Source organism: Notechis scutatus, chromosome Z (genome assembly GCF_049901735.1).
Source record: "Notechis scutatus isolate UNSWTSFEM ecotype Mainland chromosome Z, rNotScu1.2, whole genome shotgun sequence".
Classification (NCBI taxonomy): Eukaryota; Metazoa; Chordata; class Lepidosauria; order Squamata; family Elapidae; genus Notechis; species Notechis scutatus.
This window is the reverse complement of record NC_142025.1, coordinates 103,689,006-103,798,735: the sequence shown is the minus strand read 5'-3', so window position 1 is coordinate 103,798,735 and position 109,730 is coordinate 103,689,006. Positions and strand designations below refer to the sequence as shown.

The following is a 109,730-nucleotide window of genomic DNA, read 5'->3' as shown; positions in this document are numbered from 1 at the left end:
TGATGGACTAGGCCTTTTATTAGCTGTGTCATTATTAGAGGGAAGAGAAGCTGAAGAAAATAAAAGAGATAATTTCAAAGTACATCTTTATGAAACAGAGAGCCAAGTTATGCTGTTTATCTCACTGAAGTAGAGAATGGTGTTTTTACAAAGATCCTTTTTTCCAAAGTAGATCTTACCCTTCTATTTGAATCAAGACATTGTATTGCCCATTTAGTTTCTTATCCCCCCAACATCAGAAACATCACTTCATTCTTTGGATATTCATCATGCTGTCCTATTTTTTTACTTGAATTTTTAAACACCATTTCACTGAGACCAACGTTTATTCCGGGCCTTCCAAAAGATTTCTTCTCAGCATTTCTGCAAATGAATATTGACAATTAACAACATGTAAATTTTTGTATGAATTGTTTGAACAGCCATCCTCTTTTCCAATCTATACTCACTGCACAAAAGGATCTGTGGCATCAGCAGTCTTTATCTAATATATTCCTCCTGTTCTGTCCCTACCAGAGTTGTTCTATGCAGCCATGTGGATTTACCTCTCCATTTTCATCTAGCACAAAAATTGGCCTTTACACCCAGAAAAGTGCAAGCTTGAACTTCTTTTTAGTTAGGTTATTTATGCTAAGATGTGTCAACTGGTTAATTCTCTAATTGCAGCTGTTTTAAGTGACCATCTGTGGATTCAATTTATCTTCTAATCCCACTTGGCCTCAGATCCAGTATGTCAGCCTTGGCAGTTGAAGAGATTTGGCAAGTTATGACCAACCATAGGCAGGAAAATCTGTAAATTCTGGAAGATTTTAAATGTGGTTATATAGATTACGCATGAATTCAGATGATTACTCAGAAAACCACATTTACAGATAAATAATCTGTTTATCTGGTCTGTTGCAGTGATACTCAAATGTGTTATCTCTCCTAGGACTTGTGCTCAGGATACCACACCCAGCAGGAAAATAATTGAGTAAATGTATCAGATACTCTGAATTATTCTACTACTATTTTGCAGCTTAATAGGCAGATACTGGTTTGCTTCAACAAACCATGACATTTCTCTGTGAAATACCTCATCGCTCAGCTAGACGTTTGGATTTTGTTTAGCAGAAATTACGGTCTTCTAAGTATCATCAGTCATGAATGTTGGAATTAAAGCACCAGAATAGGAAGGCTCAGTGTGACATCCTTCCTTTGGAAAAGGGAAAAAAAGAAATTTAGTTTCTTAAACTGGAAGATGCAGTGAAAAGTTTGGAAATATATCAGGAACACTGGCCAAAATCTCAGGCTGAGCAGTTTCAGTGCCTTGCATAGCATTTTGGATTCCCCACCCACTCCTTTCTCTTCGCCTATTTTCTCACTTTCCCAAGCAACAGGATAGGGCCTTATTTTATTTCAGTTATGCAACTAGGGAACCTTTGACATGGGAGTCCTTCTTACTGAAGATCAGCAAGCAGTGCACAGGTTGTTAATTATGTAAACTGTGTTTGACAACATACAAGGCTTATAATTGACAGCCATGCAAATATACCCTTAAATTCTATCATTTAAATCTCACATAAAATCCTCCGATGATTTACTGGGACGTCCCAGGCCACAATTCTAAATCCATGCAGTAGCAATCTTCTCCTGGTCCCAATTGTGTTCTACTTTCATTTCCCCAAATTACCAAGCATATTTGAAGCTAGCATCACAACTAGCCTGATCTTCCTCCAGAAGCCAAAGAGCTAGCCTTACAACTCTGTGCCACGCATTCTAGAATTAACCTCCTCTATGTTCTGCTCCTTTGTGGTTTCTGTGGATACAACTATACGTAGCTACACCATACCAAGATGGGTCATAAGTAGGAAGTGTTTTATTCGTGTTCTGTGAATACTGATCAGGACTACCATTGTTGGAGATTCATAGAGTCACCTTCTTGGTTGCATCAGGTAAGTAAAGCCTGCCTACCTAAAGGTAATCTTAAGTGCAAAAAACTGATGAGAACCAGGAACTGCATGATGCTTTTAGTATTCAAAGACCTGCTCCCCACAGCAGCCCTTTAACAAAATGTGGAAATAATTTGCCCCACTATCTCAATATGCCCTTCTCTTGTTAGTATATGGGTGGCCAAGTTTTCTTCTACTGAAGCTAACTGCAGGAAGTCCCTGTCCACTCACAAATGGTTGTGGTTATCTTGGCTGCCATAGCCACTACTTAAAAAGCTTTTTCATGGATGCTTGTTACTCCTAAAAGGAACCAGAGCATCTTTGTTATTATCACCCATTCTTCTACAGATTTAACAAGGCCTGAGAAGGGGAGAGGGAAACCAGAGCTCCTGACAAGGCAATCAACTACTGTGCCTGATCAAACATATTTCTCAATTATACTATCCCACCGAGCTCTGCCTTAAACTGAATGTTTATTGGGCTTTTGTGAAGTTGTTTTGTAGCTGGGGGACAAGCAGGTAGGTGTCTGCATAGCTAGACTGTGGGTGTGCATGGAATCAAATTTCATATCTGCTCTGACATCCAGAGGAGGGAATGTCTTGTAGAGATCAGAAGAGTTAGTCACAAGAGGCAAGGATTCCTGCAGGTCATCAGTATAATTTCTGGTTGACGTCACAGCGAGAATGGCTGGAAAATAGCGGAACTCCGCCGTACTCCGGAAATGCAGCCGGCAACTGCTTGCTGGGAGACCCTACGGGGTTAAGCTGCCCTTGAAGGGTGGTGAAGAAAGGAGAGGAGCTTCATTGATCAGAAGAAAACTGTAATTTCCTTGTTGATCCAAAAAAAGCTCTCCCGAATGGCATAGGGACAACAGCCATTTTGGTCAGTCACAAGATGAGACAACCAGGACACTAAGATCTTGTGCTGGAGCGGTGCATGGACAGAGCAGTGAAACTGTGTGAGATAACTTCCAACTGTTACCTTAGAGATTTAACCCAAGTAAAAAGTTCCAAAAAATGATCTCCTGACGTAAAGAAAGCGGCGATTGGATTTATGGAGAAAGATTAAAGACTAAAAACTAAAGAGGAAGATTAAAGACCTAGAAGTAAAAGAAATACCTCAAGGATGATTTAAAACATAGAAAGCCTGGAAAATCCGAATAACATTGGGAAAAGTGATTATTGGGAGAAATTGCTTTTCTAAACTTTATTTTTAACCCCCGATTGGATGACAATAAGCTGTTTTTGACTTTTACACTGTTAAACGCTAGAATTGGGAAGAGAGCCAGCTACTGGAGGAGGAAGATCACTGCAACGTGTAAAACTTAAAGAAAAGTAAGGAAAGTAAATAACACCTAGAAGGCTACTTGACCTTGACTTTATCTTAGTAGGTGATTTGGATGCTGGGAAATATTCACTGAGCTTTTTGAAGATCTATAAGACAAATTAAACTAAACACTAATAACTTTATTGGAACTGTGCATTGAAAAGTAGATTTGAAAGTTTTGAAGAAACCTGGTGGGCAAAGCTGGATTTGGATTGTTAACATCATGTGACAGGTCATCCTACAAAGCAAAAGAAGAAATATGACAGAAGTGGGGGAGAGAAAAGATAAATAAGACTTTAAAATCTGGACAATTGGGAAGGTGTAAACTAGAAATTATAAAGACTGAAAACACACAAATCTATAGAAATTTAGGAGACTTGGAGGAATAATTTTGAGGTTGACCAAATTTTATTAACAATGTTTTTTCTGGAATTTTTAGATGTTGGGAAGATAAAAATAAGTTACAAGCAAATAAAAACACTGAAAAGACAGTAACAATAATTATTAAAAAGCAAATAGATAATCCCTTAAGAGCTTACAACAGAATAGAGGAAAACAAAGGAAGATTTTCCAAAAATAATGAAAGGGTTATAGATGGATATACATAAGATGCAGCAGAAGAAAATAAAGAGTAGGGCAGAGGGATCAATTAGTCTGTGCAAAAATGCTAGAAAGATATATAGGATTCCAAGAGAAATATAAAAGAATCACCAAAAAATTAATAAATGAAATTCTAATAAGGCTGAGATGATGGATAGAGACCCAACACCTTGCAATATAGTAATTATATTAAAATCCAATAGAAATAAGGGTAGTTTAAACTGGGAAAATAGTAGCACATATAGATATATAATAGAATTTATTATAACCATAGATATATTAAGATTAGGAGGTGGAAGAGTAGGATTAGATATATCTAAATGTATTATGATTAACAGAGTGCAAAAATATACTGAAATATGTAGTTTTCAAGGACTATAAATACAGGGTACTTAGAGATATAATCTGGGGACTGATTAAATCTTATTAAGAATTGGTTTTATTGGTGTTTATAGGAAATTAAGATACTGAAAATGTGATGGAACAGAGAGATATTTATATTATTGATGTTTACATATATTTTTGGAGAAAGTAATAAAAAAATCATAAAGAGAGAATAGTATTGTTTAAAGATAATGAGGTGAATATAGAAGAACCCCAACAAACGGGAAAAAGAAAGAAATAAGTACAAATGGGGAAACAGTATAATACATACTGATACATAAAAGATTATAATTATAATGAGCATATCAAGGTTAGAAATTGGAAGATAAAAATTCTGTATCTGTAATTGTATTATTACTGTCAGCATTCTATATGAAAAATATATTAACCCAGTCATTGCATTGTCCACAAAAAATGTTGGTTGTTAAAGGAAAACTACAAATAAAACATATACAAGAATAATAATCTTCAACAGCCACTAGTCAAAAACAGGCTGACTGGAACAGATAGGACAGTGCAAATTCTATGATCAAAATGAGACAGTCAAAACCTAGCCAGGTGGATAGCGAGCTAAGTCCTCAAAGATTGTAAAATGGGTGCACTCTATTTTGGGCTTATCACATTAGGTTTTGAGTGAGCCGGTTCCAAAGAGATTCATAATCCAAAATGCACTTATATAGGACACAGTATTAGGGATATATGTGTAAGGCTTAAGACAGCTATTTTGTTCAGAATTCTCTCAAACCTACCCCGCCTCAACCCTCTGGGCCTCACCTAGTCAGGGGATTGCAAGTCGGGCACACATAACCCATAGGCTGCATTTTTCACCGTTGTTTTCTGTACACTGAAAACCAGGAAGTCAGCAATGGCTGTTCTCCCTCGATTACCAGCCATCTAATCAATGCCTACCTCTAACCAACCAATCGGACATATAATACAAGATGGGTGGGAAAAAAAGTCAAGAATCATCATTTCCTTAGCTATAAGGAATGTTTACATTTGTCATTATATCAAGTTCCACAGAAAGTAAAAGTTAGATGTTATCTTCTTACAACATACTCTACATAAATGACCTCTGCGATCATATTAAGAGCAATTGCGTTCTTTTCGCTGATGATGTAAAGCTGTTCAATACCACAGACAATACTGCTACCCTTCAAAAAGATCTCGACTATGTATCTGAATGGTCAAACAAATGGCAACTTCAAATCTCAACAAATAAATGCTCTGTCTTACATATTGGCAAAAAAATCAGAAAATAAAATACAAGCTGAATAGTCAAGAACTTGTTGATGACCCAAGCTCTGTAAAGGACCTTGGAATACTCATCTCTAATGATCTAAGTGCTAGAGCCCACTGCAACTACATAGCCAAAAAGGCATTAAGAGTTGTTAACCTAATCCTACGTAGCTTTTTCTCTGGTAATATCACACTACTAACCAGAGCATACAAAACATTTGCTAGACCAATACTCGAATACAGTTCATCAGTCTGGAACCCTCATTACGTATCTGATATTAGCACAATTGAGAAAGTCCAGAAATATTTCACAAGGAGAGTTCTCCACTCTTCTACTCATTGTAGAATACCTTATGCCACCAGACTTGAAATTCTAGAACTAGAAAACCTTGAATTACGCCGTCTTCGGTCTGACTTAAGCATGGTATATAAAATCATACATTGCAATGTCCTACCTGTCAATGAATACTTCAGCTTCAACCATAACAACACAAGAGCACACAATAGATACAAACTCAAAGTAAACCGCACCAAACTTGATTGCAGGAAATACGACTTCAAGCAATAGAGTGGTCAATGTCTAGAATACTCTACCCGACTCTGTAGTCTCTTCCCCAAACCCCAAAAACTTTAACCTTAGACTGTCTACTATTGACCTCACCCCCTTCCTAAGAGGTCTGTAGGGGGCGTGCATAAGCGCACCAACGTGCCTACCGTCCCTGTCCTATTGTTTCTCTTATTCTTTTATTTTTCTTATATGTACCCATTTCATGTATTCACAACTATGTATACGCTTATACTTATTATCTTGTAAACAATTGGCAAATCAAATAAATAAATAAAAAAATAAAAAATAAATAAAAAACAATGTGCAAATGGGATTCTGTTGCCTGAAGAGGGGGGAAAGGGTTCCAGCATATGCTGTCATTAACTTCTGTGGCAGAGCAATAGCATTAGTAAGAAAAAGAATGCCTCCTGAACTGTTCGGAAGCTGCTCTTGTCTTTGTCTGCAGTGTTCATGCGGGCTAGGTAGCTTAATTGATTCTCTCAGTGTAATGCATCGATCCTTACTCGTTTCTCCAAGCCACATCATTTGCCTCATCTGTTTCTTAGCTTATAAAACCACAGTGCTTTCAACCTCTTCCGAGTCAGAAACAGTTAAAGAATATTTAAAGAAGAAAATTCTTAGTCTTCGTGTTTGGAGAAGACGGCTTTAAATGGTTAGGAGTGTTTTTACAGAGGACTTGATTATGCAGTCAGTTATAATATCCAATCCTGAAAGCAGAACTTGAAACTACCTTATGGTGGGAAATGTACCCTTTGGAATCCATAGAGATATTTACAACTTACTATAATCATCTAAGGAAGGAAATCACCCTGGATTTAAAATGAGATTAATGCATTCCCTCCCATCTGTCACACAAACTTAAAGAATATTAGCAGCTCTTTCATTCTATAACCCCGAAGTAGCCTTGCCCCCACAAATCAAAGAGAGCCGCGTTATTTTCTTTCAATAATCTTTATTTACCTCCATCCTTTATCGCCCTCCTCCCCCAGCGCTGCCTCCATTGCCCCCTCCTTGCCCCCCTGCGTCAGGAGCTCCAGACATCATAAGAAAAAGCACGATAGGAATAATGTACATCCACTGTAGGAGAAAAATAAATATATATTATATTAGAAACATATGGCTTCGTTATGTGTAATAATCCATCTCACTCTTTTCCATCTTGGAAGTGGACCATGGTGATCATCACGAAGCCCAATCTTCCCCCTTACCTGTACTTTGCAGGTTCTACTGTCGCTCTCATCCCCTCTCCCTGCATCCTGTTGCTGCCCCTCCCTCAAATCCCAAACACAAGAAACCCTCCACCAGGTTTACAGCTGAGTTTATCGGTGTGCAACCAATGAGGAAGAAGTGTCTGTGTCTAGTATGGAGGAGAAAGGACCTGCCACCAAAAAGGGGGTGTATTGTATCAGGAAATAAAAGATCCAGAGAGTAGCAAACTGAAAATTAAGAAGCAGGCCCCTGAAAGGCACCCTGCTTACTTTGAATGTTCTCACCAATTAGCAGCAGAGGTCGAGTCCAAGCTATCACAGAGCAAAGAAACACTAAAGTAACTTCAAGAAAGCCAGCTACTGAGCAACGTAATTTGTGGGGTTATTCTAATAATTCATTGATCAAAGGAGTAAAAAAAAAAAAAAAAGATAAATGCTACCCTCTGGACCAGTGAACACTAAGGTAACACCTGGGTGAGGCTGCAGCCACCTTACATATACACACTTCCCCTCCCCAGTATCAAGACTGGCTCCAAAAGAAGCGTAGCCTTTTTATTCTCCGAGGTGACACAGGGCAGTAATGAAAGAGTTCAAGCTAAATGGAGCCAAGCAAAGAAAATAGAAGTGAGTTGAGCCAGTTGCGGGATTACTTTTGCTCATGGCCGTCGTCTCAACTTCTTAGGAAATGTTGCAAAGATGGTCACTGGGAGAAGCAATACTCCACCCAGAACTGAATGCCACTGCAGGGATTGCGGATAAGAAATATCAGAGCGGAAAGCAGTCATTTCTCAGCAACAGTTGCCTGGCTAGATCCAGAAATGAGACAGCAGGCAGGCTGAGGAACTGAGAACATTGCGCTACAAGAGTGCAAAAAAGAACGGAGCCTCCTCTTTCTACCATCCCTTCCCCCACCCACCCCCCACCCCCAAATATAACACTTACATATTTCGCAAAGAAGGACTTCTGCTCCTGTGGATTTTTGGCTTTCTGAGCCTGCTCTTGTTCCAAGCGTTCAATAAATGCTGCTGTTTCAGGGCTGGCAGCAGAAAGAGAAAAAAAACAACAACTATTAGTAACAAAACTAGAAAGCATCCCTCAGTACTCACAGGGGGCTGCAGAACCCCAGACAGGCGTTAAAAAGGTAAATGGAATGTTTGGGCCCCAATGTATTTCAACAGTGTTTCCTGTGTAAAAAAGCATTAACACACCACAATCCACAAGTGTTCTGCTGTTTCTTTCACTAGAATAGTCAATGAAATAATGCTTTGCTTCCAAGGAAAGATATGTTGAAATTCACTGGATCCATCTTATAAAATTCCCCATTTTCCCCCATTCCCCATAAAATTCCCCACTGGAAACATGATTCTGTCCTTTCTTCTTCCTGCTCTCAGAATTTCCACCCACTCTTCAAAAAAGGCAGCCCGATGAGTATCTCTGATGTTCAGTGCAAACCTAAACCTGTATAGAAATAAACAAACTTAACAGACTTCAACAAAACCTGTCTTTCCAATTTGCATGTTTAAAATCAGAGACAAGTCTCTAGATTCACTCTTCTCTGCAAATAAATCACCTAGAAATCTTTCTGCCAATCTGTCCAGATGAGATCCTTGCCTTTTAGCCAAGCTTCTTCATCCCATTTTGGTGAAGAAGACTGGTCACTTTCCTTATATTCCATTGAGGAATCCTGCTCTTAATTCAATCTCTGCTTCCAAAAAATCTTTTATAATCTAACTTTAGATTCCTTCTACTAGGTATCCAGGTTATCTGACCTTCTAGTTAGAAACCATTTGCTCCATCTTTCAAATTCTTAAAATAATCAAACCAAGTCAAACTTTCTATATTCCCAGGGAGCAACCACGTCCTAAATAAAAGCTATTTAGTAGCATATCTCCCTTCCAAAATCCCTAGTGGTTCCATTCATGATTAAAAGCCACACTTATGTTTTATACATTTGCCCAATCTCATTTTAAACTAGCTGCTGTTAATACATCTTGCAGCTGCTAGTTCCACAGATCAGCAGAAGCCCTGCATTCTCACCTGATTAGTCAAAAAAAAAAAATACTCACACAGCTGCTGGTATGGGCTGCTGGAGGAGAATGGTAGTATTGAAGAGTTCCAGATCCACATCTTCCACTTCAGCTCCATGGCAAGAGCTAGGAACAGCAACAGCAGAGAGGCCAATTATGTTGCCAGCTATGTCTGTGTGTACTATCAGCCTATCTGACAGGTGAGACTCGACCAATGAGCACTGCAAGGAAAGGAAGACACATCGATATTGTCTCTCTGCCTGTTTTAGCATTTCCAACTCAGTGCACATAAGCTGCTGCGCATGCTACTGCAAAAGCTCAGTCCTGTGAAGTTAACAAGGAAGTTACTGGGATAATGAATGAATGGGGCCACGCAAGCACTTCAGGGGTGACTTTTTCTTGAATTTGGCCTTCCTATCTTTCACATCAGCCTGTGTTTCAATAACAGCACATATGACATCTCCAGCAAAAAAATATCCCAGGCCACAACTTCTCAGGCAAAGAGTTTAATCTCAGAACCCTGAGATTCTGCAGTGCTGCTTTCCCTCTCAGGAGGCACCAGTGTTGGACCAGATAGAAAGATATTTCAAATGAAGAATACAATGCTTCTTATATTTATATCTTGATATTCCTTTAAGTAAAACTAGTAATTTATTAAGCCTTATTTCTGCAAACCTGCACTGCCAAAATGTTTTTTTTTTCATATTTGTGAAAAAAGGGCTTTCTAAAACACAAAAAAACCCCACAATTCTCACACTAAAAAGGTCAAACATTTAACTTTGGCCATTCTTGTAATATCACTGAATTACTATTTATCTCTCCTTTGGCCTCAAAGCTGGCTTTTCTTTCTGAAAAGTGCACTCTCAGACTGCAAAAAAAAAAAAAAAACCTTGACTGTGATCCAAGTACACAAGATATGAGGAAGACACAGTGACTGGCTCAGAACCTGAATCTCCCCAGTCACAATCCACCATCATACTGTCTTCCTATCAATCAGCATATAGTTGATCTTAGCTGGCAAAAAATAAGGTCTAGTTTCTATTACTTAGAAATCTCTAGGGACAGGGAAGAAAATAAAATCTCAGAAGGCAGTGGAATACTATTTCTGCATTGCTGCCAAATAAAGATGCATGATTTTACCAACGTATCCCCAGAAATTAAGCTAAAATCAATTGGAAGGGGGTTATTCTATTATCTCTTCCCTCAATAATCTCAGAACAGCCTCATCAGGATTAGGAAGATGATTTCCTGATTAATACAGGATGTGACACAGGAGACTACTTAAGGGGGGGAAATCAACTCCCAAGACCATGCTTTTTCACTTATCCCTCTCAACCAACCAAGAAAAAAAAAAAGCAGTTTCCTCTTCCTACCTTTGGAGATATTGCATCTGGCTATTTTACTAGAATCAAGCTCAACTCACAAGAGTGTGCAGGAATCGATTTTTTTTAGCTGCTTTCAGTCTAGTAATGTGCAAGTGTCTCACTAAGATACCGTTTGAACATGTTGCAAAGGTACTTTCTTGGTATTCTGGGTCCAAAATAGTTAGAACAGCATATTTGGGGCTTGGCACATTCTATGATGGAGCATTTTTCCATGCCTCTGTTCAGGCAAGTGTCCTGTATGGTACAAGAATTCCACAGCAGTGAAGACACTTACCGCTCTAACAAAAGTGGTGACATACTCAACAGCTTTCTCTTCAATGCTCCCCAGAGGCTGTCGCGGGATTCTTAAACGGTACAGTCCACCCCCAGTAGCTACCTCCTGAGTTTGTCAAAAAAAAAAAAGAGGACACAGTCGTTGAAAGCAGAAACTCACTACCTCATCCTATTTGAAGGAGATAGAAATTACACTCTGGTGATCTCAAAATAGTATTAGTCTTCCATACAGGAAAGCAATCAAATACAAGACCCTTATGTGCTGCTCCAAGTATATCAAATAAATTTGTTTCATCCTTTCAGAAAGAAGCTATTTCTCTTCCAAAGTGCCCCCATTCTAATATGTTTTTCCTTTAAAAAAGTAAAATAAAGCTTCTCTCCCTTGGCTTCCCCGCTCACCCTAAGTTTGTTGCGCTCATCTTCAGTTAACTGCTTCTGAGTCAGGGAGAGACTAGGTTCAGGACCCACATTCCACAGGAGTGTACCCCGTTTTTTGAAATGAATGCTATCATCTTCAGGAAAAAGAAACACAAGTTAGTCTTAAAGAGTCCTAATCTTGTTACTCTTAGATAAATGACCTTTAGCCACTTATAGGAGTTGGTGTCTCTCCAAAGTCCTCCCCTATTTTTTAGATTGCCAAGAATTGCCAATGCAATTCTTTTCCTCTTTAGCATATACAGAATGTGTTAATACAATAAGAACAGAAGTGAGCATCCCATGGGCCCCAACCTGCTCAAAGGTGGGTGTGGGGTTTGTTTGTTTTTGTTTGTTTGCTGCCTATCAATTAACACACAAGGTTAAATTTCCACAAGAATTTCCACATGAATGTATAGATTTTTAAGATATTTAAAGCATCTATTTAGCTCTTTAAAGATATTCTAAGAAGGAAAACCCAGGATCTATTTTCTAAGTTTCACAGGATTTTAGCATGTGTCTTAATCCTTCCCAATGTAAATTAACAATGACAACCCTCAGTTCAGGAATAATTTGAAGGTAGTAAACCAGGCCTAGGAGAGATGCTTACTACTCAAAGACTGCCTACCTCTGCATATTTGAAATGGAGAAGTCTATCAGGAAATGGAGAAGTCTATGCAGGTTCCAAGGTTCCCACAGTGTCTTAATATATATATATTTGTATGCATAAATGCCCTATGAAAAGTGGAAACTAATGTGACTATGAAATGGGTCTAATTACTGCTACCGTGTTTCTCATATAATAAGGCCGGGACTTTTTTTTTTTTTGAGCCCCGAAAAAATGGCTAGGTCGTCTTTTCAGGGGTGACTTAATTCCCTCCCCCCTTGCATCTTCGGGCAGGCGGCGACGGTTTGGATGTTGACCTCGGTGTTGGTGGGGCACTTCGTATCGGGGTCAATGCAGGCAGCACCATATCCGGGTGTGCAACAAAAGTACTTCCTAACGGCAAGCTCCCCCACCATTCCCCCCATTTCGCATGTTTTAATATAGGCCTTAATTTGGGGGGAGGGGCTTAATTTCATTTCATGCCTATAAAACATGCTGGGACTTCCTATTGGGGGAGGCCGTATTGTTGGAGAAACAGGGTACTTACCAATAATGTGGGCAAATTGTCCAGTTCAATCTTGATCATGCTCACAAAATACTCACCCAACTCAAATGAATGCTCCAGCTGCAGATTCAACCCACAAGTTTCAGAATCTCGGGTTTCACCAGACTGAAAGCAACAGAACTAGATCATGAATGTTACAAAGCTCCTATAAATTGTTCCAAGCTTCAGTGACCCAAATTCTGCCCTATCTGTGCTAATGTTACATCCCACATAATAGTAAAACTTTTCTGCCCATAATTTAAAATAGTATTTTAAGTTTTGGTAATTGTACTGCCACCACCTGTTAAAAAGAGACCACAGATTTATAGCATTAAATATGACCAACAAAACTACGATGCATTCCAGTCTATGATATTTATTATGGAACAAGTTTTTATAACTAGAACCTATATAATCAAATAAGTTAGACTAGGCACAGGCAAAATTAGAAATGACTCAAATTCACATAATCTTTTGACTGAATTGTTGCATAAAATATCTCTCAATATTTTGAGAAGCTCCTTTTTGTTATCCAAACCTGTGAGATTGTTACAAGAATACAAAGAGATAATGCCTTCGTAGGAGGACATAGTTTACAAGCAGATAAGGAAGTTTCCAGTTCAACTAGTGAATTAGCTGACAAATTCTCCAGATGGAAATCCTGGAGAATTGTCTCAGGTTATTGGCTATAACTCTGAGCTAGATATTATGTGCCATCAAGATTGGTTATCCATAGATATCCTCAATCCTTAGCGTGGTCTTTCAGATCTCCCAATGCTAAGCTGGATATATCAACAATGATTTAGAATAAGGCAGCTATCCATCAACTTCTAAATCCCAGGAAACCTTAATTAAAATGTTTTAAGATCGTAGAGGCTCAGGATTCAGTCCATCCATAGTTATGAAAATTCGATGATAATTTTGGGCTTGTCATTCTCTCAGTTCAACCTGGCCTCACAGTGTGGTGGTTGTTGGGGTAAAATGAAGAAGATCCCCCTCTTGAGCTCTCAAAGAAAGCCATTGTACATACAATAAGCGTGTCCATTATTTGATGCCCAGATGGCATTTAAGTCCCAGCCTCTTTAGTTATCTCTTACACAATTGCTAAGCTACTTCCTTCCCCAAATCAGAATACATTGATGCATCCTGATTTAGTCCTAAAGTTATTACTCAGTTTATGAATGCTAATGGCAGAGCTCATGAAGCTGCATCTATTAAATAAAAACACAGCCACGAAGAACGTTTTGTGAAGATCATATATGCATATCTCAACTCTCATAACTCCAGATCCCAATCCATTTAATGAAACTGCATGTTAGGAGATTCAAGACAGGCATCACTAAGTTTAACTATAGGACTCACTGCCACAAGATGCAAATCGAGCCACAAGCTGAAATAGTACTGGTGGAGGGGGAGGGGAACTATTTGCAACCATTAATTATGGTTAAATGAAGCATCCAGACTCAGAAGCAGCATTCCTGTGAACATTTTTTTACAATTCCTTAAGCATTTATGAAAACACCAGTTTGACGTTTGGTCCGGTCTAGCAAGGCTTATATCCTGGATATAAAAGAGCTTGTCAGCTCTGCACTCAACCATGTTATCGTGGGACTTACCTTGACAACTGCCTCTCCCCGGCAGGAGGCAGAGGCCCGGACAAGAACCTGCGGCGAGGAGGAAAGAAGGAGGGCGAGGACAAGGAACAGGCAGACGCACGTCGGTCGTTCAGCGGCCGCCATAGCTCCCTCCACGGATCACGTGACTTGAGAGAGAGGGGGCAGAGCAACCGCAAAGCATTATGGGGCCGAAGTGCCGCGTTCAAGAGCCCAGCGAAAACCAATCACCGGCGTCTTGCGGTGTATTCGCTCTCCGCTCGCGCCGCACGTGGCTTGTCTCGCAGCTGCAAGCGCGGAGAAGAAATGATGACGTAGGGGGCCGAACTCGAGTGATGGGGAAGAAATTGCACAAGAAAACATGGTGCGGAATGAATTTGCTTGCGCCTCATTCTTTAGTCTCTTACAGAACGGTCGACCATTGTCTCCTCTATTTTTGAAGGCGATGAAAGGATGAAATAACAATCTGCAGTTTTTCTAGATCCAAGTCAGAAAAAGAGAAGATTATCTTGGATGACCTGTCATCCTTAGCATAATGGATGCTACAACTATTGCAAAAGGAAGTAAAATTTAATGGATGCCCCCAAGTAGAGCATCGTTTGTATCAAGAGATGGGGACCGAACGAATTACTGTATCTCCGCTTTTTTTTATCCTCACTTTTCTTTAGCTGTGCTAGAGTCTCCTGCTGTGTTCCCTTAGTTAGTAAATAGAATAACCATCAAAATAAATTTTGTACTGTTTGCAATCCTGTGTGCGTGCAAGAAAAAAACAAGTTATCTATCCCACTTCCTAAGCAATGGTGGCAGCTGCTCTTCGTTTTAACACTGTTCAACTATTTACAAAGTGTACACTACTATTACTGTTAATCTCACCACTCTTTATCACCCATCCCCTCCCACTTGACTGTTTCCTAGTATGATTTGATTGATGATTGTACCCTATGACTATCATTGTGTTGTACGTCATGATTCTTAACGAATGTACCTTTTCTTTATGTATACTGAGAGTATTTACACCAAGACAAATTCCTTGTGTGTCCAATCACACTTGGCCAATAAAGTATTCTATATAGTCACAAAACAGTCTGGTTATGCTGAGATATTGGAGATTGGTTGAAAGTCTCCAGTTTAGCAAGAATCCAATCCACTTGATATAATAAATATTCTGGTTGTGATGACTTATGATTCTACTTTTCCCAAATTTGTAATTCATACAAAGATGCCTTCCCCCACCGCTCCCTTTTTTCAAGAGGAGAATTCAACACAAAACCCCAATGTTTTTAGGGAATTGCATCATTAATTTTTTTTTTGCTTTGTTTTACTGTCACTGCTGCTCAAATATGACTGGAAAAGAGTCAAATTCAATTTTTCTTCCCTTAGAATATGGAATTAATTATTTAATTGAGAGGTTGCCAAGTATTCAATCTTTTCCCCTAGGCTCTGCAATCTGTTTGCTGTATCTTGTATTGACAAAACTGCACTGTAACATGAACAAAGGTTGAGGTGAATTTAAGAAACAAGTCAAAGTTGTCCTGTTGTGACCTAGATCAAATCAAGCTATGGCTGAATTCAGACAACATCCTAAGGTAAAACTAAGGGTCCTTCGTGCTTTCTGAGCTGGATTGGTTTTTTTCCCCCCTCTTTATTAAGAGCAGGGGTGTCAAACTCAATTTCATTAAGGGTCGCATCAGGGTTGTGTTTCACCTTGGGAGTCAGGTGGGCGTGGTCAGGGTGGCCATGGCCAGCTTGCCATCACTTGTGTCGGGGGCGCCTATGGTGGCCTGAGGGCTCTGCCAGCAAAAATGGGCTCTCGATCTCTGTTTTCGGCTGCAACGGCCTGCAGCCCTCTGCCAGCGAAAATGGAGCTTGTGTGGGCCACACATGCCCCCTGGGCCCCATTTTCAGCCATGATGGCCTCTTGCAGTCCTCTGCCAATGAAAACGGAGCTCAGTTTTTGCTGGCAGAGGCCTGCAGGAAGCTGTTGCAGCAGAAAACAGGCCCTGGGAGAGCCGCGTGCAACCCTCCTTAGCTCCCATTTTTGCTGGTAGAGGCACCGTGGGCTGGTTCTCCGCTGTTTCTGGGGCAGCCCCGTAGGCCAGATCTAAGCACTCTGTGGACTGAATCCGGACCCAGGCATTGTGTTTGATAGCCCTGACCCAGAGCCATAGTGGTGCAGTGGTTAGAATGCAGCATTGCAGGCTAATTCTACTGATCGTTGACTGCCAGCATTTTGGCAGTTCGAGTCTCATTGGCTCAAGATTGACTCAGCCTTCCATCCTTCCAAAGTTGTTAAAATGAGGACCCAGATTGTTTGGGGCAGTATGCTGATTCTGTAACCATTTAGAGAGGGCTGTAAAGCACTGTGAAGCAGTATATAAATGCTATTGCTAATCCTGCAGAATAAGTGAAAGGTGGGGTTTGCACTCAATTAGTATTCCAGTGGCTTGCCATGTCAGTGTTAGCGGGAGTGATCTTGGAGGTTCTTTGGTTGGGCGATTTACTGTTGGCTTGTTTGGCAATTCCTTGATTGGCGTGTTTACTTCTTGATTGTTAGTCTGATGTTAATGTTAATCTATGCTCATCAGGTTGTTGATTGCTGGTGGGGAGATTTTTTGATCTTTTTGTTCCCTTTTTGGCTTGTTGAGTGTCTTTTGCACAATATGTAGATGTTGTTTAATGTGTATGTGTCTAATGGTGGCCAAATTGTTAGAATTAGTCTAGCGTTTTGGACTTGGCTTGGTTGAAGATGATCAGTTTCCCAGTTGAAATCATGATTAAATCTGTCTAAAAAATGCTGAAATTAGAATTTTCATCATGCCTCCTGACTGCTAGTTGGTATTCCTGGATGTGTTCTGCAGTGATGGGATTCAAAAAGTTTTACTACCAGTTTTGTGGGCGTGGCATAGCTTGGTGGGTGTGGCTTGGTAGGCGTGGCAGAGGAAGGATACTGCAAAATCTTTATTCCCACCCACTCCAGGGGAAGGATAGAGCAAAATCTCCATTCCCTCTCCACTCCTGGGGAAAGGTTACCACCGGTTCTCTGAACTACTCAAAATTTCCGCTACCGGTTCTCCAGAACTGGTCAGAATCTGCTGAATACCACCTCTGGTGTTCTGCTAATCTTCCATCTGTTGGTCCTATGTAGTGGCTGTTGCAGTCTTCATACAATATGCTATAGATCAGTGGTTCTTAACCTTTTTGAAAGAATTGCCCCCTTGAGCCATTCATCATCATCGCCCCCCTCTCCCCCAACATAACCTCTCAATCACAACACAGGGAAATAATTCTTCAATTTATGCAAACATGTTTTTGGTTTTCTTTAAAATTGTCATCAGGACATATCAATGCAAATAATTTATTTCCAGTCTTTTCCCCATATCTCAACTGTGTGAAAAATTCTGATGCCACCCATCACTTTACTCCCAAACTTCGTGATACAAGTATTTCATTATTATCTTATTTATTCAAGACACTTAAATGCAATGACCACTGAAAACAAAATTCAATTGCAAAAAAATGAAATGCCCCCCCAAAACAGTAACATTTAATGATTTAATTACAAGGGAATTTTAAGATGCAAAAAGACATATGAAAAGGGCATAAGAACAAATGACAATGTAGGAACTAAGAATTTCAAGACGAAAACTCTGAAACTAAATTAAGATTCGAGGAAAATATATATTCATGCACACTGTAAAAAGGGTTAAAAGGACATAAAGAAAAATTTTACAGAATATTTTAAAACACAGTTCAATCCACTAATAGTGAGTGATCTGATGTTTTTGTACGACAGGTATACAGCTGTTCACTGTACCAAAAAAGTCTCAAAAGTGTCCCCAAAACTTCTCGCTCCATCGCCCCCATATCACCACCCTTCGGTTCCTTCGCCTCCGCGTCGCCCCTTTTCGTTCCATCGCCCCCTGAAAAATGAAATCGCCCCCTGGGGGGCAATATCGCCCAGGTTAAGAACCACTGCTATAGATCAATGGTGGAATTCAAATTTTTTTACTACCGGTTCTGTGGGTGTGGCTTTGTGGGCATATCAGGGGAAGGACACGGTAAAATCTCCAGTCAGAGGTGGTATTTGCCGGTTCTCTGAACTGCTCAAAATTTCTGCTACCAGTTCTCCAGAACTGGTCAGAACCTGCTGAATACTACTTCTGCTATAGATGGTTCCTGTTTTTATTTCTGGGGGTTGCTAGGCCTTTTAGTTTACTTAGGATATTTTGGGGCACTTTAGTTGATTTGTGCGCTACGCTGATTCCATGTGTTTGTAATAATAGACTGTTGGTGGTTTCTGAGATGTTTTTGATGCATGGCAATGTTATTCTTTTTATGGCTTATGTTATTTGTGCTATATTGAGTTGAATGGTCAGGCACTTTCTAATAAAGCTGAATAACAAGTAAACAGTAAACAGTCCAACCATAGAATCTCCAAGACCATTCCCACCAAGCCACTGGAGCAAATTCCAATTCTTATTAACACTGATGAAGCTACCTAGTTTGGGTAATGAAATGTCTGCAAGAGAACAACCAATCTCAGAGAGCACCAAGAATTCCTTTGAGCTACAAATACTCTCTTTTTTGGTAAAATATAAACAAATAAAATGCCATTTAAATTACCACAGTGTATGAATTTAGTCTTTTTGTCTCTAGGCTTTAGATGAGCAACTTGTTGCCCTCAGCCTAATTTAAAAATTGTTATGTAAGAAATGACTTCAGGTCTCTTGTAAGTTCTATCTCTAAGCTATTACTTAAAGAAGAAAAACAATGAGAATGAAGAAATGGGAAATGTCTGGAAGGTAACTTCTGGGCGCACTTCATTGCTTGCTTTACCCCCCTTACCATCAGCCCTCTAATAGATGATCACAAGAGAATGTGGCATTCATGCAAAATAGTTGCCAGTTGCAATTGGGTCCAATCTTTTCAAGACTGACTGACAATTGTTCTCTCCAGCAATTGGAAAGAACCCAAAAATTACTTCTTGTCAAATCTAATTGTTAAACAGAAGATGGTGGGGATTGCACTGAGGAATATGTAAATGCAAACATGCTTTTTTCAGGACCAGACCTTTTTTTTTTTAAGGGAGATGAGATAGCTATTTTAGGTGGTGAATGTTGGGAGAAGCAGGGACCAGATATGAGGGGCTGTGCTATTGTCCCTGGGTGGAATGAAACATACAATACTGAAGTACAAGAGCCCTCAGCTTTTGGCTGTTACCACAGACCTACCCGTCAGGTACTTATGACCCAGATTCAAAATTCTGGTGATTCCCTCACCACCACAGTCCTCACTTTGGGCACTTAGCAGCTGGGCCACATTTATGGTATTTACTTCCAGATTTCAGCAAAACCAGCCCATAACGAATTGTAGGTTTGCTTAATGATCATTGCAAAAAAAAAAAAAAGTTAAAATTGGGCAGGAATTACAACTGTCATGGGCAGGCTCTGTGACAGTCATAACTTCAGGATTTCCTGTAAATTTCATTTACTAACCCAAACTGTTACTATGCATGAAAAAGGATAATCATCTTGTTTTTCACTTCAAGGGGCAAAATATCTTACAGCACTTTTCTAGCTGCTCTCCTTTCATGTATTTAAAATAGAAATTTGAAGTCCTTTCAGATCTTTCCCTTAAATTTCCTCTTCATGTTCTCCCCACAGAGTGTCTACCACTATAGCCTGGATTCTTCTGTGTCCTCTGGATATCTAGGTTTTGAAATGGGAGATCTGCGGAGGTGCCTGGACAGTGGGGAGTATGGAGCGCTGAAAGATTGTCATCTGTATGAAAGCAATTTTTTGCAGGTGAAGCAGAGTGGGAAGGAAATTAGGAAAATATCCCCCGGTATTTTCAGATTCTGAACATTTGAACCCTGAGGCCTCCTCCGATGTTCTTGTGAAAGGAATAAGGGCAAGTGCAGTCTTTTCTGTGGATATGGCATCCTTGAGATTGTATACTTTGTGCCCTCTACATACTTTTTTCAGCACCCTGTACAGACTACCTTCATTCAACCCTTCAAGTTATGTACAGTACTGAAAAAAAGTGACTTACAAACAGTCCTCACACTTAACAACCATGGCAGCATTCCCAGGGATGATCAAAATTCTGGCGCCTGGTAACCAGCATGTAATTACAACTGTTGCAGCACCCTGGGATCATGTGATTGTCATTTGCGACCTTCCCAGCAAGCAAAACCAATAGGAGAAGCTATATTTGCTTAATAAGGTTGCTTGTTTAACAACTGTGGCAAAAATCATAACATCAGCCATGATTTAACAACCATCTTGCTTAGCAATGGAAATTATGATCGTAAGACGATCTATGACTTTTCTTCTTCATAGGCATGTTAGACATGTGCGTCTCTGCAATGTTATTTTATTGTTATAACTATTTTATTTTACTTCCTATACTGGCTATACCATTCTTTGAGAAACTTAAGAATGGAATAAATAAATTATTTCCACCCAGTCAACCTAGCCCCCTCCAACAGGTTTGCATTAGCTGAGGCTGAAGATTTTAAAACTCCACCGAAAAGGAGCAAGTTTTAACTTTTCTTGAGTCAGATAAGGCTCCACAAAAAAAAAAAAAAAAAACATTTTTTACGCTTATATTGCTATATATAAAGCTAAAATGGTGTTTTTGAGTGGTAAGATATGTTTAATTTGCTTGGGGAGAAGTGTTACTGCATTTGCTGAACATAATTAGTAGCCTGTACTATTTTTGAAAAGGCACTCCAACTGTAAAAAAATCAATGGAAAGGTGCTTTTTTCTAGGATGTATCTATTTTTCTTTTTTCACTTTTTTAAAAAAAACAAGGGCACCTCAGTTGTTCTGCGTCATGTGTGTAGATGCCTTCACCATTCCACTATTGGTTTGTTTGTTTGTTTATTTATGTCCTGCTTTTATTGTTTTTACAAATAACATTAGGCAGCAAACATATGTGCTCCTTCTTCCTCCTATTTTCCCCACAACAACCCTGTGAGATGGGTTGAGCTGAGAAGGTGATTTGCTGAAGTCACCTAGCCAGCTTTCTTGCCTAAGGTGAGACTAGAACTCACAGATACTGGTTCCTAGGCCAGCACATTTACATTATACTGCCAGTTGTCCATTCTGTCTAGTTACATTTGGAAGTTAGAAGTCTTGACAGAGATTCCTAATCTAATTTTTCTCGGAGTTATCTAAACTCGATGTTAACACATCTGTGGGGAAACATGTTAGAGAAGGCTGTCTTTTTCTTATTCACCTAGAAAACAGACAAGAATCCTTACAACCACTTTCTACTGACCAATCTTTTTTCAAACTAAAGAAACAAATCAAATGTCCTAAGTCAAACTGAAATCTGATAATATAGAATTATAAGCAAAGCCGTATTTTGTATGCCATTAATATGCTTCCAGGAATCAAAAATACTTGAGATACCTAATTAAGGTATCTCAAGTATAAATATAAAACATAAAAAAAGTCATTTTAACATGTTATACTTTACTTATTTCCCAAGCTTTATTTATAAATTTGATTTTACTGATATATATATATATGTGTGTGAACAGCTCAATAGCATCTTAAGTCAGTGACTATGTTACTCAGGAATAATGGATGTTGCAATACAAGAGATCTTCAGGACACCAGGTTGCAGGAGGTTTCACCATAGGAAGTTCAGCATTAGTGTTTCCCGCTGTCTCTAAAATGTCTCTCCTCTGTGCAGTGAGAATTGTGATTTTTCTCCTAAGTCAGCCTTATATAACCTGATCTACTACAGGCAGTCTTTGAACTTTCATCAACATAAGACAGTTAGGAAGGGAGTTGTAGCATATATCTGTCTTCTCTTCATCCTTCTATTTCTTTGAATATTTGGAATGGATTTTCCCCCTGACATTATTTATATCAGGAATCTCAAATCCGAATCATTTCAAGGGACTGTTCCTTAGCCCAAGGCTCATAGCACTGAAGCCCTATTGTATTTTGAAATAAAAGTATATAGTAAGATTGAAAAAAAAATCACATTGTCATTAAATATAAATTTATTAAATTAAAAAAACTGTTGTAAGGCAGAGATACTTTTACCTCTTTTCCCTTCTATCACTTATTTGGCAGCCTTTTTCATTAACTAGCATACCAGTGTTTGTTTTGGTGATGGTTGTTCAATAATAGCTTAAAACCTTTATGTTAATTACTATAACTTAGTAGAATTTATCTCCTCAGAAAAGACAAGTATTCCTGAACATTATTTCTATTCTGCAAATAATATTATTTAGGTGTATTGCTTTAAGTTTCACCTATACTGTGAGACTATCATCCCAAATGGGATGAAAGGTCTAATTTAGGTACCAGAAAGGGAAAAGACTGAGACGCCTCCATCTGAGGATAACTCCTGGGTGACCAGCAAGGAGAGCTTTGAGGTGAATGAAGCTCTTTTCATTTTTGTTTTGCCTCAGTCCCTCATGGCAGAGTGCCTGGCAAAGGCCTCGCCAAGAGTGCAACCTTATTCTGTCGCATAAATACCTACCCTTCCCAACTAGGTTTCCAAGGTTTGTACTGAGGCATGCCCACCACTATGTTTCCTTTCTCTGTTTTCCTTTCCTGAAATGCCCCAACTGATGACTGCTAATGATCCAAACAGGTCCTCAGAGAAACACTGGTCTTTCCTTAACTTTATTTGCAGGGTTGGGCACAGGCTACTAGCAGGGAGTTCAGAGACAGTGGACAGTAAGCAAGTAGAGATCCCTGCAACTATCCTACCATTTTTGACACCAATGACAAGCTGGCAGGACTTGGCCTGAGCTATAACAGGACTAGGAATGCTGCTATCAGCTGGTTGCAAAGCCAAGTCATGTTTTCTTTTTAAGCAGGAAGAATCTATAATACCTGGCAAAGAGCATCTGCTGCCTTAATATTCTCTCCCGTTGATGAAGAACTGCATGTGGACTATAAGCGATAAGTTTGAGATACCTAGCCTACTGTCATGGTCCAAGCACACAGAAACTGAGAAGAAGCCCATTTGTTCTATTGGTTAAATATAGGATCAGGATGTCCAGGGAGTTCATTGAAAGACTTGAAGCCAGGTTTTTCTGTATAGATATAGTCCTTTCTACACCATCTAGGTCTCCTTGCAAAAAGGTGGGATATTTAATGTAATTGATTGATGTACTTAGCCTAATCAGAATAAATGCTAAATCAAAGCTAAATCTGACAAAATTTATACCAGTTTCAGTAAACATTGCTGACTAAATAAGCATATCCTTTGCACTGGATAGGCAAGGCTGCCACTGATTTTCAGAACCAAAATTATCTTTCTGCACCTATCACCAATTTGCAAGTGGTCTGTGAAGAAAAATGTTTGAGAATTTCTATTCAGTAAAGCTTGGCTTGTCCTGAATTCACTGACAAGGTTTGACAAAAATACAAAAAACAATGGTTGCCATTGCCTTGAGAGACCTTGTCATAAATCCTCAGTAGATGAATTGAGTTCATTCCTAAAATTACCATTGCTTGATTTCATTGCTTGAAAACCTTCAGCTGTCCAGATACTGCTCATCTATAACTTGAAACATCTGTACTAAGCGTAGCCAATGAAAAGGAACATTGGGAATTATAGTTCTATAATATCTGGAAGAGCACAATATCTCTATCCCTGACAATCTTTATTTAACAGTCTTTTAAAACTTGGCAAATTTCCAGTGACTTGGATTAAGAGATGCCCTTTTTCTAACTCTGTCTTGTTTTATGCAGATTTCTGGCCTGTAGTTAATTGAACGTATTGTTTATTAATGTATCCCAATTGGATTTGTTCAGAATAATCGACTACTGGATTTGTACAGAATAATGGATTATCAATATTTTGATTTTAGCTTAATAGTTGTTATGTGAGGACCATTTCAAAACTTTCTCTTGTTATAGTGTAAAAGTACAAAGAAACCTCAAAATGAATGTTTCCCTTCCAGGTTACCAAGGCAGGAGATATTGCCACCAGAGTCACCATGGGCATCGCTGCCAGCAGCACATATCTAGAGATGCCTGATCTTATGCTGCTGGCACGACCAGTTCCCTGCCTAACAGAACGGTGTGAATGTCAGTGTCCTGAGGCACTGCCTTTCCCCGATGAGGAGCTGCAGCTGTTTGCGTGAGTGCCTTTCACTGCATCACCATCCTTCAGGGATATATCCCCAAGGCCTTGTCTGTGGTTCACCTTGTAAAATGCATCCAGATGCTAAATTTTAATGTGATAGGTGGGAAATAGTGACATGTATGAGGAGCCCTTATATTGCCTCACTTTAGTTTTTAAACAATAGTTGACATTAAAATTACATTTTGCCCTAATCATGCTCCACTTCCTTTATCTCTACACACTATTTCGGAGATCAGCCCTGAGCACATCACTTAGAGGCTGAATAGAAACTTCGATCCAGAAAAATGTGTGTGCATCTGGTTTTAAACAGGAGTGTTGAGGAGAGGGATGATTCAAAAAATCCAAGATGGCAGCTTTGATTGTGCTGATGCAGTCAGCATTTTGATTTTTTAAATCCTCCCGTGGACAGATCTGGCTTTCTCTCCAGTTTCTTCCCATCCACGTACATCTTCCATCTCCTCCTTCCCCAGGCTTCTGCCCTTGAAGTTCGTCCGTCTCTATATCCATGATGAGGCGCGGTTCCAGCTCAAAGTCCGCCTGGCTAATGGCCGCACTTTTTATCTGCAACTTCTAACACACCCTCTCAGGCAGAACGAGGTCTTTGGGCACTGGGTACGGCTGCTATACCGCTTGCGCTTTTACCGCAGTAATGCCCCCCTTACTTATGAAAAGGAGACTGCACTGCATCACCGTAGACATACCTTTATTTAGGTGAGCCTCAGCCCCTTTCTCCAGCCCCTGTCCCACCATAGGATACCCTGTTCATTCCTCCAGTGGCCCAGATCTCCATGAAGGGGACTGATTCTTGAGATTCGGTAGGGATTCAGACCCTGATATTCAGAACTGGAGAAACAGAGAAAGCCTTACTGGGGAAACAATGAGAGCCCAAGGCCTGCTGGTGAAGCAGGTTCTGAAAGTAGTAGGTAATTGAGTTACGCTAGAAAGATTCTAAGAACATTTGGGGTCATTTTGACATTGCGGATGACTGTTTTGGGGGGGTCAGCTTCCTCTGTGCCTTTGCCTGTCTGTCCCTATCTGTCTCTCTTTTTGCAGCAGGAGGAAAAGGAGTAATTTTTCCTGGTAAAGAAGATGACGACACTCAGGGGAACCAAGGATTTCTTTACCCCCAGACTCACACACACTAATACAAAGAAATGCTTCTCCTCCTGGCACAGGCTCACCGGTGTTGGATACTGTCCTCCCCATGTGAAGTTACTGCAAATTCCCACCCACTTACCCCATCAATAAATGAATGAACAAAACTGCTTTGTACATAGCTGATAATTGTAAGACATCTGCTCAGACCTGCCATCTTCTGAACTAGAACATCTCTTCCTCCATTGTCTTCCACCCCACATTAGATGTTGCTGACCTTTCCATCAGGGAGAAGGACCCGGATTAATCAATCAATTCACTTTATTGACACAGGAACTGACTGAACAAACAGATTAGGAGAAGATTAGCTGGATTGTTGTAGTTCTGCTCCAAATATGATATGTGTGGCTTCTGTAATAGGGTTGGTGGTAAAAGAAGAGAGACTGGTCTTGATGCACTTCTGCCCAGCCTCTGTACAAGGCAGGAAAGGACACTGGAGCAAAAATGAGGTGACAACATGCTGAGGAAAAAGCAGAGCAAGAATCACTGTTTGTGGAAATCGGGAGTAAGTAGATCATTTGACTTCCCCCTCAAGGCCCCGTTCCATGCTCCCCATTCAGTCTTTCCAATATTTCAGGGCTCCCAGATACTTCAGTTATGGCAGAGTTCTTCTGCAGGAGTCCAAAGTGAGATCTACAGAATCATCCGGAGCCATCAAACTTTGTGCTACAATAACAATAATGGATTCAGGCTTCATTTAACCTCAGAAATGGTTGGATGATACAGAAGATACTATAAACTTGAGGGCGGGGAATGGACTGCTGTTAGAGACTCATCCAGATTCTTTGGCTCATCAGATCCTTAAACCATTTTTTTAGGATTTACATAGCACACTTGAGTATGACAGGCTGAATTTGCCTAAGTTCGTGGTGTAAAACTTGTTTAAGCACCACCCTTTTTTAAAAAACGTAATCCTAATCAGGTTATTTTCTAGCACACCCAAGTCACTGTTCTTTCTAGAGTAATACACAAATTGTTGTCCTCTAAATCCCAAGCATTGTCTTTTTCCCACTTTAGATATATTGGAAAATGTATATGTTACTCACCATTTGCCTGAATTGACAATTGCGTCAGCAAGGTTACTGGGGTGCTGTTGGGGAGAGAAGAAGGGAATAAAAAAGAAAAAAATGAATGAGCTTGGGGGCTTTGAGTTAGTTTCAGGAAAAGGTGAGCAAAGCTTTTGTCCCCTTTTCACAAATTTGAACAACAAATTCCACACCTTGAGTTGGGACTTGAGGGCTTTCCCTGCCTCTGCTATTGGTTGTGTACCATCTTCCATTGATTGCATGATGTTAACTACACATCAATGCTGATAAGTTGCAAGTGCCTAGAATCTCAAGTTCCTCCTTACTGTTCAAAAGTAAAGTCTGTCTGAAATTTAACTAGGCTCATGAGTGACAGAAGAACATGTCCATAGAATCACACAGAGTTAGAAAAACACCAATTAGATGATCAAATTCAGCCTTTCAGAAATGTAAATTAAAGCATCTCAGACTAATAGCTATTTATCTTCCGTTTGAACTCAGCTAGTCAAAGGGGGTCCAGTTCTGTGAGTGACCAACTGTACCCCTCTTGGAAAGCTTTTTCTAACATTCAATCAGTATTTAGCTTGTTTTAATTTAAATCTGTGTAGTTTTCTTGTGAGTAATATAGAAATAGTTTGCTAGTTACAACCACTGGATTATCTTTCAACTTTCTAAGAGTCTATTGCTCTGAAAGGTCTCCCTTTAAAAGTATTATGGAGGCTTAACCCTGCCCAGTTTCTGAACACAGCCAGAATAAGTCATCTGCTGCCATCTGCTGTTTTTCTTCTTCCCTTTCTCATTTCAGCAGCAGATGCAACTTGTGCTCTAGCACAGGGGTCTCCAACCTTGGCAACTTTAAGCCTGGTGGACTTCAACTCCCAGAATTCTCCAGCCAGCTTTGCCAGCTTCTGGGAGTTGAAGTCCACCAGGCTTAAAGTTGCCAAGGTTGGAGAGGCCTGCTCTAGCAAACTCCTCTTGTGTTTGGAGGCATTTATTTCCATTTATTTCTGATTCTTTTTTTTTATTATTAAATTGCCAAGATAGTATGAATGCCACACCTTTCAGAGATGCTCATGTCAGCTCACTTGGTTCATTACTACATAACACTTAGGCACTGTTGGGGTTAAAAACAAACACTTTATCTGGCACAAGGGAAACAAAAGGCTTTTTGGGCTTCTCAGTGCATTTGCTAATACTGTAATTTCAAAAATCAATCCTTTTTGTAGCCACCCATTAGTAGCCTTTTAGAAGGAATGTAAACTGCCAGACAAATGAACACAAATACATGGGAACAAATGCACAAACAAGTGAGGACATCAGGCCAATAATCTAGCCGCTTCTGTTTCTTATCAAAGAATCAAAAACAATTGGCAAATCAAATAAATAAATAAATAAATAAATAAATAAATAAATAAATAAAGGAGAGAAGAGGATTTGTTTGACTCATAAACATTGAAAGCAGAATGAGAAAACTACATGTAGTCCTCAACTTACAACAGTTCATTTAGTGACTGTTCAAAGTTACTACGGCACTTTGTGACATGACCTTTGAAACATCCCCATTATCGCATGATCAAAATTCAGATGCTTGGCAACTGGTTCATACCTATGACCATTGCTGTGTCCCAAGGTCATGGGATTTTCCTTTTGTAACCTGACGAAGTCAGTGGGAAAGCAAGACTCACTTAACTAAGTTACTAATTATCAACTGCAGTGATTCACTTAACAACTATGGCAAGGAAGGTTGTAAAATGGGGCAAAAATCACTTAACAAATATCTCACTTCACAGCAGAAATTTTGAGCTAAATTATAGGTTGAGGGGTACCTGTATATTCAGTGACTGACCATTTTGAAACTGACTTTTCTGTACCTTAGCTATTAATTAAGTTTTGGTGGAGTGATGATTGGTTGAATAAATTGTCTTTACATTTTAGGTTTGTAAGTGTGCAAATAACATCGCGGTTAATGTGCTTTCGGTCTATGGGAGAAAGCACAAAAGTTTTAAAAAGCATTGGCATAGCTGGCAATGGAGAAAATTAGTAGAGTGGTAAACAGCTTAAATATGAATGCTCTTAGTTTCTGCAGCCTCAATCCTATACTGAGCTGAAGAAGGCATCATATTTGTGACTGTAGCTTAAAATTCTGTGGTTTAGTTTTAAAACGATAGGATGTGGATTTACAAGGACACAACGTGTGATGTCAATGATGGATGTTTTTCTTCAGAAATCCAATTTGCCCAATTCCTTTTACAACAGATCTTTCTGCCTTTGCCATTTTTGCCAGCCAAATGGCTTCAGTGTTTGATTTTTTAGGATGCAAACATACCTGCTGCTTATGCAGCATAAGCAGAATCTCAAGAATTTTAATCAGCATTGGGAACAAGGGAAGCATTGTGAGATTGCCTAGATTCAATCTGAAGATATTCCCATTGTGAAATTGCCTAAAGAAGGAACCAAAAGGGAGGTAGAGATATCTCTGATTTCTGCTTCCCTCAGTAGATTGGTAAACCAAAAAGGATTTATCTCTCTTTTTTGTCTAAGTGCATCAAATGTGCAGAAGCAAAAAAAGCAAAAAAAAAGAACAAACTATCAATTCTTTACATGTTTACAAGTTGAAAACAGGACTAAAACTAAGAGCTTGTCAGCAAATTGAATCTATAATTGGTGTACTACTGATTGCTAAAAATATCTCTTTGTTCTCCCACAGTTATGCGGTATCCCCAATAACCAGGTGGCCAAACCAGGAAGTATTGCATTATTCTGTTAGTCACTTATCTACTTGGGCAAAACATGCCTTTAGAAGCGATGCAGCCATCATGCCTCACAAAAGCAAGGGGTTTTGATGTAGATCCTGCCCAAGTTGTTGACTCCTTGTCCCTATCTGTGGTGCATTGGGTTGCCAGAGGATCCTTTTAAACTACATAAAAAACTACACAAGGGAGAATAAGAGGGAAAAGATTCTTCGTTATCTAAAGATTCAAGTCTGAACTGGGGTAATTCTTCTCTCCATGAGCATGTCTGAAGTTTCAGTAATAAATTATTAATCAGCTTCTGTACTGCGCTTAGCAGGAAGAGCTGGCTATAATGTATTTCCTTGCATTATTTATTTCCTTTCCTTTTTGGTTAAAGAGTTACTTTGCTATAAAAGAAAGGAGAAGAGAAAGTAAACCTGTAATTAACAGACACACATACAAGCAAAGAAATTGATTCAAAATCTATCCATGACTAATGCCCATAAGCCTTGAATGGGAAGCCAAAGTCACAAAAGCAACAGTCAAGAAGGTCTTAATTAGCGGTCCAATCATCTGTAAAAGATGTAATAATGCTCTGCTTGTTCATGCTAAACAAAGCTGGGGTTGGTGCAGCAAAAGCTTTTACTTATTTTAAAAAAACATTTTAAAAAGGTACAAAGAAACACCAGGCAACCATTTCTCCAAATCCAGAAATGTGACAAGAGTGACATGCTCAATAAAAGTGAGTTAGCAAAGGATGGCAATTCTAGAGAATGGTTAATGTGTGAGCCAAAATTGGGAGAAGTTAGAGGCTTAGCTGCAGCCGCTGCTTTGCGTCTTTGATAAGTGTCATTGATGCATTTTCAGGCCGTGTCATTTTCACTCCAAATCACCTTTGACTTCCAGCCGGCATTCTACTACAGCCTCGCCCAGTTCATTGATGGCCTTGCAGGAGTAGGTGGCGCTGTCAAAAGGACTTGGTTTACGGATATTGAGAGTCAACACTCCTTGATTGTTTTTCTGCAGAAATTTGGGATCCCCGCTGAGATCCACTTTGTTCTTCATCCAGATTATTTTGGGCTGGGAATGCACACAAGTGGAATAAAATAGAAAACAATAGAAATCAAATATCTTCACTGTCGCACCCTATTTTAACCCAGGGCCATACATTGTTGTATCATAATTTTATGATTCCAAAACAAAACTATTTTGATTTGAAGTCTGTATAAAAAAATCAAAAGTTTTGATATGTTGTTTGTGGATTTCAGCAAAGTTCTTAAAGCTGCATTTTGGCTGTCCTTCCAGTTCTCCAAATCCGGAACCACTCATATTACAATTTAACTAAGAGACATTATAACCCATTGAAAGAAGAGCCAGGGCAGAAGAAAGAATGTATATTAAATTTTAAAAAATCTATTGCCAGAATTACGTGGTGCTGCTCACTGACGTAGATGACTTTAAAATTAGATTGGACAAATTCACAAAGAATAAGTCTACAGATACCCATTAATACATGACCATTGTGTTCAGAGAAAGTATATTACATTTACAAAAGATAACAGATAGTAGTATTTCCTGATGGCATTTTGAAGTGGCCTTCCTGGAAACATTTGGCTAGTCAGTTTGAGAAGAATACTTAGATTATAAGCCTTTGATATAATGCAGCTGGGCTCCCATTGCTAACTTTTCACAAAAATTCTTTCTTTTTCTAGCTGTTCCCCTCTACCTATTCCTTATCCTTCTTCCTACCCTTTTCCTTATTAATTCTGAATGCAAGCATACATTCATGGCAAGCAGGCTGGAGAGAAAGACATTATGGGTCCTTTCACAAAATGGCCTGAAATTCTTTTCCTCAGCCTGGTTCATTTAGTTGGGAGTCTAGCTGAGAAAAAAAAAATTGATTGCAAGTACAAAAGGAAGAACTTTGCTGGGGATAAATAGTAAGCAAAGGAAGGGCTCAATAATCCCCATCCACCAATTCTCCCTAGATGTGCTTCTCATTTTCTTTCCCATATTGATGAACCTTCTAAAATGGCCAGACATATCAACTGTGCAGGGGTCAAGCAATGGATTTTGAAATGTTCACAGCTTTTTCTCACAATCCCAAAAGGCTGGGCTGAGCCATTATATGAGTGCACACATCCCTAAGGCTGTTGTACATTATGTACTCAATCAGACTTGATAGCCATAAATAGCATTAAAATCTACTATGGTCATAGAATGGTGATTGAAAGCTGATATCTTGGTAGATTGGTCATAGAAACTTATTTCTCTTATAAATCTTTTGACTTTTAATTACTTGCCAAATGTAACAGCTATATCAGATAAGTTGAAAGCTATTTAACGATTATTTGCAAAACAAGAAAACAAATAGCAATGAATATATATGGGTTATTTTGATTAATTAAACATACCTTGCATTAAAAAAGATATTCTAATATCTTGCCTAATATTGGTTTCAATGTCCACTGTTTATTAAAACCAGCTCTTGCTTTCAATACTGATGATAAATTCTTGAATCAGATGTAATATTTTCTCATTATTTATAATTTAATTTTATCTTTAAAATTGTCTAACAAAGTAGAAACTATTATCTTTCCACACATTTGCTCTTTCCTATTCTCTTGCATCATTCAGTTGACTCAGAGTTCCTTCCAACAACTGGATGTCTCCTGTTTATCTGGTACATACTTTTGGATGTCCCCTCACTGCGCAGTTCAGGGCAGTGGTATAGCCAGCCACTACTGTTCGGTCTACCAATGGAGTCAGGAATATGGGGGCCATGCTGAAGTCATGTTCCTTATAGCTGTACTTTTTACTGATCAAGCCTAGAAGAATAAAAAGCTAAGATGATCATCAGTGGATTCAAGCTCCAATCTTACACTCAAATTTCCTTGGTATCTCGTTGAATGGGATTGGACTTGATCAGATGCATATAAGGACCATTCCTGGATCACCTTTGCTGATTTTGTTCTTTCACACAAATCTGATGCAGACTATTTTAGCAGTGACATATGGTTTTTAGAAAAATGCACACAAATATTCCTGTACCTGGGATCTTAAAGTACATATTAGTATTTCATCCTCAGGATGAATTTCTTTGCTAAGTATGATTTCATTTTTTCAAATATATTTTTCCTGACCCAGGAATATTAACATAGTCTGCAAACATGCAGGTTGGTAGAAAGAAAATTAATTTATTATATCTTCCATAGGTCAAGTTCTCAAGCAACCTCAAAAGGTTCTAGAGAACCCAGGATTTGTAAACAATCTCTTCTTCGAGTTACTATTTAGCGTCTTCCACTCTTACACAAGCTTTCCCTTTATTTAATGTTGGTATTCTACCCACACACACCCATACTCATGCTCTTACCATCCTTTGACAGCTGAACCCATTAATAACTTATTCAAACATGTAGGAAGATTTTCTTGAAGACAGTTTTCTACCAGTAAGTGATGGAGATTGTAGGCAGATGGTACCCCATTGACAGAAACTTTCAGCTTGTCCTGCTCCTTGGCTTTCTCCCATCCCCTTGAGGGTTAGGGTTGTGACTGCCACTCCTTTTCAAGAAGCTACTTATGCTAAGTGAAGGGCAACTTTGCAGCTTTCCTTTCACAGTACTGATTCATGATCTCTTTTTAAATCACCACAAATCAAGCACAGGATGAGTAAAAGTGGCAGGTGGACTGCTGGCTCTATGCCATTTTTCCATGCCCTGTTTTTCAGCTGGAAGAACACCTGGTCAGCATATCCAGAGACTGTACTGTGTTGTGATGGACATAATGGATTAATAAAAATTGGATTTTAGGGTATCGGGGGTGCAAAAATAATGGCTGTGTAATGTTAAGAATTTAATGTTTGAAAGTGTATTTACTCTTCCTGAGTATGGGATAAACATCAGTCCCCTCTGCTAAATTTCTTTGGCCCTACTATTTTTTCAAGCTATCTAGCTACACATGAGCTTACCAGTTTTCTGGATGTTTGCAGTGTTTTTGGAGACCCCAGGTTGCTCACTGAGTCCACAGATATTCTCGCTGTAGACTCGGAAGTAGTATTCATTGCCCATGATGAGATCAGACACCGTGCAACGGGTTGGGCGGCTGTGTTCATATACAGTGAACCATTCCTGAGGTTAAGATCAGGAACAGACAGAAAAAGGATGACAGGGAGGTAAGGAATAAGATAAGTTTGGAGCTAAACTTAGAAATGTCTTATTGATCACTACATTTAGAGACATTAATGTATTACCATATGAAGTAGTGAAGATTTTACACAGATTTCATATATTTGCTAGTGATGACTTAATCCCAACTGGCTGGTTTTCATATGATGCTATACAACAGTGCTGTCCAGAGAGGAGGAAAGGGAGGATACCCAGATCTTCCACAGCAGAAATTACAGGATAGCTCTCAAATCCAGCAGGATTGATGTATCGTATTTTGAATGAGACGTTAAATACTCATCCATTTAAATGGAGGGCATCATTGCTGTCCAGATATTCAATTATGCACCAGACTACAAACTGACAGAGCATGCTGACCTACACCATCCAAAGCCGTCCTACACAACAATGTACACATAAGGATAATGGACAGTGAGAGAGGTAGTTCTCAAAAGGCTTGTAATCCAGAGGACCCAAAGCTTCTTTTCACCTGCTCCACAGACCTCATTTTTGTCCTCAAACAAAATTGATAGAATGGCAAGAGTATCTGATGTTTCCTTATTCAAAAAAGGAAAGTTCCATAAGTGAATCTCTTTTTCTGTCCATAGATTATCCCAGCAGACAAATTTATTGCATCATATTCCCTTACTCAGAACCTTCCCTAGGATCCATAACACAGTGCCTAAAATAAATCAATGGCATGAGTTGACATACCATGTCTGAAAAGGACACTCTCTCTTAAGATATCATTCTGGGTAGAAAGCAGCAATTACTCTAAATTGCCAAAGCAGGTATTTTAGATCTTTTGATGCTGCTCTCACAGCGGTCTTCGAATTACTGCTGATCGTCTAGCTGTAACTGAATTGGATTTTGACAGTGAATTATTCTGGCAAGTGGAACTCCTGCAGTGGTAGTGGGTACGTAGTTTCTCTGATAATCTCAGCAGTAAACCTGCTGCAGTCCAGGTATGCTTAAATGAATGTTAACTGAGGATGTGCTAAGAATCTATCTATCTATAGATGCCTCTCTTTTATAATGTGTTCAGGTGACATGTCATCATCATTTGGGTGTGTGTTTGTGTGTGTGTGAGAGAGAGAAAGAGGGAGTGGGGAGGGAGAGATGGTCAACATTGCTGGATTGATCTTGTCTTCTATTCTATTCATTCACCTCATTTTTGATAGTAAAGAGTTAAAGGAAAATCTCCACTGAAGCTCTTAATTTATGAGTAGAAACATATGAACCCTGTTTTTAAGTCACAAAAGTCTTTAAAAATCAAAAGTTGCACTTTGATTTGGATCTGGAAAGCGACCAGTAGTCAGTGGCCCTGACTAAGCAAACACAGGCAATGTGATTGTTAACACCCAAATCCATTATAATTACTTCTTGCAAGAAATTGTTTGCTTGATTATGTGCCATCATGTCGATCACATAGTTAACACTTTCTCAGTAAGGGCCAGAAAAAAAAATCCAACATGTTCATAGGTTAGCCATGGGTGCTATAAACAAAATCGACTTTACCATGGTCTTCTTGTCAGCTTTTTGGATGGAGTAGCCAGTGATCTCTGAGTTCCCATCATCCTTGGGAGGCTCCCATTCTACTAAGGCATTGAAGCCCCATACTTCCTTCACCAGAACATTGTGTGCTGGGCCTGGCTTCTCTGCAGAGGAAGTGGTGGGCAAAGAGACACATCATTATAGAAACAGCAGAGTCCAGACGTAAGGTTGCTTGGTACACTCAAAATCACTAGGAATGAAAGAATTGAGTGGGTGGGGACAGTAAAGGGAATCTATTTATTTTTCAAAAACATGTTTAAAATATATATACCGGTAATATAGATACTTTTTTAAAGTCTTGCAGTAGTTTACATTTCCAATTATGCATTAGAGTGTATTAGTCATATGAATACCTTGAAATTTATTTGCTATCCATTGCTTATGCAAGGGAATCTCTGTATATCTGTTGTAAATGAAGCCACCACCATCCCTGTCTGTTTTCCTTCTTTTTCAGCCTTCTCCCTCGCCCCCCATCCCATCCCCTTTCTCACCCAACAGGCTCCTAGAAAGATCTGAAGGGATTATTTGCAGAGCTCCCTTAACATTAGGTTGTGGGAGGCCATCTGTGCTCTGTGATGCTTGCACTGCCTGCTAGGCTGTGCCAGTCAATAGTTAAAAAGTCAAAGTAATATTCAAACTAGATGCAGGAAAAGCTGTATCTTCACACTGTACAAATGCATGCAAAAGTGGCAGAATCTGTTCCAGCTGGCAGGGATGGAGAGCCAGCGTAAGGACCGTACCATTTCACATCTATTCCTTGTCCAAAGAACACTCCAGAAAAATCCATTGTAAGACACTAAATTTCACTTCAAATCTTCCATGAGGCAAAAAGAGAGGGGGAGTTAGATTGGGAGAGAGGGGTTTTTTTGGACTGTACTGGGAGGAGTGACATTTGGCTTAACCCATGAAGAATGCTTAAATATAGAGCTATGGAATATGATATCACCCTCTTGCAAGGGGGCAGGAAAAGAGTGCGTAAGGGAAGATGACAGACGGGGGGAAGCATCCAGCAAAGGAGAAAACATCCAGAGGATAGTAAGTAGGTACACTGAAGAGATGTGATATGCCTCCAAATGAGATGAAGGAAGCCCAGAAGGTCAGAGAGATCTGGACCACTCTGCACCTCTTATGTGTTCCCACATGCTTACTGAACCAAGTCGTGTAAGGCTTTCTGTCTCTTGCAGGCCTCAGAGTGCCAAGCATCTGGATTTCCGACAGATACAAGGAAACTAATGGAGTGGGCATGGATTAAGTCTTATTAACAGTTTAGCAGCTGCAGCAAAAAGAAAGGAGGGTAAGGGGAAAAGAGTTTTCTCTCTTGATGGCCAAACCCTTTCTGGCTCTCCAATTCTTTGGAAGGTAGAAGCCTGCAATAATTCTAAATGAACCTTCCCAACAGCAGTTTTCGTTGTACTGTAGCTATTCTCTATGAACTGTGTGCTCAAGAGCAACCACAATAATAGGAAGGGCCAAATAATCTATGGCAGAGACCCTGCTTTGCGCATAGGTGGTCTCAGTTTCTACCTACTGGCATTTCCTATTAAAAAATTAAGTAGCAGGTAATGGGAAAGACATTTTTCTGCCTGAGGTCTTGGAGAATTTCTATTGGTCTGAGTGGACAACCCTCAGCCAAAATAGAAGGTAGGTTCATATATCCCGTGTCTGCACAAACTCTCCTCATGCTTCAGAGAGTAAGATACATGTTAGAAAGTAGAGATAATTTTACCTGCAAGGGGACAGGTGGTTTCTGTAAGACTGGTTCAAGGCTCAAATTACAAGATAGTAAGAAGAAGTTGGAACTCTAAGTTTAGCTTTCTTTAGTGACTGTCTTTAAATAGCTATTAAGGGAGCTTGCACCGCTTGTGGATTTTAATAAGGCAGTCTACTTATCATCTTCCCCATAATTCATGCAGCTCACCAAAGGAGACCTACTTTACTCCTTGAATTTCCTGGCACCCTCCCCAAAGTTATCCTGGCCAACTCACTTTCAGAAAACTGTTTACTGAAGTCCTCAAGCCCTCAAGTCAATGGAAGTTGCCTATACCTGTTGTTCTCATAGCACTCAACGAAAGACAATGAAGGGGAGACATGATAGCAGTCTTCCAATATTTGAGGGGCTGCCACAGGAAGGAAGGGGTCAAGTTATTTTCTAAAGCTCCTGTAGGCCAGACAAGGAATAATGGATGGAAACTGAACAAGGAGAGATTTAACCTGGAAATAAGGAGAAACTTTCTGACAGTGAGAACAATCGACCAATGGAACTGCTTGCCCTCAGAAGTTGTTGGAGCGCCATCACTTGAGACTTTCAAGAAGAGATTGGACTGCCATTTGTCAAAAATGGTGTAGGGTCTCCTGTTTGAGCAGGGGGTTGGACTAGATGTCCTACAAGGTCCTTTCCAACTCTGATTATCTGTTATCTGTTATTAATCATATGGGTAGAGAACAGACGGGAGTGGCTTACATAAGGAAAGGAAGGCTACAATAGATAGGCATTAAGTACATGAGGATATAATATTAGATGATCAAGTGGACTGGATGTGAGAAAAAATTTGCATTAAAGAAATTAAAGACAAATGTTTGCATAAAATTGTTTAGGGAAACAGCGGCTTGTTATACTTCAGCATCTACTGAAACTATGAGTGATATTAACCTTTACATGTAAATATCTCAGTAATGAAAATTTGTGACTGTCCATTTTAGTACACTCTTTCTCTTCTGACCCAAACAGCAACTTACTTCCTCCCTCCCTCCTTTCTTTTCTTTCTTTCTTTCTTTCTTTCTTTCTTTCTTTCTTTCTTTCTTTCTTTCTTTCTTTCTTTCTTTCTTCCTTCCTTCCTTCCTTCCTTCCTTCCTTCCTTCCTTCCTTCCTTCCTTCTTTCCTTTCTTCTGTTAATTTGCAGTATGAAAAGCAAAGTGGCCCTTACCTACAACACGGATCTTGATATCAGCTTTGTCTTCCATGCTCTCAATCTGCACTGAGAGAGTATAGATGCCTGAATGATGTCGCTCAGCCTTGCGGATGAAGAGGATGGTATCAAAATCAGAGTCACGGATGTGGATCTCCTTGGGATCAAGAGGATGCCCATCTTTTGACCAGGTGACCTTAGGACGAGGTTTACCCTGGAGTAGATAAAATGTTTAGCATTAGCACTGAGGCATTCCACTTAGCAATATTCCTTTCACTTTCCAAGGAAATGTCACTGACCCACGGAAAAAGTAAGTTAGAGTTTGTACAACACTGAAAGTGATTTGCTCACTCAGAATCAATAATAAGTTGGAATTAGTGCTCAAAGTGGATGAGATTTGCATTGCAACTTGGCATAGTTCTTTCTGCTTTACTACATTATTCACAGGTGTACTGTGCTTTGCTTTTTTTTTTTTACAAATATACTCCAAAATTCCAAAGAAGCAACCTGAAGAGTTAAAGCATGGTTACAGCCATGTTAATTAGAATGAAGATAATATACTTATTTCATTAACCGAACAATACACAGTTATAATCGGGATTGTATATTAGTGAATCAAAGAGGCTGCCTGATATTTTCTAAGGGAAGCTAATGGCTGAGAACCCTTAAAGATTTTTCAGTTGTTAACAAACAGTTCTAAATATTATTAAAGGGAGGGGCTTATGAAAACTCTACATCTTTTTGAAGGAGGGAAAGAGAGGTGAGAAGAGAACTAACAATTTGAAAATACTTCTGAAAGTGTTATCCAGCTTTTTGATTTTTTGCTATTATTCAGCCTTTCACATCTATGTTCCTCCAAGAATGTCATGGCTAGAGAAGGCCTTCCTGCAAATCTCTGAGAGTCACAGGCTTTCAAAGACTTGGTTTTGGTTTGTTGATAAATAGAAAGTGAAAATAGGAGGTAGCTTAGGAATATTTCTCAGTGGAGGCAGTGCTGAGTTGACAGAGGTGGACTCTAAAAACAGAAACTCTGGAAAGGAGAATATTGATGGAAGAAAGAGTAGGGCCAACAACTGAAAATGGAGTTAAATAATGTTGGCTATTGAACCTTGCTAGTTTTTAGAAAAGAACAATGTTAGTGGGTTATTCCAAGATGGGTTTAAAAACTGTGATGTATTCAGGCTTGCTGGATCAAGAAACCTTGAACAGTGTCATCTGCAAGAATGGTCAAAGTCTGCAGAATTCCCATATAGTATCAGATCCTTTTTAGTACAATATCAGCATACATATGAAAGAAGTAGGGACTGACTAAGATGTCATGCTCATCAGATTTTTCCACACACATACACACACACGCACACACTGGACACTGCTGAACCTGAAGTACGCTGAAGAAAGATTGAGAAGCAGGGAGGAAGACAATGTTCTACCAGCCAATACTGCATATGCAGTAGCCAACCCAAGAAACAAAGAACTCTAGCCAAGACATGTAGCCCTTTTTAAACTAAATAAACATAGTAAGAACCTTTAGATATAAAGCAATATATGTGAATAATACCACCAACATTATGGACTGCACAACATGCCATTTGACATTGAATTAATAAAGCTGCAGTTGAGAGAAAAAAAACTCTCTTTAACAGTGCATTTGAAATCCCATCATGACTCCATTCCTTCCCCACTAACTATCAGCGGGAGAAAGCAAGAGAGGCCAGGTTTGGCTTCTAGACATAATGATTAACCTTGATAACACTTGCTAAGGAATGTTACTGAATCACAAGTAGATATTATTTGACTTAAGAGGAGGAGTGGGAAACATTCTAAAGAACGCTTTAATCCATGTTTCACATCAAATCCAGAGACCTAAGAAAAAAATCTATGATACTGTGAATTTGAGTGCTGTAAGTTTATCTCCTTTCTTAACCAGTTGCCTACCTGGAATGGGATTACCAGGTTGATTTGTTCCCCAACTTTCTTGATGTATGTCTGTCGGAGATGGCGAGGGAGACGGATCTTGGGTTGTTCTATATGAAGGCAAAAGAGAGTACATGGGGGAAAGAACTCAAAAAACATGCTGGAAGACACTGAATGGAAAGATGCGGGGAAATGGTACCTTGGGGAATGTGTGGTTTCATACCCACACTTTAGGAATTACTAATATACATCAGAAGTATAAGTGGAATTCTGGCAACTCAGAATCATCTAGATAAGGAACTAACAATGTCCAAAATCATCATGTCCAAGTTTCTTCCCAACGTGGCTGTGCTAGTTAAAAGGAGATGCTAGATGCATCTATCTAGAGTACCAGACAGAAATATTCTGCTAGGCAATGGCTTGATACCAAGCTTATGAAGGTTGGGCTAAAAAGGAGCTATAGAATGACTTGGAGTGCTTTTTTTTTTTTTTTTTTTTGCTATGTTTGGAAGAAAATTTGTGCCCCAATTATCCATTCCAAAATGGGAACAACTAAGATGACTTATGCAATTCCAAAACTATTAATTTTTTTAAAAAAAAAAACCCACTCAGGGGCTAAACTAGTTGAAAATACCTGGATGAAGCCTTTAAAAGAAATAGGAAGATTGGATTTTAATTAAGATAGGAATGTACCTTTTACTTGTAGATTTTAGGAGGAAATCATGTGCAACACTCCCAAACAGATTTAGGACCACAGTGGGGCAATCATTTTGAGGAACTTGATGTGTATTGGGTCACCCCATTGACCTACCCAGGGCTTGAAATCTCTTCTTATAAGACAATTTAAGGAGACAGAACAAGCTACCCTGAGTTCATAGTTAACATCTCCAAATGCTCAAAGTGACTCACCAACAATCTCACGAATGGTGACAGGCTGTGATAAAGTGGCTGGCAAACTCTTGCCTGCAATATTTACTGCAATGACCCGAAAGAAAAGCTTCTCGCCTGTTGGAAGTCCTTTGGCAGTAAAGCCACAGCGTTCTACAAGCTCTGTATTAGCAGGGATCCATTCATCGGCTGGGAAAGAGGGTGGAGTACAAGATTAGGAGATAAAAAATAAGTGGGAGATCAGAAGCCATTTTTTCCCCTGAAATAACTGAATGTTTGGCCAAAGGTATGTTTGCGAGGGGTATTCCCCAAGGAATTTCCAAGCATCATGTCATAGATATTCAGGGGACAGCAAACAGAAGAGAAATACGGTATATTCTGCTCAAATTTGACTAGTTCTTTATTTGTGAATGCTGCTACAGGGCTGGTGAAGGTTTAGCTGGTCAGACTATATCAGCCTTGTGAGGTAGACCAAATAGGAAGCACAGCCAGACGAGCTAACTCCATTTTATTGTAAAGTTGCATTAAGTGAACCTTGCAAATAATTTCTCCCCCTGCCCCCCTTTATAGCCAAAGAAACTAGGAGGGAACCCTTGTGAGATGTTTGCCATATCCACATTCTCCTTGGGGCTAAGCTGTCTTTTATCTGAACGTTCCCTTGGCTGTATCTCTTCTCCCTATCTTCCAAGGTCATTCCCATTCCCATTACAGGCTATCTTGCCAGAGATGAAAAGGGAAAAAAAAAACACCAAAGTAAGCAAAGTTAATCTGGCCTCCATCACTCTGGAGAACTCCTTCAATTAATTGCTTAAACCAGAAAGCTGTAAAAGGGGCCATGCACAGCATACAAATTCAGGTCTTCTTTTACTGGTACAAAAACTCACTCCCTTCCTTGCAGTACTCAATGAGGTAGCCATCAATGCCCCCTGCACCGATTCGGTCTGGAGCACGCCATTTCAGGGTGGCTGTCGTGTCTGTTACGTCCTCCAAAGTGAGATGAAGGGGCTCACTGGTGGGAGCTAAAGCAGAATTGAATGGGGAGTGAGATTAGTAAAATAATGTAAAAATATAACTATACACACAGAGACACACACATCATTTCTTAGTGTATAATAGACAATAAGGAAACAACAACCTGCCCATGCTTTCACCAGTTTTGCGCTTTTTTTCTAGGGTCATCCTTTTCTTAGTGCATTAGACTGCAAAATGTTTTTAAAAGCAAAAAAAAAATTTTTTGAATGTTTATGCACATCTCTTAATCTACTCATTTTAACACAATTGTCCCTAATGACTGCATGTTTTGCAGGAGATTCTGTAATGCAAGCAATTCATTATTCGTTTATTTCTCTATTAAATTTATATACCGCCCATTTCACTGATAAGGTGACTCTGGGCATGTTTTGTAATCATAACATTTATACCGCTGTATTCAGAGAAATAATAAGTATAACAACTTTGCAATTTGGGTATATGTTCTCAGGAAATGGTTGCGGTTATGGTAATGGTTAATTCAGAATGCATTTTCATGGAAACTTATATTGTTACTATGAAAATGCAATTTGAATTTATCTCTCCCATATCCAGAATCAAAAGCTCCAACAGAAATCTTGTGCTGTTGACCTGGAATTCTCAACTCTTCTTCGTGATCCAACAGCAGCTCTTTGGCTTCTTTGGTTGCTAAGTCTAGCTCAATAGTGGGTATGTGAGAGAAAGGGCAAGTCCACCTTTTCTACCTGTTCCAGTGTCTCATCCTTCCCTTGCCAGTATTTCATCCCAAGCTAGCCCTTGTGCTCACCGATAGGCATGAAAGGTTTGGTATTCTGGCTGGGTTGAGAGATTCCAATGGCATTGACTGCAAAGACCCGCATCTCATAGAGACACCCTTCAATCATCTTGGTGGACTCATAAGTCAGCTCGGTGAATACTTCAAAATTCAGTTTCATCCAGCGCATGCTACCCTTCTTCTTGCGCTCCATCAGGTAACCTGGAGTGCAAAGGAGGAAAAAAATGATGTGGGGTGGAAGATATTTCTATAATCAGCATTATTCAATCAATAGTTATCAGATAGGTAGGTAGGTAGATAGATAGGTAGATAGATAGATAGATAGATAGATAGATAGATAGATAGATAGATAGATAGATAGATAGATAGATAGATAGATAGATAATATGTATACAGATAATACATATATGGATGAAATTTATTATAGCCTAAAATTTTAATCGTTGATTCGCACTGTGTTGACCACATAGTCATTTTCTATATTAATTCTTAACTTAGAGTTTAGAGTGATTTTTGGAATGTTAAAAGGATACACAATACATTCAGATACAGATAGCCTTTGACTTATGGCCAGTAACTTAAGAACCATTCAAAGCTACGATGGAATTAAAAAACAACAACCCTTACTTATGACCCATTCTTGAAGTTATGACTGCCACACCACCCCTACGATCATATGATTGAATTTCAGGTTCACATTTATGACTGATTGCAGTGTCTTACAGTCACATGGATCTTACAGTCTTACACTCACATTTTATGACCTTTTTTGCCACAGTTGTTAAGAGAATCAATGCAGTTGTTAAGTTAGTAACGGAGTTATTAAATGAATCTGGCTTCCCCATTGAGTTTGCTTTTCAGAAGGTCACAAAAACTACTCATATTATTCTGGGACACTGCAACCGTCATAAATATGAGTCAAGTGTTTGAATTTTGATCGCGGGACCATGGGAGTGCTGCAATGGTTTTAAGTTTAAAAAAATGGTCATAAGTCTCTTTTTTCAGTGCCATTGCAACTTTGAACAGTCACTAATTGAACTGTTGTAAATTGAGGACTACTTGTGGTATCCACAAAGAAAAGGGTTCTTGGTTTTCTCCCACATCCCAATGTTGGATTGTCTCCCACAGGGAGACCAAGACATGAAGCAATGTTAAATTGACTAGGATTACAGTAGGTGGCATTGCTATTTTAGTTTTAGTTTCAAGGAAGCTAAATAATCAAAATATTATTGAATGTGCTAAAATGGCAAAGGCCGGGCAAAGCCTTTAAAAGAAAAATAGCTTTCAGAGAAGAGCAAAGATGTTCTTGCAGTTGTGATGCTTTTTAATTGTGAAGATAAATTTGCATGGATTTGTCCATGTTATATTTGCCTTTCGCATTCGGGGTCATTAGGCCAGAAGACCTTGAACAGTGAGTTGAGACTCCCTGGGGATGGGAAATGATTCTTTTCCTAAACCTATTCAAACTTGTGCAAAAAAAAAAAAAAAAGAAATCAGGTGCTCTGCTAAGCTTCATTCTAGGCTTTGCTCTTTGCTTAGCTTGAATGAGCCCACAGCATGTATCGTCTCAAAATTTGAGAAGCATGTATTAACACTAAATATAAACAGTTGCAAATTTAAATTTATTTAAATTATATATGTATGTTTACTAAACTACTAGATGAATATATATCAAAACCGAGTGGAAAATTTAATTCTTGCCCAACATTGGAATAATTACCTTTATTTGGGAAAGGCATCTCATCAATACATTTATCTTTTTAGGGTAATCCCCTAAACTATTACAGAATCTTTGTATTAGGCAATGCTGTAGCCCCCCTTAAAGACTGAGAGAGAGTCAAGCAATAGGATGAGATTATATTTGTTCCATGGCCTAGGACAGTGGTCACCAACTGGTGGGCCACGGACCACTGGTGGTCTGCGAGAAAATTTTGGTCGTCTGCAGAGAAATATCACCCCCAAAGCACCCCGCAAAGCGATTAATCCAGGCTGCGTGGAAACACAAGGCTGTGCCACCCACATGGCCCATGGGAACACAAGGCTTGCGTCGCTTGCATTGCGAACAACACGAGGTAGTGAGGGGAGGGGGAAAGGGGCAGAGGGGGGGAACTTGCCCCTCTTGCACCACACTCCTCGCCTGGCCACCAGGCTGCTTCTTTCAGCTTCTTTCTTCTTCTGCTTTTGGCTGCACACAAGGAAAGCAGCAAAAGTCTTTCTTTCTCTCCCCCAAACTCCACCAGGGACCTTGCAAGGCATCCTGGTCCAAGAGGCTGCACCGGCAAAGACTCATTTCTGGCAGAGTTTAGGGGAGAGAAAGAAAGACTTCTGCTGCTTCTGCTGCTTTCCTTGCATGAAGCCAAAAGTCTCTCTCTCTCCCCCCCTGAGAACAGAGCCCAAATAAAGAACAATCGATTGGTAGGAAAACTGGGTGGGGAATTTTCCTGCAGACTTTTTGGGGGATTTTCTCAGGGTCTCTGCAGATAGGAAAATGCAGAAAAGTCTGCAGGAAAATCCCCCACCCTGTTTTCCTACTGATCGATCATTCTTTATTTGGGATAGCAGGATACCCCCCCCCTCTCTCCTTCCCCCACTGTTAGCAAGCCACTGTCAGTCAAAATTCATATTGGTGGTTCACGGGATTTAAAATTATGAGTTTGGTGGTCCTTGAGGTCCAAAAGGTTGGTGACCCCTGGCCTAGGAAGTCTACCATTCCCTAACTTTGGGTCCCATGTGTCTGAATAGTCACCAACATTAACTTGAAGTACTCACCAGTAATAGGCATACCACCATCATACTTGGGTGGTTCCCATACCAAAATGGCCCAGTCCTCTCCCACAGAAGTGACACGCACAGCTTCAGGAGGATCGGGAACATCTGCAAAAGACAAGAAGAAAAAATGTTATAGGTCAGGGGTGTCAAACTTGATTTCATTGAGAGACATATCAGGGTTGTGTTTGACCTTGGTGGGGGAACTGAGGTAGGCATGGCCAGGGTGGGCATGGCCAGCTCGACATCATTTGTGTCAGGGGCTCCTATGGGTGCCCAAGCAGGCTGCCAGCAAAAATGAAGCTCCAGAGGGTCGCGTACGACACTCCCAAGATCCATTTTCACTGGCAGAGGCACAGTGGGCCAATCCTTTGCTGTTTCCAGGGCAGCTCCATGGGCCAGATCTCAGCATCCCATGGGCCAGATCTGTTATAAGTGAAGAATTGCTGGGCAGAAAGAAGGACTCCTACATTCCCATTGACCTACTAACTCACCCACAACTTTGATGTTGAGATAGGCAATATCCTCGCCCACCGGATTAGTCACCTTGATAGTATATATGTCTTCATCAGAGCGCTCAGCACTCTCTATCACAAAACTGCTCAGCTCTTGACGCTCTTCTATACGGACCCTACCTTCTTTTTCTGAAAAAACCTGAGGGAAAATGGAGGAAGGCAGAAACAATCAAAGAGATCTAGAAATTTGCAGACTGGAAAGAAAATATACGAAGAAGCCAAGATTTCCAAGAGCAGTAGAATGTTCAGCGTTTCAGAAAGATGGAGTGTTGCTTTAAAAACCAAAACAAATCTCAACAGTTCTCACAATAGGGCAAGCAGTTTTCAACAGTGTGAACCTGGAGCCTTACAAAATCATTGGCGTAACACATTATCCTCGCTCAGCCTGGAACAGGATTTGGTGGTTTGGCATGTTGTGTGAATCAGCTCATTAATTTAAAAATATCTACATGTAATTATTTTAAATAAAATGTACCTTTTTCTCTTGGCCTTAGCTATTAACAAGCTGCAATGTTAAAAAAAATATTTAAAATAAACTTTAAACGAACATGACTGATATGGTTAGATTTGGAATATATATACCAGGGACTATAAGAAAAAAGAAACTTTTAAAATAATCAAATCTTTAAAAACACTACACGGATTAATCAGATGAATCCTAATTATTAGCATTAATTGAATCTGACTTAGGAAGTGGTGATTCTCACAGAAAGGACACTGTCATAGGAAGCATTATTTTACTGATAATTTAATTGTACTTACAGTATTTTAAGAAAATGAGGACTTTTAGCGTTAGGTTGACTTGCCAGAGAGGTTTTAAGCAATAAAAGTAATAAAATATCTTAAATAATAGTAAGTAATGTCTCTTTAGTCCTTTTCAATTTAATTAGGATTGTGAAAAGCACTAATGAAGTAATTTGTAACACAGGAAGAAAATCCCTCCCTGTGAAACATTACAGGAATATGGCATCATTTGCCTAGGGTTGCATGGCTGGTTCCAAGGCCACTTCCAGCTGTCTCCAAACTGCATGCATAGACAGCCCAAAGAACCTTCCAAAACAACCTCAGAAGCTTTGTTCCAGGATTGCAAAAGAGAGATATGGTTTCTGCTCTATAATTATGATCCCTCTCCATTTAAATACTATACATTTTCTATTGTGAAATTATGGCTGAAGACATGGAATGGGCAAAGCAGCTCCACCTTGAGCATTTTAAAGTTGCTAAGTGTGACGCTATCATGGACCTGCTATTTCCATCAGTATCCTCCCAGATTTTAAAATTTGGAAGAAGTTAATTTTGAGGGGCATTGTTACAAATTAGTTAGCATTCTTTGCTTTAGCCTCTCTGATTTTGAAACTGAAGCTTTAATATATTTTATTTGGACCCAACAAATACTTACTTCATTGCCCTTAATCCAAGTTGCTGTTGGTGCAGGTTCTCCAGTAATGTTCACGTCGAGCCGTAATTTGTTCCCAGCAACAACGACAATAGTGTTTTCATTTGTTTTCCCTGATCCACAATCTAAATGGATCTTGGGGGGTTCTGGGGAAACCAGAAGGGACAGTGAAACAATTTGTCCTCCACAATAGTAATGCATTACCTGGTATTTCCAAGAATGATACCAACAGCTACTAACAGCTCTTGAGAAAGCAAAAATGGGGTGGCTGATTTGAGTTCCTTCCTTTCTTTTTTAATTGGAACCCATTTCTTGGGGTTGTCATTATAACCACTCTCTTGATAATTGATTGCCTGCCTACGCTCTCACTCAGAGATGGATTTTTATGGAGAGCTGCTTGTAACACTGCATCTATCTCAGCTGGAGAAGTGCATTGCTTAGTTTGTGTCAACAATTCCTAGCCAAAAAAGAAAAAGAACTATTCCTAAATGAAGATAATTATTTCCAGAAATGTACAGAAAATGTACAGAAATGCATTTAGTCCAGCATCCTTGAGCCAATCAGATACCTCCGGAAGGGCCACAAGGAAGACTTGAAGACAATAGTTCCCTCCTGTATAGGAGAGGCTCAGTTGTCATGGCAAATACAGCTGGTCCTCGACTTACAACAGTTCATTTAGTGACTGTTCAAAGTTACCCGTTTTTCATAGTTATGACCTTTGCAGTGTCCCCATGATCACATGATCAAAATTCAGATGTTTGGCAACTGGTTCGTATTTATGACCTTTGCTGAATCCCAGGATCATGTGATCACCTGTTGTGACCTTCTGACAAGCAAAGTCAATGAGGAAGTCAGGTTCCCTTAACCAGGCAACTAACTTATCAGTTGCAGTGGTTCACTTAACAACAGTGGGAAGAAAAGTTGTAAAAAGGGGCAAAACTCACTTGACAAATGTCTCACTTAATAACAGAAATTTTGGCTCAATTGTGGTCGTAGGTTGAGGACCACCTGTAGTTACAGATAAGTCTTCTTCTCACCTAACCCGTGCAAGCTGGTTACTGTCCCTCCATCCTATAGCAATGAAAGTCAAAATATGCAAGTAATCCTCAACTTACAATCATTTGTTTAGTGGCTATTCAAAGTTATTATGGTACTGAAAAAGGTGACTTATGACCAGTCCTCACACTAATGACTGTTGGACATGTGAAAAATCAGGTGCTTGGTAACCAGCATGTATTTATGATGGTTGTAGGATCCTGGGATCCTGGATCATTGATCTCCATTTGCAACTTTCCCAGTTGCCTTCTGACAAGCAAATTCAATAGGTAATCATGTGATTTGCTTAACAACCAAGTCAAAAAGGTCATAAAATCAGTCACTATTATGATTAGAAGTCAAGGACTACCTGTAAATGTTTGCTACATGATGAAATACTTTATTCTGACTGCCCTGAAGCTTCCACCATTCAGGTTCATGAGATCATGTTCTCCCTTGGTTTCTTTTATTTTCTAAAATTAAAACACCCCAGGTATTGTAACCTGTCCAAATATGGGGGATGCTTTAACCCTCTGAACATTGTGACTCGCTTCTAGCTGTTCAGGTGAGATTCTTGGGCTCAGTAAAAACTTTAGGCCAGGTTCCTTTGGTATGCAGCCAGTGAGTGCCATTGGTCTCCCTCTGACATCTCTGCTTCTGTTAACATTCTTTCATGTAGGGAGATGAAAGGGAGTGAGACCTCTTCACTTCACTCATTCCAACAGTTCTCAGCAAGCCTGAATTTTGCTGTCTTGAAAAGAATTCTGAAGTTCCTTTACTAGCCAACATTCTGCCAAGATTGAAAGAATCCACCCACCTTGCTTGGGGACATATTCAATCTTGATCTCTAGAAAAGAAAAGAAAAAGAAAAAAACAACAACAGTAGTGAAACCTCTGAGCAATACTTTGAGGTTATAAATCTATATTGTTACTTTCTGTGCCACTTTACAATCAGGGTGTGTATCATCCGCAAAATAGTGTCCTCTGTGAAAAAAGAGCGCCATAAACTTCCTTACAAACTGAAGTCAATCATATCCAAAAGATTACATCCATGACGAAGTCACAGAATAGGCAATGTGGCTTCTGCAGTTAGCATAAAAGTTTTGCAACTGAAGCATTCATTTTAAACACATTCATTTAAATACATATGCACAAAGTACCCAGTACACACAATGAACCATAGGACCTTGAACCCTTCTTTTGAACCTCCTAAAGTTCCCCCCTCCAAAAAAATCCCCCACAGCAATGGGCATAACTTCCCTTTTTTAAATTGAAAAATGAGGAAGTGCTATAATCTAAAAGTCCAAAGGAAAAAAAAATTCCTAGAAAAATCAACGGCATACACTTGAATGACTTCACAATTTTACTGTCACTAGTCCTTGCTACAATGGCAAAATAATAATAATAATAATAACTGTGTCCTTGTATGCAAAAATGTGATCTCCTAGTTTTAACTAATGAGTTTGGTGCATTTCCTCCAGACTTGGAATAAAATTTGGTTCAGCATTTTAGCTACAGTTCTTCAGTTCATTTCCCCTTGCAATATTCACGCAGTTTGTCATTAATTGCTTTGCAGAAATCCCTGTTAACAAGAGCACAAATTTGTGGCACAGGTCATTTTTTGGCTCACAGCAATTCCAATTTAAGTTGGCAAACTGAGAAGCAATCCTTGCAATCCAAAACGAGAAACAAACAAATCATGTATTTGCATAAAGGAACCTTTCCAAGCGTTTCATGTAATGCACTCATGCACCACGTTGACTAGATATGTGGTGGAAGTAATTTAGAAAACTGAAACTCATGTTTTAGTATGTTTCTCAATGAATACCATCAGAAGTGATATTCAGCAGGTTCTGACCAGTTCTGGAGAACCAGTAGCAGAAATTTTGAGTAGTTTGGAGAACCAGAAAATACCACCTCTGACTGGAGATTTTACAGTATCCTTCCCCTGCCATGCCCACCAGGACACGCCCACAGAACTGGTAGTAAAAAAAAATTTGAATCCCACCACTGAATATCATAAATACATGATATTCAGCCACTCTTTTGCACATGAACTATAACTGTGATGATCATGAGTATCTCAAGAGCTTTGCACTTATTGGAGAATCTTAAGTCTCCTACACAAGTCCATCCCTGAACTGACCCAAGAAGTTGAGTTTAGCAGATAGTGAAAGAGCATATCCATCAGGGATGAAGGTGTAATCTCCCTCATCTTCAGGTCTCACATCATCAATGACCAGCTTGTGGACCCTACAGAATAAAATTGAAATTATGAACAAAGGGTCAGAATGGATCCATTCAATTCAACTAATTTGCAGGGTTGGCATTCTAATTAAGATCACCCTTCACAGATGGCTCAGCATCTTAATTTTTCCTCACCATGAAACAAATCATTTGTGGTCTATTTCTCATCCAAATGAACAAACTAGCTGTCCAGAGGTGAAACAGCATACATTGCATCAAACTGTCATTTTTCATGCAGTATTTAAACTCTAGGCCCCAAAGCAAAGCAAACAAAGCTGAAATAACCATCAGAAATGATGTTTTGTGAAACCTCAGTTCATTGCTTGTAATGTATTTAGCACTTAAAAGTAAAAGAAAGTGGGTATGCACATGTTCACATTAATAAATAAATAAATTAGGAACCACACCCTTAAAATAAATATTGGGTTTGCCTTTATTACCTTGTTTATTCTTTCATTACTTCAGAATTAATAAATCACATTAATAAATAAATAAGGAAATAGTGAAATATATTGGATAGAGAGATGTACCTTGAGATTTATACCCAAGCAAAAATACAAATGGAGTCGTAACAAATGGCAAAAATCCACTTGTGGGAACATCTTCTCTCTGGTTATATGATCTGCCCATTCCACCGTGCCAGGCAGGGAGAGTATGTTACATAGTGCATCAGTTAAAGAATTTAGACTGGTGGGATCCAGGAAGATATTCTCTGCTGTCTTCCCCATTCAGTGGTGAGGTGGACCCCCAGTCTCCTGGCCATTCAGAAATGTTTGAAGACCTTGGCTGTGCCAAACTTGCTTGGGGTATGCAGAAAGCATTCAAGCTTGAAGTTAGTTAGCAGCACCCTTGAAGGGCTTCAGCCAACTTTTTAACTTTAATAATTTTATACTTGTTTTAACTGTCTCCAATTGTATTATATTGTTTATGGTTCTTATGTTTTAAATGTGCAACACACAGAGCCCCTTTGTAAGGTGAGATGGGCAATCTCCAAATCTAATAAATAAATAAATACATAAGATTAATATTGCATTATTGGAAAGATAAATGTATGGCTCCAGTTGTTCAAACGATTAAAAATCTGATTACACTTGCCATTCATGCAATCCATGAGCAAATTACTTATAGATTTTGTATGGACAAATACAATGAAAAATAGAACTAATTTCAACTTAACATGGTAGGGTATAAAAGAATGCTAGATATGTAAGTGTATTGAAATAAATATATTGAATAAAATTTACTTTTGATAAGGATATATAAACCTGTAATTGTTAATTTTATATAGCAATATATTGTACTTTGGGGGGGTTCCCCATTTTGTGTGTCAAATTTTATTTTCTTGATAATACATGTATTTGCACCATAATTTTCTTTTTCTGTTACTAGTTTTTTTTTAACCCATTCTGCCTCAGTTTTATCCAAATGCTCACCTGCCCTTGTGAGTCATTGTGATGCGTTTACTGGGCCGGATCTCAACTCCATTCTTGTACCATTTGCCAGTCACCTTTTCATCGGACACTTCACACTTGAAGACAGCTTGTTCGGTGGCCTTGACCGTCAGATCAGCAATACCTTGAATGACCTCGAGCGGTTTGTCTGGATGGTAAGAATTGAAGACATAAATTTCACTTGGAAAAACCTCCAAATTCCCTTTATAGACTTTCCATTGATGGATCCATTGGCTGCCACAGACCTTCAACTGCAAGATCTGCCTCTGATTGGCCCCCATTGGTTACAATCTGGTAGCGCCCAGCATCTTCTTTGGTAGCCTCATTGATGATCAGCATGTGCTTTTTGCCATCTTTTCTGATGCGGTACTTGAAGGTTTCTTCACGAGTCAACTCCACACCGTCCTTCGACCTGGAGATGAAGAAAGGGAAAAGGGAAAAAGATGGAGAAAGGACATGGCTGGAGAGACATGGCAATGTCTACAATGCAAGTAAAACAAGAAGGAAGGCAAGGAACTTGCTAGCATCATAATGCACAGAAAATGTAGCTTTTCCAATTTATTATAGTCATATTTTATTATAGTCATATTTATTATAGTCATATTTTCAAGAAATCTGATTACATTTCCCAAAATTCTTCTTTTTATGGTTCTATATCTCTAGGCAGCATTTCCTTTTTAAACTATGTATTACCTATAAATTTATCGTTATTATTCTGCTAATCTAGAATTCTTGCTTCCTATTTTTAAATCATATAATTTTATAAAAATTTGAAAAGAACTGGCATTTTAATTTTTCATCACAGTACTATTCTGTTTTGTTTTTTTCTGCTGAGTTAAAAAAGGAAAGATGAAAACAAATCAACAGGAAACATATGTTGGTGAATTGAAGAGATAGCTCTGTAGCCAATACCAGAGACTGGGATTATTTAGAAGACAGCTGATTGGCTAGAAGAGAAAAAAGGAGAAAAATAGGAAAGTTGAACTGGGAACTTACCACACTACCTGGGCTCCTTCCTCAGATACTTCTACTTCCAACACTACCTTGTCTCCCACATATACCTGTTGGTCATCCAGACCACTCACGACTAGGACAGGTGGTTCTAGGTACATAAAGATAGAAGATATAATGGGGATATTGCACACACAAGGCTATATCTTTCAACTTTATTCTGAAAGTCATCACCATCTTCATCATTTTCTCCAGTTGTATTATATTTGCATGCATCCTCCATCCTCACCTTTTACAAAGACCTCTGTGAAGCTTTTCTCATCTCCAGCCACACATTCGTAGGCTGCATCATCCGCCAGCGTTGTCTTGGTGATTGTCAGGATACGTTTCTTACCCACATTCTCAAAAATGTACCTATCCACAAGAAAGAAAAGAAAAACATGGACTTGCACAGGAAGAACCATAATATTGTTTCCTTTGTCTCCCAATATATTTTCTCATTTCCTATCCCCTAGAACAATAAACAGGCACCCTGGCTTTACCACCTCATTGCTCAGACTTACTTGCCACTAGGCTTGATCAGTTGCCCATTTTTCATCCATTTGATCGCTAAGTCAGGATCACTCAGCTCCACCCACATCTTGATCTTGTGGCCTTTGTCAACTTGATAGGCGGGGTCCAGTTTCTTAATGAAGGCTACAAAAGAGATTGAGAATAGACATTCCTTTTGTGCCCTTTGGACTGGAGGAGGTAGAAGGCTAAGAGAAGGCTAATGAGGCAATATCGTTTATATGTGATGCCAAAAATGCTAAAACTTGCCACATAACTACTGGCATTAAACAGAAGTTATATTTCAGTCTCCACCAGCTTAGTCCCTTCTGATACCTGCACTTTTCTTGACCTCCACCTTGGCTTTCTTGAGCCTTTTCAACATGCCACGTAGATCAGTGATGCCATACTCAAAGGCAATTCGCTCATACTCGCTTTTCTTGGTCACACCCTTAAGCAGTTCCCAGATCTCTGGTGGAATCCCCATATCATCATCGTCGTCCTTCTTTTTCTTCTTTTTCTTCTCTTCTTCTTCCACTTGCACTTCTCTACAAAGAGGGATAGAAGAAGAAGAAACTTTCGAACCTATTCTCTAGAACAGAGTGGTCCCCAACCTTCCTGACTTGGCAGCCTGGCTTGTGGGGTGGGGAGGAGACAGGAACCGGGCTGTACCAGTTGAGCTGCATGTGCATGCACGTGTGTGCCAGGCTGCCCCTCATGTGAGTCGAGCTGTGTACACATGTGTGCTGTCCCACAGCCCAGTTGTGAATAGGCCAATAGTGGGCCATAGTCTCAGGGTTGGGGATTAGAACAGCCAATTCTTGTCCTATATTGCATTATAGAAAACTCTCAAATTTGTCCAAAAGAAAGTTTGTCCTAAATTTGACCATCAAGGAGATGAAAAAAAATAACATAAAAGCCCTCTCCCCACATCTACCTTTGTTATCATATCCTTAGGAAAGCTAAGGCCATCCCTTTTAGAGGAAAATTACTTGAGGAAAAAAAAGAATGCAATATACTATATACATAAATGGACATTTTTCTGCCTAATGCTGCCTGATACAGATACAGATAATCAGAGTTGGAAGGGACCTTGTAGGTCATCTAGTCCAACCCCCCGCCCAAGCGGGAGACCCTACACCATTTCTGACAAATGGCAGTCCAATCTCTTCTTGAAAGTCTCAACTGATGGCGCTCCCACAACTTCCGAGGGCAAGCTGTTCCATTGGTTGATTGTTCTCACTGTCAGAAAGTTTCTCCTTATTTCCAGGTTAAATCTCTCCTTGTTCAGTTTCCATCCATTATTCCTTGTCTGGCCTACAGGAGCTTTAGAAAATAGCTTGACCCCTTTCTCCCTGTGGCAGCCCCTCAAATATTGGAAGACTGCTATCATGTCTCCCCTGGTCCTTCTCTTTACTAGACTAGCCAAGCCCAGTTCCTGCAACTGTTCGTTGTATGTTTTAGCCTCCAGTCCCCTAATCATCCTGGTTGCTCTTCTCTGTACTTTTGTACTCTGTACTCTGCCTGGAAAATGCTGAGAGTTTAAGTCTGCACCTTAAACTTGCCAAAGTTGAGAAATATTGCCCTAGACTGATTGTCTCTGCTGCTTATCTATTTTCAGGCAAAGAGAAGTTTACCATTACACCTCTCTTCATTCCTAATATCTTCATTTACTATACCTTTTCTTAAGCAAGCCAGTGAAATCCAGCTCTCCAGCAGCATCACTTTTGTGTTCTGCACTGCAAGGAAAAAAACAAGGATCTAAAATACCATGCATTGTAATTTTTAATGTTTTGCTTCCTCTTATCTTCTGATTTTTACAATATTTTGTGTGAAGAAGAGTCCTGGAGATGGCTAAACTTGCCCATTCTTTTGTCTCATTGTGGTTTGATTTTTGAATTGTTTTCATGATCCAATATACTATGCCAGCATTTCCTTCCCTGACACCATCACCCCCATATTTGTCAGGTTTAGCAGTAGAACTGTGGAGACAGCACTACAGAAACTATAGTCCAACAGAACCAGAATGATTAAATGGAGGTGGGCTTTTCCAAGAAAGGGATTCATCTGTGCCAAAACCATGAGTACTTACGTGCGTTTGAATGTTTCTAAAATATTGCCAGTTTCTTCTGTTCTTGGTGCTGCAGGAGAAGATAACAATACTTCAATTCTTTTATGTTTATGCTTATATGCTATTATAAGCTGCAGAGTCTCTCTGGATAGTGAGAAGGGCAGCATATAAATTTAATAAATAAATGAATAAAAATAAACAAAGATTTGAAGGAATAAGGGAGTTTACGGAGATACGTATGGGAAAACAACATGGAAATTAGAAAGGAAAAAAATGATCCTCTAAGCCAAAAACACTTTTTTGCTCAGAATAACTATGCGTACTAATGTTAGCTAAGGATTAAGTTCCAAGCATATGTCATCCACAGATATGAGTAATGGAATGATAAAATATCCTGAAAACTAAAATTCCAGACAGGGATATCAGCCACACAAAATCACCATTATTAATATTAATCTGGCAAATTAATCTTGACCAGTATAGAAAACTATTTGGTGGGAAATAGGTTTTTATTTATTTATTTATTTATTTATTTGCCAATTGTTTACAAGATAATAAGTATAAGTGTATACATAGTTGTGAATACATGAAATGGGTATGTCAAGACATGTAGATTGAATTTGTACAATAGCATGGGTCTTGGCTACAGTTCAGTTAGGTAGTTTGTGGCTCAGTAAAATCTATGGAAATTCTCAGTCTCCATGTCATGGTTGTCCCAAAAATGCTTTCTTTCAAATCTCCATAGACATTTAGCTATGCACTTTGGGATGAATACCCTTCAAATGATTCAGGAATGACCCTGAGAATCTCCATAGATATTTATTGAGCTGCAGACTACATAACTGAACTTTAGCCAAGACCCATGTTGTACAAATTCAACCTAAATCTCTTGACATCAGAAAGAGGGCTAATGAGCACTTGGATCCTTCTATTCTCCACCATTCCATCAGAACTGAATAAACTTCTTGGATGAAAAGTGAAGCGTCTTCTAGCAAAACAAGAAAATCCAGTTGCCTTTTGAAAGACAACACTTGTGATTCAGTGAGTTTTGGGAAACCCTCTTACTGACTTAAAGGGTTGTATGAACAACGTCATTTATCTCTGTGAGCAAAGAATGTTATGCAAACATTTTAGGTTTTTTTTAAATTTAGGTATAGAGATTAGCAAACAGTGTGAACACGGTGATACCTTCTGCATCTATATTGAAGACACAGCTGTCAAAAAAGTCTTTGGCTGTCACCTCAATGCGATAGTCACCTCGGTCTCCAATTACTACTTTATCAATTTTCAGCTCATAGGAATAAATCTTTGAGAATAAACAAAACATAAGAACAAAGTTTATTAGTAGCTATTTTTACTGCCACTATATCACTGACATATAATAATTCTGAACTAGAAACAAGCATCTCTATATTCCAATGGTGTTAATGGGAGTTTTAAGGAGATTCAATAGGATATGAAAAATGTAGTTGCAAGAGAGAGACAATAGTAGCAAAAAATGAATTACTGGACCTAAGATACCTAAGTTTGCAATTCTCCAACCAAAGTCCAACAAGTAGTTTTATTTATTTATTTTATAATTCAGGCTCTGATCAGTAAAAGGGGGTTCAATAGGTAGTAACATAGTTTTGCAGGGAGATTTGCAACAGACAGAAAAGCATTGAACACACCTATATTATCAATATCTTACCCCAATTCTTTCCCCTTCACTGTGCTAGTTCCTGTTAGTTTGGTAAATATTTGAGACTAATGTTTACCAAAACTGATCTGTTTTTGCTCTCAGTGTCTTTAAGCAGTTAAATCCCAAAATAGTTAAATCAGCTTAAAATGTCTTGTTTAGACTGAAATTAAGGACACTTTCAGGTATGTTTAGATTTCTACTTCACCCGTTTTAAAAGTCTCAAGCTCAAGATATTCCCAAACATTTAAGAAGCTGTTTCCAAGGAGCTGTCTGGTTACTCTTTAATTCAACTTACTGTTGTATGAATAGCTTTATAATGTCACAAGTGTCATCCAGCAAATTTCTCCGTCACCCAGCAGTATTGTATATGGAAAATATCTCCAACCTGATGCTCCCTCCCTCCTCAGACCTTGTTCTTAAAAGCAGTAGAGTAGCCTTTTTCTTACGGTGAATTATAGTTATTGGAAAACAAGCAAGCAAATGCATTTTGGCTAGAATAAAAAAAATAGGGCTATATATTCCCATGGAAATCTGATTGTTGGAAAAGTTCTACAAGTTCTCCAAAATGTACTACAGATGGTCTTCGACTTATGACTGCAATTTCCATTGCTAAGCCAGATAATTGTTAAGTGAATCATAGCCGATTTTACCACCTTTTTTCCCAAAGTTGTTAAGTGAATCACTGCAATTGTTAAATGAATCATGTGGTCATATGAATCTGGCTTCCACCATTGGCTTTGTTTGTCAGAAACTGGCTGGGGAGGTCACAAATGTTGACCACAGGACTCTGCAACCCTTGTAAATACCTGCCAGCTTCCAAGAATGCAAATTTTGATTACATGTCTCTGGGAATGCTGTGATGACAGAATGACTGTCAAGTGTTATGACCAGTTGTAACTCTCTTTTTTCAGTGGCTTTGTAACACTGAATAGTCACTAAACAAATGGTTGTAAGACATGAACTTAATTTGTACAAAACATCAAACTGAAAATTTAGAGAGTGATGAGTTTGGGGAAAGCACACATATTTAAAGCCAAATCAGGCTTAGCCTGGGAATTGTGCTTTGGCAGAATTCTTAGCTCCTATTGAAAAACATATTTCACAGTATTCTTTTGAAATAAGTCATGGTAGTTAGAGTAAAGTACTTTTAACAGCGCAATAGATTTTGAGAGAACAGACATCAGTATCTCTTATAGCCTCCTTTTCTACAGGGGCTCACATTTTTATCCTTGTCAAAGTCCTCTTTGAACTGGAATCGTAGTCCGCTCTTAATGCCCAACTCCAGCCACTTCCCCTTGAACCATTTGATGGTAGGTTTGCAAGGGAGCTGAGCTCCATCCAACTGTATATTGATAGACACATCACCACCTATAGAAAGGAGACATCAAAATCAGAACACCTGTTTCCCTATCTAAATAGGCACTTGGTTATCCTATTCATCGAACTCAAGGCAATTAAATTTCTAGGAAAAGATGGGCTCTCTCCGAAACCTTGAGGAAATTAAATTAATGGCATTCTAAATGTGCTGGACTACAAATTCCAGCATTCTTAGACTATGCAGCTATTAGTTGTGGTGGCTGGGGATGGTGAGGTTTCAGGTCAACCTTGCTGAAGGCAGATGCTCTAGTTGATACTAACCTAGAGGAACCAACAGTTGCTTTATAGTAATTGGGAGAGAACCACTTCCTCTCTAAGAGAAGATTGTTCAAAGTGTCCTGACTATTGCTGATATGCAAAATGATCAATTATAACATTGATCAATAGCTTAAGGCATGTGATAGAAGTCTATATGTACTGGTTGCTTTAATCTGGCAAGATTTCTATCTGGAGGTAAGAACAACAAAGGAAACTATTCATATGTAACACCATACGTTGTTCTTAGTTCTGGGCCTGTACACACCTAACTCTATAGCTTTATTGTACACACTAAATTAGCAAAAATTAGAAACAAGCTTCTAGGTTCTCTTCCTGCTTAAAAGCAAGCAATTTTTGGCACTGTAATATCCTATCAGTAATAGTCAGACATATATATATAGAGAGAAAGGATGAATGAAACATTTTAAAAAGACTACTCTACCAGGTCTAATAAGAGACAGCTACCTTTTCCTCCTATCCTTTGAAATGCCCTTAGCAGTTTCTTTTGAAATTGTTTTGATCTCAGCTGAATGCTGGACCTGTACATTTTCAAACTAATGTCTGATTTAACTGCTTTGGTTTTCCCTCATCTTCATCTTTACTATTTAAGTCATGTCTCTTAAATTTCAAGTGTATTTTTGATTGATTTGTATCAATTATTAGAAAAGAAAGAAAGAAAGAAAGAAAGAAAGAAAGAAAGAAAGAAAGAAAGAAAGAAAGAAAGAAAGAAGAGAAAGGAGGGAGAGAGGGAGGAAGGAAGGAGGATCTCTAAGTAAAGAATGATGCACAACAAAATTATAAGATTTTTTTTAAAGTTCATCTAAATTTTACTAGAATTTAGAATGCACATGAATCTTCTGCCTTTCTACTTTGCCATTTACCACAATGTACTAGCACATTTTCTGGCTTCTTGATGAAGACTCCTTCTGTCTTTGTAGAGGGATCCCCTTTGTCTTCCACTGGGGAGGAAAAGGATAGAGTGATTAATTAAGGACAAAATGTTCCTGGGTGATTGGAAGTTCTAGGATACAGCAAAGCAGGAGAAACTATTATCATTGCACTTAAGTTCTAAGAAGGAAGGACAAATTATAGGGCATAAGGCCAAAATATCAAGAGCATGATTCAAGACAGCCCTCTATAAAAAGTATTCCATGTCCTGCTTACAGTGAATATTATTTTCTCACCAAAATATTTTATCTCAAAATTAGGGGTGGATGAGGGAGCCAAGTTTATTATAGATAAGATTTGATTAAAAAAAAGAGCTAACCCCAGAATTCTAAGCATCATATACTTCCATATAGTTTTAATTATGGAATCTTTCTGGACCAACTCAAGGTATAGAAAGTAGGAGGCATGATATTGCGGTGGTTCTTCTCCTTTCTCCAAGTCCTGGTGGTATTTGAGAATTTGAATTGTGGGGAAAAATTAGAATTTGAATTGTGGGGCCCTGTTTTACAAGGTTCATCAAGACTCCAGTCTCTTCCCACTTATATTAGACATCTATATGGACCTGCTGGGTGAAGTCATCATCAACATGAACTATATATCTCTGTTGTGATACCATTGGGGTTCCCCAGTGTCTCCAGGCTGGTGGAGGCCTGAGTGGAGAAGAACTGACTCAGGTCAATTCTGCCAAAAGCAAATAGCCATGGGTTCTGAATCCTCTGAAATCATATATTTTCTATCTTTAGCTCTGAATGGAGCAACACTTGCAGTAATTCATCCCCTAGTGTAATGGCATGTAGGAAAGAATGGATGAAGAGACACTGCCAAGGAAATAAGAAACAGCATTGTCTGTAGCTAGATAGTAGGTAGAAACTTAGAAGAGACCTTCACTAATTTGCTAAGGCACATCTCTCCAGAAACTAAGGAGCCTTCCAGGCCTCTTGTTCCACCCGTTTTTCAGCTATTGGTGATGCTGTCTCTTCTCTGACCATTCCCTTGGCAGTGTCTCTTGAAGATAACTTGAAGATTTCCAACATGCCTATGTACTTAGTTATCTTCCAGTTGAATTACTATAATAAATTCTGTGTAGGGCTCCCCTTGAACAGCATGTGGAAACTGCAACTTGTCCAGAATGCATTTTTAAAAAATTTGTGTGGGTATTTTTGGAACGTCATAATGTGCCCTTATAACACTACTTCTATGTGAGTTGCACTGTCTTCCAATGAGCTTCTGGGTGCAATTCTCAGTGTTTGTTGTTACCCATAAAGTCCTGCATAGCTCAAAACCAGATTACAGTACTTGTAGGACTGCCTAATGTCCAATGGTTTCTACTTGGGCAGAGTGACCAAGAAATGACAGGTTTGGGCATGGTCCAGCTTTCTCTATTAAGCAGCGTCATCATAATTTTTCTCTTCCAGTATCTGCCCTGAGAAACAGCATTAATCCAGAACTCTGGATAGTCCCCCTTTTTGACTTTTTGCAAAGATTTAGAGAACTGGTTGCTCCGTTGGATATTTGAGCCAGGATGCTAAGACAGTCCTGCTACCTGGTTTCTTTTGCTATTTTTCTAGAAGGAAATATTCTTACCTCCTGGAACCTGCGTTGCTGGAGCCTCAGCTAGAAAAAATAAAAGAGGGGGGAAATATTAGATGTTTGATTACAACCAAGGAGTAATGTGCTATTTTCCACACAGTCCTAAGTGCAAGTAATTCTTGACTTACAATGGCTCATTTAATAATGGTTCGAAGTTATAACAGCCTTGGAAAAAGTGGCTTACAACTTGTCCTCAAAGCTTTGACCATCACACTACTCCTGCGGTCTTGTGACTGCAATATGGGCTCTTGGGCTCACATTTGCAACTGTTGCAGTATCTTGTGGTCTCATAGTCACAATTTGAGGATCTTTCCAACCAGCTTTTGACAAACAAAATCAATTGGGGAATCCTGATTTGCTTAACAACCTTGTGATTCACTTAATGACCACAGTGATTTGTTTAATGACTGCAATACAAATTGTTGTAAAGTGGAGTTAAGTCATACAATGATTTCCTGCAAGAACTAGAACTGCACTGCTTAGTGATCGAATTATGGTTGTAAGTTGAGAACTAGCCAGTGGTGAGATTCAAATAATTTAACAACCAGTTCTCTGACCTAATGATTTCTTCCAACAACCAGTTCATCAAACTGCTCAGAAAGTTAACAACGGGTTTTCCCAAAGTGGTGCGAACTGGCTGAATCTCAACACTGGGACTAGCTGGATAAATTCTTGTTGCAACACAGCTTTTCTCAGGCTTGTAAATATCTCAGATCTGGGTATTTAAATTTTTAGACACATTCTTAATGCATACAGGATAGTCTTACAAAAAAAATTGAATGAAACCTTGTCATAAAAAGCAACAGCAGGGCCTTATGTGTGAGTGAAAGAGAATGCCTATAACAAAGAAATGTTTGGTAAGGACTATTTTTATTTTATTTATTGTCAAGCGATTATAAGATTACAGGTATAAGTATAGACATAGTTATGAGTACATGAAATGGATACATATAAGAAAAATAAAAAGAAACAATAGGACAGGGATGGTAGGCACATTGGTGCGCTTATGCACACCCCCTACAGACCTCTTAGGAAAGGGGTGAGAACAATAGTAGACAGTCTAAGGTTAAAGTTTTTGGGGCTTGGGGAAAAAACCACAGAGTCAGGTAGAGTATTCCAGACATTGCCCACTCTAATGCTGAAGTTGTATTTCCTGCAATCAAGTTTGGTGCGATTAACCTTGAGTTTGTATTTATTGTTTGCTCTTGTATTGTTATGATTGAAGCTGAAGTATTCATTGACAGGTAGGACATTGCAATATATAATTTTATATACTATACTTAGATCAGACTGAAGGCGGCGTAGTTCTAGGTTTTCTAGGTCTAGAATTTCAAGTCTGGTGGCATAAGGTATTCTGCAACGATTAGAGGTGTATAGAACTCTTCTTGTGAAATATTTCTGGACTCTCTCAACTGTATTAATATCAGATACGTAATGCGGGTTCCAGACTGATAAGCTGTATTCGAGTATTGGTCTAGCAAATGTTTTGTAATGTTAAATGTTTTGTAATGTTTTGTAATGTTAAATGTTTAGTCACTAGGAGTTTAAGTGCAACTTTTCTTTATTAAGTTTGAATGTAGCAACTAAGTGATTTTTCCTCAGTGAATGTTTGGCCTTAGGAGCTTATCCCTATTCTTTGTTCCTCAGCTATAGCTACAAAAAAAAGGATCAGTTAAAAAATAATGTCCAGTCAGTTGAAACAAATAAGTTTCTCAAACCATGCCACACCTACTTATAGTATCATCTGCAGAAGAAATAATGCATGGTTCAATACAATACTTCAGTGTTCTGCTATGCTATAATTAGTCTAAAACTGAAGCAAAAGCTTTCAAGGGATGTGGTGTTGTTTTTTTTCTGCCAGAATCTAAATCCATAAAGTCAATTGGACAAGGAATTGAAGCTTGTGGCAGTTTAGCTCAACTTGAAAAACTGAGGTTCAAAACTGCTTTCTGTGATTGGATGTTTTAAATATACATACTGTATGTAGAGTGTGATTTTTGGCTTTTATGTTTAATTAGGCAGAAATGTCCTTTTCAATTAGGTGCCAATGCCACACTGAATCTCACAAAGGAAAGATATCAAACACAGCAAAGGAGCCATTTCCCCCACCCCACCCCGGACCAATAAAGATATCATCTTACTTGTTTGTCATTCCTTTAATTAAAAGGGTCTTTCAGGGATTAGCAGACTATGAGCTGGGAGCCAGTTTTTCTAGGTCAACATGCCAGCATGAGGAACACTAATGCAGAGGCCAGCAAGCAGCAGGTCTCTGCTTAAACTTTACATTACAAGGTATGCAAAATCCTTCCCATGTTCCTTCTGTTCCGAGAATGCAGAGCCAAATAAGGTTCAAAGTTAATTCATTTCTATTTTATGTATTTATTTTTCACACTTCCCTATATTCTAGAGAATTAAATGCATGGTTCAATCAAAGTAGATACATTATGCCTGTATTTTTCTGTTATAATTGACATGCAAGAAGCCATAAAGAGAAGATCGTTAAAAGCAACATAATTAGCCCTAAACATCTTCCAGTTACGGTCCAGTTGTCCACTAAATTTCATGGCATCCAGATAAGACGTCTTCTCATCTTCCTCCACCCACCCAGACTCATACTTTGACATGGTTTCTTATCAGAGGATGTTTTCTTCAATAGAAAAAAAAAACCAGAAAAACTGTATAATGTATTTTGGTTGATAGTGGTAGGAGCATCCTTTGACTCTGGCATCCATCCTGACTCTGCCTTGGATGGATTATTTTTAATTCTTTCTTCTCCACAGGAACATAATCATACCATCAAGGTATTCTTGGGAAGAACAACTGCCCTAAGCACCACTTGTAGAGGGGCATCAAAGGCTAGCACAATATTTGCAATGACCAAATGGATTAAATTCTTTTTTATTCAGTTAGCAAATAATCTCAACGTCTTTGACTTTGGGGCTCCTCCATTAATAGAGGTTTATTGGGATATTGACTTCAAAGGATGATGAGAAAACATTCTCAGATGAATATTCTGCCCTTGGCCTTTCAAGAGTCTTGAAAAGGCTTTGCATACCATTTTATTTCCATTCCCTTGATGAGGCTATTCATAATCACCAGGGAACAGAAAGGCAAACAGTATGTTCTCTGCAGCCCTTCATTCTTCCAATCTAAAAAAAAAATGAGCAATTGACTTTCTGCTAGCTCCTGTATGCACGAGCAAGTAAAATATGGCTCATAGTCTTACTTTTAGGCTCTTCTTTCTTCACATCCTTTGGCTCTGCTTTCTTCACTTCTTTCTTCTTCGCTGCTGTAGACAAATGTAAAGGCAGCAGATCAGGAAAAGTGTGCACAAGGCAACCTATGTCCTCCAACCACATGCAACTATGCCAAGCTACTAGGTGGCCTTCAGAAGCTACTCTTTTCTTGTGATCATGCCCAAAATTTGGGGCCAAGTACCTATTTTGAGTGGCATTATTTTTTCTACCTTCTCCTTGATGGTTTAACAATTTAATCAGTAAAAATATCTGAAGTGCTGTAAGCAAAAGAAAGATGAGGCATGACTTGATGAGAAGAAACAGAACTTTCCCTCGCAGCTTTGAAAGCCACATGAACCATCTTTAAAAGCCAGATTCCTTACATCTTACACAGACCTTGTAGCTGCAAGTTGTCAGCTGTATGTGGTCTGGTAACATTGCGGCATGATGGTCTTTGTTCTGGATTCCTACTGGACTCTACCGTCATCATTTTTATTATTTATTATTATATTAATTATCATTTTGTGGCCACTGCATGCACTCAGTCTTGGGTAAGCTATATTTAGGAATTACCTTTTTTTCTTTTTTAATACTTCTGCAAATCCAATGCAAAGTGTTGCTTTAAACATACTAATGCATAATTCTCCTCTGTAGGTGATGCTAATTTGGCTACATAAGTAACAATACCATCTGAAGACTGGAAATGACAAAAATTGTATTATCAGAGGATGTTCAGAAAAACATTACTTTGAGGAGAAAGCTGAAGGAATAATATTCTAGGAAGAAATCTCGCTCATTAACAGAAAGTTTGGAGACACTAAGGTAAGCTGTGGAAAATCTGTCATCCTGTGTTTTCAATAGACCTGAAATCACAAACCTGCATTATGAATTCAAGAAGAGTTCTTCACATATAGCATCATTTATCTTGATGAAGTTATTTCTACAAACTGCCTTTTTAAAAAATTAAATGAAGGATAAAGTACAGCCTCCCAACTCTGTTGCCTTTAAATTAACATGTTTAACATATTAAAAAATATTCAATGCAGCAGCAGTAATATTATTAACCATAATAATTAACTAAGAATGAAAACTACTGTAAACTTATTTCATTCACTTAGTTAAAATAATGAAATTTATCATTCTTTATTTTTACAGAATAATAAAGTTTTATATAGTTTATTTTTGTGGGTATATATCCCCAAAAAGTTGAAGCTTGGGGAGAGGGATTATTTAGAAATCTCGCTGCATTTTATTCTAATAGCAACCTTGTGAAGTCGAAAGAGAAAAAAAGTTTGGCCGAAAATCATTTAGTTCAGTGATATCAAACTCACATCATCATGGCAGCGTCACGTGACATATCGGGACTTTTTCCCCCCTTTGCTAAATCGGGTGTGTGTGCATGGCCAGCGTGTGACGCATCCGGCCCGCGGGCCAGAAGTATGACAGCCCTGTCTTAGTGTGTCTTTCAAGGGCTGAGAGAAGATGTAATCTTGGCTCTTTCTGGTTCTATTCCAATACCATAATAATTAGGTTAGTATTAACATTTAATCAAAGTCTGCTTTTCTTGGGGCCCAATAACTTTTCAGAATGCTACTCTAGATCATAAGGTCCTTTCAGGGAAATTGTATTTATCTACATATTTAAAAAGGTGGACAAGCATAATGGAAGGCAATATGATTAGTCACCTCCATTGGTAATAATGAAAATCTTAATGAAATACATCTGGTGAAACCAAGTGGAGAAAAATTAGATTAGAACCAAAAAAAAAATCTATCACCCTGTGCATCGAAGCGTACTCCATCTCTGTGATAATCAGCCTTTATATTGCTAATCTAACCTTTAAGTGGACAACACAAGGGCCTATTCCCACTGCTGAGATTATTTTCCATCTATTCCTGAGACAGTAGAAAAGTATATTTTATTTTATTTTTATTTATTAGATTTTTTTTATCCTGCCTTTATATTATTATGACATTAGCTGTTCCCATTGTTGATCCCTATCCTGCCTCTAATGCTTTAACTGCATTAACTGTAACTGCAGTGATCTGGGTTCTTTCCACTGTAAGGAAAGGGTTTTTTTTATGTTCTTTGAGGATGTCTTTGGACAGTGTTGGTATAAGACTGAAATAATTACTTATATACTACTGTAGCTAAAGAAAACTTAAGAGTTTTTCACTCATGTCCTGGGGGCAAAATGAAGGCTATGTTATGGGAGCGTGGTTAAAAAAAGTAATGGAGGCTTGTTTGTGCCATGGTTATCTGTAAATGGAGAAAGGCTCAAAGTCAAATGTGAATTCAGAAAGGCAGGAACTTTAGAACAGTACAAACATTTTAGCTGCCAATAATAGTACAACACACTGAGTGAAGCATGTTTAGATGAATTCAACAATTAAATTTAATAGCATGCCTTAGTACAGTTGCCTTTTATTCTTTTATCTCAGTTGGCGTTTGATTAATCCTTCCTAAGGGAAATATGCTTTTTTCCTTTCACGCATAAGAATTGCTTTTGGCTAGATTATTTCTTTATTTCTGATTCTTTGATATCTAAAATTAAAGGATATAACATTATAATTTCAAATCATGCTGCTCTGAAGCTTATTACATTATTTGGAGAAAAATTACAAATACTTTTTAAGTGGTTCCTTTGCTGCAAAGATCTCTCAACAAATGGGACAGAAAATGGCAGATACTTTTCTAAAAAGAGACTTTCACTCTTTGTTGACTTTGGCATAGGATGCTACCATGGGAACCCATCGGGGAGGAGTCAAAAAACTCAAGCTAGAGGTTGTGATTTTGCAAACAAGTCACAGCTTCTTTTTTACATACATCAAGTAATGTATTTAAAACAGTTTAACTGCACTGTTAAACCTATCACCTTATCTTTTTTTTTTTTTTTTGACCTTGGATATTGCTAAAATATTTAATCAGATCATTTACTTGTTTGTTTCTTGTTTGCTTATTTATTTATTTATAAAATTTATTGGCTGCCCATCTTACCATAAGGTAATTCTGGGCAGCTTACAGTTACATATAAGTTAAACATTAAAAGTTTAAATCAAACAAGGAGGGCGGAGCTGGCGTCGCAACGATACGGCATGCGATCTTGGAGGTCTGAGATCGCTGCCAATATCTTCACCAGGCAGAATAATCAGGCTGACACTGACAGGATCTCCTCTGTCAGTACAAGTGGTAGAGGCCAATCCCAGTGGACTGAGGTGGTCCCTCAAGTATCATGCTATTTAATCACTTATTAAAAAAAAGAAAAATTGTCTAAAGCAGTAGTTCTCAACCTGTGGTCTACTGATCCCTGAGTTACTACTATCACAGGGGATCTGCAAAGACTTGAAGAAATGTTATGATTTAAATCTTGAGTTAAATCTTGGGGGTCCATGACCAGGGCCCATGGCAAACAAAAGGATATTTAAAGTGAGTTTTTGGTGAAGAAAAGACTGAGAACCACTCGGCTAAATTTATATTTTTAAAGGACAAAATAAACTATTTTTATTGCTTTTTTTCATCCCAAATATCCCTTGAAGGATGTAAATCTAACCACAAACTTAACAAGTTCTATATTTCCAAAAAAGAAATTTACTACCTTGAACAAAGCAATTATATTAGCAAAAGGGAAAGAAATCTTGCAAGTTGTTTTATAGACTTAAAAAGAGAATTCTTGTGCAATGAAATATTGTACCATCTGTTATAACATTGTTAATCAATTTTTGTTTAAAATGTATTCTGAATGGTAACATACTTATTTTAGAAGATAAGATAAATTCCTTTATACAGAAATGTGTTTTGCCATATTTATTAGAGGTTCAAGCTACTAATTTTATTTCACCTCTTTTGCTTAAAAATGTCACTAAAAAGTTCCTGCTTCTGACAGTTTTCCAATATAAAAAATATATTGGATTTTGGCCTTTTGTTGTTTGAAGCTCTATACTGAAACCTTTTCAAATAAACCCCTAAACTCATTCTAAAGAGGCAACAATTCCAGGTTTTTCTAAATCAGGAAATTGTATTACTGAGAATGTTCTAACAATTGAGAAATGTGGATGCTAGGTTTTAAGTTATTTTGTCCTTCAAAAGAGAGGACCATAATTTCTCTGGGTGCTCAGAAAGCTTTTGTTATATACATTTGCAGCTATTGCAGTCAGCTTGATTTATTTTGGTTTCTGTAAAATTTTATATTTGGAGTTGATAGATTTATTCAATGTCCAAATCATGGAAGATTTACTAACAGTATATCCTTACTATAGTTAAATTTATGCTGAGGAACACCTCATGGTTGCCCTTTTTTTCTTTTAATTTAGTTTAGGACTTCTTGCTATTCACTCAAATCCACCCAATCCAGCAGCTTTTAACCCCAGAAAAGATCCACTGGCTTTTGAAGGCAAATTCTTCCAGCTTCTGTTGGTCAATTTCATACCAGAAATTCATAGCAGAAATTCTGGATATATCAATGGAATTACAGTAAGCTGAATAGAGTATAAAATTTTGTTTCACATTGATGATATTTTAGACTAGATATTTTATTCCTAATCTTAATCATTATTCAAGAATTTGAGATCCTTTCTAGTTACTCTGTGTCCTGAAGAAAATCAGACTAGATGCCATTGGCTCACAGTCATAAAATGTAATGATTTCATTACAATCGCTATCCATCTATGACATTAAAGAAAGAAAGACATGTTTGTGTATGATGAAATTGGAGTCTACTAGCACTTTTCTAACTAATACTTTTAAGGCATAATCTTTCACAAGTTGTATCTCACTTCATGAACACCCACGGCATTCCATAATAGATCTCAAAGTGATTATTTAAGAAAAATAAGACATTAACAGCTATATCCAGTGAAAAATTGTTGAATAGATATATATGAGAAGGTTTCAGAAATCTCAGAAAATCCCAACTGACGCTTTGGGTTTTTAATATAGTACCATTATTAATTCATCAGTTATTGCTAATTTTCCATGAAACATACATTATCCACTTTTCTTGTCCTTCTCTCCCCAACTTTTCTCCTTCACCTTACCCCAATTTATATCCAGTCTAGCCAGACGACGCATGACGAAATGAACTGGAACTCAAGAAAGCTTATTCTCTTTAATTAAAATATTTAGTTGGAAAACATGCTAGCAGAGTTGTGGTTTGTTGTCTATTAATCTTGATATAAGAATACTAAGGAACACATCTCAATTGATAAATTTTTATTTACCTTCTGTTTTGATTCAAATGAAAAAAACTTGATAATTATCTAGAATTCTCTTGAGTATTTGGGATACTCAAATAGATTCAGCATTGAATTTGAGATATTTGCTATATATTTATTTCATTGCATATTTACAAGATATTTTACATAAACATTCCTTTTACAAATTACAGCTATCTATTAAGAGAGGGACCTTACATTTTCCACACTTACAAATTTATAACTCGGCATTTATCCTATCTTTGGTTACTTACTGGAGTAAGTAACTTTAGAATTTAGCTCCTCCTTGGACTCAGCTTGAGAGTAATTATCTGACCCCACTAAAACCTTGGCAGGTATTGTGCAGGTATCAATTTCAACACCTATACTTAATACTGCAAGACATATATAAAAATATTAGTGCTCAGCTTTGACCCATTTAGCCATAAGAAGGCTACATTATAAGCCTATTTTTAAAATAGTTTCCAAATCTGTTTTTTTTATCCAATAAACTGGGCCACTCATTATGTTATACTTTTGATCAACACAGCTCTGAATAAGATCTTTTTAAAACTTCATAGAATTAAAAATGTGTTTGAGTTAAATCTCAAAGTACTTCTTGCCAGTATATTTAACTTCTTGTTCTGAACCAGTCACTGTCTGCTCAAGATATATATGTTCTTGACTGAGTTACAAGTATTTGGAATTTATCAAGATTTCAAAAATAATGGGTAACTTTTGCAGGAATTGGACCAGGGAATTATGCAACCTATGAAGGATGGATTATATATTGAATTGAGGAATATTGTTTATAGCATAGCTTGCAGTGGACTTTGTGGGGCTGGCCTTGGAAGCAATTCAGAAGCTGCAGTTGGTCAGCTGATACCAAATATGCCAGCCATATTGTTAGGGGGCAAATCTACCACTAAAGAATAACCTCAATATTACAATTACTGTGGTTCTAACTGGTTTTTAAGCCCATTGTACAGCCCTATGTGGAGATATCAAAAACAGATATCACAGTTGCCAAAGTTGACTCTGTTCACCCACTCTGAACAACTCTTCAGAAGTGGAGCAGCATAACAATCAAAGCACTAAATTAAGTTGATTAAAACCATCAAAAACCAATGAGACTTTGACCTTGATTGAGTGTGGATGACTTTGAATGACAGGAGGTGCTAGTTACTATATAATTTTATATTTGTCCTTTGTTTGTTAATTGTGATTTACTCTGCTTCATTGAACCCTACCCCAAATCTCAATTAGTCAGTGCAATTCAGAAATAAACGAAATTTTTGAAATAGTGCTTTTTCAACAGAGAGAAAAATACAAGTTCTTCAAGCAATATGGGCAACTTCTTTGGAGTTCTTCTGTTCAACATTATTTCCAGAACTTTTCCTCCAATTTTTATTGTTTTAGCTATTAATTTTGTGGTTGTATGCATCTTTTAATGTAGTTCCATGCATTGATACTTTTCAATATATGTGGATAATAGAATAAAACAGACAATATGCAAAGTTTAAATTCTTTAAGCATTCCTGCTTCGAAGGAGGGAATAAAAGCATTAGTATTCCTCACATAATTTATAGCAAAGCTATCTTCCTTCCCATCCCATTATGTATCTGAATACTAAGCAAGATTTTAAATGGAACAATACACAAATGCTAAAAGGGTGTTTTAGGCAGGTCTGGATATTGTAGATTTTTTTTAACAAAGTGTGATGAGTGCTATAATACAGCACACAAGACCCTAAACTTGTCTTAAGCTCACACAACTGTTGTATTCACATTGCTGTAATGAAAGTACCTTATACTGTAGGTGCTAAAATATAACCAAAGTAAAAATAAATTTCTTCCTTGACTCAATTCCTGGTGACTTGGAGACAAGTCCATATAGTTTTCATGGCAACCCTACAAAAATAGTTTTCCATTGCCTTCTTCTGTAAACTACTCAAATGCACTTTTAGCCTGGTCTCACATCATGTGCATATTGACATGAATTACACAGGCAACAGTATTTAGGATGATCAAAAGATAAGATTTGATCTTGCACCTGAATAGTTCCCCACACTAAGAAGATCATCTATGTCCCAGATATGTGAATGCTCTCAAATGCCTAGTGTCTCTTCTCTATTTTATCTCTTGCTGAAGTCCTTCATTCCCTTGCTGAATTTTTCCACAGCATTCCATGCTCTTCATGCATAAGGACCTCCCTTCCAGATGATTACATTTGGAAGGGCAAAATCTAAAAGAAGTAATTAAAATATGAATTTTAGAGAGCAAAGAGGATTTTTGTAGAACAACAAAATGAATGATGATCATATAATTCTAGGGGAATTGATGCTAGAAGTCAGTTGGTAGCAGGGTAGGACAGGTGAAATCATTCTTGTCTGGGATTGAATGTCACACATTTGAACGGCCACTGAATGACTGGCTGTAACCTAAGAACCACCTGTAACACATTTTGTACTTATTTGTTTATTCAATTTATATGGCTTACCCATCTCACACAACTGCCTCTCTATGATGAGCAATCATAAAAACAGTTAAAACAAATGATTGAATAAAAGCTGATATTCCAACTCTAAGTGACTACAAATCAAAATGCTAAAGCTAGAAAACAAAAGCAGACAAACAAATGCAAATTAGAGTAATTATAAAACTTAGTTTGCTTATTCGTTAGAAATTACAATGTGATTTCTAAGTTCAAGACAGTTTAATGTATTTTATCCATATTTGTGGCCAAAACATTTAAACCCAGAAAATTGGATTAAAGTTAACCAACAATCCATTAATTGCAAGTTTACATCTTGATACAGTCTTTGGGTCAAGAAGTATCTACTAAATTCAGTTACTGTAACATCTTAAAATAAATGCATTAGCTGAAGGGGCAGGATGGGATGATTTTTCCATTAAGACCATAATGCCCCTATATTTTAAACAGGAACCCCAGTTTGAAGAGAGAGGTGATTCCTTTCTTTCCCATGAAGACAAACCCCTTATTATTGCTACCTGTTCTGTTATTATATTTTTGAGGATTATACTCAAAGGATAAATTGATGTTTTTAATGGCATATTGGGGTCTCAAATGAGGTAGTAGACACTCGTACATTCTGTTTTAACTTTATTGCTGGAAACAAAGCATTGAAATAACACCTAATTGCATAAGACCTAATTTCATTGAGCTAAAAATCTAAATCTTTCAATAATAACTGTGTTGGACCTAATGGGAGATATAGTCTAAATGTAAATCAGACTACATCAAAAACATTAAAAAGCATTGTTTTTCTAATTAATATAAAATAACTTTCTACATATCAAAAATTGCTGTACAGTGTCCTGCTGATCTTAATGCAAAGATATTCATTTTTCATGTGGTATATTTATTTTTAAAAACTGCTTGAAATCAATCTCATACAAAAATAAAAAAATGATGAGCGATTTTCCAGTTCCAGTTAATTTATGGAATAAAAAAGATAAACAGCCATTATTTAAGATGTTTATTGAATATGAAGGCTAGCTACTGATTGTATGATTTGTTTATTTTAGATTTAAATATATATAAATTGGTATTGGGACCAAATTCTCCAGTTCCAGAAATTAGAAATCCTACCTAGAGGTTTATTATTCCATCTATGGAGCACCCACATTTTAAAAAAAATTTCTTTCTTTCTTCACAATACTTCCCTCCTGAAGTGATTTTGTGCAATATCAACTTAAACTAGTTGGCTAAATTAGGAAAAAATGGATGTTTAATCACAAACCACCAAGATCCTGTTTTGACTTAAGAACCTGAGATATCAGCAAACTTCATAATAGAGCAAGTAGCTCTTTCCCCATCCCCAGATACAAATGAGTATATAACTATGACAGTTGCCACTACAAGGACCAGTCATATGTCTTCTTGTCCACCATGACTGTAACTCTGAATGGGTTGCTGAATGGATGGTTGTTAAATGAGGATTACTTGTAATGATGCCTCCAATTCACCAAGCAACAGTTTTTTTTAAAGTGAAAATTACTTTTAAATATGGTAATTGTTAGTTTTATTAACACTAATATTTTAATAGGATTTGGAAAAGAAGAAAATGGCTGACACCACCTGGAAAGAGACATTTGTAACATTGTTGTGCAGATTAATTCATTCATTGATTGATTCATCAAGCACACTATGATTTACCTAACAAGGCAGCAACCCTTTCAATGGGACAGTATTTATCTGATCTTCTCTACTGAATTTACTTATTAAATGTATTACAATCCATGTACAGAAAGTAGGACCTGGAGCTTGTATAAACTTCTAGGAATTTATGGACATATATTGCAGTCCGTTTTGGAGCATTTTGTTTTAAAATATTGGCTCCTTAATTGCTCACCCTCTTGCAAAAAGTAAAGAATTAATCTCTTTTCCCAAGTCAGGATCCGTAAGATTCCCCATGTGATTTTCTGGTGCATGGACAGAGTGCAGATCATCAAGCAATTGCCAATAATTTCAGATGGGGATAGGAGACGAAAACCATTCAGAGATGTTTGAGCCCAAACACCTCTCATTTTAGAAAGCACACTCTCTTGCATTACCTCAGACACAGTCTATTTCCTTTTAAGCGCTACGTCTGCACTCTATGCCTCCCAATAAAGCTACCACCAGGATGAAGTCCTTTCTCACAGCCTGTCTGACCCCTAATATAGCCTCGTGTGGAGTGCTGAGCCATCACCCAAAGTGATCATTAATAACACAGCAGGAGCAATGCTCCGCCTCCTCCACCCCCATCCCACCGGAAGGTTGGTCCAGCTGTCGCATGGGCTTTGCCAGGACCTGCCTGATCAGTTCTGACCGAGATGCTTTGCATAGTTCAGGAGCCTGATGAGAAGACTTGGAACTCAGAAATCCCTGGGAGAAAGCTTCTCTTCTCTCTATAGCAATCCACACATTAAATCTGGTTCTTGATTTATTTCAATTCATTGCCCTGAATGCCTCTGAGACATTACACAGAGGAGAATGACTTGATAGGACTCAGATTCCCATTTGTTTTGGCCAGAGAAATTAAAACTAACACACTACAGCTTTTCCCTGTGAACTGGTTTGTCAGGGTGACATGGCCGGCTGATTCCCTGTAGCCAAGTCACAGGGGCCCCATTTTATAAAGACCGTATTCCGTCTTTCTTAAAGGGCTCTCTATTTCAACTCTTGTTTAAAAATAAAAAAATGTAAGAAGGGAAGGCAGCTATCAGGTTCAAAGTTGCCCATCAACAGTTAGCGTCTGGTCATTGCCTCATACCGTTCATGCCTTTATTTATTTAAATACATTTCAATTACGGTACTTATGTCCTACACGTACATCTCTCTACATAGAATAGCAGAGCTGCATTTTATGCAATCTTTCTGTAACTTCTTTGGTGGCAGTGACTATGCTAATGGATAGCTCTCAAAGAATCACTGCTCTCAAAACTATACAAGAATAATGGAAAAATATTTTCCATTATGCCATTAAGTGTGTCTGAATGGTACCTATGTGAGTCAGAATTTAAAAGAGGAAGAAGTACTGGAAGTTAATGGTGCATCTATTGTAGAACATGTTTAGTTGGCATTTTCTATGGAAAAAAGAGGCTTATTATCAATCCAGCCAGAAAAGATATATACCCAGTACTTATACATACTCTAGCCCGACTATTTTCCTTTTAGCTATTCAAAATGATGATGAAGTAATTTTAAAAATTGTTTTTTGATTGCCGGGAAAATAAACCCCTTCTGATTTTTTTAAAAAATGGACTTGAATACTCAACAGGCCCATTGAGCTCAGAAAGTAAGAAGGACTGGTTAGTACTTGGATGGGAAATTATCAGAAATACTAGGCTTTAACCTTGAATAAGAAGTAAGAAATGCCCAAAAGAAGACAATGACATGCAAGGATGTGAGAGTTAAATCACTTGTGTCCCATTTTATTGGGACTGATCCCTTGTGATAGTGATGGGTGGGTAGGCAAAATTAAGAAATGTTACAGTAGAATAGAATCATTTGCATTTTGACAAAGGGCACATACAATTAGAGAACGTTGGTTGGCTGGCTGGCTGGCTTTTTAACAGTTTCTAAAGAGGAAGAAGGAAATTCTTAAGGTCATGATGTCTAAGTTCTCCCAATTTAATCGTTTACTTCCTAATATAAAGGTCTGTTTCCCTCACTCCAGTTTAGGAGGGTTTCCCCTAAACATACCCTGCAAACATGAAGCAGTAACCACGAGTAATATCAATGGCAGTGTTTCTCAATCTTAGCAACTTTAAAATGTATAGACTTCAACGGGTTGGCTGGGGAATTCTGGGAGTTGTAGTCCACAACTCTTAAAAGTTTCTCAGCATCTGCCCATTAATTAGAAAGGAAAAAAACACCAATTTGATAGTAATTTCATTCCTTTATTTGCAACTGGAAGCCTCAGTAGATATAAAATGAGGCTTTTGCACGTTGGAGGAATATCGTGATTTCTTTTGAACTGTTAATCATTCCCTCTCTTTAGAATCTCAGCTTAGGATCTTTCACTGAATTTCAGGCTGGCTTATCAATAAATACTTATGTTCTCATAGGCTTTATTTGGGAGACCTTAACTTAGGATGATTCACTGATAGCTACAGTGATCATATTTTCCTGGGGGTCGGGGGAGGGGAATAAAGGACAAACCTGAAAAGGGGCATATCTCAAAAAGGTTCATAAAGATAAAAAAACTGCAATTGTTTATATTTATCTCTTTGCTTTACAAATAAAATATATATAAATGTATTGTAAAAAGATAACTCAATTTTCATACTTTTCACATGCATGTGAAAAACTGCATTGTAGTGCCATTTGTACAGCAAGCATTGAATGACCCAATTAAAGGACAAAAGTGAGTCTGAACAATAAATCAATCTATGGTAAGCTTCCTAAAGGGCTATTCTTTATAATACAGGACATATTGTCACTATACCTTTATCTCTTTCACCTCTTCCCATTAGTGCTTCTCTGACCTTTCATGAGCTCCATCTCACTTTGCCTTTTGGGGGACCTTCTGCCCTATTAGGGACACAGAGGGAGTAGGGTTTTCTGCCTAAGAAAGCAGGCAGGGCCAAGTTTATAATTAGCCCGCCTGGCTTTAGGCTGCTTTCGCTGAGCCCCTAAAGTAATTCAACCCACAAGCTGAAGATGAATCCCTTGGCATCAGCACTCTGATCAAGCTAGGCCTCTCGGTTTACTTTACTTGCTTCTTATCAGGGAGTTCACTTTCACCATTGCAAAATCCAGGCATAGTTGCTTCAAACCCAGAAATGCAAATTATCCACTATGCAAGGTTTAAAGGGGAAGGATGTCCCTCCAAATGTAAAGTTAAACCCTAGCAGTAAGTAATAAATTCAATAAAAAATGTACAAATAACTAAAAATGTGCAGTGGTTCTCTGCACTCTCTAAGCATATTCTCATCTCAGTGCATATTCTGTCCTTACACAGACACTCAACTATGTGTGAATCCATTTAGCTGAGATGAAAGATGCAGATCATACATCTTTAGATTCATTTTCCTAGAATCTGAATCTAATGCATGTTTCAAAATAAATGTTGTACACATTCAGTGTGCAGTAGTTCTTATATGCATCTTACAATATAGATATTTCCATAGATTTCATTATTAACAAGATTGATCCTAGGCAACATCATTATGTACATATATCCGGAATGCTTATCATACTGGTAGTAATCTCAGAGTCAAAGAAGTGAAATCAAAAAGTAGGCTTTCCTGTGTTTAAAACTTAAAGCTCAAAACTAGAAGATTTGTATGCCTCATGCTTAAAAATCTCATGGTGACATATAATTCAGCTATGAAGTAGAGTGGGGTATTTCTTATTACACTTTAACTCAGAATTGGATTTTGATTTAAACACTTTGTATGATCGCTGTTCCAATAGCTGTATGAAATAAAATTGGGCATCTACTCTAGCAGATGTCTAAATCACATCAGTCATATAAACACCATTCTTCACACTGTTCCAGTTTGTGTTATACAATTAATATGCAGTTACCAACTTGACTTTCTCTCCATATTAAGAATGAGATTATCAAATGTTCCAGGCACACACACCAGCATCAGCAAACAGAATTTTCTGTAACAGAAAATTACAGTTGGAATTTAGCAATACTTTTTATTACTTTATTGTAATATCTAAGTCACTACCCTTGAAAATAGAACGGGAGTATGAATAAATATATAAGTAAGTGTAAATCTCAAATATATTTCCAATTCAGTTTTCTCCAAATAGAATGAGAGTGCCACAATGAACAGGTGTTTTAGGAAATAAAATTTTAACTCACCTAGTGGTAGATAATAAGGAAAATGCCTTTGCAATTGCCAAAACTCATTCCCTGTCCATATTGAATACAATGAACAGTATAACCTAGTGTTAAGTTCCTATATAATACTGTTCCACAAATTTCATAAAATAGACACAGAATATACTGTAGACAGAATTCATATCCTAATAACTGAATCTGTGCGTTATCAGCACTGCTTAACTATGATTCATTTATTACTCATGGATTAATTGAATAAATCACAATATATGGGGTTCCCATAACATTGTAATGTGGATAATTAAGCTATCATAGGTAGCCACCTATGATAGCTTAATTATCCACATTACAATGTTATGGGAACCCCATATATTGTGATTTATTTTCACATAGCCACTGAAGCTGCCACCAAACAAGGTGGTAATAGTTTAACAAGATTTGTAAAACATGTTAAATGCATTCCACTCTAATACAAAATTCTTTATTTATACATATGAATACATACATAGACTATACACATAGTTTATATTTACATAAGATCTACCTCCATCCATGGAGGGGTCAGAAAAGGTCAAGGTGCCAGACACGGTCGTATAATTGCAGCTTTCCTCTTTTTATGTATGTACTGGTACTATTCATTCAAAAATGGAGAAGGTCAACAGGATATAAGGATACCCACATACAATGCTGAGCGTGATCCATTGTGAAATAGCAGATATGGTGTCCAACTGCAACTAGAGGATGAAATTATCAGTTCCCTGATCAATTAGGATTCAGGAGACTCCCTGCAAGTTTCTTTGTTATCAGTAAATAGACCTACTAATTTGTCAATTTCACAAAATTGGCAGGAAAAAATAATATGAGGAAGACATCATCCTAATGTACTCCACTGGTAGTCGAAGGGAAATTGTTCACTTGTTGGAATTGTTGAACTCTCCTCCATTCTTCTTAAGAGATATTGCTGAAAAGACTTGGTGAAGATCACACTTGGATAAATGAATACTGTCTAAAGTTTTAGACAGATGCCAGCAAAGACTTAAGTGAACCAACTTTCATGCATAATGGCAGTTATAAACCACTTGTGATGCACACAGCTTTGCAAACATGATGGTTTTATATCAGGTCATTTTTTAAAAACACATCTATCTCAGTACATGTAATATTACAATCAACATTCCTAAAATAAATAAATCTGTGTGTCAAAATAAATATCTTCAGTCAATCCTATACTGCAGCACTAATACATTTCAGCACATGGTCTGGAGGCGATCCAAAATATTTGGAGAATCAAAGTCTAAATAAATTGAATTAAACAATTAGGTCTGAAATTGGGATTGAAACTGATATCGTGGCAAGACAAAAAGTCTGTTGGAGTGTCTGGCATGACAATAGGAGACCCAAGTCTGTGCTCCTTTCATGTAGTTCTTAGGTGGCCTCAGAAACAGTATCTAAGAGCCTAATATTGCTTCCAAAGCTCTACCAGGCAACACTATGCAATAAAATGCACAAAAATATACATTTATGGGGGCATAAAATCCATGAAAAATAAACATAACTTAGGGAAATACATTATCAAGGTAATCACATGGGTGCGTATTTAGAAATAAATCCACTGAGTTAATAGGATTCTCTTTTAATAACTGCATTCAGGATTATAGCTAAAAAATAATAATCAGTGAATAATTTCCAGAAACAGCTTTTGAGCCGCCTCCTGGAGAAAAATGTCTGGGGCAATTACTGGGAATGAGTAAGAGAGACAAGAGAAATGAGAAAGATCAAAGGAGTTCATGGATTTTCCTTAAATTTCCATTCAGCTTATCTATAAAAATGGAATTCTTCAAAATAACCTACAAATAGTTTTCTATGCTACATTATGGAGACAATTTGTCTTCTTTCAAGCTGCTCCTTTAAAAAAAAAAAATCTCAGTCCATCTTATAGCCCTGGACTTTTTTAGTAATCTCCCATCTGAGTACTAATCAGGTCCAACCATTCTTAGCTCTTTTTGAGACCAGCCAATTGGGCAGATGTATATTTAGAAATAGCTGCTACCACCTTAATAATAAAATGAGTGCCAACTCTTGAAGGACAACTTCAAGGCCCTGCTTTTCCTCTATCAGTCTTCATCAAGAGCTTGAACTAGACAGTCCTTCAAACAGAAGCCTGTGGAGCAGGAATAGCCAGTCCAACTTCCTTGATTTGTTGAGTTTTTCTAGTGTTTGACTTTTTTTCAGAGGATTGAGCAAAAATTATTTAGTTTGAGGGTGGGGAGAAAGATGGCCTTCTTCTGGTAGGTGGTAGTCATCCTGTATCTTGAATCAAATCACAAGACATCTTGTGATGTCTTCTTTGGTTCAAATCAATCTTTGGCATCTTTGATTAAAATAAATCTTTCAAAGCCATTTACTATGTTCAGGTTCTCTCTAAAATGGTTTCCTTTGCATTTCATATTCATCCCTTTACCAACATATTTATCCAGCATTTCTTTGTACAAAAACAATCCCTTTGACAAGATACACAGAACTTCATCATCAGTCAAAAAGTTTTTTTCTCTGACAAGTTGTCCTGAAAACAGGAAGAAATGCTTCTTCTAAGTTTAGTATTCATGTTGTATCTTACAGCAATACATGTTCTTCCTCAGCTGGCTAACAGTTCAGGTTATATATTGAGCCTCAGTTCTTGTGGGTTCATAACTGAAGTATGATCTAAACATATGACTGAAATTCCTAGCTCAAAGATCATAATTTTAGCCTGTTGTTCCAATTCCAAATTTTTCATCCCTCAACAAGCCACTTAGGGCTCTTTTTCCTTTGCAGATACTTGAGGGTTTAGTCAAAGTTCCTAGATCATAAGTGGATGTCTGATGATAGACATAAACCCTCACAAACATAAACACACGTGTACCCACTTGCACCAGTCCTCCTACCTCAAATCAGCTGACTGTATCCCATCTCTCCATAGCAACACAATGCATGCTCTCTGTATTCATATGCTTCTCACCTTCTTATTTCTTTATGCAGGGTTGATGACACCTGTTAGGTGACAGTGATGTGCAATGCATCCAAGAACTTGGCAGTGAGATATGGAAAAAAATGGCTCATCCCCTTCCTTGGCTTCACAAACCTGGTACCACATTTCCATAGTCTCATCTACATCAGGTTCTTTGCACTAATTTCTTCTACTCTCTAGCCTTTCTTTGGTATGCCACACTCCCTAGCAGTGGTTAAAAGGTTAAAAATGGTCTAAACATCTCCCAAAATCCAGTTCCAAGGCAACCCGTAAAATGAGGCAAAATGAGGCAATGGCTCTGGTTGAGAGTTCTGGGGGAAGAGGTAGTACCAGAGGTATGTGCCACATGTTGGGTCCTAAGCTCTCTAACTTGGCCTGATGCCCAGTGGAGCTGATTATTATTAGGATGGAAATACTTAATGGTCAGTCCATTTGGCTTCTTTCAAAGGATCATTATGTACTTGGTCCCAGGGAACTTATTGTCCTTGGATAAGTCCTGCTGAGCCTCAGTTCCTATAAGAAAAGGAACACAGGTTGCATTCTTTGATAGGTATACGGAGGCCCCAGAAAAATAATCAGTTTCCACTTCTTGCTTCAGTGTTAATTGCCAAGTGTAGCATGCATTCCTTGGGCCTGCAGTTCAGAGAATTCAAACAAGCAAACCAGGTCAATATTTGAATCTGTGCTTGGAGTGGAATCCAGCCATTTCATTGCTTCATACTTTTGAGAAGGTACATTTTTGGATCCCATTCAGGATTAGGAACATGTGTGATTTACTCTTTAAAAAAATAATTTCCAAAGCCATAATTCAAAATAATTTCCAAAGCAAATATATAGGTATAATTTCTGTTAAATCAATCTGAGCCTAGAATTTTATTCTGTGTTAGTGTTAGATTAGAGGCCTCACGTTTCTATACCAAACCTCAAAGCTAATTACCCCAATTGTTCATGATTTCAGCAGAATTATTTGGAAGAGAGCAGTGGAAAAGGAGAGGCATTTTCCTGCAGGTGTTGCTAGAATCTTACCACCTGGGATTCCAGCAGTTATCATATCTGGAGAGTTCTAGACCCGAGAACTCTATGTTCTTGAAGAAAGAAAAGGAAGATTCCCATGATAGAACTAACTACCAGATCCGCCATTCCATGGCCTTTTAATATCAAGGCAAATTCTGTTGGGTGGGAGGATGGGATAAATTTTCAGATGTGCAAGTGGCACGCATAAAGGTAGTATAGGTTGGGGCCTGGTCTTACTCCATTTCACTCCATTGCTTTAATTTACTCAAGTTTGCTTTACTAGTCCTCGACTTACAACCGTTCATTTAGTGACCAAAGTTACAATAGAAAAAGTGACTTATGATCTTCTTTCAGAATTACAACATTTGCAGCATCCTCATGATCATGTGATCATATTTCAGGTGCTTGGCAAATGGTTCATACTTAAGACCGTTGCTGGGTCCCAAGGTCATGTGATCCCTTTTGCGACTTTCTGACAAGCAAAGTCAATGGGGAAGCCAGGTTCAATTAACAACCGTGTTATTAGCTTAACAATTGCAGTGATTCACTTAACAAATGTGGCAAGAAAAGTCATAAAACGGGGCAAAACTCAACAAATGTCTCACTTAACAACAAAAAAATTGGGCTCAATTGTGATCATAACTTGAGGACTACCTGTAGTTTATTCGATTACCTACCTCCACACTTTATTCAACTGCTACACGTGGTAGTCATTTAACTCTTCATAAATAGGAAAACTGGCATTGACTAATGTGCAAAGTCTTGAACATATGGCAGTTATAGTCAGTCCAATTTAGTTCTGTCCCCATGACAAATACTTTCCTTAATCTGGGAATAGTTAAAATGAACAAAGAAAAGATTGCAGTCGATTGGATTGCAAGAATTCCACTTTCTTCCACCAAGAAACTGGGTTTCTTCTACTTTAGCATTTTATCTCAGCACAGGGACCTTTGGTTCACTTGGGAAATACACAATACAATTTCTATTCTTTTATTCTACAATTGCTTCAAATCCTATTTTTTTAAAAAAAAATTCCCACGACTGTAATTGTGTTACCATATAGCTCTTTCTAATTATTGTAATCACTGCAGTTATCGTAACCACTCTAAATATATAAAAGTCACTCTTTTATATATTTTGGCTCAATATGCCTTTGATCTAAGCATGACCTCCATTGTTTATCCACAAAAAGAATGATAAAGGGTTTGGAAACATGATGCCTATATATCACCTGTGTTTGTAAGAATGTCTTTTTATAACGTAAGTGCTTAGCTGCAGTCACTCAATTGTTTTTTTTTAATATTTTTAAAAAGGTATGCATATGTACAGTGTACACAGTTAAGATTTAAAAACAAACCAGCCTAAAACCATAGCAGGACTTCCCACTTGTAATGTCTCAGGGCTGGACAGTAGTTTGTGGCATGTGCTTATGCTATAAAAACCAAGTGCATTTCTCCCACTACTGTACTTTTATGCATTGGTATACAGCACTTGAATATGTTATACAGCAGATATTAGACTGCATTTATTAATATACACCCACAAAGTCACAATTCTTTTTGGAGAAATATCTTACCAAATATACTGCTGTCTCCAGAAATTAGAGGATCTCCACTGCAAATTCTGCTCAACTGTTTTTATGAGAAGAGACTTTGCTTTGCATATTTAAAGCCTTAAATTAAAATTTTCCTGCAGTTGACTTTTATAGTAAGCACAATGTCAGCCAATTAATGACATCTAAGCAATTTTGCTTCTTCATTCACAAGTAATAAATCATCTCTGATATCTGTATACAGCTATTAGAAAGGATTAACTAGCTGTGGAGGGGATAAGTATATACATCCAGGCAAATAAGTATAAGTTATCTTAAATGAAGTAGCCATCTGGTGACAAGATGAGACAGCAGAGGGAAAGCAAACCCCTATCTTGTTTTTATTCATTTTACAAATGGTTTAAGGTGTGGCTCTTTTAAAGCATAACTATTTATTATTCAGGATTGTTGTATTGCTTTCAATATTTTTGCTTTCCAAAAATGTCTAGGAGAAAAAGAGGAAAATGAAGGAAACAAAGAACTTTTAAAGTAGGGTGGGTGGGAGGGAGAAACAGTGGGTCCTTCAGTTAATTTTGTTCTTCAGTTTTCTTCTTTCTTCTTCAGTTTCTGTTCTTCAGTTTTGTTCTTCAATTTTGTTCTTTTGCTCTTCAGTTCCTCTCATACCCAGCAAGGGGTATGTTGATGATGGGAACTGCAATCCTACACCACCTGGAACATCATAAGCTCTCTATATTCTACCCTAAATTGCACTAAATTCTAATTCAGCTTTCACCAACCAGCTACCCTCCAAAAACTGGCCAAAAATATTGGGAATTGTACTCAAGTCAAATTCTGAAGATCAACCCATTGTGGAAATGATTACTGTACAACTGTATTTGGCTGAAAAAAGTATGTTTCAAATCTGCATCAGTAAATGTCCTATACATCAGGAGTTCTCATTAAATGGCTCTGAAGAGAGTGGGGGCCGGAATATACACATGAAGAAAAAATTATAAAAAGATAACACAAGGAAGTACAGTTTAAGGTAAACTTCTCATATTGTGCTATTTGTTTTTTTTTAATGTCTTGTGTAAAACCAGCTAATGTAGTTTATGTCTTACTGTGCAATATATGAACCAAATAAACTAGGCTTTGTGCTGTGTGTTAATTTAGCCCAAATGTCAAGAGTACGCGACACAAAACAAAGACGAAAGGGTAGGTTACAAATGAATGCAATTACATACATATAGTAAACATTTTTACTAAATTTTGAGAATGAGAGTTCACAGTTGCTTATAAATAGAGACAGAAGTTCTTCCTGATCTGGAAACAAGATTAAAGACTACTGAAGTGAGAGGAGTGCTGTAGAAATTGTGACATGTATACTTGGTTAAATGTTTATGGAGATTCATTCAGGTCATAGTTGTTCCAAAGGTGCTTTTTCAAGAGGCAACTGGACTTTCTGATTTTTCTCTGAAGACGTTTCACTTCTCATCCAAGAAGCTTCTTTAGAAGGAGCTGAAGCAGCTTCTTGGATGAGAAGCAAAACATCTTCAAAGAAAAACAAGAAAGTCCAGTTGCCTCTTGAAAAAGCACCTTTATACTTGGTTAGTTTTTTTTTTTACATTTCATTATTCTGCTAAGAAAGCTCAAAGTGGCATAGGAATTTCAATCTGCCATTTTGTTCCCATAAAAACCCTGAGAGATAGCTTAGATTGAGAGAAATTGAATCCATTTAATCAATCCCTAAATCAATTTAATCTCCGTGGTTGGGCCCATGGTCTCTTTTTATATCTCTTTTAGTGGATCAAGAAGAGTTTCTACTTGAAATCGTTGATCTGTTGTTTTTTTTCTCTCCTTGCGTTCAGTGTTTTTAAAACATACAGGGAATTTTCTGTTTGTCTGTGACCATGACAAACTATAATAGAATATCATATATTATAGAATATAATGAAATCTATATAATCATAGAATATAACACCTATACATCAGGAAGTTTTAAGCCTACTTTTTCACCTTCCTGATCAACACTCAATCAGTGCTCTCAAGCCATTACTATTTTTATGCCCCCAGTTTCCCCTTCATTTCTTACAATACATCCACTTGGATGGTAGGCCTTAAACAATTGTCTCCTACCATTTCCTGTGGCAGACAGAAGCAAAATCTGCCTGAATGTCCTTGTCAGATTTCAGAGTCCTTTCAGTTTCACCTTAGCAACTAGCACAACACAAGCAAAGCACCAATCAATGGCACATTCCTATCCACCAATTAGCAAAATTCAAAAACAGAGTGATGGGGAGATCAGGGGCCAAACACACTGTTCGCATCCAAAACAGAGCAACCTGGGCAGGGTACTAGCCCCTATCAGTTATTACTAACCCTCCCTACTCAATATTCCATTTTATCTTTAAAAAAAAGAAAGAAAAGGACAGGGGTTGTTATCTTCTGTTTCCAGATGGGTTTGATGATAATTAGCTCCCTTACCAGGTTTTGCAGGCTCAGGCATGGTTCAAACCACAGGACAGATAAATGCTGGATCTGTTCGAGGTTAGGTTTTCCCTGGAGAATGCACTCGGGCTAGTGGCTTTAAAGACTCAGCAAAGGGGACACCGAAGTTGTCACCTGACCCCCAGGGCCTGTTGCCAAATTCCAGAGCTGTGGCATAAACATCTTCAAATCCCTAGCTTGGCTTTACCAAAAGAGAGAGAGAGAGAAAGAGGGTGGGGGAGTGGAGGGAGGAAGAGAAGGAGGGAGAAGAAAGAAGAGAGAGAAAGAGAGAGAGAGTCCATATATGGGAAACAGAGGAAAGAGAGGTGTACAGCCAGGAATGGGTTCATATTTGAGAAAAGAGGGACCAATGAACACAGTAGCATCTCCGTTAAATTATCCTTTATGAAAGATATTGGAATAATGAAGACAGTATTTCTTAGACCAAAATCATGTATTTGGCTCATTTCAAAAATAGATATCCTGTCTTTCTATCAGCTACAGGATGGGTGGGGGGGTAAGGCACTAGGAGGCACATTTTGAAATCAGTGGACCATACTATTCATTAAAAAGAAAGATGTTCTACACCCTAAAATAAATAAGTGAACAAGGAAACTCTACCACTGGCAGAGACTGTAAAGGGGCTTTACTTTTATGAAATGGAAGTGAATCTCCTAAAACTGGAACATATTTCTGTTCCTTACCACCTGAAAGTGTGTGTGTGTGTGTGTGTGTGTGTGTGTGTGTGTGTATGCATGTATGTGTGTGTGTTTATTTAGTTAAAGATTTCTTTTATACCTGAGTGAAAATGCAGGCAGTTATCTATAATGACTTGGTTAAAATTTGATAACCCTGTCAATCTGATAAAATTGTTTCAGGGACTGGAACTAAAAGTTACCTAGTAGTTTAATTATATACTTTTTAAAAAAACTGACCTGGTCTTATATTATCTTCCTTTTCAGTCCAGTGATTCCTGGATTCCTATTAACCTGTTCAAGCTAGGAAGGGGAGGGATTTGTCACATAAATCAGTATAGACTATCGTTCTACCTTGCTTAAAATTTTCTAGTCCAGTCTTTCATTCCCTGACTTAGTATTTTCCAAATATGTTGACATTAGATCTTCTAGGTTTCCTAGTTAGTAAGTTAACCATGTCATCGTCTAGCTGGGATTTGGGGAAACTGAAACCAAGGGTTCAAATCAGCAGCATGAACAAAACTATTCCTGACATGGAAGGATGCTAGTAAATGATGGAATATCTGTTGGCATCGGAGTGGGGAGTGTGAAATAGTTATACGGCTGCCATGTCTAGCCCACAAATCCCTGAGAAATTAATAGTGGGATTCTAAAAAACATTGAAGACTCTTTCTGATTGCCCAAGGTTCCTCTCTGTTGTTCTCACTTACAGAGTCAAGCCCAGGGAACTGGTGCCTGTCTCTTTGCAAAGACCCTAAAAAGCATTACTGCCAATCACAGCACGCAATATACCATGATTATTATTTTTTTTAACAAGCCATGCTGTGGGGAGTGAAAAGAGGTCCACACACTTGCAGGAAAAATGCAAAGCAGGAAAAAAAAATACAACCCACTTAATCAACACATTGATATGGTATTGATTAATGGTTCATGCCCACCCAGAAAACCAGGATAGGTAAACCATATTTAAGTAGATATATATGAATGTATCATATAAATACAATTTATACCATCCAAAGCAGGTGTACTAAGGGGGAAAAAAATCCCAATTACAGTTAAGGCAACAGTCTAGCACTGTTTTGGTGAACATGTAAAATTTAAATAAAATAAATGGAGGTTATGTTTGGGTTCAAAGCATCCTGGTTTTGTAGATGGGGTGGTGTGGGGCAAGAGACAAACACCACTCTGATTTATTGATCAAGGCAGAGCAGCAAAGGTAGAGGGCAGATGTCGCATATCCTGCCAGAATCTATCTTCTTGCCTTTGAAAGAAGGGATCCTGACTGACTGACTGGAAATTGCTGCCTCTTTCCAGCCTTCCTGAAAGGTATTTGGATTCTAGACTTCTCAAAAAGATCCCGTCTACTTAGGCATTAGTGCCCCTATGTGGCTATAGGAGGTAAACATCACTTTGGCACCATCAGTAAGTAGGATTCACCAGACATATGTGGTAAGCAAGCTCTATAGTTCCTGTAATAATTATTCATTTCATTTCTCTCTTCCTGTCTTGCAGGAGCTCAACGTAGCGTGGATCGGGTTACATTATCCTAGTTTTTCCCCAACTAGAGCTTTGTTAGGTAGGTTGCACTGTGAGAAAGCAATTTACTGGCCCAAAGTTATCAGGAAGCCTCTAGGACTGAGTGTGGAGTAGAACCTGGTGTTATCTCCCCAAATCCAGAAATTTGCCCACTACATCCTAGAGCAGTATTTCTCAAGAAATATATCTTGAGAAACACTGCCTTACAAGTTGTCAATATGTTAATCCAAGTGAATATGCTTCAACTGACACTATTTATCAAAGGTAACACACTGCTTCAATTTTGCATTTGGAAAAAAAGGAAAAACAAAATGAGAAACTATTGCTATTATATCCAGATAAAGACCAGTAATGATAAAAGAAACTCAAACTTTGCTGCCATCAAATGGTTGCCCAGGTTTTTTCAATCTGAACATTAAGCTTCCTTTCTAACACAAACCGATCATATGTTTAGCATTTTGGAATTGTTGCTGATTAAATTTAAGAGCAGCAGAGTTGATTTAGTTCATACATAATTTATGCCATAATTTATTTATTTTGATTAATGAATCATAGTTGCCAAAATCACACCATGCAGGTGTTGGAAGAAAAATGTGGTCTGATTCCAAGCCGGGAGAAAGGTGCTGGAAACAAAATGGAGGCTGACTGGAAAGAAGGACTGCATTTATTAAAGAGCAGAACGAAAAACAGCATGTAGTTCTGGGACAGCTGACAAATTGATTTGATATGTACATGGATTCTTATAGGGTTCTGAGATGCTGCAGGGGCTTGTGCAATGTAGTGAACCTGCTATCTTTTTCACTGACCATTACAATATATTCTTACTAGAAATCAAAAGAGCCATCAAACTATATGTACCAATAACAACTCCCAAAACCCGGAAAAACAGATTACCCATAACAATAAGGAAGCTTCAATCCAAAAAGAGATCACTTTGGCAAAGAAACAAATCTGGTCACGTTACCAACTTCAAAAGCCGATACAAAAATCTATGCCACCAGATAAAAACTGAACGCACTAATTATCACATTAAACAAGAGGAAAACCTTCTACACACAAATTCCACCCGTGCTTTCTACAATTTTATAAACAACAAACTAAAAGATTCAAGGTCTATCCCACCCCTGAAAGGACCTAATGGCAAAAACTGCAACAATGACACCATCAAAGCAAACCTCTTTAACACATTCTTTGGCTCAGTATTTGTAAACAGCAATGGATCAAGCCCAGTACTTCCTAGTCGAACCACTGACAACTACAATGATCTAATACATATCAATTTTACAGAAGACATTGTTGAAAAAGCACTGTGCAATCTAAAACCATCCTTGTCTATTGAACCAGACGGAATATGTACCTACTTCTTTAAAAAGCTATCCACTGCCATAGCCGAACCTCTAAGCATAATCTTTGAAAAATCTTTCAGGACCAGCTCCTTGCCAAAACTATGGTCACAAGCCACGGTCATCCCCATCTTCAAAAAGGGAGACCCCAGCCTAGTTGAAAATTACAGACCAATCTCCTTATGCTGTGTCACCTGTAAAGTCATGGAATCAATTATTAACCAATCCATTATCCTCCACTAAGAGACAAACAACCTACTCTCTAATAAACAATTTGGTTTCAGAAAAAAACTATCCTGTAATCTGCAACTCTTACACTGCAAAAACATATGGACTACACAATTTGATCGGCGCAAAGCAATAGACGCAATCTACATAGACTTCTGTAAAGCCTTTGATTCAATGGTACACGACAAACTACTCCTAAAACTAAAATCTTATGGTATCTCTGGACACCTGCATAACTGGATAGAAGCATTCCTGTCAAACAGATAACAAATGGTCAAAATTGGGAATGTCCTATCAAATTTTGTACCTGTCAATAGTGGTGTCCCCCAAGGCAGTGTTTTAGGTCCAGCTCTCTTCATACTCTACATAAATGACCTCTGTGATCATATTAAGAGCAACTGTGTTCTCTTTGCTGATGATGTAAAGCTATTCAACACCACAGACAATACTACTACTCTCCAAAAAGACCTTGACTATGTATCAGAATGGTCAATCAAATGGCAACTTCAAATCTCAACAAATAAATGCTCTGTCTTACATATTGGCAGAAAAAAATCAGAAAATAAAATACAAGCTAAATAGTCAGACCTTGTTGAGGATCCAAACTTTGTCAAGGACCTTGGAGTACTCATTTCAAATGATCTAAGTGTTAGAGCCCACTGTAACTACATAGCCAAAAAGGCATTAAGAGTTGGTAATCTAATCCTACGAAGCTTCTTCTCTGGTAATATCACACTACTAACTAGAGCATACAAAACATTTGCTAGACCTATACTTGAATACAGCTCATCAGTCTGGAACCCATATCATGTATCTGATATTAACACATTTGAAAAAGTCCAGAAATATTTCACAAGAAGAGTTCTCCGCTCCCCGACTCATTGCAGAATACCTTATGCCACCAGACTTGAAATTCTAGACCTAGAAAACCTAGAACTACGCCGCCTCCAGTCCAATCTAAATATAGAATATAAAATCATACATTGCAATGACCTACCTGCAAATGAATACTTCAGCTTCAATCATAACAATACAAGAGCACACAATAAATAAAACTCAAGGTTAACCACACCAAACTTGACTGCAGAAAATATGACTTCAGCAACAGAGTGGTCAATGTTTGGAATACTCTACCTGACTCTGTGGGTTTTTCCCCAAAACTTTAACCTTAGACTGTCTACTATTGACCTCACCCACTTCCTAAGAGGCCCAAAAAACTTTAACCTTAGACTGTCTACTATTGACCTCACCCCCTTCCTAAGAGGCCTGTAGGGGGTGTGCATAAGCGCACTAATCATTCCTACCGTCCCTGTCCTATTGTTTTTTATTTTTCTTATAAGTATCTATCTCATGTATTCAAAACTATATTTATTCTTATACCTGTATCTTGTAAGTGATTGACAAATCAAATAAATACTAAATACTCAAAAAATCTTTTGTTATTCTAATGGTGGTGGGTTAATCCTATTATGTCCTCCCTTTCCATTTTACCAAAGTTTATCTATATATTTTAATTCATTTCCATTCCCCTGTTTTTAATCCTCCAAAGAAGGAGTTCATAACAGCATAATTCATACACAATTCAGATATATATATATATATATATATATATATATATATATATATATATATATATATATATATATATATATATATATATATGTAATACAATCCTGGAGGAAGAAGGCGGAGCCTCCTCGCTGACGGATGGTAGATCGCAACTCCAATTATTATGATTAGGGGCTGAAACTGCCTTGGAGGGGCAGCGGAGTAAGGGGGCAGCGGAGTAAGGGGAAGCAGCAAGCTGATTGTGGGGAGCCGCATTTCCCCCCTTGGGCTTGGTTTTTTTTTTCCCCCGAAGACGACTGCAGCGGTGGTCTAAAATGGCCACCCCGAAGAGGACGACTCAGCTGGATTAAGCTTTGTGCAGGAGGGAAGAAAGAGGTGGATAACATCTGAACTGGGACAACTGGGCAATACAACTAAACCCCCGGGATTTAGGTAACATAGAATTTTTAAGAAAAGAAAAGTGAGTGGCGAAATTACAAAGAGACAGAGGGAAAAAAAAGAAAATATTTTTGACAGCTAAGCGGGGCTTCGAACCGGGAAAGGAAGAAGCTGAAATTAAAGATTTAACAAAATTGGACTAAAATGTTTTGGGAATAAACAGGCATAAAATAAAGCTGGACTTAAGATTGTCAAAGAATAATAATAACAAAGTTTACAAATTGGAGACTGGACTGTGCTGGAATATTGAGGTTCGAAAAACCTTAAATAAAAAAATAGGGGAAAAAGGTGAAGACTTTGTACAGTGGAGAGTGTCACCTCTTGACAAAAATTTGGCTCAAATAAAAGGGAAAGCATCCTTTTTTTGAATGAACTTGTGTGGATATAACATTACAGAAATATTGAAACAAAGTAAGAATTCTAGAAAGTGAAAGCAGAACCAGAAAAAAGAAAAAAGCAAGGAAAGACTGTGGGACTGACTGATGTTTTTGGTATAAACTCTGGACTGGAATAACTGAGAACCTTAGAAAACTGAAAGAAGAAAGAAGGAAAGTAAAAGTGGTTTTTTTTTTTTTTTTGTGGACTTTAACAATCATAAAATACAGGAGCGTGTAATGATATCTCTTCGGGAATTAAAAATGGAACTTTAAAATATGAGAGAATTACTACAGGAAAGAGGCGAATCACTTTGCTCTATCCTAGAAAAAATGGAAATGGCGATTGAAGAACAAGAAGAAAGAGCTTCAGAGGAGGAGGAGTCGATTCAAGGAGAAGACATTTTAAATAGACAATTAAAACAAAGAACGCTACAAAGAAGTGGGGAAAGAAGGAAGGTTAAAAAGTTGAGATTTAAGAAGGCAATTAAAAGAGGGAATACTTGTGAAGTCAGGAAAGGCAGAAAGACCCAGCAGAAAAGGGGAAAGGAAGATATTAAGAAAGAGAGGGATATAAACTGGAATGAGAAAAGATATGGGGAAAAGAGGGGGAGGAGGAGCAGTAAGAAACAGGCATATGAAAGAAAGAAATACAGAAATAGTAAAATGTTGAAAAGAATTTTTTTTTCAGAGATAATGGTTGATGAATTAAAAAGAGGATTCTGCAGGGTGACAAGGGGTAATAAGAATATTTCTGCAACTAAAAATATTTAGAAAATAGGGTAATATAGATACTGATAACTCTTATTAAAAATAAAGGGGGGGAATATGCTACGGAATTGAATTGAAAAGATGTAATGATTAATGGTTCACTGGGAATTAAGATGAGGGAATAAAGGTATATTCTAATCATTAAGATGTTACACTCAAAATAGTAAAAAGGGGGAAACCTATACTTGTTTGTGTGTGTGTGTGTGTGTGTGTGAGTGTTATTAATTTAGAATCCGTAAAAAAAATGTGTAATGGAAAGGGAATATGACAGACTAAAGAACCAGCTAAATTAATAAGTTAATATAGACTATTAAAAGCAAGGAGAGACATTGGTAACTTTATTATTACTATTATTAGGCAAATACATATTGTTTATATTTATTTTTAAAATAAATATTAAAGGATTGTATTTGAAATAATTGAAATGAAACAAAAAGATGCTTTGACTGAGATTAGAATTAATGCCTCGAAAGAGGCTAGAATTAATGTGTTTGTTTCTCTCCTTATTGAAAATTTGGAATGGAAAAGGTAATAATAGAATTAAGTATCTATATATGAATATATAATTGCTGCTATATTTGTATGTAAAGGTGATGACCCGGAAATATGTTGTCCACTAAAAGGTGATTTTTGTTCTTAAACTGAAAAACTGAACAAAATTTGTTAAAAGGGGAAAGGAAGATATTAAGAAAGAGAGGGATATAAACTGGAATGAGAAAAGATATAGGGAAAAGAGCGGGAGGAGAAGTAATAAGAAACAGGCATATGAAAGAAAGAAATACAGAAATAGTAAAATGTTGAAAATAAATTGTTTTTTCAGAGATAATGGTTGATGAATTAAAAAGAGGATCCTGTAGGGTGACAAGGGGTAATAAGAATATTTCTGCAATTAAAAATATTTAGAAAATAGGGTAATATAGATACTAACTCTTATTAAAAATTAAGGGGGGGAAATATGCTACGGAATTGAATTGAAAAGATGTAATGATTAATGGTCTATTGGGAATCAAGATGAGGGAATAAAGGTACATTCTAATTATTAAGGTGCCACATTCAAAATAGTAAAAGGGGGGAAACCTATATTTGTTTTTTGTGTGTGTGTGTCTGTGTGAGTGTTATTAATTTAGAATCCATTTTTTTAAAAATGTGTAATGGAAAGGAAATATGACAGACTAAATAACCAGCTAAATTAATAAGTTAATATAGACTATTAAAAGCAAGGAGAGACATTGGTAACTTTATTATTACTATTATTAGGCAAATACATATTGTTTATTTTTATTTTTAAAATAAATATTAAAGGATTGTATTTGAAATAATTGAAATGAAACAAAAAGATGTTTCGATTGAGATTAATGAAAGAGGCTAGAATTAATGTGTTTGTTTCTCTCCTTACTGAAAATTTGGAATGGAAAAGGTAATAATAGAATTAAGTATGCATATATGAATGTATAATTGCTGTCATATTTATATGTAAAGGTGATGACCCGGAAATATGTTGTCCACTAAAAAGAGATTTTTGTTTTCAAACTGAAAAACTGAATAAAATTTGTTTTTTTAAAAAAGTAATACAATCCTAAAATATTTCCCAGCAAGTTTTAGACTAAATACCAATATACATTCACATGTGGTATCCCCCTATTATGTCCTAAAAGTCATGCCTTGTTCTTAGAATTTGGGGTGGGTGGGTGTAAATTCTTAATTCCAGCATCTGTACCTGAAGGTGTTTTGTTTGTGAATAGACTGGCCTGGATTTCTTAATGGACACAATATATCCATCTCTAAAGACTTCAGGTATTTGCTGGAGGCTATTGGGACTGCTTTCTACATTTGTTAAGATTTTTTTTCTCCTTTGAGGAAATATAATATTCTGCCTCTTTTAATATTCCCCAAAATATTTCATTCTCCAGGGAGGGGGCTTCTTACCCAGGCTTTATCAACACTAGTGGCTGGATACATTCCTTCTATGTTCTAAATAAAAAAGTCATGATAGGATGTGTGAATCAAGCAAAATCCAAACAGATCCACTGAAATACTTTTATTTATTTATTTATTTTATTTATTTGATTTGTCAATCGCTTACAAGATACAGGTATAAGAATAAACATAGTTTTGAATACATTATTATTATTATTATTATTATTATTATTATTATTATTATTATTATTATTATTATTATTATTATTATTATTATTATTATTATTTGAGGTTACAGACCAAAACACAAGTACAACAAAAGAAGAACATGGGAAAATTAGTCATGAACAATTGGTCACCAAAAACTTAACTAAGGGAAATTATAGCGTTCTCCTCTGATAGTTACAGCTCTTTTAAAAAATTTGGAAACCTGAGAAGTGATGTATGAGGAGCCATCCCCTAGACCAGGGATCCCCAACCTTTTCGACGCCGCGGCCCGGTTCCGACATCAGCTGGGCGCGCGGCCAGGTACCAGGCGTCAACTGGGCGCCGCCATCTTTTATGACGAAAAGGTGCTTCGGTGACGTCACCGAAGCGCTGTTCATCATAAAAGATGGCGGCGCAGCGCTTCTGGTGAGCTTTTTCGGGTAGAAATGGCTTTCTACCCGGAAAAGCTCACGAGCGCTGGCGCCGCCATCTTTATGATGAAACAGCGCTTCCGGTGAGCTTTCACCCGGAAAAGCTCACCAGAAGCGCTTTTTACCAAAAAAAGATGGCGGCGCCCAGCAACCAGCGGCCCGGTAAGGCTTGTTCCGCGGCCCGGTACCGGTCCACAGACCGGCGGTTGGGGACCCCTGCCCTAGACAATATAAGAACAAATTACTAACATTGGGTCTAGAAGAGTCTGTTTCAAAGAGAGACAGTAACTTAGATCTGCCTGTGTTATACATAGGGCAATATAAAAGGACATTCTCCACAGTTTCAACCTCAGCTCTGTCACAGGGGCATAGCCGCTCGTTCATTGGGAGCCTCTTAAATCGCCCATCCAGTAGTGCTGAGGGCAAAACATTAAAGCGAGCTAGGGAGAAAGCTCTTCTATACTTGGGAATGGTTAGAGTGTAAAAATAGGAAACCATCCTCAGTCCGTAATTATTAAATTGGCTGAAGATCAGAGAGGAGCAAGTTTTGTTAGCTCTGGCTCATAGATATTGCAAGTCAATGTCCACAAGCCGTTGGACTACCCTAAATTGGGCGTCCTTAAGGCCATAATCTCCCAGGGCATCCCCCGTAAAACCTAGCAGGTGTAATTTCTTCATCAGCTCCCTCTCCCAACAAGAAATATGAGAGTCAGCCAACGCCAGGGAGAGGTAGCTACCAGGAACTGCCAGAAAGAGCACCTGAAACCACCATTTAAAGGTGTTAATCCACGCCATACATTCGACTGATCAAGTGCCCAGTTTCAGGTACATCAGAGCAAAACCAACACAAGGAGGAAGACCCAGAAGTTTTCTAAGAAAGACAGCCTGGGTTCTTTCAATACAATCCTTGAAGCCCCATATCCATATGGGAATTCCGTAAAGAGCTTGAGCCAAAGTTTTGGCTTTGTAAATACGCAGAGCAGAAGGAATAAACTGGCCTCCTTGGGTATAAAAAAAATCTTAAAATCTGCTGGTGATTACAGGAGGCCGAATTCAGCACCTGGGTTCGATGTCTAGTCAATGCACCGGTGTTCTGAAATTGAATACCTAAATACTTAAAATGGAAAACCTGCTTAACAGCATTACCATTGATAGCCCAGTTATACAATTTCCGGGCTCTAGAGAACACCAATACTTTGGATTTATCATAATTAATGGACAAGTGGTTCTCAGCACAATAAGAGCCAAATGCAGAAAGTAATCTTTTCAGACCTGGCCTTGACAATGAAAGGAGGGCTGCATCATCAGCATAAAGGAGAAGCGGGATCTTGATAGCTTCGGGGCGTGGGACTCAATATGTCCAATGTGAAAGGCCAAGTCAGATAAAAATAAATTAAACAAAAGAGGAGCCAGAACACAACCCTGCCTTATTCCGTTCTTAATCGGGATAGAATTTGAAAGTTCTCCCTGCAAACCACACCTGACCTGACTAGAGGTCTGGTTGTACAAGGATCTAATTAGAAACAGAAGACTTTTTAGCAGTTTTGACCACAACAGTCCCCTAGGGACTGAGTCAAATGCTGCCTTTAGGTCGATAAAAGCAGTAAAAAGTTTTCCACCTGGTATGGTAGTATATTTATCGACCAGGTACGCTAAGACAAAGCAGTGGTCCAGTGTGGCACAGCCCGCTTTAAACCCAATCTGTTCAGCACCAATAATATTAGACTCCTCAACCCAAGTGAGGAGTCTATGTTGGAGATATTTAGCATAGTTTTCCAATAATGGAGAGCAGGCTTATGGGCCGATAGTCGGCTGGGTTGTTCCTATTTCCTCATTTAAAAACTGGAACAATAATTGCTAAGCTCCAGGAGGTAGGGATTCTGCCAGAGGTATTGATATGCGTAAAGAGTCTTGCTAAGAGAGGAATCCACCACTCGGGATTGGATTTTAGCAAATCAGGGGGTATAGCTTCAGGGCCAGGGGCTTTGCCTGACTTGAGTTCAGAGATAAGCTCAGTAATCTCAGCATGAGTCACAGGTTGCCAGTCAGGAACTGCAGGAGGCAGCTATGGCCCAAGCTCGGTAGAACTTGTTGATGCCTGGAAAATTGCCAAGAAATGGTTTTCCCAATCTCTGTTTAAAATACAGCAGAAGGGGAGTTCTTGATGACCTGGCAAGGAGCTGGCAACAATTTGCCAAAGTAATCGAGTGTTCTTCTGCTGGATGGAGAGGAGAAGTAGATCCCACTTCTCTCTCTCTTTAGTTTTCTTTTTCTTAGCAATTAGTCCTTTATACTCCTGGATAGTAGTCCTCTGGTGGGCATTTATCTCCTTGATTATGATTGAGCAGGTAAACCCGATTAATCTGGTTCCTGAGGATCAGACACTCTTTGTCAAACCAAGAATTACTTCTTGAATGATATGGACCACTCGCCTACGGACGGCTCCTAGCTCCCTTTGAACACTATTAATTAGTGATTCAAAGGCCGAGATTGTCCCTGGGCCACTACTTGTTAGGGCCTGATTGTATAGACTGAGACACTCCAGAGATGATAAAAAGGAGTGGAACTTAAAGAAAGTATTAAAAGACCATTTGATCCTCCTTGTATACGAGGCCACATAGGGATCTAATATCGGGGGACCTCTAGGGAGATGTATATTTGAGGAAAGCCCAATGATTGTAACCAGGGGGTAGTGGTCGCTCTCCGTAAGGCAGTCCACATAGAAAGCATGGACTGCCTTTCTAAGAAGCTGGGATACCAGCACAAAATCAATAACACTACTCCCACATGAGGAACTAAAAGTAAACTCACCAGCTAGATCACCTAGGGTACTCCCATTAAGAATTATCTTATTGTGTTGGGCTGCTAAAAGAGCTAACTGAATGCCAGCAAAATTTGTTAATTCATCCTTAGAATGTCTGGCTGAAATCAGGTGTCCTATGGCCTGGAGGGTTTCTTGGAGTAGACTGCCTCAATCGATGGGGGAACTTGGACTCCCAATCAGGCATTAAAGTCGCCCCCTATAAGGATGTACAGTGCTGGGAATTTAGTTTCCATACAAGTAATGTAATTCTCCAGCACACCCCATTGAGCCTTAGTATCAGCTTGCCTCATCGTTGGGGGAAGATAAACGTTGAACACTAACAGTTTGCTGCGTCCTCTCTTAATTAGGAGTGCCATAGCTAAAGAGCCACAGGGGGGCAGCTCCACTGTCTCCACTTTCAAGGAAGTAGAGACCAAGCAAGCTAGACCACCCTTAGGCCTTCCTGTCGTAGATTGTCTGGTGGCGGCCGAGGAAATCACCATAAATCCTGTAAGGGATATCTTATTGCATGCCCAGGTCTCCTGAAGCAGGACCACATCAAATGAGTGAATATAGTTGGCAAATTCTGTGGTACCACACCTTCTCCCCCAGCCTGCTATGTTCCATGAAAGGCACTTAAGTGTGCGGTTTGTTTTTTTTTTTGCCAGATTTAATAGTCATTCTGTTTGATTAATTTTTTTCCAGAGCGCCCTTTGGATCTGAAAAGATACACCCGTTGTTAAGTGGCAGGGTCATCCTCTTAGGAGGCAAAGGCAGGGAAGGAGAGAGGGGAGGCGAGCCTTGTTCATGGGGCTGTAGGGCTCAAAGCGCACTCCAGTTCATACTTGTGGCATTAATTGGTTGCTTAGCTGGCAAGTATTCAGTAGCATCAACAGACGAAGTTTGAAGTAACCCTGGATCTTCAAATTTATGAATTAGACATTCTGGAGAGAGCGCCAAGGAAACTTCCATTGGTAAATCAGTATAGACTTGTTGGAGTCCAAGGGAATCCTTATCAGGTAGTGAAAGACTCCAGAGCTTGGATTTGACTGCATCCAGACACTTTATGATTTGGGTCCTTTCTGATTGTGGAAGCGCACATAAGGAGTCGAAGAGCTGTGTCTCCTCCTGGTCCCAGAAATTGTCTTGACATAACTCAGTCTCATAAATAGATGGAATCCCAGAGGCACTGACCTGGGGCTTATTTACTAAGGAACCTTGGGGGCCTGGGCTGGTGTTGCTTCCTTTGGGGCCATTTCTTCCCCGCTGATCAAATCAAGGGAAGCTTCCTGGTAAGATGTTACTCGCTGTGGGGGGTTAATTTGACCGGTTGTAGGAGGAACAGTCAGGCTACCATCTGAGAGGATGCCAACTGGAGGTTTTGCGGGAATAGGTGTATAATTAGTACGTGATGCAGTATCCAAGATGGCATTCAAGGTTGGCACATTAATATGTGCTGCTGAGGATCTTTTGGGGGCAATAAATCTCCTGCCACTCACAAATTGTCGATTACTCAAGAGTGGCTTAATTGACATATCTTTGAAGACTCTTCTTGGCAAAATGCCGAAGGATCTTAACAGGGATCCTCTTCTGAAAAATTGTTTTGAGGTGTTGGAGTTGTCAAAACTGAGTAGCACTCTAGAGCAGTTTTCAGGAGAGGGTAAAAGTTCAACCTTCTTCAAATCATCAGCTTTTAGCCCCAATAACTGTAATATATGGCCCCTCGCCAGCTGTGTTGAACCCCAGTGAGGTAAGTTGCCATTAATGGGATTAATGATGAGGGCCACCTGTTTTGACTGTAAGACCAGGTGACTTTTTGCATCAAAAGATGTAAAGTTCGAACTATTGGTAGGATTACATTGGCCAGTGCTTTTGCTGAAGCTTGGCAGGGAGAACCCTGCCGCCGCATCAGGCTGCCGAGCGGTCAACCCAGGGCTCCCACTGGTAGTCCAGGAAACTAAGTAGTTTAAGTACTTATTATTTTATCCAGCTGGAACTGAATACTCTCTGTAGTTTCTGCAACCAAGAAACATTGCTGAGCCAAAAGTTCTGTAAGGGTGGGATCATTTAAGGATTGGTTGGGGGGCGTAGTTTTAGATAAGCCTTTGTTCTCAACTTGGGGGGCGACGGCTTCGACTGTTGGAAGATCGCGACAACCAGCAGCAGCCAGACAAAAGGGAGCAGGAGCTTTCAAACCAAGAGGCCAAGCTAAAACAAAGTCCTCAATCTTGGATTGCTTCAGAGAAGGTTGAGGAACCAGGTCAGTGAGAGATCTGCTCCTTTTCCTTGTCTTCATTATATTAGGTAGCACAATAGAGGGGGAGCTGTGTAATATAGCATATAGTCACTGAAACAAGTCCTAAATCCAGAGGAAAAGGAATCAGGAGTTGAGAAGAAATGAGTCCTAATGCAAACAATGACAGAGCTCCTCACAAGTATACCAAGGATCCTGCCCTCCCAACAGAGCAGGGAACATGAGTAAATAAAAATGATAAAATAATAAAAATAGTGGATAAAAATAGAATAAATCAGATAAGAGAAATCACATCAAAGCTAGGCATTGCTAGACTTCCAGCTGAAGGAGTAAGATCTTTAGAACAATAACAACAAAGAAGCAGCGTCAAGGCCCTCCTATAGCTGAGGCCCAGCTCGGGCTTTTTTTAAAAATACAGCTAAATCATAGCTGAAATATAACTAAAAGTGGATTAGTGATCACACTGCAAAAATTTCAAAAATGTAAAGGGTTTAAAAATAAAAATTTGAAGACTAAGATATGATAGAAAAATAGCCTTAAAAGCAGGTAATAATTAGAATAGGTTAATTTAATCTTAGTTAAGCAGAGAGCCTGCTTGCCTGCTGCTCCCATCTCAAAGCAGCATCTCCATATCTCCCTGGAAGTTAAAAGAGCAGGAATACTATGTGACCTCAAATTCCCATGCCGTTTTGAATACATGAGATAGATATTTATGACAAAAATAAAGGAACTTCCAGTTTGAGCCTCTTCGTGGACAGACCGAAACCGCGATCATGAGTGGTTTCGATCCGTGCTCACCGCTGGAGCGCCCCGAGCCGGCTGGTTTCAGGGCTAAGCCACCCCTTAGAGGTGGTGAAGAGGGGGGAGACTGCCAGCAGGGTTGAGGAGAGCCGCATCTCTCCTCCTCAGCTGGCCATTTCTCCCCTTCCCGAAGGCAGTTGCAGTGGTGGTCAGAAATGGCCACCTCAAAGAAGAACTTGGCCGGAAAAGAATATGCAGGAGGAAGATAAGAAGAGAAAGTTTTGGTTGACCTGGTTAAACTGCAAAAGCAACAACTAAGGTACCCTGGAATTTAAACTAAAAAAGAGGTAACATTGTTCCCAAATAAGATTTTGAAGCAGCGAAGGAGAGAGAAAAGGGAAAGGATTTGTTTTTATTTTCTTCTCTCCTTTTCCCTATACTGACAGCTAAGAGATCTAAATAAGAAATTGGAAATTAGTATTAGTATTAATGCTTCCCTTCCTTTTCTTTTTAAGGGAGTAGCCTTTTTCTTCTCTTTCCCTTCCTGGTATTTTTGTCTTTCCATCTACCTTCCATATTGGTTTTTTTTTTTCTTTTTCTTTTTCTTTTTGGTTTATTTTTATGCATACTTTTATATTTGAGACCTCTTAATTGGATTAAGGTGTTGAAGAACCTGAAGAATTTTTCCTTTCTTTTTTAGCCTTTTTCTTCACTTTTTTGCCTTTTTTAGGATTTTACAACTGTGTGTGTGTGTTCATGGTATGTTTATGGTCTTTTCCTTCATTTTTGAATTTTTACTGTCATCTAACCAACCAATTGGATTAAGGTATACAAGAACCTGAAGAAATTTTTTTCTTCTTTTTCTATTATTATTACTATTTGGCTTCTCTTTTCTTACTATTTTCCTACTTTTTTCCTACTATTTTTATTTGGAACTGCAATTGGTTATTTTATAACTGGATTAAGGTCTAGAAGAACCTGAAGATTTTGAACTCCTCAAAATGAGTAGGAAATTAACAGCTCCTGGTTCTTCAACTTCCACTTCTTCCTCTCCACCATCTGGAGGACAATGTTCAATACAGACAATATTAAGACAAGAAAAAGAACAAGAAAAAGTGACCCTGCAGATGATTATGCAAAGAATTCAAAATATTCAAACAAGATCAGAGAATATTGAAAAGAGAATAGAGAACATTGAACAAAGAACAGAGAACATTGAACAAAGAACAGGGAAAACCAATGAAAAAGTGGAGAACATCCAACAAATGATGATGAAGTATGATGAGAGACTCCAAAAAATTGAAGAAGATAAACAAAGAGACAAGAAGATTGGAGACATTGATAACAGATTAACTGTGGTTGAACAAGATAAAAGTGGTATGATGAGATGGGAGATGGACAGATCAGAATTTTATCTTAGATTTCAAAACATAGAGGAAGAAAAAGGACAAAATCTAGCTGAGATAATGATAGAAATATTGGCTGAAGCTTTGGAAATAACTGAAGAGAAGATGATGGATGGAATAGATGAGGTTTATCGAGTCTTCACAAGATATGCGATGAGAAATAGCTTACCAAGAGAAGTTCACATCAGATTTACAAAGAAAGCCATTAAAATGCAAATATTGCAAGTGGCAAGAGAGAAAACATTGAAATACAAAGATAAGGAGATTGTGGTCTTGAAACAAGTACCCAGAAGAGTGAGAGAGATGAGAAGGGAATACCGATTCTTGACCAAATTATTACTTAAAAAAGAAGTGAATTATAGATGGCTGATTCCAGAAGGTGTAATATTTACATGGCAAGAACAGAGATATAGAATTGACTCAATTGAGAAAGCTGAATCATTTTACACAGAATTTTTCAGAGGGGAGGAAGAGGTAGAAAAAGAAATTTCACTAATTGAATTCCAAGAGGACTCCCAAATGATGACTGAAAAAGAAGGTGCAGTAGGTGGAAAGGAGGAAGCCAAAGAACAATGTGAACGAGAGCTGTTAAACCTAATTACAAAATATAACCATGGAAGAGAAAACATTGATTACAATTAATATAAATGGACTTAACTCAGCCATTAAAAGAAGGAAAATCTTTCATAAATTATAGAAATTAAAATTTGATATAATCTGCCTACAAGAAGTACATATTAAAAAACAATATGAACAATTGTTGATACAGCCAAAATTAGGGAAAATATTCACTTCCTTGACACAAAGTAAGAAAAGAGGAGTGGTTTTATATATTAAAGAGACCATCTCAGCGAAATTGATTTATACTGATGACTATGGAAGAATATTAATGGTGGAAATAATGGACAATAATATGAAAACACTCCTGATTGCAATTTATGCCCCGAATGACAAACAAGAAGAATTCTATAAAAAATTACATATGAAAATAGTTGAACTGGACTATGTTAATATAGTTATGATGGGAGATTTTAATGGAATTGTAGACAATAAACTGGACTACACATCACAGAAAACAATAAAGCAAAATAGAAAGACTCTCCCTAAATCTTTTTTTTAAATGGTAGATGAAATAAACTTAAAAGATACATGGAAAGAAATGCTAAAACTAAACAATACACCTTCTACTCAAATAGACACTTACCATGGTCCAGAATAGATACGATATGGATGTCAATAGAATTGTTAACTAATATTCAAGAAATAAATATTGAAACAAGTACTTGGGCAGATCACAATCCAATGACAATTAAATGGAAAGGACAAAGAAGAAGATCTAGATGGACTTCAAATAATACTATTTTAAAGGAAAAAGACTTCACACAGTGGATGGAGAAAGAATTGGCTTTTTTCTTTAGAGAAAACAAAAAAGAAGATACATCAATTCAGAATGTATGGGATACAATGAAGGCATGTGCCAGAGGCTTGATAACAGACTATACAAGGAAAAGAAATACCATGAAAAGATTAGCCTCCAAGGCATTAGAAGATGAGTATAAAGGACTCGAAAAAGAGCTACAGAAAATGCCACAGAGAAAGGACATTAAGTTCAAAATAGATATAACCAAACATAAAATGGGTCTAATAGAAAAAGAAGAATTAGCACAAAAAATTAGAGGTGCCAAACAGAACTATTTTATTTGTATTATGATTTTTTTGTGTGAAAACCCAAATAAAATTTTCCAAAAAAAAAGAAAATAAAAATAAAAAGAAACAATAGGACAGGGACGGTAGGCATGATTGGTGTGCTTATGCATGCCCCCTATACGAAATATGAAGCCTTCCACTAATTGTAAAGAAACTTAGTTTCAGAAGGATGTAGTAATTAAGGCGCTAGACTAGAAAGAGGCAGGTCATGAGTTCTACTTCTCACTTTAGGCATGAAGCCAGCTGGATAAATGATCTTAGCCCAGATATAGGAAGGAGGGGCAAAAGAAAGATCAGCAGCTGCAAAACACAAAAGTGATAAACAGTTTTTTCATTCCTAAGAAGAAGGCAGTGGCAAATTACTTCTAAAATCTTACCAAGAAAACTTCAGGGACTTATCTGGGGAGTCACTAGACCAACTCAAAAGAACAATGAATAAAAGAGTCTCACTAGGAGCCCAATTAGCAGTAATTGTAGATTTGACTTAGCAAGGTAGCACCCAGTTTGCCTCACCCTCACAGATCTATGCTTATCTATTCAATGAAACAGAAGAAATGTGTTTCATTGTATCCCATCCCCCCACCAAACGAGGACCCCAGAGTTTTGTTTCTGCATGAAATAAAGGTAAAGGTTCCCCTTGCACATAAATGCTAGTCATTTCTGGCTCTAGGGGGCGGTGCTCATCTCTGTTACAAAGCAGAAGAGCCAGCGCTGTTGAAGACATCTCTGTGGGCATGTGGCTGGTATGACTAAACACTGAAATATGAATGAAATAGCCATATGCAAATCCATAAGCACATAAATGTCAGTTTCAGTGTGCCTTTGTCTGTGTTTATATGCAGCACATGGCCTGATTATTTAAGGAACCTTCTATTTCCCATAGTATATGCTTGGCTGATCTGATTTGGCAGGATTGGCACTTTCTGGGTTCCTTCAGTTATATAACGCCATCTATAGAGAACACAATTTGTGTAGCAGAGTCAACCCTTTGAAGGAGTCCAGACAGGAAAAGAAAACCATGAGAACTAACATACCTGTATTTAGGGTTACTTTAACAGAGTCTAGAAAATCTGAAAGAACTTTCCCCCCCTCCCTTTCCTTTACTTTCCAAAAAAACAGAGAAGGTCCATTCTTAGATGCTTTTTCCACCTCAATCCCTCCTTTGGATTCAGATTTCTCTTATAGACATTGCCTAGGCTGCAGCTCTGACTCTTGTCTCCTGAGATTCTATAGAGAGTCTCAATCATCCAGGTCATGGTTGTCCCAAAGGTGCTTTTTCAGGAGGCAACTGGACTTTCTTGTTTTTTCTTTGAAAACGTTTTGCTTCTCATCCAAGAAGCTTCTTCACCTCTGACAGGACAGTGAGCAGAGGAAGGATTTATATTCCTTGCAGACAGCTGGTCATTTGCATCCTTTTAGAACAGGAGTGTCAAGACTTCTGGCTGTATTTCTGGCGGCATCAGAGGCAAGGACCACAAGCTCCGTGGCCCCACTCCGAGCTCTCCCCATCAGAGAGCTCTGGAAGCATATGTAGCCACCCTGAAGGGTGGTGAAGCAAAGGGGGGCATCTTGCAGGTCAAGGAGAGTTGCATCTCTCCTCCCTGACTTGGAAAATCCCCCTCATCTGAAGATGAAGAGCAGTGGCAGTCAACATGGCTGCCATGAAGCTGGGCACAGCCAGAACACCTAAGAAAGTGCAGGAGAAGAGAACAGTGAACTGAGATTGTTTCTGGGTGAGATGATTTTTTTTCTTTAAAAATTACCCCAAGGAAAACAAAAAAAATTCCAGAGAAGAGGTTTTAAAAACATAACTGTTTAAGTAGTGAAAGTATTTTTCACAAAGAGATCTATGCAGAAAAATAAGTTGAGAGCACCATCTACTGACGAAAGAAAAAGTGACTCCTAGACTTCTGGAAATTTACAGAAGAGAATATTTGATATCTTGTGGCTGTGACTTTTAACTGTTTATTGCCTTATGCTTACCAGAGGTGGAAATAAAAAACACATTTTATAAAGAGATTCTGGGAAGCTAGAATAAAAGACTAAAACCACAGAGCAGATTTAAAGAACTTGGAAAATACCTTGGACTATCAGAATATTGAGTAAATGCTAGAACTGGCTCATTTAAATAATTGACATTGTTTTGAAAGAAATGGATTTTGAGTGAAATAAATACCTGCTGGAAAAAAGGCAGCATGGAAATTAGAGAGGAGAGCCCCATCTACTAATGATTGGAAAATAAACCATACTTCTACAATTTTGGACTATTTCTGAACTAGATTGTAGCTTTATTATTTATTTCACTTTTATTGCTATTATGACTGGAGTTGAAGGAACAACTGTGGAAATGAGAGGACTTTTTAATGAGATGACTTCATTGTTCCAAAGTATTATCAATTCAATTAACGGTATAGATGAGAAAATGGAAAACATTTTTCAAAGAACAATGAATAAAAATCAAACTGCCTATGGACTGGTGGAAGCAGCAGAAAGACTAGATGAAATGGATTACTCAAGCTACCAAATTGAATATGAACAGGGAAAAAATATGGATCAGAAAAATTGGCAAATGAAGCAATAGCTTAACGAAGAGGAAGACCAGATAAGTGGCAAGCAAAAGGAGCAGAAAGAACAGATGGATTGGCCACAACAATCAAGGACTAGAGCAAAAAATTAGGACTGACAAACCAGCTGATAAAGGAAGAAAGACAGAAGAAAATGGATAAATTGACAATTGGAGAGACAGGAAGATATCTTTGATAAAGAGATTGGGACATGGGAGATATTTGGGAGAACTGGCAGTATAAGATTGTACTTGGAGAACTGTTTAGACTGAACAAGAAAGATATTGATGAAGATAAAGATGAGGAGTGTGGAAGGAGAATTAAAAATGGGTAAGAATTGAAACACTAAAGAGAAGAAGAGATGGTGGATAGAAGGAACTGCCCTTTAAATATTAAAGTAGCCTGGTTGTAAGCTGAAAGAGGCTGAAATAAAATTAGATAGGGGAAATATTAGAATATAATTCTTATAGAATGAATAAAAATAATAGATAGAAAGATTAGAAGTTTACAGATATTAGGCATTTTTAATGTATGTTTAAATAATATGAGGATTATTTAAATTTGATAGAGATTACTAACATTGTTAGCATGAATTGGATTAATATGAATGATACCCAGAACCAACCTAGATACCTAGAACCAACGTTGCCTATATACAACAGAGAAATGTTTAGATTAAACAATAAAGATAGAGATGAAGATAAAGATGAGGAGTTAAGGATTTTTTGTTTATGTATGTTTAAATAATATAATGAGGATTGCTTAAATTTGATAAATGTGATAGAGGTTATTAACATTGTTACTGCAAATTGGATTAATATGAATGATACCCAGAACCAACTCTATTCACACACAATATGGATGTATATTTTTAAAAAGAATGAAAAATATAATAATATTAAAAAAAGAGCCGGAGTGTCACATTCAATTTCATTGAGGGTTGCATGAGCAGGGTTATGTTTGACCTTAGGGGGCCAGGGTGAGCATGGGCAGGGTGGGCGTGGCCAGCTTGATGTCACTGATGGGATCAAATGCCACTTTTGCTAGTAGTTTCTTTTGCTAGCACTCTGCAGTGAAAATGGAGCCCAGGAGAGCTGCACATGGCCCTCACAAACTCCATTTTGGGTGGCAGAGGCACCATGGGCCAGTCCTTTGCTCTTTCCAGGGAGGCCGTGTGGACCAGAACTAAGCACCCCATGGGCCAGACACAGCCTTCAGGGCTTGAGTTTGATACCCCTGTGGTTTAGAGGCTCCAAGTGCTTCAACGACCCTAAAAGGATGCAAATGACCAGCTGTCTGCAAGGAATATAAATCCTTCCATTCCCCACTGTCCTGTCAGAGCTAAGGAAGCTTCTTGGATGAGAAGCAAAATGTCTTCAAAGAAAAAACAAGAAAGTCCAGTTGCCTCCTGAAAAAGCACCTTTGGGTCTCCTGAGATTGTTCTCACAGCCTATTACAAGCCATGTCTGCCTTCTGGAATGAGATTCCTCTAAAAAATTGAGATGTGCCCCCACCCTATTGATGTTTGGAAGGGCCCTGAAGAGCTGATGTTTTACCCAGGTCTTTGGCAGGCATGATTGAGCCTCTCTTTTCTTCTTTTTCTTTGTTTTCTGAGGGTTTTTTGTTTGGTTTCTGCCATCTATGTTCTTTTTTGTTTCTTGGGGGGGAGGGGGGTCTAGTAATTTATAAACTGCCCTGAGTCACTAAATTCAGGTAGCATGTACATCTAATAAATTATTATCATCATATGCAAACATATACAGAAATGTATCGCTATCAAGGATTGTAAAAGAGTACCCTAGTCACATGGTCACTTAATTCTGAGTGCTCATTGTTAATTATCAAATTTCGAACTCCTCTCTGTTATGGTAATGATTTGATACCAGCTTTTGTCCTTAGACTTGAGTGGCATGGGCATCCAGGAGACAGGGGCAAAAAGGTTAAGATGGTAGCTACAAAACTGTGAATAAAGTTATGTCCCTTTTATTAACTATGTCACACTAAGAAGGATATTGTGGAGTTCAGAGAAATGGTGCGAAGGGATAAGCAAAGTTTTGGAGAAAAAAATCTAAATGGAAAAAAAAAAAATATCCCAGCCTCTGCCAAGATGGTGCTTTTCTGAGAAGTTGAATCTGCAGCTTCCAGAATTCTCAGTCAGCATGGGATTTGTAGGTTAAACTCATTTGGTTTTGAAGGATGCTACATATTAAAATCAAATTTTTTTTTCCTAATTTGCCAAAAATACAGAGGGAGCCATCTCAGACAGACTCTGGGATTTACAGAGGTAGATTAAACAGAACAGGGGCAAGGTAAAACAAATTGGACAAATTTGCCATCCAAGAGGATTTGCAGGGTGGGATCAAGAAAGACAAGATGGTAGTGAGAACCACATGATTAATATCCTGATCCTATCCTTGCAACAAAGATTATTAGGGACTAGAGATTAAAACATATAAAACATATAAAGAACAGCAGCTAGAATTGGTTATGTCTAGTTTAATAAGATCTAGTGATGAGATGATATCAGTATTCCAATATCTCAGGGGCTGCCACAAAGAAGAGGGAGTCAAGCTATTCTCCAAAGCACCAGAGGGCCATACAAGAAGCAATGGGTGGAAACTGATCAAGGAGAGAAGCAACTTAGAACTAAGGAGAAATTTCCTGACAGTCAGAACAATTAATCAGTGGAATAACTTGCCTCCAGAAGTTGTGAATGATCCAACATTGGAAGTTTTAAAGAAGAGATTAGACAACCATTTGTCTGAAGTGGTGTA

At 38.2% G+C, this 109,730-nt stretch overlaps 3 protein-coding genes and 1 long non-coding RNA gene across 6 annotated transcripts; 2 read left to right on the top strand and 2 right to left on the bottom strand.

Annotated features, from left to right (window-relative positions):
- Positions 1–6,983: 6,983 nt before the first annotated feature.
- EMC10 (ER membrane protein complex subunit 10) lies at positions 6,984–14,292 on the bottom strand. 2 transcript variants are annotated; one of them, XM_026669571.2, is made up of 7 exons: positions 14,123–14,289; positions 12,566–12,632; positions 11,341–11,453; positions 10,943–11,047; positions 9,323–9,504; positions 8,199–8,292; positions 6,984–7,125 (listed from the first exon to the last, which is right to left on the bottom strand). In XM_026669571.2, exons 1-7 carry the CDS (start codon positions 14,243–14,245, stop codon positions 7,018–7,020), a joined length of 792 nt encoding a protein of 263 aa, XP_026525356.1. In that variant the 5' UTR covers positions 14,246–14,289; the 3' UTR covers positions 6,984–7,017. The 2 variants fall into 2 exon arrangements, with proteins under 2 accessions (XP_026525356.1, XP_087804278.1); XM_087948152.1 differs by lacking the exon at positions 10,943–11,047 and having other exon boundaries at positions 14,123–14,292.
- A 5,384-nt stretch (positions 14,293–19,676) lies between these two features.
- Positions 19,677–25,034, top strand: GARIN5A (golgi associated RAB2 interactor 5A). Its single transcript, XM_026669550.2, has 3 exons — positions 19,677–19,923; positions 24,061–24,239; positions 24,716–25,034. Exons 1-3 carry the CDS (start codon positions 19,768–19,770, stop codon positions 24,954–24,956), a joined length of 576 nt encoding a protein of 191 aa, XP_026525335.2. The 5' UTR covers positions 19,677–19,767; the 3' UTR covers positions 24,957–25,034.
- A 609-nt stretch (positions 25,035–25,643) lies between these two features.
- MYBPC2 (myosin binding protein C2) lies at positions 25,644–86,095 on the bottom strand. 2 transcript variants are annotated; one of them, XM_087948151.1, is made up of 30 exons: positions 85,970–86,095; positions 64,427–64,489; positions 61,195–61,224; positions 59,544–59,621; positions 58,247–58,395; positions 56,535–56,652; positions 55,368–55,416; positions 54,955–55,014; positions 53,612–53,823; positions 53,290–53,422; positions 53,016–53,140; positions 52,772–52,877; positions 52,021–52,187; positions 51,758–51,923; positions 50,224–50,330; positions 48,895–48,924; positions 47,046–47,188; positions 45,626–45,785; positions 45,135–45,239; positions 42,378–42,566; positions 41,467–41,601; positions 40,604–40,771; positions 39,716–39,804; positions 37,799–37,994; positions 34,839–34,978; positions 33,125–33,284; positions 31,849–31,985; positions 30,051–30,237; positions 26,447–26,490; positions 25,644–25,860 (listed from the first exon to the last, which is right to left on the bottom strand). In XM_087948151.1, exons 1-29 carry the CDS (start codon positions 85,989–85,991, stop codon positions 26,480–26,482), a joined length of 3,435 nt encoding a protein of 1,144 aa, XP_087804277.1. In that variant the 5' UTR covers positions 85,992–86,095; the 3' UTR covers positions 25,644–25,860; positions 26,447–26,479. The 2 variants fall into 2 exon arrangements, with proteins under 2 accessions (XP_087804277.1, XP_087804275.1); XM_087948149.1 differs by lacking the exon at positions 85,970–86,095 and adding an exon at positions 76,581–76,644.
- On the top strand, positions 36,289–37,972 carry LOC148129036 (uncharacterized). The gene is made up of 2 exons (XR_015746096.1): positions 36,289–36,515; positions 37,775–37,972. It is a non-coding gene; the product is annotated as an uncharacterized LOC148129036 (long non-coding RNA).
- Positions 86,096–109,730: the final 23,635 nt, after the last annotated feature.

Bases quoted from the DNA above. Each gene is read 5' to 3' on its own strand.
- EMC10 (XM_026669571.2), bottom strand. From the start codon at position 14,245: ATGGCGGCCGCTGAACGACCGACGTGCGTCTGCCTGTTCCTTGTCCTC. The intron at 11,454-12,565 runs GTGAGTATTTTG...TTTTTCCTGAAG, and splicing joins GGAGCATTCATTTGAGTTGG to ATGATAGCATTCATTTCAAA. The intron at 11,048-11,340 runs GTGAGCGGGGAA...TGACAAACTCAG, and splicing joins ATGAGCGCAACAAACTTAGG to GAGGTAGCTACTGGGGGTGG.
- GARIN5A (XM_026669550.2), top strand. From the start codon at position 19,768: ATGTTCTCCCCACAGAGTGTCTACCACTATAGCCTGGATTCTTCTGTG. The intron at 19,924-24,060 runs GTGAAGCAGAGT...TTTCCCTTCCAG, and splicing joins ATGAAAGCAATTTTTTGCAG to GTTACCAAGGCAGGAGATAT. The intron at 24,240-24,715 runs GTGAGTGCCTTT...CTCCTTCCCCAG, and splicing joins GAGGAGCTGCAGCTGTTTGC to GCTTCTGCCCTTGAAGTTCG.
- MYBPC2 (XM_087948149.1), bottom strand. From the start codon at position 76,605: ATGGGAAGAGGTGAAAGAGATAAAG. The intron at 50,331-51,757 runs GTGAGCATTTGG...TTTATTCTGTAG, and splicing joins ACAATGACTCACAAGGGCAG to GGTCCACAAGCTGGTCATTG. The intron at 41,602-42,377 runs GTGAGCACAAGG...ATTCTGCTTTAG, and splicing joins CAAACCTTTCATGCCTATCG to CTCCCACCAGTGAGCCCCTT.